The 131,808-nt window shown below is 46.5% G+C and overlaps 1 protein-coding gene, 1 long non-coding RNA gene and 1 pseudogene across 2 annotated transcripts; 1 reads left to right on the plus strand and 2 right to left on the minus strand.

Moving 5' to 3' along the window:
- Nucleotides 1–22,012: 22,012 nt before the first annotated feature.
- On the minus strand, nt 22,013–47,156 carry LOC137533696 (E3 ubiquitin/ISG15 ligase TRIM25-like). The gene is made up of 2 exons (XM_068255034.1): nt 47,123–47,156; nt 22,013–24,722 (listed from the first exon to the last, which is right to left on the minus strand). Exon 2 carries the CDS (start codon nt 24,712–24,714, stop codon nt 23,671–23,673), a length of 1,044 nt encoding a protein of 347 aa, XP_068111135.1. The 5' UTR covers nt 24,715–24,722; nt 47,123–47,156; the 3' UTR covers nt 22,013–23,670.
- Nucleotides 47,157–64,501: 17,345 nt separating this feature from the next.
- On the minus strand, nt 64,502–77,968 carry LOC137533697 (uncharacterized). The gene is made up of 3 exons (XR_011024187.1): nt 77,897–77,968; nt 67,404–67,454; nt 64,502–64,611 (listed from the first exon to the last, which is right to left on the minus strand). It is a non-coding gene; the product is annotated as an uncharacterized lncRNA (long non-coding RNA).
- Nucleotides 77,969–85,879: 7,911 nt separating this feature from the next.
- On the plus strand, nt 85,880–87,678 carry LOC137533698 (E3 ubiquitin-protein ligase TRIM39-like; annotated as a pseudogene).
- Nucleotides 87,679–131,808: the final 44,130 nt, after the last annotated feature.

Here is a 131,808-nt window from a genome sequence, read left to right on the forward strand (position 1 = left end):
AGTGGCCCCAGTATATGTAGCCAGGTGAATAGGTGCCCCCCTCCCCCCCCAGCTGGAGGGGAGCAGCACAGCAGAGAGGAGCATTGTGCGCAGCGTGGGGAAGGACGGACGTTTCCCCCCCCCCCCCTCCCTCACCTTGGGGCTCCTCTCCGTGGCTCTCCTCCCCTCCATAAAGAATGCGGCAGCGGTGGCTGGCTGCGGTGACTGGCAGCGGCATCAGTGGGCGGGACTTACCTCCTCCAGCGTTCCGGCAAGTGGACACTGTTCGTGCAGCTACTCTGGTCTAGTGAAGACCAGAGTAGCTGCACGAACAGCGTCAACCCGGAACACTGGAGGAGGTAAGTCCCGCCCACTGATGCCGCTGCCAGTCACCGCCGCCAGTCACCGCCGCCGCATTCTTTATGGAGGGGAGAGCCATGGAGAGGAGCCCCAAGGTGAGGGAGGAGGGGGGGGGAACGTCCGCCCTTCCCCACGCTGCGCACAATGCTCCTCTCTGCTGTGCTGCTCCCCTCCAGGGTGCTAGGGGGGACGGCGTCCACTGTCCAAAAAAAGTGGGTGAACGCCGCCCCCCCGCGTTCACGCAGGACTCGACCCCTGAGCACGGCCGTCACTACACAAACGGCTGTTTGCAGTCACTGCATACCTTTCACTGCATCTGTGACTGCACATTATACCTGGCAGTCAGTGCATAACTTGCACTTGAATGGATACACTTTTAAACAATTTAAAAATACAACCATGTAAACTTTCAAACAATTTAAAAATACAACCATCTATCATTTTCAAAAAATGTAAAAAAAAGGGCAAAAAACTTGCCCTCCGTAAAACATTCTTGGCAAATGCTTTCGACTTGGTTTGTCTTCCGCTGGCTCAAGGGTCCATCTGACCACAGATGCCTGGTCTGCAAAGCACGGTCAGGGCAGCTACAGCATGGGTCTCAGCAGGTTCCCACTTTGGGCCGGAATCCAACCTTCATTCCCCGCGGTGACAATGGCAGACTTGCCCTCCATAACGGATTCCCGTTAAAGGATTTAAAGTTAATTCATTTCAAATACACAGCAGGGCCTCGAAAGTCCGCCTCCTGTATTGTTATTTTTGGTCACTACCTCGGGGCGGGCGTGCATGCCTACCTGCTGCCCTCCTTGGATGTGTAGTGGTAGCCGTTTCTCAGGCTCCACACCGGATTCCATCCCTCATTCCCCGGCCATTACCCGGGGTCACAAATGGCAGACTTGCCCGCCTCCATATGATTCTCGTGAAAGGAATGTGATGTCATCTTTGCCCGCCATAACTGGTTCTCGTTAAAGGATTTAAAGTACATTCATTTCAAATACACAGCAGGGCCTCGAAAGTCCTCCTCCTGTATTGTTATTTTTGGTCACTACCTCTGGGCGGGCGTGCATGCCTGCCTGCCTCCCTCCTTGCCTGGATGTGTGGTGGTAGACGTTGATCAGGCTCCAACTCCGGAACGCAATACAAGAGGGAGCTCGTCCTCAGAAATAGCTGGGGGCAGTGTCCGGCGCCATGTATCGCCCGCTATGGCCAGACAGCCAACATGCCCTTCAACCTCAGCTGCTGATGCCACCGTAGTGCCATCAGCCCAGGGGGGCTCAGCGGTTTGGAAATTTTTTAACGTGTGTGTCTCAGATCGGAGCAAAGCCATCTGTTGTCTCTGCCAGCAAAAATTGAGCCGTGGAAAGGCCAACTGTCACGTAGGGACAATTGCTTTACGAAGGCACCTGGAGAGAAGGCACAAACAGCTATGGCAAGAACACCTGAGGAAAAGCAGCACCCCTCAAAAGACAAGCCGTGGAGAACAACCGCGGCAGCCGTCACAGGGGGCTTCTGCTGCTCCACGTTCCCATGGTATTGTTCGTGGCTGGGGGGAGGAAGAATGGATACACTTTTAAATAATTTAAAAATACAATTATCTAAACTTTCAAACAATTAAAAAATACAACCATCTATCATTTTCAAAAAATGTAAAAAGAGGGCAAAAAAACTTGCCCTCCATAAAACATTCTTGGCAAATGCTTTCGACTTGATTTGTTTTCCGCTGGCTCAAGGGTCCATCTGACCACAGATTCCTGGTCTGCAAAGCACGGTCAGGGCAACTACAGCATGGGTCTCAGCAGTCTCCCACTTCGGGCCGGAATCCAACCTTTATTCCCCGCGGTGACAATGGCAGACTTGCCCTCCATAACGGATTCCCGTTAAAGGATTTAAAGTTAATTCATTTCAATTAGGGCCGCAAAAGATCCTCCTGAGTCCTGTATTGTTATTTTTGGTCACTACCTCGGGGCGGGCGTGCATGCCTGCCTGCTGCCCTCCTTGGATGTGTAGTGGTAGCCGTTTCTCAGGCTCCACACCGGATTCCATCCCTCATTCCCCGGCCATTACCCGGGGTCACAAATGACAGACTTGCCCGCCTCCATATGATTCTCGTGAAAGGAATGTGGTGTCATCTTTGCCCGCCATAACTGGTTCTCATTAAAGGATTTAAAGTACATTCATTTCAAATACACAGCAGGGCCTCGAAAGTCCTCCTCCTGTATTGTTATTTTTGGTCACTACCCCGGGGCGGGCGGGCGTGCATGCCTGCCCGCTGCCCTCCTTGGATGTGTAGTGGTAGCCGTTGCTCAAGCTCCACACCGGATTCAAACCCCTCATTCCCCGGCCATTAGCCGGGGTCACAATGGCAGACTTGCCCGCCTCCACAGGATTCTCGGTACTGAACAAGTACACAGCATGTAGAATATGTAATTTAAAAACAAAATGTAAGCTTTTTAACAATGCCATGGAAAGTTGAGAAGGAAGTCACACATTACCTGACATCACTGTGTGAGTGAGGAAGAGCAATCACGCCATGTTGCGCAGTAGTCCAGCATGGCCGTCACTACACAAACAGCTGTTTGCTGTGCGTTACACAGTGAGTTTGGTGTGTCAGTGTGAAGCAGTACTCTAATTACACTCCCTGATTGATGTATACACATGCAAGATGTTTGAAAGCACGTTAGGCCTGCAATTTAGCATTCGATGTGATTTCTGCCATTAAAACGCTGCTTTGCGTCACATCCAGATTTTTCCCTGGGACTTTTGGCGTGTATCCCACTCCGCCATGCCCCCCTCCAGGTGTTAGACCCCTTGAAACATCTTTTCCATCACTTTTGTGGCCAGCATAATTTTTTCTATTTTTCAAAGTTCGCCTCCCCATTGAAGTCTATTGCGGTTCGCAAACTTTTCCGCGAACCGAACCTTCCGCGAAAGTTCGCGAACCCGGTTCGCGAACTGAAAATCGGAGGTTCGCGACATCTCTAATGATCAATAACCAAGTCTGGGGACATGGTTAGAACAAGGACAGTCGAGAGGAAATTATAGATGTGGTCACTGCCCTCTGTGTCCACAAATAAAACTGAGAAAATATCTGAAAGTGGGACCGATTGAGAACAGAACAAAAGACTTTATAACTTGTCGGTCAATCTATGTGGTCTATGGTGGCCATGCCATCGTTTTTATATAGGCCTGACAACAAGACAGATGAGAAAGTGTGTACAAGAACATGTAAAGTCAGTAGAGACTGGTAAAGGATGCAGTAGACTGATTGAGCAAATCAGAAGTGAACATGGGGGAGATACAACATGCCTTTGTTTTGCAGGTCTTGAACAGGCCCCTGTTCCCCAAAGAGGAGGTGATAAGGAGCAATTGTTATTGAGAAGAGAAAGTAGATGGATAATAAATAGTGATGCTAAGGGACGTTAAGGCTTAAAGGGACACTTAAGTAAAAAAAAAAAAATGAGTTTTACTCACCTGGGGCTTCCAATAGCCCGCTGCAGCTGTCCGGTGCTCTCGCCGTCTCCCTCCGATCTTCCTGGCCCTGCTGGCAGCAACTTCCTGTTTCGGTGACAGGAGCTGACAGGCTGGGGACGCGAGTGATTCTTCGTGTTCCTGGCCACAATAGCGCCATCTATGCTGCTATAGCATGTATCATATACCATATAGCAGCATAGAGCAGGGCTTTTCAACCTGTGGTACGCGTACCACCGGTGGTACTTTGCTGTTGGCCAGGTGGTACAAACCAGGTTTGTCTGCCACTTTATTTGACCACCTGCCACTTGTCCTGGTCCTGTCCTGCATCCACAAACTTTGGCTCCCCCTCCCTCTCTCCTAGCTGTGCTGCTCTGCGGCATACTTCAGACCTCAGATCAGTTGGGAAGAGACAGCCAGGCAAACGGTGCAGTGATGTACCCTGGGGGTACTTACCTTGGGGAGGGGGAGGCCTTTGGATCCTAAAGAGGCTCCCCCCTTCCTCCTCATTAGAGGGGATCAAGCACTGGGAGCCCAAGTTCTCCTTGTTGGTGTGTGTGCACGCACAGTAGCTGCTCTCCGTTCAGGCTCCAGCAGAAACAGCTAAGCCTGATTGCGTCCAATCTACTGCGCAGGCACACTGGTGGTACTTGAAAATGTTCAGGCGATAAAAGTGGTACAATTAGTGAAAAGGATGAAAAGCCCTGGCATAGAGGGTGCTAATGTGTCTGGGAACGTGAAGAATCACTCGCGTCCCCAGCCTGTCAGCTCCTGTCACCGAAACAGGAAGTGGCTGCCGGCGGAGCCAGGAGGATCGGAGGGAGACGGCGAGGGTATCGGACAGCTGCAGGGGGCTATTGGAAGCCCTAGGTGAGTAAAACTCGTTTTTTTTGTTTGACTTAAGTGTCCCTTTAAACGACCATATAGAAATGGCTTGGTTTTTTTTGGATCAGTGAATGTAGTAGGGAATGATTGGCTGTGTATTGGAGTAGTAACTGTCTTTTTGCCCAGAAAGGAACTTCAGCCTAAACAAACATACTGTCATTAAGTTACATTAGTTATGTTAATTAAAATAGATAGGTAATATAATCTCTTACCCACCCTGTTTTAAAAGAACAGGCAAATGTTTCATTTCATGAGGGCAGCCATATTTTTGGTTGAAAGGAGGTGACAGGGAGCATGAGACACAGTTCCAACTGTCCTGTGTCCTGATCACCCCTCCCAGTTGCTAGGCAACGTGAATAACAACATAGGAAATACCATCATGCTTTGCACAGCATCAGGGGAAAAAAAGCCGGGGCTGTTTACTTTGATGGGTGGAGCTTAGTTCAAAATGCAGCTAAAAATGATGCTTTGGTAAGAAAAACAAAGTTCTGATGCTGTGAAACTGTTAGGCAGGAGTCACACTTACCGGCTTTCGTACGAGTTTTCTGCACAGAAAAACTGACTTCAACTGAGAACTCATGTTAATCAATAAGCAAGGTCACACTTTAATGCAGATTTCGCATGCAGAAAAAAAACTGACATCTTGCGCAATTTGTCAGTTTTCTCTATAAATTACATTAGCAGCTGTAAGTCAGGGGTCACACTTGTCTTTCAGTTTTCTGCAAAGTGTAGAAACTGAAAGACAAGTGTGACCCCTGCCTTAAAGAAACACCAAGCCTTTCCAGTGCTGCTGAGTTGATTTTTAGTCCGGAGGTTCACTTTAATGCGTGTTTTTAATATAGACCTTCTGTATACATAGGTGTGGGGTAACGTGGTGAGAAATGGCATTATGCTAAATAGAAATTAGGATAAAGAAATATTTGACATAGTAAGAATTGTAAAATAAATATTGCTATTGCAAAGATCTGATCTGGGCCATCACACAGTGTATATTATTTAGAAACAGAGATAATAACAATAGGATTTCCCCAAGAGAATACATTAGGTACTATTTTTATCTTTGTGTTTATCATTTACTATAATTTTCATTCATGAAGTTTAAGATGGTAGGTAACGTATATACTTTTTAATATAGTTAGATTGCTTGTCCACAATAGTAAACTGCTCTGTGGATCCTCTTCTTGTATTTAGCACCATCTTGTGGTGGATTTGTATATTCCAAAGTACTTTGTAAATACTGAAACTAGTGTGGAGCGCACAACACTTCCTATTGAACGTCCGCGTTGCATGCGAGCCAATGCTAGGCCGTAGGAAGTGACGTGCAGCGACGTCATGTGTAGCGCTCGGAGCGGATGCCCGATAGTTTAAATGGCCCGGAGACGGGCGATTTTGCATGCACGGAGCCTCAGGCTACTTTCCCACCAGGACATTGCGTTTTGAGGGACGTTATGGTCGCATAACGTGCCCCTAACGCAACGCCTGGTGGTTTTGAATGTGGACGTCAGAGTGAGCCGCGTTGTGCAGCTCACTCTGGCGTCAGTGATGCCGTGATGCGTACTCTTGGACGTATGCGGCATCACATGGTCCCGCCGGCCAATCGCCGCACAGAGCGGCCGCTCCAGGAAGTAAACACTGCACATCACACCGTGCAGTGAATATTAATTAGCCATGTGCCCGGCCGCTCTCCGCTCCTCCCCAACATTACTGAGCATGTGCAAGCAGTCTAACGCGGCTTAGCCGCGTATGAAGTACTGCATGCAGTACGTTCTCTTGACGTGCAGCGTTACAATGTAACACAACGTGGGCACTGTGAACAGCCCATTGATTTTTCATTACTGTGAGTTGGGCTGCGTTACAGGCTGCTCTATAGTGCGCCTGTAACGTCCCACTATGAAAGCAGCCTCAGAGGAAGCTTTGTTAAGCGAAACGGTCGTCAGGCAGACCGCTGCTCCCACATTGCCCCATGGAGAAGACAACTATAGGGTATGTGAACACATTAATTGTGGAACTGTATGGATTGAGCTGTCATATTGACGGTTATTAAAATGAACTTTAGATTAAGCATAGAAATAGTGTCGGATGTTTGTTCTTCTACTTTGGAATATTACTTTGTGTTTTCTACATCCTGAGCATATTTAAGGCACGTACCCTATCCATACCCCAGAAGTGCCCATTCCTATTACTTGGTGGTGCAGTGCCGGTCACTTTCTTTCTTTTTGGATACAATTTTTTGCCATCATTGTTCTTTGCAGTATGTAGGCTGCACAACTTGCCCTCTTGGAGAGAGAATTTCTGAGCAGGGCTGCTCAAATCCGGATCCAGGAGACATCCGGATATCTCCCAGTTACCTGTGCGGGGTGGGCGTCAATCTTACCTGTCTGACGTCTTCTTCGGTCCGTCCCTCGGCGCCTCCCATGATGCGGTCCAAGCGGGGGTCACGTCATTACAAACACTTCCTCCTTCCGGGTTGAAGGAGGAAGTGTTTGTAATCACGTGACGTGCGGAGATGGAGAGCATCGTGGGAGGCGCCGAGGGACGGACGAAGAAGACGTCAGACAGGTAAGATTGACCCCCCGCCCACCTCGCACAAGTAACTGGGAGATATCCGGAATTCCGGATAGCAACTTTCCCAATGCTTGATGTCGTCACACTTGGGTAGATGCCCCACCCACCTCTACCCCATAGGACCATGTATAAATGCTTGCTGCCGGTCCCGCCCCCCCAGTCTTTTTTTTGTCCTCGATCACTTCACCCCAAGGACCTGGAGTTTGGAGTTTTGTTTGTTTTTTTTTTTTCTCTTTTTTGCTATCCCTACCTTAATTCCCACTAGTGCCTCTCCTAGTGATGCCCCGATAGCTATAAATTAGCTCCATGGGGATCCCTGTTTTTCTGCTGGGTCTTTTCAGGGAACTGTCAGCGCAGCGAGGTTATAGGTATAAATTACCTTAAGACTTCTCTGTGGCGCGCTGTATCATTGCTTTAAATCCTTTAAATAAGGATTGCTGCGCCCGAGGGTTGCTTCTCTCCTCTTCCTGCTTCCGGACAGGCTGCGTGGGCTACACTGTGCGTTCCACGACCAGCTGCCGCCCAGGATGACGTCACTTCCGCCGCGTCAGGTCACATGGACCAGGAAGTCCCACGCCGGCATTTAAGGAGACGCTGTGCGCTCCCTCTCGGGCTAGACCGGCGGCGAGACACTGTGCTGCCATGTACACCGGAGGAGAGAGCAGTGGAGAGGATCAGACGGGAGATCTGGAGGAAAACGGTAGGGGGCCAGGAGATGCATTTGCACTTGGATTTTTTTCGCTCTCTCGTTCTTTCTTACTGAACTGTATTATACTATACTATATTGTGCCTATAGCTTGTGTCTATCCTTTTTCTTCTGCAGTGGCTTCTACTGCTTCTTCCAACCCCAGAGCGCCAAAAACAGACCAGCAAAGGGCTGACAGGTAGGGGTGGCTTGAGGTAGGTTCAGCCCTTATTTTTTTCCCATGAGAGTGCATTGTAATCGGGTTTTGTCTGTGTTTCTCGTAGCGCAAGAAAACAGACGAAGAGATCTTCAAGATCCAGATCGAGATCCCGTTCCAGGAGGAGAAGTCCATCCCATTATCGTTCCAGGAGGCGTAGCCCTTCCCCGTACTACAGACGATACAGAAGCAAAAGCAGATCTAGATCTAGGAGAAGACATAGATCAGGATCACGGAGAAGATCGCCATCATCTCAGCGTTATACGAAGAATTGCTGGGCTTGTGGCAGGACCGCCATGCCCGGGAAGACTGTATGCAGAGCATGTTTTGAACAGATGTCAAGGGAACAGGAGCCTACACCTGTAGATGTCTCTACCTTAATAAAACAAGCTGTTGAGGATTCGATGAAACAGTTCATCGCCACTATGCCGACGTTACCTTCGACCTCAGGGAATCAACAACAACCACCTGATGAAGAGGATCCGGATCAAGACAACATAGGCTTTGATTTTGCACTCGTGGAACCCTTCGTGTGTGCCGTAAGACAGGCTATAGAGTGGGAAGATGAGCCAGATGAAATCGAGAAACCTAAGTCACATAAGCAATATTTTGCTCATCTAAAGAAAAAGATTACGCCTTTTCCGTTAATGGAAGAGATTGGCGATATAATCAGGGAAGAATGGAGAAAGGTGGAGAAGAGACCACCGCTACACAACAGGCTAGGGAAGTTATACCCAATGCATGATTGTGACGCTAAACAGTTGGACAACCCTCCTGCGGTGGACGCCTCAGTGATGAGGCTTGCAAGACCCACAACGTTGCCTCGTGACGATGCTGTTACCTTCAGCGATGTAATGGATAGAAGGATTGATTCAGAGCTTAAAAGGATTTACACTACCGCCGGGGGAGCAGCCAGACCCGCCATAGCTTTAACTGCGGTCTCACGTGCTTTAAAGGTCTGGACTCTTAATATAGAAGAGGCTATTAAAGCTGAAGCCGATAAGGAGGCGATAATCTCAGGGCTAGAGGATCTCAAACTGTCGGCAGACTATATTGGTGAAGCAGCGGTGGACGTGGTAAGATGTTCGGCAAGAACTATGTACTCGTCGGTAGTGGCCAAAAGATCTCTATGGCTAAAGGCTTGGACTGCGGACCCATCATCTCGCCAGGATTGGTGTAAGATCGCTTACGACGGAGAACACCTCTTCGGTGATGAGATGGACACAGCAATAAAGAGAGTGACAGGTGGTAAGTCTGGCCTAATACCACAGGACAGAAAAGCAAAACGTCCTTTAGCTCAACAGTCTGGAAGATACCAGCAGCAAAGACTCAAAGCTGCTAGATCATATAGACCCGGGAAGAGAAACTGGCAGAGCTCCCAGGGGACTCTACAACGTTTGACTAGGCAGAAAAATACTACCATCCCGCCCGGGCCACAGCAGAAGTCTTTTTGACAATCAGCAGACCCAGTTCTGCCCGGTTGGAGGAAGACTGAAACAATTCGGACAGGTCTGGGAGGAAAGGATAGCCAATCCTTGGGTATTAAGAACTGTACAGCAGGGTCATCGATGGAAATTCAAGTCGGGACCCCCACTATCCAAATTCGTCCCTACAAGGATTCCCACAGCGCAAGACAAAGTAACAGTTCTAACAGATTATATCAGCTCATTGTTAGAAAAGAGGGCAATAATACCAGTTCCGGTAAAGGAAAGAAGAAAGGGTCTTTACTCTCCTCTGTTCCTTGTACTGAAAAAAACCGGAGATTGGCGTCCGATTTTAGATTTAAGATTTCTAAACCGGCACATTCTTCTGAAGAGATACAAGATGGAGACACTTCAATCAATAGTTCGCTGTATAAGACAGTTGGATTGGATGCTCTCGGCCGACCTCGAAGACGCATATCTCCACATTCCAATTGCAATGACATTCCAAAAGTATCTCAGATTCGCGATCGGGGTAAACCATTACCAATTTACGTGTCTCCCATTCGGGATATGTACAGCTCCCAGAACGTTCTCGAAGATACTCCTCTCAGTGGTGGCTCTCCTTCGGCTACAAGGCCTTCGCCTGTTTCATTACCTGGACGATCTGCTTCTATTGTCTCAGGATATGAACACATTAACACTGCAAAGGGAAATCCTCTTAGACACACTAACCAGATTCGGGTGGAAAATCAACCTACAGAAGAGCTCGTTGGAACCAACACAGGAAATGATATACCTGGGAGCCCTGATCAACACACGAAACAATTCCCTATCGTTGCCAGTGGACAAAATAAATTCAGTAATATCAAGGACTCAGCGGATTCAGTCATTGAAGAACCTACCAGCGAGACAATGTATGAGCTATATAGGGGCTCTAACCTCTACTATTCCGATGGTCCGATGGGCCCATTGGCATATAAGACCTTTCCAGTGGGGTTTTTTGTCTCAGTGGAACAAGATAGATATCAATCAGGTTATACTCTTGACACCTCTAATGAAAAACAGCCTAGCCTGGTGGACGTCTGTGGAGAATCTTACCAGGAATCACCTACTCCAGGTTACATCAATGACCACAATTACCACGGACGCCAGTGCCAGGGGCTGGGGAGCCCACTGGGGACAGGAGACCGCTCAGGGACGGTGGCAGGCATATCTCAGTCACACACCGGCAAACGTACTGGAATTAAGAGCGGCTCACCATGCTCTACTGGCATTTCGGGGTTCAATTATGGGCAAGACAGTCCTGTTGAAGATGGACAATTCGACGGCAGTGGCTTATGTCAGAAGGCAGGGTGGAACCCGAAGCTTACAGCTACTACAGGAGTCTGCAAAAATATTCCAGTTCGCAGAAGAGAACATCTGGGATCTGAGAGCAATATATATTCGGGACAGGACAACATAACAGCGGATTACCTGAGCAGACATACTGTGTCCAACAACGAATGGTGCCTCTCCCAGGAGGTCTTTCAGTGGGTTTGCAAGCAATGGGGACAGCCGGACTTGGATCTGTTGGCGACCCCCCAGAATGCAAAATGCAACAGGTTCATAACCAGATACAAATGCAGCACGGCAGTAGCAGTGGATGCCATAACAGCACCATGGAACGCACGGTTAGCTTACGCATACCCACCCACACCACTAATTCTTCAATTCCTACTGAGGCTGCTAACAGAGAACATTACGGTAATAGCCATCATCCCGCACTGGCCAAATCGACCATGGTTTCCACTGTTAACAGAAATGAGTCTTCTTCCACCTCTTCCTCTGCCCTCCAGCCCCAGGTTACTATATCAGGGGGCGATATACCATCAACACCCGGAGAGCCTCAGTCTGATGGCATGGAACTTGAGGGGCAAAGGTTAAGAGAAAGCGGCTGCTCTGAGACGGTCATACAAACCATGCTGAGGTCCAGGAAACCTACTACCAACAGTACATATAGAAGAATATGGAATCGCTTTCTTAATCATGCTCGGGAGAGGAGTTTTGACCCAACAAAGCCAGAACCGTTTCAGGTGCTAGAGTTTCTCCAGAGTGGATTAGACGTAGGCCTAGGTTACCACACCTTAAAGGTTCATACCTCAGCTCTTTCATCACTTACGGGCACGGCATGGGCAACTAACCCGCTGGTCAAACAATTTATGAAGGCAGTCTTGAGGGTAAAACCTCCGAAAAAGCCAGTCTTTCCCAAGTGGGACTTACCACTGGTTCTTGATGTGTATTCTGCCCCGCCTTTTTATCCCACTGAGGGGTGTAATCTTTGGAGCTTAACGCTAAAAACTATATTCCTGGTGGCGATTGCGTCAGCTAGGCGGGTGTCAGAGTTACAAGCACTTGCTTGCAAGGAACCCTACTTGACTATATTTTCAGACCGTGTTCTTCTTAGACCTCTTCAGCAGTTCATCCCGAAGGTGTCGACGACGTTCCATCTTAATCAGGACTGGACGCTACCAGCTTTCAATATGGACGATTCCCAACAACCTCATCCTTTGGACGTGGTTCATGCAATAAAAATCTACTTACAAGCCACGTCAGAGTTCAGGAAAACTGAGAGACTGTGGGTAATCCCTAACGGTTACAGGAAAGGCGAGCCCACATCTATAAGAACTATAGCTTCATGGCTAGTAAAGGCGATACAACTGGCTTACAGAACTATAAATTTAGTTCCGCCTGAGCAGATTGTGGCACATTCGACTAGGAGCATATCCACGTCATGGGCCGCATTTAATAAAGTACCAGCTGACAAGATCTGCCAAGCGGCAAATTGGTCAACCATTCATACCTTTATGAAACATTATAGAGTTGATATGACTGCACAGTCTACTGCTTTATTTGGTAAAACTGTTTTGTTATCACATACTGAGGTTTAAGTAAACTTTGATTTGTTGGCACAGCAATTGGTCTCCCTCCCTTCTTTGTTCCTAGTTAAGTCCCAAGTGTGACGACATCAAGCATTGGGAAAACGGAAAATTGTTACTTACCTATCGGTAATTTTCCTTTCCCGATGCTTGGATGTCGTCACACGACCCTCCCTTCTGTGGGCTTCAGTGCTCGAGGCTACATAGACTGGGGGGGCGGGACCGGCAGCAAGCATTTATACATGGTCCTATGGGGTAGAGGTGGGTGGGGCATCTACCCAAGTGTGACGACATCCAAGCATCGGGAAAGGAAAATTACCGATAGGTAAGTAACAATTTTCCGTTATCTGGATGTCTCCCGGATCCGGATTTGAGCGGCCCTGTTTCTGAGCACTATAGGGGAGTGTCTAAGGAAAAATTTGGGGGTTTCAAATTATCTAATCATTTTGCAGTTTGTCACGGAGGGGATTTAACGTCTTTTAAGTTCCAGGGAATAGAGATGTTTAGACGACCTTATAGGGGGAACAACAATCAGAGGAACATTCTAAAACGCCAGACATATTGGATTTGGCAACTTGGGACTCGAGTGCCTGAAGGTCTAAACTCCAGGTGGGATGTTAGTCTCTTTTATGATCTTTAAATGCTCGCTGTGCTCCCCTGTTTGTCCTGTTTCTGCCCCTATTTTTAGTGTTAATTGTGTGTTACACCCAGGTGGTTATACTTTTTAAGCCTCTTCTCTTGGGGTGCCCAATTGCCCATCTGTTCTTAATTGAGCACTAATTGTATGTTGTTATGCAATTTCTAATATGTGTTTGATATGCCTTTAAGAAAAGCAACAATTCTTTTACCTGCATAACTTTGTGTGTTCCACCCATTAGGGGCGGAGCTATGCATGGATTAATTGTGGCTCCTGTGAGGACAATTTTAGCTGTGATTCAGGAGCGAGTGTGAGGCTCAGATAGTCGAGAGCTAACTTTTTTTGCTATGTCCAGCGTGCACATGTTTTGAATAAAGATTGGACTTTTTGCATACCGGGTAAGGCTTTGTTCAGATCATAAATCGCCAGCGCTATCACAAGCGTTTAAGTGATTTATTGAGAGATTTTTTTCTTCGCTTTTCCCTGCGCTTTGAAAACCACTTTTGCAGAACGAAGCACCCTCATGTATTTTACCATATAAATCAGTGGGAACATGACAGTAAACACCTACTTTGCTCTCTGTGTCATTCGTCTCTGCTAAATCTGCCTGTTATCAGCTCTGAAAAGAATCCCGACTGAGCATTCAGTCTAGCTTTGCCACGGAATGATTATAGCTGAGTCAGTCTTCTGTGATGTCTTTTCAAGCCCAAGCCTGCCCCCTTGTGGCTCTGCTTTCCTGCTATTTATTCTCAAAGCAGGAAATTAGAGCCAGGAGACTGATTGCTCAGTAGGAGATTTTATCAGGGCTGATAACAAGAAGACTGGGCAGTGAAAAAGGAAACAAAGAGCAGAGTAGGTATTTACTGTCATGTTCCCATTGATATATATGGTAAAATACATGAGGGTGCTTCATATCTGGTTCTCTTTAAAAAAGAAAAAAAATGAACCTTGGACGTATCCTTTAAGATAGGGTGTGGGAGCACCCTGCATTCCCCCTGTTGGTGTTTTATGGGGATTTGTTGTCCCGGGCAGTGGCAGAGCTCGGGGCCCCGGCCATGTGCACTAGTGTTTGTGTGTTTTTATTACTTTTTTGCGGCTTGCAGTATGTGCTTGTTGCAAGCCTGAATGGAGAAACTGGGATTGATCACAGTTTGGAGCAACACAGACACTGAGGCAGGGAAATACTGTGCAAAATTGTTTATTGACAAATCGTGCATACAACAATATCATGCAAATTTAATGCAACTGCGTGCATAACAAACTATGTACAAACCATGCAGTGACAAATATATACAATGTTGCAACACCACATGCTTACACACCACCATACAAGCAGAGCAAAGTGCAAACCCCCCAAACCCAATATATCTAAATGTAAACAGGATATATATACAGGATAAATATATACAACCAATCGCAGTACAAGGGAGCAGGCAGGAATCGAGGTCAGACAGGATATAGTTCCAGCAACAGTATAGCAGATACAGGAAAGCAGGATTACCCAGGAACCAGGATTGTCCAGATACCCAAGCCTGTGAGCACAAAGTTCTGGCACATGTTGCTCCTAGCAGGTCTCTGCTGCATGAATGAAAAGCAAAGTCCATCAGGGCCCATCAAAATCGCTTCCATTCACTTTCATTAAACTCACGGTAAAAATCGTTGAAAAATCTCAGCGATTGCGAAATTTTTTAATGAAAGTGAATGGGAGCGATTTTAAAAAACGCAAATCACTCGCAAAACGCTCAGAAAAGCGCTTCCAGCGTGAATGGGCCCTAAGAGCAACCTTTGCAGCGGCAGAGCTGTTTCTAGACAGCATAGAGCCACCTGATGGTGGAACAGTGAAAGTCCAGGACAAGTCCCCAGAGCCACCTGCTGGTGGAATAATGGAAGTTCAGTTCAAGTCAGTGCTGCCACCAGCAGGCAGAAAGTGTCATGACCAGATTCCTAACAGTGGTATTGGGTAAGTGGTTAGAGAGGGGTGCTATGTGAGTGGCTACCTGCACGTGGTGCCCCCTGCTAGTGACATAATCTGCCATTATGTCCGACCAAACCCTCTCATCTGAATGCTGCTGAAACTATTATCATTTTTGATTTATAAAGTGCAAACATATTCTGTGGTGCTGTACAAAGTAAGAATCAAACATGGGGTACATAATAATACAAACAATGGTGTACACCAATATACAAATAAACAATTGTGACAAAATACAAAATGATACAGAATACAGGATACAGAATTGGTAATGACAGTAATAAAGTAACATGATAAATAAAACGTACGATGAATTCCAAGACACAAAAGGGGGAGAGAGCCCTGCCCTTGCGAACTTACAATCTAAAGGGAATAGGGGGGGGGGGGGGGGGGGAGGGGTAGAATAGAACAAATATATAGAGGAAGTGTGTTTTAGGATAGCTAGTAGGAGTGCAATTTGGTCTTAGTACAACGGGAAGTGGCCTAAGGTAGCACATATGCTTGTCGGAACAAGTGATTTTTTTAGAGAGCGTTTAAAGGTAACAAAGGTTGGCGAGTGATGGATATGTTGGGGAGGGCATTCCAGAGGAGGGGTAAAGCGCGTGAAAAATCTTGTAAACGTGAATATGAGGAGGTGATTCTAGAGGAGGACAACAGAAGATCATGTGCCGATCTGAGATTGCGGTTGGGTTGGTATCAGGAAACTAGTGAGGAAGGATAGAGGGGAGAGAGATTGCGGAGAGCTTTGTAGGTTAGGGTTAGAAGTGTGAACTGCATCCTCTGGTTAACTGGCAGCCAGACGAGCTTGACAGAGAGGAGCAGCAGAGGAAGATCGAGAAGAGAGATGAATGAGACGAGCAGCAGAGTTCAGTCCCGACTGGAGCGGGGCCAGTCTGTTAGAATGTAGTCCACAAAGTAGTATGTTACAAACCTATGCAATTCCTCTTAGATTTGGTACTGCAGACACGGGTGTATACTGTACCATTACACTTGATTGGCTGACGGGGACCAAATTAGGGATGATCGGTGAGATGTAAATTGTTCCAAAATTATGCACATTTTATGCAAATGTATGCAGTTTGAAAATGGACCAATCAATTTAAACCCAGGTTTAAATTGATTGGTCCATTTTCAAGCTGCAATCATTTGCATAAGAATGTGCATACATTTGCATCAACTCAGAACAATTTGCATATCTGTGATCATCCTTAGACCAAATAAAATGGCGGATTGCTGGCTGGGAGTGAACATTTGTTTCTTGTGTGTGTTGCATTCAGCATATATAGAGGCAGTGTGGGTGAATCTCCTGGTGGTTGGTTGGTGTTTCATGGGGATTTGGGGGTCCAAGGCAGGGGCAGAGCTCGGGGGCCCATGCCATTTGCACCAGTCTTTGTGCCGGGATGCATGCCAGAAACATCAAGTACTCCTCCTCACGCCAATCAGTGTTTTTTTAAAGCGGTATAAAACTCTGACATAATATTCAATGAAAACAGGTTTTCCTACTTTTTATATGCCATACGGTTATCATATTTGCATTTGTGCATAAGTATTATTCATTTAGAAATTATACGTTCCCAAAAGTACATTTTTTTGCTCTGAGAGCTGACTTTGCATTTTATTCATAACTGTTTTATTCATTATGTAGAGAAGGCAGAAATGCTTTCAGTGTCTGTCTGTGTCCAGGAGCTTCTCCACAGTCAGAGAATGTGTCACATTCCTCACTTGATACATTTAAGTAAACACAAGATAACATTATCTCCACTTTGAATACTGTTCTAGTGAAAAAAAAAATGCTGGCTGTATAGAATATGCTGTAAATAATGTTTTAGAGCAAAGAAGAAATGCTGGGTTATATTCCGCTTTAATTGGTGCCTCTCTCCCCTGAATTAGAAAGAGTCCCCCCACCCCACAACAACTTCCAGAACAGCAGGAAAGAGTGTGGTCATGGGACACCCCTCCTCATTGGCAGCGAGACTCTACGTATGACTTTTTCTCCAGTCCACAGCAGTGGGGGATGCTGGCACTGCAGGAGAGGAGGGGAGACACACACAGCAGTGGGGGATGCTGGCACTGCAGGAAAGGAGGGGAGACACACACAGCAGTGGGGGATGCTGCAGGAGAGGAGAGGAGACACACACGGCAGTGGGGGATGCTGGCACTGCAGGAGAGGAGGGGAGACACACACACGGCAGTAAAGGATGCTGCAGGAGAGGAGGGAGACACACACGGCAGTGGGGAATGTTGGCACTGCTGGAGAGGAGGGGAGACACACACAGCAGTGGGAGATGCTGGCACTGCAGGAGAGGAGGGGAGACACACGGCAGTGGGGGATGCTGCAGGAGAGGAGGGGAGACACAAACAGCAGTGGGGGATGCTGCAGGAGAGGAGGGGAGACAAACTCTGCAGTGGGGGATGCTGGCACTGCAGGAGGGGAGGAGAGACACACACGGCAGTGGAGGATGCTGACACTGCAGGAGAAGAGGGGAGACACACACGGCAGTGGGGGATGCTGGCACTGCATGAGAGGAGGAGAGACACACACGACAGTGGGGGATGCTGGTACTGCTGGAGAGGAGGGGAGACACACACGGCAGCGGGGGATGCTGGCACTGCAGGAGAGGAGGGGAGAAACACAGCAGTGGGGGATGCTGGCACTGCAGGAGAGGAAGGGAGACACACGGCAGCGGGGGATGCTGGCACTGCAGGAGAGGATGGGAGACACACAGCACTGCAGGAGAGGAGGGGAGACACACTCAGCAGTGGGGGATGCTAGCACTGCAGGAGAGGAGGGGAGACACACACAGCAGCGGGGGGATGCAGGAGAGGAGGGGAGACACACACGGCAGTGGGGGATGCTGGCACTGCAGGAGAGGACGGGAGACACACACGGCAGTGGGGGATGCTGGCACTGCAGGAGAGGACGGGAGACACATACAGCAGTGGGGGATGCTGGCACTGCAGGAGAGGAGACACACACGGCAGCTGGGGATGCTGGCACTGCAGGAGAGGAGACACACGGCAGCTGGGGATGCTGGCACTGCAGGAGAGGAGGAGATACACACACAGCAGTGGGGGGGGCTGGCACTGCAGGAGAGGAGGGGAGACACACACAGCAGTGGGGGATGCTGGCACTGCAGGAGAGGAGGGGAGACACACACGGCAGCAGGGGATGCTGGCACTGCAGGAGAGGAGGGGAGACACACACGGCAGCGGGGGATGCTGGCACTGCAGGAGAGACACACACAGCAGTGGGGGATGCTGGCACTGCAGGAGAGGAGGAGAGAAACACACAGCAACGGGGGATGCTGACACTGCAGGAAAGGAGGGGAGACACACACGGCAGTGGGGGATGCTGGCACTGCAGGAGAAGAAGGGAGACACACACAGCAGTGGGGGATGCTGGCACTGCAGGAGAGGAGGAGAGACACACACAGCAACGGGGGATGCTGGCACTGCCGGATAGGAGGGGAGACACACACAGTAGTGGGGGATGCTGGCACTGCAGGAGCGGAGGAGAGACACGCATGGCAGTGGGGGATGCGGGCACTGCAGGAGCGGAGGGTAGACGCACAAGGCAGTGGAGGATGCTGCAGGAGAGGAGGGAGACACGCACGACAGCGGGGGATGCTGGCACTGCAGGAGAGGACGGGAGACACACACAGCAGTGGAGGATGCTGGCACTGCAGGAGCGGAGGGGAGACACGCATGGCAGTGGGGGATGCGGGCACTGCAAGAGCGGAGGGGAGACACACACGGCAGTGGGGGATGCTGGCACTGCAGGAGAGGAGGAGAGACACAAACAGTAGTGGGGGATGCTGGCACTGCAGGAGAGGAGGAGAGACACACAGAGCAGTGGGGGATGCTGGCACTGCAGGAGAGGAGGGGAGACACACTCAGCAGTGGGGGATGCTGGCACTGCAGGAGAGGAGGGGAGACACACACAGCAGTGGGAGATGCTGGCAAGGCAGGAGAGGAGGAGAGACACACACAGCAGTGGGGGATGCTGGCACTGCAGGAGCGGAGGGAAGACACACGGCAGTGGGGGATGCTGGCACTGCAGGAGAGGAGGAGAGACACACAGAGCAGTGGGGGATACTGGCACTGCAGGAGAGGAGGGGAGACACACACGGCAGTGGGAGATGCTGGCAAGGCAGGAGAGGAGGAGAGACACACACAGCAGTGGGGGATGCTGGCACTGTAGGAGCGGAGGGGAGACACGCACGACAGTGGGGGATGCTGGCACTGCAGGAGAGGAGGGGAGACACACACGGCAGTGGGGGATGCTGGCACTGCAGGAGAGGAGGGGAGACACACACGGCAGTGGGGGATGCTGGCACTGCAGGAGAGGACGGGAGACACACACGGCAGTGGAGGATGCTGGCACTGCAGGAGCGGAGGGGAGACACGCATGGCAGTGGGGGATGCGGGCACTGCAAGAGCGGAGGGGAGACACACACGGCAGTTGGGGATGCTGGCACTGCAGGAGAGGAGGAGAGACACAAACAGTAGTGGGGGATGCTGGCACTGCAGGAGAGGAGGAGAGACACACAGAGCAGTGGGGGATGCTGGCACTGCAGGAGAGGAGGGGAGACACACACGGCAGTGGGGGATGCTGGCACTGCAGGAGAGGAGGGGAGACACACACAGCATAGGGAGATGCTGGCAAGGCAGGAGAGGAGGAGAGACACACACAGCAGTGGGGGATGCTGGCACTGCAGGAGCGGAGGGGAGACACACGGCAGTGGGGGATGCTGGCACTGCAGGAGAGGAGGAGAGACACACAGAGCAGTGGGGGATGCTGGCACTGCAGGAGAGGAGGGGAGACACACACGGCAGTGGGAGATGCTGGCAAGGCAGGAGAGGAGGAGAGACACACACAGCAGTGGGGGATGCTGGCACTGCAGGAGCGGAGGGGAGACACACATGACAGTGGGGGATGCTGGCACTGCAGGAGAGGAGGGGAGACACACACGGCAGTGGGGGATGCTGGCACTGCAGGAGAGGAGGGGAGACACACACGGCAGTGGGGGATGCTGGCACTGCAGGAGAGGACGGGAGACACACACGGCAGTGGGGGATGCTGGCACTGCAGGAGAGGAGGGGAGACACACACAGCAGTGGGGGATGCTGGCACTGCAGGAGAGGAGGGGAGACACACACAGCAGTGGGGGATGCTGGCACTGCAGGAGAGGAGGGAAGACACACACAGCAGTGTGTGGAAAAAAAGGGCGCAGGGTATAGCCGAAATTGTAAGTTTTAATGCAAAACCATATTTTTCGTTTAAGAGGTTGTAAACGAAAATTTAGTGCTAAATAGGTTAAATAAACGGAAATGAAATGGCAAAATACCGTCTATAACAACAAACAAATTCTGAAAAGAAACGTCAAATAGCGTCTATAACAAAAACGATATTTACACTTGTATTAAGCATAGCAATGCAATGGTAGGTTTTACAGATATTTTACTGTAATTATACCTAACTGTAGGCTCACACAGATCTCTCCCTATCCCTAACCCTAACCCCTAGACCCCCTCTTTGTTTAAATATACATAATTTAATAAATTGAATATATTACATATATTGTGCTGTAACTATACTTAACCTTACTCTCACACAGAGCCCTCTCTGTACCTATCCCTAACCCCTAGACCCCTCTGGTGGTGCCTAGTCCTAAGACCCCCCTAGTGGTGCCTAACCCTAACCACCCCCCTGGTGGTGCCTAACCCTAACCACCCCCCTGGTGGTGCCTAACCCTAACCACCCCCCTGGTGGTGCCTAACCCTAACCATCCCCCTGGTGGTCTATATTGCACTGTAACTATACCTAACCCTCCCTGTACCTAACCCTAACCCCTAGACCCCCCTGGTGGTGCCTAACCCTAACCACCCCCCTGGTGGTGCTTAACCCTAACCACCCCCTGGTTGCGTATATTATACTGTAACTATACCTAACCCCCCCTGGTAATGCCTAAACCTAACCATCCCCACCGCACAAACACCCTAAACACATATAAACAATAATATATTTAATCCTTAAAATACTTCTCTACAAACAACATGAATAAAATAATTTATCTATTTGTAATAGAATAAATAGCCTTAAAATAGCCTTAAAATCACGTATACATTAATATTATAAATAGAGAAAAGTATATATAAATATAAACAATACAATAGATAGCCTTACAATCACGTACGCATTAGAAATCTTAAAATAACAGTAATATTAAAAGCGATATTTTAGTAACTATAATTAACGCATTATAAGTGTAAAAACAAAGTTAATACCAAAAGCGATGTATTTCTAATACAATAAGGTTGAAAACGGTACTTACGCATTATACATATGAAAACTAATTTTTAAATGATCAAAGAAGTGTAAACGAAAATTTAGTTGTTATACTTTTGTAAGCGAAATTTTAAAGAGAACCCGAGGTGTGTTTAAAGAATGTTATCTGCATACAGAGGCTGGATCTGCCTATACAGCCCAGCCTCTGTTGCTATCCCAAACCCCACTAAGGTCCCCCTGCACTCTGCAATCCCTCATAAATCACAGCCGTGCTGGGAGGCTGTGTTTACATCTGTAGTGTCAGTCTCAGCTGCTCCCCCGCCTCCTGCATAGCTCCGGTCCCTGCCCCCGTCCCTTCCCTCCAATCAGCAGGGAGGGAAGGGATGCAGGCGGGGACTGGAGTTCTGCAGGAGGCGGGGAGAGCAGCAGACTGACACTATAGAGATAAACACAGCCAGCTCTGACAAGCTGTTTGTCAGCAGCGTGGCTGTGATTTATGAGGGATTGCAGAGTGCAGGGGAACCTTAGGGGGGTTTGGGATAGCAACAGAGGCTGGGCTGTATAGGCAGATCCAGCCTCTGTATGCAGATAATATTCTTCAAACCCACCTTGGGTTCTCTTTAAAACTAAAAAATATGTAAAAACTGATATAAGCGAAATCTAAAAACCAAAAAATAAGCATAGCACAAACTCAAAACGAACTTGTAAACGATATGTTATAAACCTTATTTTGTAAACGAAAACTTTTGTTAACACGATCCCTGTAACCGCTATTTCTCGGGCGCCCTTTTTTCCTGTTGGGCGCCGAATAGCCGATATTTTGCATTGCAGTCTATGACGGTGCCCTTTTTGTCCACTATCTCTGTGCGCCCTTTTTTACTAGCACCCACACAGCATGAGCACACCAGTCACTCAGCAGCAGCCATCCAGCACATAAGTGACGCTGTTACTGACTGTAAGTTTGTGGTGCTTGTGCTTTCACTGTCAGTGTCTCCAGTGCAGTGTGTAGTGCACCCCAGGGGTTCCCCTGCCTCTAATTATTTTGCTGCAGCCCTGAAGTGTTCAATTATAAATTCAATGTCCGCACACATAAGTTGGGAGAAATATGAGTTTTCTGCCCTTTTTTCTTTTTCTTTCCCCTGTGGTCTGTAATTGTATTTTTTTTTTTTACCTTTAAAGGATACACAAGCCGAACCCCTTTGGACAAATGGAGGCTCCGGGCATGAATGTGCAGGAGTTCTCTTGCCCACTGCTCCCCCTTCTTCACATCCACCCCCCCTCCGTTCACTGGTATAACCCCATAAACGTGCTAAATTGGCCAGGTCGCACAGTACTGCGCAAGCGCTGGCTTGGTTGTGTGCATCCATGATGGTACTCCTGTGGCCAGGAGCACTCTGCGCATGCACAAGACAAGTAATTATGCAATCAAGGACGCTCACCACCGGGCCAGCGCTTGCACAATAGTACGTGACCTGAAACACTTACAGGGGTCTTTACAAGGCAACGGAGGTGATCGGGGGGGGGGGGGGGGGGGAGCGGGTGGGCATGAGCAGGGCAGTTTCTAGGCTAAATTGCACCCAGGGTGAAGCTGCAAAAATTGCTCCCCCTCCCCTCGCAACCCCTTACTCTTTAGGGACAGTCACACAGCCACAGGTCACAAGTAGATCTGCCTACTTACTAGTGACCAGCCGCTCATCCAGGAGGAAGCAGGGACCAGGAGAACACACAGTGGAAGAGAGCCCGGAAAGCCGACTCCTCCATGGGTGCCGCACACTGACAGCCTGCAGTACCGCTACAGGACATCAGGTGTCATCACGCGGTGGTGACAGCCTGCAGTACCGCTACAGGACACCAGGTGTCATCACGCGGTGGTGACAGCCTGCAGTACCGCTACAGGACAAAGGATGCTGGGGAATTGATGTCATAACTCCACCCCTCAGGTGTATGTGATCTAATCTAGGCAGACAGACAGACATCTGAAGTAAGAATTATAGCAAACGGACATGATAAGACAGGCTACAGCAGTTTTCCTGTTTCTTCTCTCTCCTACACACTGTGAAAAGAGAAGTAATTTGATCCAGGCAGGCAGACAGCAGGGGAGGGAGGGGCAGGGGAGTTACCCAGGCTGAAGAGGTGGGCACAATTCTTTAGCAAGGCCTCAGCTTCAGGATAAATAAGGAAATGCTACTTACAGATATACATGTGAGTCTGTTCTATACAATATGATGTACCAGATGTAAACTTTATATGTTCATCAGTGCTATATACGGTAAAGATCTAAAGAAAAAAATAATGCCCACGATTTAGCCCCACCCAAGCTTCTCCTTGCAAGTATGCTGCTGACACTGCCCAAAAATTTCGGAGTCCAGATTTTTTCATTAAAAATAAGAATTTGCGTTGGCAACCCTGATCCCTTCCGTCATGGAGCTGCTTATCATGTCTGTCCTCCGTGTCACACAAGTCACCTGTGTCTGGTTCCTGTAAGACAGTCAGTGGATCAGTCATGTTACACAGCTCCTCAATGTGACGCATCTTCCTGGACAGCTCCTCCTTCTTTATGCCCAGCCTTCTGAGGGCATCCTCATAGGATTTTACCTGCCTGGTGTTACTCGGGACTACCCACCGTCTCCTGAGGTATCTAATTGGGGCAGTGGCTCTCTCTGTTTCACTGTGTTCTTTTGCTTTTATTTTGAGTTCCTCTAGACTCTGGACTTTTTTCTCAGCCTTCTTTGTCTTTGTGTTTAGTTTCTGCAGATCATTTCTCAGCTTTTTCTTTTTCTTCTCAGAGGCCTTGTCCAGTGACATCATCTTATGTCCTTCATGTTCCCCAATTAAATAGCAAGACACACAGACACAGGCTGCATCCTTAGTGCAATAACACTCCAGGACCTTCTTATGGACGGAGCATTTCCTCTTCTCCAGGTCAGTGGTGGGAGGCAGTACAGTGTGTCCTCCTGACCTGTCATGTCTCCTCAGGTGATGATCACACAAGGAGGTCTCACACTGCAGACAGGATTTAGTGGCAGGAACAGAAAAGTCACAGTAATTACAGAAGACCCCGGTCTGCTCCTGATCTGTCTCTGTAGCATGGAAAGCCTCACAGATATTATGTAACGTTGTGTTCCTCACCAGCTCAGGCCTCTTCCTGTATATCTTCTGACATTCAGGACATTTATATTCCTTTAGATGCACCTGATAGTCCCAGGCTTGTGTGATGCAGCCCCGGCAGAAGTTGTGGCCACACGGCAAGGTCACAGGATCTCTATAGATCTCCATACAGATGGAGCAGCGGAGCTCAGCAGTCACATCAGCAGACGCCATTGTCACACCTGGAATTAGAAGAATAAAGGTGAATATCTCCTGGCCACAGGATAAGTATCATGCAACTCTGGTACACAGTTTTGTCTTTTTTATGGTTAACTTTCATACTGTATGAAAAGAGACATGTAGATTCCTGGTAGTCCCCAGTTTTTTTACCACTGATTTTTATTAGCTCAAAGAAAATGAACATGAACAAGGCACATTATCATGATTATGATACCAGTTCCAACAATGTATCTCAGATAGATCTTAAACAAAACCCCTAAAGAAGGTCATGTGAATGTTCAGTTTAGGATGCTGGAGTGGAGAGGAAAAAATTAGTCCATATGGAAGCTGGTCGATCTAGTCGAGGATTGAAACTTCCTAGATCTGTTGAGGAGAAGAGGGAAAAACAATACACATGTACCTGGAGAATACAACAGGGAAGGGTGGTTAACCTAGAAAATAAAGAGTCTACCAGATCTAGTCTAGTAACACTCGCTGATAACTAGTATGGTGGGTCAGGTTGGTTCCTAGTCTAGCGTTTATCACAGTAGAGCCAGAATAGGAAGGCCCTATAGTTAATAAAATTGACCAGAAATGGTGGGCTGCAGTCATTTGCCAGCAAAGTGGCGATCCCATGGAGCCCATATCTTGTTGAATTGAGAGTCGGTGTCTCGTAGAGTAGCTGTAAGTTTTTCCATCAGTTTAGTCCAGTTGATTTTTACTATGACTTCTGAGAGCTCAGGGGAAAGCTACTTTTTTTTCCAACTAGAGGCCAACGAGAGTCTAGCTGCAGTAAGAATGCGTATAATAAGGATTCTATAAAATTTACGAGTTTGAGGGAAAAGATTTACCCAACAGCATGAATATGGGGTCCAGGGGAATAGTTATCTCTAGAACTAGAACTAGGAAAATAAGATTCTGGATCTTGAACCAGAAGGGGGTTAAGATGGGGCATGACCGGAAAATGTGGTCGAGTGTCCCCTTAAGCTCAAAGCCTCACCAACAAAGCTCAGAGGTTCCAGGAAATATACGGGAGAGCAAAGCAAGGGTCAGGTACCATCTGAATAGTATTTTATAGATATTTTCCTTGATTTGTACACACATTGATGAATGTTCCTTGATTTGTACATACAATTGATGAATCTTTAGCAATCTGCCATATGGATTCCCAGTCCTCAATAGATATAGGTTGAGACAAGGCAGATTCCCATTTAGTCATGAGCTGGGATCGAGGAAAAATATTTTGTGGATAGCAGGGTATAATTCTGGGATATCAGACCTTTCTGGTGGCCTTTTTGAATACATAGATCCTCAAAGGCTGTAGTACGGCTTATCTCGGAGGGTCTAGATACCAAGGACCTCAAAAAATGAGTGATTTGGTTGAATTCATAAAAAAAGTTTAGGCAAAGAGGGAACTCTTTCACATAGTTGCTCATAAGTTATAAAGGCCATGGAGGACAGTTGTAACCTATCTTGGAGTCTAAAGAAACCTTTAGAATACCACCTAGTCAAAGTCACGATCTAAGCCTGGATTGAATTTGGGATTACCAATAGTGTTGGGCGAACAGTGTTCGCCACTGTTCGGGTTCTGGAGAACATCACCCTGTTCGGGTGCTGTTCGAGTTCGACCGAACACCTGATGGTGTTCGGCCTTTTAGTTCGGGTTCGCCCGAACTACTCAATGCCCGCCGAACAGGGGCCCTGTTCGGCCGAACAGGGCCCTGTTCGCCCGAATACGGCCCCCCTATGGGGTCGCAGGCATAAGGGGGGGAGCATGCCCTGATCGCGGGGGGAGTCGGAAATTCCCCCCACCCCCTCCGCTAGCGCTCCCCCCTCTGCCCGCTTCCCCATAAAAAAAGTTTGCGGAAAGTTAATAGTACCTGGTGGCTGGCTGGCTGGCAGTGGTGAGATGAGTGAGGAGGAGTCCGACTAGGAGACGCGTTGAGGCCGGGCAGCGGGCGGTTCAGCGGTAGTACCCTTGTGGTACTTCCGCCCTTTCTCTGACCTCACGTCCTCTACGTGATGACGCATACGAGGGTACGCGTCACGCGTACCCTTTTTTTATGGGGAAACGGGCAGAGCGGGGAGCGCTAGCGGAGGGGGTGGGGGGAATTTCCGACCCCCCCCGCGATCGGGGCATGCTCCCCCCTTATGCCTGCAACCCCATAGGGCCCCTAAAAGCGGCATATTCGGGGGTCCCATTGACTTCCATTGAGTTCGGGGTTCGGACCCGAACATGCCGAACATCTGGCCCATGTTCGGCAGAACGGACCCGAACCCGAACATCCAGGTGTTCGCCCAACACTAATTACCAAGGAATGGCTGCAGCCTGTGGGGGAGGGGGGGTGTCTTAAATTCGCCTCTCAGGCAGTGTTAGCCCAGATACGTAACGTAAACCTGGTAGAAGGGAGACCTAGAGAGGTTGGAGGTAAACGGAAGTTGTCAGACCATACGGATGAGGCTAGAGAAAATGGAAGCACATGTGTTGCTTCAATTAGGGCCCATTTGGTCCTAGCCCTAAAATCCGACCATTCAGTAATTTGGCAAAGATGGGCAGCTTTGTAGCACAAGGAGATGTTAGGGAGGCCCAGGCCCCCTGATCCCACAAAGCCATCATGACTGATTTCGAGACCCTAGGTTTATGATGATTCCAAATGAATTTATGAATCTCCCTTTGAAGCAAAGCTAGTTGTGAGGATGGGACTGCTACCGGGAGGGTTTCAAACAGAGTATGTGTGGTAGGACATTCATCTTAAAAGAGTAGAGACGTCCTCTCCAAGAGATAGAAAATTTTGTCCATTTTTGGAGATCCTGTATTACGACACGGATAATCTGTGGGTAGTTATGTTTAATAGAGAGTATTGTAGGACGTGGTGAGGTAAATGGCTAGATATTTTAGGGAATGGGTCCTCCAGTTAAAGCGGTAACAATTCTGGAGCGAGTCTAGTAAGGGTGAGGGGATGTTTACAGGGAGGCCTTCAGTCTTGTCTTGATTAAGTTTATACCCTAATAGTTCTTCATATTCTCGAAGAAGCTTATGGAGGGCTGGGAGGGAAGTTAGGGGTTCCATTAAAGTTAGGAGGACATTGTCGGTGAATAGAGACATTTATGTTCCCTCTGGCCCTGAATGACCCCCTCAATATCCAGGTTCTCTCGAATGGCACAAGCCAGGGGCTCTATGCTAATAGCAAATAGTAAAGGGGAAAGCGGACACCCCTGTCTTGTGCCATTCAGAATAGGGAAAAGGGATGGGGAGGCAGAGGGGAGTTTAAGCGCCGTAGTGGGATTGGAGTAAAATAATCTAATCAGATTGTAATAAGGGCCTGAGAATCCCTGGTGCTTTAGTACTGCAAAGAGGAAAGGCCATGAGAGCCTATCGAAGGCTTTCTCAGCATCCAAACTTAGAAGCAGAAGGCCTTTGAGAGGCTCCCATTAATTCAACTAAGTTCACAGCCTTTCTAGTATTATCTCCTGCCCAGTGGCGTCCCTACCATTGGGCGCAGGGGGGCGTGGTGCCCCTGGTGACTGACACTCAAGGGGGTGTTGCCACGACCCCCATGTAGGGGATTAGAGCAGCGCTAGAAGGAGGGGTAGGGGACAGCGGCAGGGAGGGGGGACAGTCTTATAATAACCAGCACCGGGTGTCAAATGCCCTAGGTACGCCACTGCTCCTGCCTGACTCCCTTGTATAAATCCGTCTTGGTCGTTATTGATGAGGCAAAGGACGATAGGATTAAGCCTTATAGGCTTCAATTCACCAGAGGTTACCGACCTATTTATCGCATGGTAGCTAATTTACCTCCTTTGATGTCTCCAAATAGCAATTCTCCAGAAGTATAAAGTGAAATACCGACAGGTAGAAATTCATGAGCAATTAGTGCGATAAATGTGCGATAAATAGGCCATAGTTATTCGTTATTTTTTCTCTAAATCACAATTCACCAGGTAAAAAAGGGTGTGTGGCCATTTGTTATTTTAGATCTATTTATCTCCTATCATACCTGGCGATATGTAGGTTTTTCTCACAGCTGCTGCAGCTCACTCTGCAGCTAGTTTACTATCAGCACACAGTAACAGCCTATACTGTACATATTTCAGGCACCAGAGAGCAGCCCATTTACAATATTAAGCATTTATAATATTAAGTGGATGGGCGAAACTGAGGAGGAATCTGGATACATTTTTCATCGGGAGGGAGCGCAAAAATGTATCCAAATATCTCCTCCGTTTCACCCATCCACTTAATATTGTAAATGCTTAATATTGCTTAATATGCAGAACAGAGGGGGGGATTTGTAATGGAAGGAGAGGGTAAAAAAATAGGGAGGGAAACCCTCTGCGGTCACGTGCTGGTAATAACCTCCTCCTCCTACCCACAATCCTTTACTTCCAGCATCCAGAGCGGCAAAGTATCGCATGTAAATCACTAACACCGCATAACTATCGACCGTTTATCGCTCGGTTTTCGCATCCATATCGCTCCATTATCGCATCATTATCGCCTGCTACCGAACACACCTCTAACTATCCTCGCACAGTGGTGAATTGCAAACAAAGTGTTAAAATACCGCATGAGATAAAATACCGACCTTTTATCTCTTACTAACTCTTCTCTGGTGAATTGAGGCTATAGTCCAAAAAATATGGTACTTTGTAAAACAAAATAATGGTTTACCTATTATTTTACAATTATTAAATATTGCCACCTAACAGTGGAAATTACTTAAAGAGAATCTGTACTCTAATATTCTTACACTAAAAAGCATACCATTCTATTCCTTATTTTCTCCTGGGCCCCTCTGTGCTGTTTCTGCCATGCTCTGCTGCAATCCTGGCTTGTAATTAACAATTTTAGGCAGTGTTTACAAACAAACTAACCGGCTTGTGATAGGCTCGCATAAACAGAGTGTGTGAGTCATACAGAGTGTGCAGGGGGCCTGCAGAGGGTGTGTATCGCTTCTATCCAATCACAAGCAGCCCTGCACATTCCACACATTCAAGCCTTAGCCCGACAGACACGACAGAGGAAAGGAGATAAGATTTATTACAGAGACAGTGCAATTAGGAAAGGCTGCAGTAAGCCAAAGCACATTAGAACAGGCATAGGAACTTATAGGATAGAAGAACTAAGGCTGAAAAATTTGTTACAGAGTCTCTTTAAGGATTTATTCGTTCATAAGAAAGACAAATACAGTAGCAATAAAAAGTATGTGAACCCTTTTGAATTCTATGGATTTCTGCACAAATTGGTAATAAAATGTGATCTGACCACTTTTGCTGTGTGTTTTGGGTCATCGTCATGCTGAAATGTCCACTGGTGCCCAAGGCCCAGTTTCTCTGCAGACTGCCTGATGATGTCGTTGAGAATCCCCATGTATTGCTCTTTTTTCATGGTTCTGTTTACTGTGATTAGGTTCCCTGGTCCATTGGCTGAAAAACACCCCCAAAGCATTAGGTTCCCACCACCATGTTTGACAGCGGGGATGGTGTTCTTTGGGTTGAAGGTTTATCATTTTTCATGCCAAATGAAGGAAACATCATTGTGACCAAACAATTCAATTTTTATTTCATCTGACCAAAACACAGAAGTCTTCTTCTTTGTCCAGATGAGCATTTGCAAAGGCCAAGCGAGCTTTTGTGTGCCTTATCTGGAGAAGTGGCGTCCTCCTTGGTCTGCATCCGTGGATCCCAGCAGTGCAGTGTCCGTTGGATTGTCTGCCTTGAGACATTGCCACCAGCAGAGCCCAGATTCACCAGGTCGGCCTTGTGACGCCGTCAATATGACATATCGAATGCGTCATGGAGTTACCAACGCTAGTTCTTCGCAAACCACCCAAACTGACAGTTTTTGGTTTAAATACACTTTTTTTTCCCTTCACCAAAGGGCTGGAGAAATCTTTTCATGGTCAGTTAATTAGCCTCCTGTTGAAAAGATTCTCTGCCAGCACAGGGGACCCCCTGAGGTGTTTATGACCTCATCCATCAGGTGAAGGGTAGATATCAGTTGACAGAAGCTCATAAATTGTAGCTTTCTCCAGCCTGATCGGCACCGACCCACCAGGAGTCCGACACCTAGCTGCCTTGTGGCCTGAGTTGAAAGGAGACATGAATGATCCTTATCACGCCATCTGGGCACCCAAAGATTCAACCAAACTGTAGAAACTGTATTTAATAAATAGGCACAATTTGGTAATATTTCTGGTGTTCCCAAGATCGCAGTTCCCTCAAATTCACGGAGTTTATTAGATTCCACATGACACTGGTCCTGAGAGATTTTCAGCCCTCTGGATCTTTCGGAACCAGTGCCAGTAAGGTGAAAGGGGGGGACGGTGCTATTAGTGATCCAGACTCCTCGTGTTTGGTATTAGCAGATTCACACACTTACGCTGATTGTGAATATTCATTCGGGTTCTTGATATTACCTACGGGCATGCTGAGAGCGGGCAAAATATGAATTGGCCCAAAACCTCTCCCTGCCTAAGGGGGCATTGCCTTATTCAAATTGCAAGGCTGGACTTGCATGTGTCATAACTCCTCCCACCTACAGTGAGGAACAAAACTGACATGATCCAAAAGTCCAGGGTCCTTTACCTTCAATCTGATGCCTAGTAACATCCTGGCAGCCCGCAGGGACACGGGCCAACCTCCATCTTTGAACTTTCTAACAAAGGCCTGTTGGCCGCATGGCAACCGCCATTTTGGGACTTTCGCCAAAGACTTGCGATTGCCGCATGGACTACCAATAACGGTATTTGAACTGTATATAATCAGACATCCTGTTCCTTTTCTTGCCTTCTCTCTGTCAATCAATCTGTTCTAAAATAAGCTGTGTGTATGTAGTTTAGAAATAAACTAACGATTTTATCGTTCAGTTGTGTGCCTTTTCTGGTCATCTGATTGCTGCTATAACGAATCTGCCCTCTGAAGAGTCAGTCATACTACCGCATTGTTTATGATTTGCTTATAAATTGTTGATTTGCTAGCTAGGTTGTAAATAACCGTTTCTTCCTTCTAGGATTAGCTAGTACCAGATTTCCTGTGCGAAATCGATAACTTTCGTTCCTCGATTGTAAATACAATTCGAGATTGCATCATATAGGGACCCAGCAACCTTTCTTTAACGTCACATTGCTCACAGTCTTTAAGCCGTCGGAAGTGACTATTCCCCGAACGGTGACTTGAGCGTGTTGAACGTGATTGGGCTGGCTACCGTATTATGATAGCGGGAGTCTCTTTCCTCCCTGAACTTGAGAGAGTGGTGGCAGTTTACTTTATTTACCCGATTTCCAGCGCGAAATCGATATTTTTAGTTTACCGATTGTATATACAATCAGAATTGTACATGTATGGGCACCTCCAACCAATCTTAACCGTTTACTACGCACACAGTGAATTTGCCTCCAGCAGTCTCTAGTGCATGAGACCTGCATGGCAACAGTGGCCTAGTAATACGGGATTGGTGGATGTTTGTCCCATTACATATTGTCGGCAGCTGCGCGACCAATCTTTATTGTCAGTCTGTTCACCGTACTTCCTGCGTATGCTAACGGGAGCAGATTAGACGGGATTGGCACGCTCTGTCGCCCTTTTCTTTCTTACCTCTGACGATCCAGCAACCGGTCTCGTTGTCCGTCTGCGCCCGTACTTCCTGCGTACGCTAACGGGAGCAGATCTCGACGGGATCGCGGGGCTGGATTGTCACATTGGTTGGCAGTGGTGGTGATAGCACACCCCAAAACCAGGCATAGCCAGCTTTTGGGAAATCAGAGCGCAAAGATCTGACAAACTCAGTCTTTGCAACCAGAATAATAAGACAGTGGTCGCTAAGTATCCTGTCTTGCAGAACCGAAGTTCTGGGCACAAAACGGTACACATTGATAGCGAATAGATTGGTCTACATTTCCTAACTTTTTCTTTGCTATACCCTATTCTTTCTTATACTCTTCTCTTCTGAATGTCTGATTCAGTTCAGTTTCACCAGAATTGGTTTGTTCCTGACTTGCAAGCCCTCTGCAAATCGCACGGCATTGCTGCTTGCAGCACAAACAAGGCTGAGCTGGTGGCATTACTCCAGAGATGGAATCCTTGTCGCCACCTTGCTTAATGCCTCTATTACCTGCAGTCCTGATACCCCCGGAGTGGTTGGCAAACCTGACCGGCGAGGATCTGCGCATATACCAGGAGTTCCGAGAAGAACAGCGCCAGCATGAAGCAAGGATGCTCCAGCGTGAAGCAGAGCACCAAGAGCGACTGCGCCAGTTTGATCTCCAGGCCAAGGAGCGACGACTCCAGCGGGAATTGGAGTTGGCAAACCTGACCGGCGAGGAACTGCGCCGATACCAGGAGCACCGAGAGTGTCTGCGCCAGCGGGATCTCCAGATCGAAGAGCTACGGCTCCAGCGTGAATTGGAGTTGGCCCAGCTAACCCAATCAAATCAGCACTCTTCACTATGTGTTTCGGTGGAGAGATGCGAACCTCTACCCGTGACCCCCACAGCAAAACTTCCTGCCATGGAAGAGGGCCCGGAACGAGACTTTCCTGTGCGCACCTCTGAGAGGGCGTACCATCAGGTTCCTGTTCTTGACAGCCAGAGAACTATGGTGCAGAACAGTCACAGAACACTGTTCCAAGACTTGGAAGGAGGTAAGCCTACTGCATTCGCTCCTCCTGGTCCGGCGAGCTTTGTGCCACTGAGACCTGCAGCTGCTGCTATTGCTGCATCCCAGTCTGACACACCTGCCATTCGCACGTGTAATCTTTGTGGCGCAACTGGCCACATAAAGTTCTTCTGTCCCAAGAGGAAGAGAACGACCGTCCCTAGCCCGAAGATGGCTAGCAACCCTGATCCGTCACCTGCATCACCCTCTGCACAGCCTATCAGCGTGTCAGAGATGCTCTACGGTTCCGGAAATCTTCACAGTGCTCCAGTGGACGACCAGATCATCTTTTGCTCCAGTGCTCCAGAAGCAGATGTTTCCTTGGTCTGTTCCGACCTTGCCACAGAGGAAGATATTCTCCCACAAAAGCTCCTCACCCTGACTGAAGTCAGGCCCAACCACCACAACCCTGTTATCCCAGGTCCCGAGAAGGCCGGATGGGGGGTGGGTTTTCCAGAGTGGGCTGTTGCTGAGTTTCCCTCTCCTCCTGTGCTTGGCACTGATCTAGGCACGCTTGTGTGCCCTTCGGAATTTTCTGCTGATATGCAGGAGTTCCCAGCAGGACTCCCTGACCACCAGGTACTGTACAAGCCTTTGGGAAAACAGGGAGATGTCAAACCCTTACCTGCTATTTCTACTGTACCTAACGCCGCTGGGCGGGAGGTACCCCCAGATTTACATGTACCAGCAACTGACTGTCTTTTATCTCTTTCTGCACCTGTTATTACTAATGAAATTGCATGTGTCAGTGATAATTGTGATAGAAACGCTGTACATTCTTTGGCCATTACATGCTCTATGGCCAGCCGCATGAACTCAGAGCTGACAGCAGGGATTCCCTCTGACAATTCTGACTTTCAGGCGGGTGACACGCATGCTAAAAATGACATGTCATGTTATGCAAACGCTTTTGATAATGTTGTGCATGTCTGTGAGAGTACGCTGGATGACGCTTTCAGTGTCACCGGTAGTCCGGACTCAGGACTATCTGGAGGAGTCTTGACTTCCCCTGATATCTCTGACCCCCAGACCAATGTCAATATTGACGTGATTTTGATTTACCCAAAAGGTGATGTTTATTGGGGTATACCTGTGCAGACAGACACACACAGTACTGTTGGTAACCTGAGCTCAGAGCCTGCAGGCATTCCTGTCAGCTCTGACCCCAGAGAGTTTGATTTTCAGCAGCTGACCTCAGATCACACTAGGCAGCTGGCTGAGACTTGTAGTCCCACATCCGTGAGGATACTACAGAGCGACTCCAACCTGCGTGCGCTTAGTGGCCAGACCGCTAAGCCGCCAGCAGTGGAAGCTCCACTACAGGTGTACAGGGAGAATGGTAACTACTCCAGTGAACCCATTCCCCATGTAACTGACACCCCAGGTGAAAGCACGGTCCATGTGGATCTGTTAGAAGCCCAGTCAGACAGAACGCAGTTAGTTCTGGGAGAGCACGGCCAATTAGAACAGGAAGACACAGGTCCCCTGCCAGGCTTGATAGCTCCCACACGAGAATTGGCGGATGATGTGAAAGTCACCCCCCACCTCTCGTACTCCCCGAAGGCCTCGCTGAAGCGCACCGCGCCCCCACAGCGAAATCTTCGCAGCAACCCTGGGCAGGATACAGCCGTTCACAGAAGGGACCCGGGGACTCACAAGCCCTTATGGCACATCCCCTACAGCGCCTCTCTGGAGGTGCAAGCAAAAGTGAAGATGAAGTATGAGGAGATGTTACAGATGGCTGTCCTCCGCAAATCCTCTAGCTCACAGACCACCATGTTCTGTGAGGCCTATAGCAGTGGTTCCCAACCTTTTCCGGCCCGGGGAACACTTTCTGACCATATTTTTCTCCGGGGAACGGCGGGGGGCGCGCGGGTGTTTGCGCGACCTAGTGGACAGTGCCGTGTGTAGCAGGCTATGGGGGAGGGGGCTGGGGTGCGGCTGCATAGCTAGCATAGTTGCCCCAGTATAGGGAGTTTAGTTGCCCCAGTATGGTTAGTATAGTTACCCCAGTATAGCTAGTATAGTCCCAGTATGGATAGGTAGTGCCCCAGTATAGGTAGGTAGTGCCCGGTATAGCTACTATAGTGCCCAGATAGCTAGTATAGTGCCCAGATAGCTAGTATGGTGCCCAGTATAGCTAGTATAGTGCCCAGCATAGCTAGCATAGTGCCCAGTATAGGTAGGTAGTGCCCCAGTATAGCTAGTATAGTTGCCCCCAGTGTAGCTAGTTTAGTTGCCCCCAGTGTAGCTAGTTTAATTGCCCCCAGTATAGCTAGTTTAATTGCCCCCAGTATAGCTAGTTTAGTTGCCCCAGTATAACTAGTTTAGTTGCCCCTAGTATAGCTAGTACAGTTGCCCCCAGTATAGATGCCCAGGTGGGGGGAAGCAGCGCTAGAAGGAGGGGCAGTGGAAGCAGCGGTGGGGAGGGGGGAAATATCCCCCCCCTCCCTCACCTGGGACCCCTCCTTCTGCCTCTCTCCCCCTCCATTTATCGGTGGCAAGTGCGGGGCGGCTCGGCGGCGGGGAGACATGCGCAGACTTACCACTTCTGCGTTCCAAGCGCCGGCAGCGTCATGTCGTCAGATCTCCGCCTTCAATGCCGCCCACTGTGCTTCCTGATTAGCGGAAGCACAGTGGGCGGCATTGAAGGCGGAGATCTGACGACATGACGCTGCCGGCGCTTGGAACGCGGAAGTGGTGAGTAATTCTCCGCGTGCCTCCCCGCCGCCGACCCCGCACTTGCCACCCATAAATGGAGGGGGAGAGAGGCAGAAGGAGGGGTCCCAGGTGAGGGAGGGGGGGGATATTTCCCCCCTCCCCACCGCTGCCTCCACTGCCCCTCCTTCTAGCGCTGCTTTCCCCCTCCTGCGTTCTACATACAGTAGGAACGCACGGCACACCAGGCAACATGCCGCGGCACACTAGTGTGCCGCGGCACAGCGGTTGGGAAACGCTGGCCTATAGGATGCCAGACGACATCCCAATAACCGTTGCGTATCCCATGACTCCCCTCGGTGATCTGTTGGATTGGCTGGCATCCGCCAACTACCTAACGATCATAGATCGGAGCTACGGATACTGGCAGATTCCAACCATGCCCAAGGCACGCCTGGAATCCACATTCACCCTGCCCTTGGACTTAAACGCCTCGATGCGGATGTCTTTTGGCATGATGGATGCCCAAGCCACCTTTCTCCAGGCGTGGAACGACCTGTGGAAAAGCAAGCACGGTTGTACAGTCACGTACCCGGATGACATCCCTGTGTTCCCCCCGACTTGGGAGCAACACTGCGATCACTCGTCCCTGGTACTAGGACAGCTGTCAGCTGACAATCTGACCGTTGAACCAGACGCATATCAGATTGTCATGACAGAGGTACAGGCCTCTCTGGGAACAGCGGGATACTACAGGACGTTTGCGAAGCCCTGTAGCCTCCTGGCTAAACCACTGACCAACACAAAAAGGGCAACCCCCAAGGTCATGTGGAACCCAGGCTGCCCCGCTGTACTGAGCCCAAGTAACAAGTTGGTATTGCTTCAGTCAAGGTCCTGCTAACCGCTCCTTCCCCAATCTTGTAAAGGGGGGGAGATGTGACGCCGTCGATATGACATATCGAGTGCGTCATGGAGTTACCAACGCTAGTTCTTCGCAAACCACCCAAACTGACAGTTTTTGGTTTAAATACACTTTTTTTTCCCTTCACCAAAGGGCTGGAGAAATCTTTTCATGGTCAGTTAATTAGCCTCCTGTTGAAAAGATTCTCTGCCAGCACAGGGGACCCCCTGAGGTGTTTATGACCTCATCCATCAGGTGAAGGGTAGATATCAGTTGACAGAAGCTCATAAATTGTAGCTTTCTCCAGCCTGATCGGCACCGACCCACCAGGAGTCCGACACCTAGCTGCCTTGTGGCCTGAGTTGAAAGGAGACAGGAATGATCCTTATCACGCCATCTGGGCACCCAAAGATTCAACCAAACTGTAGAAACTGTATTTAATAAATAGGCACAATTTGGTAATATTTCTGGTGTTCCCAAGATCGCAGTTCCCTCAAATTTACGGAGTTTATTAGATTCCACATGACACTGGTCCTGAGAGATTTTCAGCCCTCTGGATCTTTCGGAACCAGTGCCAGTAAGGTGAAAGGGGGGGACGGTGCTATTAGCGATCCAGACTCCTCGTGTTTGGTATTAGCAGATTCACACACTTACGCTGATTGTGAATATTCATTCGGGTTCTTGATATTACCTACGGGCATGCTGAGAGCGAGCAAAATATGAATTGGCCCAAAACCTCTCCCTGCCTAAGGGGGCATTGCCTTATTCAAATTGCAAGGCTGGACTTGTATGTGTCATAACTCCTCCCACCTACAGTGAGGAACAAAACTGACATGATCCAAAAGTCCAGGGTCCTTTACCTTCAATCTGATGCCTAGTAACATCCTGGCAGCCCGCAGGGACACGGGCCAACCTCCATCTTTGAACTTTCTAACAAAGGCCTGTTGGCCGCATGGCAACCGCCATTTTGGGACTTTCGCCAAAGACTTGCGATTGCCGCATGGACTACCAATAACGGTATTTGAACTGTATATAATCAGACATCCTGTTCCTTTTCTTGCCTTCTCTCTGTCAATTAATCTGTTCTAAAATAAGCTGTGTGTATGTAGTTTAGAAATAAACTAACGATTTTATCGTTCAGTTGTGTGCCTTTTCTGGTCATCTGATTGCTGCTATAACGAATCTGCCCTCTGAAGAGTCAGTCATACTACCGCATTGTTTATGATTTGCTTATAAATTGTTGATTTGCTAGCTAGGTTGTAAATAACCGTTTCTTCCTTCTAGGATTAGCTAGTACCAGATTTCCTGTGCGAAATCGATAACTTTCGTTCCTCGATTGTAAATACAATTCGAGATTGCATCATATAGGGACCCAGCAACCTTTCTTTAACGTCACATTGCTCACAGTCTTTAAGCCGTCGGAAGTGACTATTCCCCGAACGGTGACTTGAGCGTGTTGAACGTGATTGGGCTGGCTACCGTATTATGATAGCGGGAGTCTCTTTCCTCCCTGAACTTGAGAGAGTGGTGGCAGTTTACTTTATTTACCCGATTTCCAGCGCGAAATCGATATTTTTAGTTTACCGATTGTATATTCAAATAGAATTGTACATGTATGGGCACCTCCAACCAATCTTAACCGTTTACTACGCACACAGTGAATTTGCCTCCAGCAGTCTCTAGTGCATGAGACCTGCATGGCAACAGTGGCCTAGTAATACGGGATTGGTGGATGTTTGTCCCATTGCATATTGTCGGCAGCTGCGCGACCAATCTTTATTGTCAGTCTGTTCACCGTACTTCCTGCGTATGCTAACGGGAGCAGATTAGACGGGATTGGCACGCTCTGTCGCCCTTTTCTTTCTTACCTCTGACGATCCAGCAACCGGTCTCGTTGTCCGTCTGCGCCCGTACTTCCTGCGTACGCTAACGGGAGCAGATCTCGACGGGATCGCGGGGCTGGATTGTCACAGGCCTTGGTGGTGGTTCTTTGAATTTTTTTCACCTCTCACTATCCTCCGGCCAGCACAGGTGTCACGTTTGTCTTCCGACCACATCGTCTGAGATTATCCACAGTGCAGAACATCTTGTATTTTTTTTATAATACTTTGCATTGTAGCCACTGGAACTTGAAAACATTTAGAAATGGTCTTGTAGCTCTTTCCTGACTTGTGAGCAGCCACAATGCGCAGCCGCAGGTCCTCACTGAGCTACTTTGTCTTAGCCATGACTGTCCACAAACCAACTGCAGAGAGCTGCTGTTTTTCACCTGTTGAGGTGATTAAAACAGCTGTTCCCAACTAGTCAGGGTAATTAAGATGCTTTAGAACAGCTTGGACTATTTGGAATAATATAGAACTTTGGATTTTCCCACAGACTGTGACAGTTTGTGAAGGGTATGAATAATTTTGCACAGGACACTTTTTGCTTAAATGTAAATAAGAGCTGAGAAATGTTTTGTTCCCCACAATATTGCCTGCTGTACATTGTCTTATTATGTTTTGGGAGACACCTATGTCATTTCTCATCAAAAAAGTACTTGCTGGTTGAATAAAAGTACAGGTAACCCCGGGTTACAAACGCCCGACTTACGAACGATCCGCCGATACGAACGCCGTGGCCATAGCTCTGCCCCGTCGCAATGACATCACGCCCGCCGGGGACTACCTCTTCTGCGCCGTTTTAAATGCAGAGTTATTGCAGCGGAAGGTAAATAGGACATCTCACCTGATCCTCGGCGGTAGAAGGTGCCCTCGTGATGCCCGGAAGGTCCGCAGCCCGTCCTCTCGCTCCGTCCACTGTTCCCCGGCGGCTCCTCGCTTCACATGCGTCGCATAATGACGCATTAGCAGGCGCCACCACTAGGGGGCTCTTCCTGATTGCATCATTGTGCGACGCATGTGAAGCCAGAAGCCGCCGGGGTACAGTGGACGGAGCGAGAGGACGGGCTGCGCAGCTTCCGGGCACCACGATGGGACCTTCTACCGCCGAGGATCTGGTGAGATGGCCTCTCTTTACCTTCCGCTGCAATTACTCTGCATTTAAAATGGAGGCAAAGGTGGCTGTCCCGACTTAGGGACAGATTCAGGTTAAGAACGAGCGGACAGTCCCTATCTCGTTCGTTAACCGAGGACTACCTGTAACTTCATGTCAAAATTTCCCAGGGGTATGAATAATTATGGGCATCACTGTACAATTAAGTCTTGTTGACTTGCTTGTGTAACCCCTGGCGAGAATAATGCGACTCTGAACTTACATTTTGGTATCTCACTCATGTAATCATCCTTTTTGACATGTAAACTTTGTTTTGCACATGTTGGCCTATATTTCTTTTTTTTAAATTTAATGAAAATTCAATCAAAAAAATTTGAAAACAGAATTGTTGACTTGCATAAAGCTGTAAAGGGTTATAAAAGTATCTCCAAAAGCCTTGCTGTTCATCAGTAGGCATGGTCGGAAGAGCCCATTTCCGTTTCTGGGACAATTCCGCTTTCCGTCATACAGAAATTCCGTTACCGTTTCATTCCGACGGTATTCCGGGGCTCTTCCGCGGAACTCCGACATATACGGAATTCCGTCGGAAAAATTTTAAAATCTCCCTCTTCCTCCTCCTCCTCCATCCATCCATCCTCTTATATCATGCAGTAGGGAATTGCAGATTTTCAAAACAGCTTATATACCATAGCTGGGATTTGAACCCAGGACGCAGTGTGTAGTAGGTATCTGTCTTAAAGAGAATCTGTATTGTTAAAATCGCACAAAAGTAAACATACCAGTGCGTTAGGGGACATCTCCTATTACCCTCTGTCACAATTTCGCCGCTCCCCGCCGCATTAAAAGTGGTTAAAAACAGTTTTTAAAAGTTTGTTTATAAACAAACAAAATGGCCACCAAAACAGGAAGTAGGTTGATGTACTGTATGTCCACACATAGAAAATACATCCATACACAAGCAGGCTGTATACAGCATTCCTTTTGAATCTCAAGAGATCATTTGTGTGTTTCTTTCCCCCCTGAGGGGGGAGTGCATAGCAGAACCACAACACTGAAGAACTTGGCAGCCTTCCAGACACAGGCTGACAAGTCTGACAAGAGAGAGATAAGTTGATTTATTACAGAGACTGTGATAGTACAAAGTGCTGCAGTAAGCCAGAACACATTAGAATAGCTTTTGGAACTTGTAGGATTATAAAAAACAGGATGCAATTTTTGTTACGGAGTCTCTTTAACCTCTAGACCATGACCCACACTACATGCTAAAGCTGGCCTAGCATAAACTATACTACCATTATGATCAATTCGATAGAAAAAGTTGCATGATTAAGGATTTGTACTTTTTGAAAAGCCTGCTTATATACCATAGCTGGGATTTGAACCCAGGACGCAGTGTGTAGTAGGTGTCTGTCTTAACCTCTAGACCATGACCCACACTACATGCTAAAGTTGGCCTAGCATAAACCATACTACCATTATGATCAATTCGATAGAAAAAGTTGCATGATTAAGGATTTGTACTTTTTGAAAAGCATGCTTATATACCATAGCTGGGATTTGAACCCAGGACACAGTGTGTAGTAGGTATCTGTCTTAACCTCTAAACCATGACCCACACTACATGCTAAAGCTGGCCTAGCATAAACCATACTACCATTATGATCAATTCGATAGAAAAAGTAGCATGATTAAGGATTTGTACTTTTTGAAAAGCATGCTTATATACCATAGCTGGGATTTGAACCCAGGACGCAGTGTGTAGTAGGTATCTGTCTTACCCTCTAGACCATGAACCACACTGCGTGGTAGTAGGTATCTGTCTTACCCACTAGAACATCAACCACACTCAGGGCCAGGCTGAGGCAGAGGCTGGAGAGTCTGCAGCCTCAGGGCGCAGTGTAGGAGTGGGTGCACAATTCATTCAGCTGTCATTCCCAATTGTGTTTGAAGCAGAAAGAAATAAGAAAAGGTGATACATGGCAGCGACTGCAAGCCAGATAAGTAGCGATTAAGGTGTTGGGGGGGGGGGGGGGGGTTGGGGGCCCTGGGGCACCTCTTAGTGTAATAGCAACCAGTGTGTGATGGCTAGGGTGGGAGGGATGGGGGGGGCGCACTTTGCTGTCTCAGCCTTGGGTGCTGAAGGACCTTGTCCCACCTCTGACCACACTACATGCTAAAGCCTGGCCCTGAGTGTGGTTGATGGTCTAGTGGGTAAGACAGATACCTACTACCACGCAGTGTGGTTCATGGTCTAGAGGGTAAGACAGATACCTACTACACACTGCATTCTGGGTTCAAATCCCAGCTATGGTATATAAGCATGCTTTTCAAAAAGTACAAATCCTTAATCATGCAACTTTTTCTATCGAATTGATCATAATGGTAGTATGGTTTATGCTAGGCCAGCTTTAGCATGTAGTGTGGGTCATGGTCTAGAGGTTAAGACAGATACCTACTACACACTGTGTCCTGGGTTCAAATCCCAGCTATGGTATATAAGCATGCTTTTCAAAAAGTACAAATCCTTAATCATGCAACTTTTTCTATCGAATTGATCATAATGGTAGTATGGTTTATGCTAGGCCAGCTTTAGCATGTAGTGTGGGTCATGGTCTAGAGGTTAAGACAGATACCTACTACACACTGTGTCCTGGGTTCAAATCCCAGCTATGGTATATAAGCATGCTTTTCAAAAAGTACAAATCCTTAATCATGCTACTTTTTCTATCGAATTGATCATAATGGTAGTATGGTTTATGCTAGGCCAGCTTTAGCATGTAGTGTGGGTCATGGTCTAGAGGTTAAGACAGATACCTACTACACACTGTGTCCTGGGTTCAAATCCCAGCTATGGTATATAAGCATGCTTTTCAAAAAGTACAAATCCTTAATCATGCAACTTTTTCTATCGAATTGATCATAATGGTAGTATGGTTTATGCTAGGCCAGCTTTAGCATGTAGTGTGGGTCATGGTCTAGAGGTTAAGACAGATACCTACTACACACTGTGTCCTGGGTTCAAATCCCAGCTATGGTATATAAGCTGTTTTGAAAATCTGCAATTCCCTACTGCATGATGGAGGAGGAGGAGGATTTTGTGCTATTTTGTCGGAATTATAAAATTTCCGTGGAATTCCGTTTGAGAGGTATAGGAATCCCGTTTCGACTATCGGAATTAACCTAACTCCGGCCGGAATCACGGAATTTATAATTCCGCTGAATTTTCCGAGCATCCCTATTCATCAGTCCACGGTAAGACAAACTGTCTATAAGTGGAGAAGGTTCAGCACTGCTGCTACTCTCCCTAGGAGTGGCCGTCCTGTAAAGATGACTGCGAGAGCACAGCACAGAGTGCTCAATGAGGTGAAGAAGAATCCTAGAGTGTCACAAAAAGACTTACAAAAGTCTCTGACATATGCTAACATGCGAATCTACGAAATATACAACAATAAACAAGAATGAAGTTCATGGGAGGATTCTACAGAGGAAGCCACTGCTGTCCAAAAAAACCATTGCTGCACATTTAAAGTTTGGAAAAGAGCACCTGGATGTTCCACAGCTGTACTGGCAACATATTCTGTGGACAGATTAACCAAAGTTGAGTTGTTTGGAAGAAACACACAACACTATAGGCTTGATTCACAAAGCGGTGCTAACATTTAGCACTCTGGTGAAAAGCCCCTTATCACGCCTAAACTCAGTTTAGGCGTGATAAGTTTAGGCGTGATAAGTTTAGGCAAGATAACTATAGCACCAACTGGGTTAGCACCGCAGTGCACAGCTGATCAAAAATTTTGCTCTAGCAAAGTCTGGTGCACTTCGCATAGAGTTCAATGGCGCTGCTTTGCGTGCGGGACTTTGCGCGCGATCTAAACTTATCACGCCTAAACTTGTCACGCCTAAACTGGCTTTGCACCAGCGTGGTGCAATGGTTATCACGCCTAAAGTCTTTTAGGCGTGCTAACTTGGTTAGCACCGCTTTGTGAATAGAGCCCTATGTGTGGAGAAAAAAAAGGCACAGCACACCAACATCAAAACCTCATCCCAACTGTGAAGTATGGTGGTGGCATCATGGTTTGGGGCTGCTTTGCTGCATCAGGGCCTGGATGGATTGCTATCATAGAAGGAAAAATTCCCACGTTTATCAAGAAATTTTGCAAGAGAACTTAAGGCCATCTGTCCACCAGCTGAAGCTCAGCAGAAGATGGGTGTTGTAACAGGACAAAGACCCAAATCATATGAGTAAATCAACAATAGAATGGCTTAAACAGAAGAAAATACACCTTCTGGAGTGGTCCAGAGTCCTGACCTCAACCCGATTGAGATGCTTTGGCATGACCTCAAGAAATGTATTTACACCAGACATCCCAAGAATATTGCTGAACTGAAACAGATCTGTATAGAGGAATGGTCAATAATGACTCCTGACCGTTGTGCACGTCTGTTCTGCAACTACAGGAAACGTTTGGTTGAAGTTGTTGCTGCCAAAGGAGGTTTAACCAGTTATTTAATCCAAAGCTTCACATACCTTTTCCACCTGCACTCTGAATGTTTACATGGTGTGTTCAATAAAAACATGGAAACATTTAATCATTTACTAGGTAGAGTTACTCCCAGTCAAATATTAAGTAAATTGTATGGTGTGTGGGCCCTCCACATAATAAAGTAACACTGCGGCTGGGTGCACACTTAGCAGTGGGGGAAACGTCACGTTTTTATGTATATGCGTTTGTATTGTGTTTTCCATGCTTTTTATATGCGTTTTTTGTTCCCACGCATGCTTTTTTTGCATGCGTAATGCGTTTGCGGTTCGCATATACAAAACGTGTGCATTTTGCATGTGTTTTTCTATTGCGTTTTATGCAAATCCCCATGAAGTCAACAGGAAGCGGAAAAACATCAGAAAACAGTTTATTTTTCAAAAACGCATGAAAACCGGTTTACATTGCGTCACCATTGACGTTCATTATGTGCGTTTTTGAAAAATATGCAACAAAACCAGCGTTTTTGAAAAATGCATATTTTAAAACACATATGCATTTTTTTTATGCAGCCCATTGACTAACATTATACGCATAAATGCTGCGTTTTACGCAACGCTCACGTTTCTGCCTAGTGTGTTCCCAGCCACAGAGTTCCAATAATTTTCAAAGTCCTCCTTCACACAGAATGACTTAATGCCTAGTACAAACCATACAATTTTCTGTAAGATTTCACTATACAATTTTCTGTTATGCTGGGATTACACGTAATGTTTTTCGCATTCGATTCTGCGCGCGATTTTCTGCTCAATTCTCTCATCTTCCACTCGTTTTTCTTAATTTTTTTCCATTCACTTCTATGAGAAATCAATTGGAACAGAATCGAGCGGAAAATCGGACATGTCGGAATTTTATCATCGAAGGCATCTATCGGAACGATTCTTCGCAAAAAAACGTAACGTGTATTCCCAGCATTAGATTTCTATTATTTTCTGTATGGACTGGTCATTATCTCTGGTGCATTGTCTTCTGGTTATCTCCTGCTGAGTAGAACTGGGCAGATAGATGGTTAGAATGTTGGAAATTATCTATCTGGCAGGTAAATCTAACAGAAAATTGTATGGTGTATACCTAGCATTAGATCCAATCCACTATTAACATGTGAAGTGATCCCTCACCACTGTCACCAGATCACAAGGCTGACCAATCACAGACCAGCAATCAATGCTTAAAGCATCCACCGATCTCAGAGAAGTAGACCAAAAGCACCTCAAAAGCTAGACATCATGCCAAGATCCAAAGAAATTCAGGAACAAATGAGAACAAAAGTACTGTAATTGAGATCTATCAGTCTGGTAAGGGTTATAAAGCCATTTCTAAAGCTTTGGGACTCCAGCGAACCACAGTGAGAGCCATTATCCACAAATGGCAAAAACATGGAACAGTGATGAACCTTCCCAGGAGTGGCCGGCCGACCAAAATTACCCCAAGAGCGCAGAGAAAACTCATCCGAGAGGCCACAAAAGACCCCAGGACAACATCTACAGAACTGCAGGCCTCACTTGCCTCAATTAAGGTCAGTGTTCACGACTCCACCATAAGAAAGAGACTGGGCAAAAACGGCCTGCATGGCAGATATCCAAGGCGCAAACCACTTTTAAGCAAAAAGAACATTAAGGCTCGTCTCAATTTTGCTAAAAAACATTTCAATGATTGCCAAGACTTTTGGGAAAATACCTTGTGGACCGACGAGACAAAAGTTGAACTTTTTGGAAGGTGCGTGTCCCGTTACATCTGGCGTAGAAGTAACACAGCATTTCAGCAAAAGAACATCATACCAACAGTAAAATATGGTGGTGGTAGTGTAATGGTCTGGGGTTGTTTTGCTGCTTCAGGACCTGGAAGGCTTGCTGTGATAGATGGAACCATGAATTCTACTGTCTACCAATAAATCCTGAAGGAGAATGTCCGGCCATCTGTTTATCAACTCAAGCTGAAGCGATCTTGGGTGCTGCAGCAGGACAATGACCCAAAACACACCAGCAAATCCACCTCTGAATGGCTGAAGAAAAACAAAATGAAGACTTTGGAGTGGCCTAGTCAAAGTCCTGACCTGAATCCTATTGAGATGTTGTGGCATGACCTTAAAAAGGTGGTTTATGATAGAAAACCCTCAAATAAAGCTGAATTACAACAATTCTGCAAAGATGAGTGGGCCAAGATTCCTCCAGAGCGCTGTAAAAGACTTGTTGCAAGTTATCGCAAACACTTGATTGCAGTTATTGCTGCTAAGGGTGGCCCAACCAGTTATTAGGTTCAGGGGGCAATTTCTTTTTCACACAGGGCCATGTAGGTTTTGAGTTATTTTTCTCACTAAATAATAAAAACCATCATTTAAAACTGCATTTTGTGTTCAATTATGTTATCTTTGACTAATAGTTAACGGTTTTTGATGAGCAGAAACATTTAAGTGTGACAAACATGCAAAAGAATAAGAAATCAGGAAGGGGGCAAATAGTTTTTCCCATCACTGTATATTAGCATACATCAGTCTCTTTACTTGTATCCAGCTGTAACAGATCCACCCACCGTCACATGCAAGTGTAAAAAGTCCCCTAAAACTTACTTACCTTTTATTGTTTTCCCATTGTTTCAGCAATACATCACCTTCTTGCCCTATAACTAAATCTTACTTGATTTTGCATCTAACTTCCATATTAGAATAACTTACTGCGTAGGCTGAGAAGTTTCCCTTCCTTCTTATCTCACTGCTACTTAGACTACAATTCCCATAACCTTCTAGTGCTCAAACTACAAATATGGAAGTCCAACTGTGTCAGTACGAGCTATAAATATGTCTATTGCGCAGGTCCTTAGCTTGGACCTCCCTCTGCTGGTGACTGCTAACATTGCGTACATCCTAAATTTTGCAAACTGAATACTGTGACATTATTAACCCTATCTGTGCTTTTTCGCAGCAAGAGGACCTTATCTAGGACTTAACTATCGATTTCAGCCATCGATCAATCGATTCTATGGAATCAATGGAAATCAATTCTATCAAATCTATCAATTGATCTGCAGTCGATTTTGATCGATTTGATCTATCTGACAGGATGGAAGATCTAGGTTGCTCAGCTGCTGGCAGCAGATCGATGGCCCATAGCGTTTATTTCGATTATTTCCAACAGGTCCGATCTGAAATTTAATCGATTTTTAAAATTGTTTTTTCAATCAATTTTTATTGAACTGAACAAAAATCAATAAAAAAAAAAAATTAAAAAAAAAGAAAGAAAAAAAAATTATCAGAAAATTGAAAAATGTTGGAAATAATCGATCTGGCAGGTAAATCTGCCACAAAATTGTGTGTACCTAGCATTACACATATATAATACCAGTTGCACAGTTTAACATAAATAAGCATAAAATTATTAAAATAAATGCTCCTGATATAGTGCCATTAGAATACATTTATTCATAGCCATAACCAAAACTGATCTATTAATTTGGCTACGCCACGTAAGATCTCATAGTAGTCATAAAATGCATGACAACTTGTATTATGTACTTTCAATCATTGGTGGGCTTCTCTTATCAAACCACATATCTCTACAACATACATTATTAATCGTTAGACAAGAAGCAATGTAAATCCATCTCTACATTCAATCCGCCGGGGGTGAGCGTTTTCAACTCAAAAATCCATTTAGCCTCCAGTTTGGAAATTTCTCTGATCTTACACCTCCGCCATTTCGTGGTTAACTTTTGTACTCCGCAGAAGTGCAGTAATTCTGCATTCAAAGCATGCTCTAATGCTAAATGTTTGGAAACACTATGGTTCATATAACCTCTACCTAGTGATGAGTGTGATGACCTAATTACGAGAAATGTTGCGTAATTTGCAAAATTACAATTATGGCCGTAATCAAAAATTCAATTTTGCGTTTATGTGGAATTTCGTAATTACGATCGTTTTTCAAAATTACTATCGTTTTCGTAATAGAAACAAATCAGAATTTGGTATTTAAGGTGGTAATTCGTCCGTCCTCGAAATTGTGTTCCACTCCAGAGCCTCCTCATACATTTAAAGCGATAGCACATGCAGGGGCCTTTGCATTATCAGATATTGCAAGGTCCAAAACCAAGTGTTCCAGCATGCATGCCTGCTAAGTGCACCTTGACAAAGAGTCTTAAAAATAGATACAGGTAGAGTCTCCTGATACGTTTAAAGTTACAGCACATGCAGGGGCCTTTGCATTATCTTTAATTTCAATCAGTAATTGCAATCAATTAGTGACTTTCCTGAGTTTAGTAATTACTTAAATTTGCATAATTATTACTAAAAAACAAAATTATGTCAATTTTTCGTAGTTAAAATAACTTTCTATAGAAAACACGAAATTACGAAATTTCACATTAAACACAAATTTGCGCCAAAACGCCACATTACTTGATGGAAATGTCACTTACGGAATTTCGAATTCCTGTTTGTATGGCAATTAGGAATTTGCGACGTGGTGGCAAAATTTGCACCTGAAATTATGCAAATTTCAGCTCAACACTACCTCTTCCTATGTTGTAAATATGCTCATTAATGCGCTATTTTAACCAGTTCACCCCCAAGGGGTTTTTACCCTAACGGCCCGGAGCAGTTTTCACATGTCAGTGCTCCTCCCTTTTATTCCCTAATAACTTCATTACTACTTATCACAACAAAATGATCTATACCTCGTTTTTTTCGCCGCCAATTAAGCTTTCTGTGGGTAGTACATTTTGCTAAGAATTTTTTTATTCTAAATGTGTTTTAATGGGAAAAATAAGAAAATAATGGAAAAAAATCCTTATTTCTCAGTTTTCGGCCATTATAGTTTTAAAATTAAACGTTTTCCTGTGGATAAAACCCACATTTTATTTGCCCAGTTGTCCCGAATATTAAACCATTTAAATTATGTTCCTATCACAATGTATGTCAACAATATATTATTTGGAAATATAGGTGTTATTTTTAAGGTTTTTTTTTGTTTTTTTTTTGTCCGGTCCATAATTACAAGCCCCTATGTAGTAAAGTAAAAGAATTTTCCCTCATAAAATATAGATTAAAAAAGCTGAGTCCCTAAGGCAACTATTTATGTAATTTTTTAAACTGGTTTTTTTTACAAGTTTTTTTTTTTTTTGGAAGGCGGGGACTTTGGAAGTGTAAGTTATTAAGTTTAATTTGATTCATATTTAATAAGTGTATATGTATTTGCCTGTATGTGTAATTTTACTTTTTGCCCACTAGATGGCGCTAGTAAACAATCTCCCATTTTATAGGAAGTGTTCACTTTTTGTTTTTTGTTTTTTTTTTACATTTTACTGTACCGTGACTGTTTCCGGTTTTATGAATAGACGTGGCCGCTGATTGCGGTCATATCCATTCATTCCAAGCATTGCGATTGCGTATAGGACCTCTTCCGCAATCATGAAACACGGAGTCCCGATGGGTAACTGCGGCGCTCACACATGCGGAGCAGCGGCGGGAGCAAGCAACTTATTAAAACGTCCTGTTGCCATTAACAGGCTCAAACAGGACGTTTTAATAAGTCAGATTGCCATTAACTGGTTAAAAGAATACTATCGATTAAAGCATTTTTTTTTTAAATGTTGTATGTTAGGGCACACATTACCACAAGTACTAGGAGCAATTTCCTTCCTTACACAGCTCTGCCTCTCTGCTGTAAAATCCTCCCTCAGTTTTAGATACAAAAGTGATGGCTCTTAAAGGGCTAGATCATGTTTCTGCACAGGGGGTGTTGCTATCAACTCCTTGCTGAAATAATCTTATGCTGGTAATACACGGATCGTTTTTTGCAGCAGATAGATGGTTCGATAGTGATTAGATGAGTGGAGAATCGAACGGGAAAAACAAACCGTGTATTCCCGGCATTATTCAGATGGTGTAAGGCAGTGGTCCTCAAACTAAGGCCCGCGGGCCGAATGCGGCCCCCTGAGGCTTTTTTACCGGCCTCCCCACACAAAATGTATTACTTATAGATGCGGTCAGCTTCATCTTTAAATATTTGGTGGTCCAAATATAGAATAGCAGTGCTGGCACCACCCATCCACATGGAAGCCAGAAAGCAGTAATTCAATGGTTTCCAATCAAATTCCACATCTGGTGACACTGCTGTCCAATTGGACTGCAGTGCAGATTGTCACCTGGGTATGCTTCACTGTCTGGCCCGCAAAGACATCATTTTATGTATAGTCCGGCCCCCCAGCAGTCTGAAGTATGTTGACCCAGACCTTGACCCAAAACGTTTGGGGACTCCTGGTGTAAGGGGTTAAAGATTCCAGCAATGTGTGTTCCTGGTCTTCTGTTCTCTGACAAAGCATTACAGCTTTCTGTAATGCTCAAAACAGCTGATTTTACAATCGCCTTCCCAAGGCACAACTCACTAAACCTGTTACCGTACTGGAAATCAGAGTTCCCGACTAGTGAGGTAAATTACTGACTTGTGCGAAATATCAATTCACGAAGATTTCTGCATTTCATTTACCAGCCAAAAGTGTTTGGGGTTTTTTTTCTCCAGCTCACAGCAGCCGATAACTGACTCTCCCCATGCTGTCTCTGTGCGGTAACTAGACAGACAGCCTTTGGGGAGAGCCAGACAGCCAATAGGGAGTGCCACACAGCCTGCTTCTCACTGTGAATCGATGCAAGGGGGTATCAGGTGGGTCTTTCAGTGTATCAAAGCAGAGGAAGCTGACAGTTCTGCAAGCTTTCCTGCATCCCTTTAGATGTGTAAATCTGTATTCTAGCACACAGAAGAGCTCCCCCTGGTGGCTACAGCACATCTAAAGGGATGACAAGATGCACAGGACAGAAAACCTCTCGGTGATACTGTACATGCAGCTCCCTGCCTGAATGCTGCCCTGCTACATGCTGGAAAGTCACACTTACCAAGCAGGGATTAGTGAATTGAGGCATGTTTGTTTGGTAAATTACCGAATTTCTGCCTCATGTGGGAAAACTTTCGTAAATTTGGAAAAAATAAAAGTGTAAAATACAGCAATAGGAATTTTACCATTCAAAATGATTTTACGGAACTGCCCATTGTGAACAGAGCCCAATGCCTTTGTAAACAGCATCTCCCTCTCATAGCAGCCAATGAAATAGATGCAGCCTGGAAACAACAAGCCAGTCAGTCTGTCAGGAATAGTGTATACACATCTCCTAGCTGGTTATATTACAGCAATATTACAGCTCATCTAGTTATCTGTTACCTCCTCAGATCAGCCTCCTCTTCATGTCTCCTGCATGCTGTGACGCAGTGAAGTACAGTATATTTGATACAGTATATTTGTGAGCCCGAGTCCTCCTGAAGACAGGCGGCTCCATACTGCGCACGTGCAGGTGTGTGAGAGAGGGTACTCGTGCATGCACAGGCATGTCTTCAGGAGCATTCAGGCTTCCGAAGACTTTCCAAAGTCACCTTCGCCAGTGGAGGTGGAGCAAGCAGTATTTGACCAAATTAGTCAAATACTGCTCCCGGGGAAAGTGCTGCACCAAGGGCACTGGGAGAGGAGCAGGGAGGCTCTATAGCAGTGGTTCCCAAGCTTTTCCGGCCCGGGGAACACTGTCTGACCAAATTTTTCTCCGGGGAACGGCGCGGGGGGGGGGGGGATGCGGCCCCCGGTTGTTTGCGCGACCTAGTGGACAGTGCCGTGCGCAGCAGGCTATGGGGGGGGGGGGGGGCGGCTGCATAGCTAGCATAGTTGCCCCAGTGTAGGGAGTTTACTTGCCTCAGTGTAGCTAGTATAGTGCCCCAGTATAGTGCCCCAGTATAGCCAGTATAGTGCCCCAGTATAGCCAGAATAGTGCCCCAGTATAACCAGTATAGTGCCCCAGTATAGCCAGTATAGTGCCCCAGTATAGCCCCCCAGTATAGCTAGTATAGTGCCCCAGTATAGCCAGAATAGTGCCCCAGTATAGTGCCCCAGTATAGCTAGTATAGTGCCCCAGAATAGTGCCCCAGTATAGCCAGTATAGTGCCCCAGTATAGTGCCCCAGTATAGCCAGTATAGTGCCCCAGTATAGCCCCCCAGTATAGCTAGTATAGTGCCCCAGTATAGCCAGTATAGTGCCCCAGTATAGTGCCCCAGTATAGCTAGTATAGTGCCCCAGTATAGCCAGAATAGTGCCCCAGTATAGCTAGTATAGTGCCCCAGTATAGCCAGAATAGTGCCCCAGTATAGCCAGTATAGTGCCCCAGGATAGCCAGTATAGTACCCCGGTATAGTGCCCTCCCGCCCATCCCCGCGGCTGCCGCTGTTATTACCTTAACAGCTGCCGCTCTCCCCTCTCCGGTGCGTGTATATTCTAGCAGCGTATCTCCGGCTGCTCTGTCTGTGTGATGCGGAAGGAAGAAGGGCAGCGGCTTCCTGTAACGGCGATATGTATCGCCGTTACTATGGGAACCGAGCCCTCCCTCCTTCCGCATCACACAGACAGAGCAGCCGGAGATACGCTGCTAGAATATACACGAGCCGGAGAGGGGAGAGCAGCCACTGCTAAGCTAATAACAGCGGCGGCCGTGGGGACGGGCGGGAGGGGGAGAAGAGGACGGCACACCAGGCAACGTTCCGCGGCACACTAGTGTGCCGCGGAACACTGGTTGAAAAACACTGCTCTATAGGACCCAGAGCCTTCTCTCTCCTTAGGTAAGTATCTGGCTTTTTTTTTTTAAGGACCAGTTCCCATTTACTTTAAGGATTTTTGCACCTTTTATATATGGATGTACCAGCATCTGCTGCAGACAGTTGAGCTTGTTTCTCTAATGCAGTTTTTACAGCCGTTAGGGCCTCCTGACAAGGGCGTAACAATAGGGTCTGCAGCCCCTGCAGCCGCTGGGGGGCTTGCCCACTAGGGCTGGCTTAAGTTTCGCTACTGCCGCTGGTGTTTCCACTGCTCGGCTCCTGGCCCCCTCCTCCAGTAAGTTAGTTTAGCTCCCATTTGGCTTCACGCATTGTATTACTGCGCGGTGAGCCGCAATGAAGAGGCAGTGAGTGATCGGGGCCTGTACCAGGAAGTGTGACATCACTTCCTGGCGGCCACCGTTGCTATGCAACACTCGCTGCTTCTTCACCGAGGCTCACTGCGCAGCAATACAATGGAGTGAAGCCAAATGGGAGCTAAACTAACTTACCGAAGGCAGAGCCGGGACAAGGTTCCCCAGCAGTAGAGGCAGAGCTTCCAAAATGCGCCCCCCACCCCCAGCAGGTCATTTGGGTGCCACTATAGGTGGCCATATCAAAATTCTAAAATTATTGGCCACAGCCAGTAATTTGGGTGCTGGGGCAGCACAATAGCTCTATGTGTGTACCCATAGCAGTAGAAGTAGCTATGATGTTAGTGGCTGGCTAGCAGTGTTTGCTAATTGCTGTGTTAGGTGTAGGTTGGGAGTAGGTTAGTATTAGGGACTTGGGGATTTTTCCAGCCCCCTGTAGGCCAATCTGCTGTGCTCCTGTGAAGTCCATGATATAGCTGGGTTGTCAGAGACTGCGCATGCGCTGTTCCTGACTCCTCCATCATGGTCCCGTAGCTGGGAGCAGTCTGCGCAAGTGCAATTACAGTGTTAACGAATTGCGCATGTGCAGAATGCTTCTAGCTATGGGAGCACAATCGTGGGGTGCAAGCGGCTGGGACTGCTCAGTTGTCAGCGACTCAGGTGAGTCAAAGAATTTACGGGGCTGACAGCGGCACCTCTGGGGGGTACGGGAGCATGGGGAAGGAGCTTAGGGCTCTTTCACATCAGAGCTTGCGTTGGAGAACGCTCAAAGCATACGTTTTGTTGTATGCGTTTTAATGCGTTTTGATATGCGTTGCACTGCAGTGAGTGTGCGTTTTTAATCCGTTTTCAATGCATTACAGCACATAGAAAAACGCAGGTAATTTTTTTTTCTTTTCGTTTTCAACTTTCTACTTTGTTCCTCTGTTGCATTCTGGGACTGATTGCCTGCGTTAACGGATTAAAAACGCGCATAGTGTGCGTTTTACATTGACTAACATTGTAACGCATAAAGCTAGCGTCGGCCGAAAAACTGCGCCTGGGTGCAGTGTAACGCAACGCACAAAAAGGCTGCGTTACATGTGAAAGCTAAAATGAAAGTCTATGGACTTTCATTGCACATTGGGTAACACAAACTTTACCCTTTGCGTTGAAACGCAGAAAATCTGCCCTAATGTGAAAGAGCCCTAATGGAGTAAAGTTGTCTGGAAGAAGCTCCAGGTAAGTATAAATCATTATGCCTTTTTTTTCTTTTATCTCAGGCATGCTTTAAATGTATGACTGCCACCCCCCTCAAAACACACAAATCACACCAAGACTAGATGTGCTCTTAGTACTGCAGTGTCCACAATCTATCTCAACCCCCACTTCACATAGGATGTATGTGAGAGGAGTTAAGAGCACTGCAGTACTGAGAACACATCTAGTAGTCACACTGACAGCTATTTGATGTGATGTGTGTGACTCTGATGAATGTCTACCCCTTTCAAATCCCCTTCCCCCTTCCATACCTGTTTTGTTTCAGGCTGCAGGTATGGCTGGTTCCAGGCACCCATATAAAAACAACTAGGTCCCGGTACCGTCCTCCATGTGCATAATGACAGTTCACTGCTGCCTGAGTGCTGAGATCACAAAGGATCCCTCCCTCCCCCATCCAGCCACTGCTCGCATACAACATGTGTTCACACTTCACAGGCACCGCTGCAGGAAGCCACTTTCGTTGGAGCTGAAGTCGGCTTCCTGCTGTTGCCTAGCAACACAAAGCCACAGCCGTGCCTCATCTCTTTGATGACAGCGCGGCTGTTTAATGCAGAGGACAGGTTGGTGCTCTGAAATAGGACTCGAGCGATTGCAAAAGCAGCCGGAAAGAGCGCTTAGGGACGCTGCAGAGGACGGGAAGATCACACAGCAATGTTGCAGGCGGGGAGAGTGCAGAGGATTGCGCCCTCTGGTGGCTGTGCTCAGAGGCTGTAGCCTGTCCTGCCTCTGCCCTGACCGGAGGAGGAGGCCTGGATCGGAGCAGCAGTTTGGAGCGGGGGCAAGCAGGCACTACTGGCTAACCTGTACTGTGGCCCCCTATCAGGGATGGGCTCAAATTCGAATTCAGGTGAATCCGGATAGTTCCTATCCAGATATCTCCCAGTTACCTGTGCGGGGTGGGGGTCAAGCTTACCTGTCTGATGTCTTCTACGGTCCATCCCTGGTGCTTCCCACAATGCATTCCACGCGCATCACGTGACTACAAACACTTCCTCCTTCAACCCGTAAGGAGGAAGTGTTTGTAGTCACGTGACCGCCGCGTGGACTGCATCGTGGGAGGCGCCAGGGACGGACAAAGAAGACGTCAGACAGGTAAGCTTGACACCCCACCCCGCCCACCCCGCACAGGTATCTGGGTGAAATCCGGATAGCAACTATCCAGATTCACCCGAATTTGAATTTGAGCCCATCCCTGCCTCCTATACACTGGCTAACCTGCACTGTGGCCCCTATACACTAGCTAACCTGCACTGTGGCCCCTATGCACTGGCTAACCTGCCCTGTGGCCCCTATGCACTGGCTAACCTGCACTGTGGCCCCTACATTGCCTAACCTGCACTGTAGCCCCTACACTGCCTAACCTGCACTATGGCCCCTCCTGCCCCCCAAAACGCATCCCCCGTCCTGCCCCGCCCCCCACTGCTACTATACCTGGGGGGGGGGAGGTGGAGCCCCAACCAAATTTTCGCAGGGGGGCCACGTGATTTCTAGTTACCCCCTGCCTCCTAGTGCGGAGTAATTGTGTATAAGTCTGAAACATCATCTGTCACTAACGTCTGGTCTCTAATAGGGAGATCTTTTACAGTCTTGCATTTTAATTGAAAGGAATAGAATACAGAATAATCAGAACACACATTTTGATTTAGCTTTTTTTTTTTTTACATCTTTTAATTCCAAATATAGAAAGTTTGAGAATATAATTTAAAAAACATTAGAGCATATTGCAAGCTCATCCAGTGTTGAGGGACGTTATATCGGATTGACCTTGATTTATTTATAGATGATCTGACTTCAGATGCTGCTGACTTGACTATTGTTGAAGATCAGATCACATTTTATGAGCAATTTGTGCAGAAATTAATATAATTCCAAAGGGTTCACATACTTTGTATTGCTACTGTATATAGAAAATGGTTTTAACTTATTAAGTTATAGTATGCAATCATATCCTATATGATTAAATGTTTAAGAAGAATGACAGTGCTTCCTATAATTATTCATACCCCTGGCAAATTTTGTCTTAAAGAGACTCAAGAGCCGAAATATTAACCACTTCAGCCTTCAGTCGGTTTCACTTTATGCATCCGAGCAATTTTCACCTCCCATTCATTCGCCTATAACTTTATCACTAATTTTCACAATGAACTGATCTATATCTTGTTTTTTCCGCCACCAATTAGGCTTTCTATGGGTGGTACATTTTGCTAAGAGCCACTTTACTGTAAATGCATTTTAACAGGAAGAATAAGAAAAAAACAGAAACAATTCATTACATTATTTCTCAGTTTTCAGCCATTAAAGTTTTAAAATAATACACGCCTCCATAATTAAAACTCACATATTTTATTTGCCTAATAGCCCCGGGTATTACACCATTTAAATTATGTCCCTATCACAATGTATAGCGACAATATTTTATTTGGAAATAAAAGTGCATTTTTTCCGTTTTGCATCCATCACTATTTACAAGCTTATAATAATAAAAAAAAAAATAGAAATATTTCATCTTTACATGAATATTTAAAAAGTTAAGACCCTTAGGGAAATAGTTACTTTTTTATTGTAATTTTTTTTTTTTATTAAACATTTGTATTTTTGGGAGGATGGGATGTAAATAGTAATATTTTTATGTAAATATGTGGGTTTTTTTATGTAGATGTAGTTTTACTATTTGGCCACAAGATGGCAGCCATGAGTTTGTTTACATTACGTCACTTTAAGCGTAATATGAGTTACCAGGACTCATAGCAGAAGATCCAGGTGGCGGAGGACAGCGAGGGACTGATTAACCTGAAGGGGGCTGGAAGAAGCCCCAGGTATGTATAACACTTTTCTTTTCATCCTTCTCAGGTACCCTTTCATTCGTAGTCACCAAACCAAATTTTAACAACATATCAAATGATTTGATTTCATGATTGCATAAACCAGCATCAACGCAGAATTATTTCCATCTCATTGACCATCTCTATTAGTGACATAGCTACACATCAGGCTTTATACTTACAGCATAGACGTTATTTAGTATATATGAGATTCCTGTGTACACATCATATATACAGTCACAATCAGATGTGTATCTGAGTTTAAAAATACGGGGACTGCTTTATTGAAGCAGCACAAGTAACTAATTTTTGATTGGTTTATTTCATGTTTGTGGACTAAGCACAGCTATTACTGTATGTATAAATTATTTATGATGACTATTATCTGAGAAATAGAACATTTTATCATATTTTCTGTTTTAATTACAGTTTAAATTCATTAGGAGTCGGAGTCGGTGCATTTTTTCCCGACTCCAGGTACCCAAAAATTGCTCCAACTCTACAGCCCTGTTTACGTGTGCACCTGTGTAGTATGGAGAGAGCGCACTGCATTTGCCTAGGCTGGCCCCGACTGACAGGAGTTATGGGACCCGGTTTAGAAGACCGAGAAGGCTGAGGACGGCGGTGTGGGAGTGATCCATGTGGATGGGGCTGGAGGAAACCTTCAGTATGTAGAAATCTTGTTTAATATTTCGGCTCTGAGTCTCTTTGAAGTTACTTTTATTCAACCAGCAAGTACTTTTTTTTGACTGGGAATGACATAGGTGTCTCCCAAAAGATAATAAGACAATGTACAAGAGGCATTATTGTGGGAAAAGAACATATCTTGGCTTTTATTTACATTTGAGCAAAAAGTGTCCAGTCCAAAATTATTCATACCCTTCACAAACTGTCACAGTGTGTGGGAAAATCCAAAGTTCTATACCATTCCAAATAGTCCGATGTTCTAAAGTATCCTAGTTACCCTGATTAATTGGGAACAGCTGTTTTAATCAAGTCAACAGATGAAGAATAGCAGCTCTCTGCGGTTGGTTTGTGGACAGTCATGGCTAAGACAAAGGAGCTCAGTGAGGACTTGTGGCTGTGCATTGTAGCTGCTCACAAGTCAAGAAAGGGTTACAATGCCATTTCTAAATGTTTCCAGTGGCTACAGTGCAAAGTATTATTAAAAAATACAAGATGTTCTGCACTGTGGAAAATCTCAGGGGACGTGTTCGGAAGCCAAAAGTGACACCTGTGCTGGCCAGGAGGATTGAGAGAGAGGTGATAAGGAATCCAAGGATCAACACCAAGGCCATCCTGGTGAATCTGGGCTCTGCTGGTGGCAATGTCTCAAGGCAGACAATCCAACGGACACTGCACTGCTGGGTTCCACGGATGCAGACCAAGGAGGACGCCACTTCTCCAGATAAGGCACACGAAAGCTCGCTTGGCCTTTGCAAATGCTCATCTGCACGAAGACAACTTCTGGTCTTCTGTGTTATGGTCAGATGAAACAAAAATTTAATTGTTTGATCACAATGATTTTTCCTTCATTTGGCGTAAAAAAGAAGCCTTCAAATCAAAGAACACGATCCCCACTGTCAAACATGGTGGCGGGAACCGAATGCTTTGGGGGTGGTTTTCAGCCAATGGACCAGGGAACCCAATCACAGTAAACGGTACCATGAAAAAGGAGCAATACATGAGGATTCTCAATGACAACATCAGGCAGTCTGCAGAGAATACTTGGCCTTGGGCACCTGTGGACATTTCAACATGACAATGACCCAAAACACACAGCAAAAGTGGTGAAGAAATGGTTAGCAGACAACAACATTAACATTTTGGAGTGGGCCAGCCAGAGTCCTGACTTGAATCCAGTTGAAAATCTGTGGAGGGAGGTAAAGATCAGGGTGATGGCAAGAAGACCCTCCAACCTGAAAGATTTGGGGCTCATTGTTAAAGATGAATGAGTAGTAATACCTGTGCAAAAAGCTGGCCTGCAATTATAGGAAGCGTGTGATTGCTGTAATAGCCAATAAAGGCTTCTCTATTGATTATTGAGAAGGGTATGAATAATTTTGGACTGGACACTTTTTGATCAAATGTAAATAAAAGCTAAGAAATGTTTTATTTTCCACAATAATGCATCTTGTACATCGTCTTATCTTTTGGGAGACACCTATGTCATTTTCCATCAAAAAATGTACTTGCTTGTTTGAATAAAAGTAACTTTAAGTCAAAATTTGCCAGGGGTATGAATAATTATGGGCAGCACTGTATATAGAATAAATGTGTTTTGGATGCTTTTCCCAGCTATTTGCCACACATACAACTGTTCCCCAAACGACTGATACAACATTTTAGTTGGCGCTTCCCATCCAGTCCTAGCTGATTACCTAGCGTGCAGAAATCTCAAGACTCGTACACAAGTTCCAACAATCTGCCCAATTATCTTCTAAACTTGTCTGTTGGAAGATAAGTTAGGCGTGTGTACAGCTGTAAAACAACCAGATGACCAACTGATAACAGGTCGTTTGCCAGATCCAACCAGCAGATCAAACAACTCAACTAACAGGCAGGTTGGAACGTGTGTACAGTCATTTGAACAACTGTGTTGTTTTTGAATGTGGACATGTTGTGCAGTTTGTCATTTAGCTTGCGCGCATGGTATTTAATTGAGTTGGTTGTTTCGTTGGTTGGCCTGTGTGTACGTACTTGTCGTGTAAACAACTTGTGTGGTTGGTCATGTTGTGCATTATGTTGGACGTGTGTATAGGCCTTAAGGAACGGGAGGTATTAAATCAATCAGAAAGGAGCATGATCAGCTCCATGAAAATGGGGACAGTAAGGAGAGTCGTGGACGTCCTTACATCTCCCGAAACGGCTAAGCAATAGCTGTTCTGCCTCCTGATTGGTCCCTTGTCACTGCAATACTTTGTACTCCCCTCCACCATCTTGGATCCCTCGTTGTTTCGGCAGTGGGCAGAGTTCGACATCAACCCCCGGGAGGGACGATCGGCTGGAGGTGTCCACCAATGCTGTTCATTCCAAACCTCTTACACCTTCTTCTGTAACGTCTTCGGTAGGAAATGGCTGCGTATGAAATGGATCAGTTTGTTTTCTGATAGGAGGAGAGCCGCCAGCGTCACAGCCAGACAGACGAAGCCAACGAGGACATGGGCGAGGCGATAGGACCAGCCGGAGTCACAGCACAGGAACTTCTGTTACAGGAGTGAAAGGTACAGCAATAAACACATAGGAGTACAAATATATAGACAGCAATAATGTCATATATTCTGTTTCCAGGACCAGTGCGCTCAGCCAAAGAAGCAGTGGCACTAGCATAATAAGTAGTATCTTTTTAATTTTTTTATTTTAGTGAACAAAGATAGGGACAGCAAGAGCCAAATATAGTGTAGTATGTACTGGTAATATGGGATGAAGTTGGTAGAGTAAATACAAATATACTCACAACGCAGGGTTACCACAAAGGCAACCACTGTGCAGGCAGGTGGGGAGATTAGACCTGTCCCCACTCAGGAGTAAGAAGTCGCTCTCCATAGATCAGGAAAAAAGGGGATGACACCCCTCCACCAGGGGTGTACCAGGGTTACAGAGGAGCCAGAAGAATAGAAATGTCTAAAAAGTTTAACATTTGTGGAGGCAGTGGTGGACTTGCCTCCTCCACACAGACACAAGGTATGCCAATAAAGTTTAGCAGGTGCCTGTTATAATAAACCACCCTTTTTTTTTTTTTAGGAAAGGGCAAAGCTCTACTTAAAACATATGCTTATCTAGCCAAAGAGGTCTACTTTCCTTGATTTCTGTCTGGTCTAATGTAATGTGGAGAGTGGGCTATTTATTTGAATCGTGTACTACTTTGGTCCTTTAAGACGACATTCTTATTGTAACGCATGTGACGTCTAAAGTTATTTGTGCATTCCTTCTTGTGGTTTCCCTGCCTCCTCACCTGCGTGTGTGGGAGGACAGGCTGTTACTGTTATGCTCATGTTCTTTTTTTTTTATTTTTGTTCATCTGAAAATTTCAATAAACAGAATTTTCAAAAAAAAAAAGTTTAGCAGGAGCCATGGCCAGACACACTCTCCTGGGGTCGGGTTTCTGATGTGTAGCCCCGCCCCCTACCACAAGAGCTCATCAGCGCTTCTCTATTAGGAGCTAGAGGAGTGCCTATGACCTCTTGTACTAGGAGGCGGGGCTACGTCCACGGAAGAAGGCCGAAAATGAACCACTGAAGACCAGGTAAGTATTTTTAATTTTAATTACCCAGGAAACCAGAGAAAAAAAATGCAAATCAGAAGCGCGGTGCAATTTGCTGGCAGTAGATTCCACAGCACTTCCAATCGCATAAAAATAATGAAAAAAATTCAGCCATCAGGCAGCCGACGGAGCGACAGGCGGGAGCGCGCGAGGCGAGCAGGTGAAATCTAAACGCTGTCAGAGGCTGGCGTGCACAAACAGGACGCAGGTGTCACCTCACCCGGCACTGAAGGGGTTACAGAGGAATTGCAGAAGCAAGCGGACTGGTTACCTCGGAGTATGTGGTCACTGCCGCACTGAGACACAGCGCCCCGATGACCGCAGGGGATGGCCGCGGGGGGGGGGTCCCTAAATACGCAGAGGTGCCAAGCGTATTTTGGACTCCGTGCTGTGTATTACTCCAGTTGTTTATTGCCTGAGGAAGCGGGAATTTGCCCGTGAAACGCGTTGCAACTTGTCTTTGGAGTATATAAATAAATTATTTATTACTTGAATCGACAGTACCTGTGTCTGTTTTGGGTTGGCTGTTCCACCACCGCATCCCGAACGTTTTAAACGTTTTAGTGACTTTTATCCTACTGGCGCCTCTGTACAGCTCTACACATCAAGAATCCACCCTTGGTGGAAGGGTGGTACACCCTCTTCTTTTCCTCTATACACAGAGAGCGACATCTTAATCCTGAGTGGGGACAGGCTTGGTCTCCCCACCTGCCTTTTCAGTGGTTGCCTTGGAGGTAACCCTGGTTTGTAAGTACAATACTTACGTTTCATCATTATCATTCGCACTCCTCCAATACAAGCTACACTATATTGGGCTCTCGGTTTTCTACCTTTTATACTAATTAATTACTATTCCCCCTCCAGGTCCACGTGGATGGTAGGGAATGGTGTAATTCGGCTTCCAGCTATTTCTGGTGGACGAATTACAGTTTTTTAAAAGTAACTTCAGCTCAATCTTCTGATGGCACCGACGTTACTCACTGAGCGCCGCTATAGATGTGATTCCTATTATAGTCTATGGTGGCGCCGGCTGCGCCCAAATCTCCTGCGCTGTTATTACAGTGCTTGTACATAGAACCCGGAGCGCCACACCAACGGCATGTATGGGGCTAATAGAAGATCAGCAGAGGACTTCCGAGGCCAAAATCTGCCCCCAAAATGTAAAAAAAGTTAACTACCTGCATGACTTTCTATGGCACGGAGGACGCCGTCCGCGCCCTCCGTGCCGTTCCGCCGGGTCCCCGCCTCTCAATATGACCCCGAATGGCTCCCGACCCCACGGCCAGGGTCGGGCTCTGCTGCCTGTATAAAGATGGCCGCCGGCCCTGGCCGCGGCTGCGCACTCCGCGTGGCTGCTACTGCGGCTGCGCAGCACTAGGGCCAACCCCCCGATACACGCAACAGGAAACCAGCTTCAGCAGCGACTTCAGGACTTCCGACGCTAAAGAGATCTCCTCCTAAAACACAAGTGTGCCAGTTATAACAACAAAACCAGCATGATACCAAACAGCAAGAACAGTACACACTAAAAGCATGTTTCACAAACGTAATACTTTTTTATATTTATTTCCTTTTAACTACTTCCTGACCGCGTAAGGTCGTTGGGGCGTGGTTTGCGGGCTCCGCCTTCAGCCTCCCAGGAGCGATCGCCGCTAGGAGACTGTTAGATGGCGAAACCGCCGTCTATTTACTAGGTACAGCACTGCGATCTAAGGCAGCACTGTACTGGGGACAGCCGTGTCACACGGCTGTCCCCTCCAGAGGCAGGGAAGTGATTGGCTGTCATAGGCTTCATAGGCTGAAGCCTATGACAATCGATCACGCTGATTGGCTGGCGGAGGGAGGGGGAACCACAAAAATAAAAATACACATTTTTATTTAAAAAATAAACAAATATTTGAAAAAAAAATACACTGGGGGAGCGATCAGACCCCACCAACAGAGAGCTCTGTTGGTGGAGAAAAGGAGGGGGATCACTTGTGTGCTGAGTTGGACGGCCCTGCAGAGAGGCCTTGAAGCTGCAGTGGCCTAATTTGAGAAAAATGGCCTGGTCTTTAGGGGGGTTTAACACTGCGGTCCTCAATTGGTTAAGCAATACCAGTTGTCTAGTCACAACCCTGAACAAGCATGCAGCTAATCCAGTCACACTTCAGTCAGGCACACTACCAATCTGCATGCTTGTTCAGGGGCTATGGCTTAAAGTACTAGAAGCAGAGGATCAGCTGGACAGCCAGGCAATCTGTATTGTTTAAAGTAAACTGGAGACAAAAAATAAAAAGAATTATACTTACCCGGGACACAGAGGGAGCCCACAGACTGCAGGGGGATGGAGGAAGCTCCAGGTAAGTATAAATCCTTCTGTCTCGGGTACTGTGGTATGGGGGCGGAGCTTAAGAGTTTTAAATCTCCAAAACTCACTGACAGGCGCATGACCACCAAATATTAGAGTATTGGTGAGCAGCTTCAGAAATAGTACTGAACACAGAGTTCCTGTGCTGAGGAGTGAACAATGGTCACTTGCACAAATATCACAGCTGCCCACAGGACAAGTTGGGGAGAACATTCTGGAGGGACTTGGGGGATGCAGGGAATTTGATGAAAAGCATGTCACCACCAGCCAATAATCGTGTTTGATAAGCCCACCAGATATGGCCCCGCCCCCCGGAGGAGGAAACGCCGGCGCTCTGACTCACCTTCCTTTGGTTTCTGACAGTTTTCCCTCTCTCCAAAACCTTTGAGAAATAGACATAGAAACTCTCCTCTATGGGCAGGAAGATGAAGCGCGCCACAAGTGAGCCCAAATTATTCACAATATCGTACACACCTGGCAAACGAGAGGACAGAAGAGGGGAGGGGTCAGCTCAGATCACAGCAGGTTAAACAAGAGACGCACAGACAGCGTTTCTAGAGACGTAAATAATTCTGGTTTACATGAAAATGTTATGCAGCTTGGAATTCCTCCTCTGAAGTATGATTAGTTACATGCCTTTACTTTGTCCCTATGAAGCTCCATTCCTCAGATATTTCCACTTCCTGATTGTAGATAGTCAGCAAGTTAGCAGGCAGGAAGTGAGAGTTTTCAAGGAACAGGACTCAAAGTAACTGTATCTGTAGGTTCTCCCCTGACGCCTACTCCTCAGATATTCTGACATGCTGTCTGAACTTACTGTCGGTCACCAGGCCCAGTATTGAACGTCATCCCAGTCAGTAGCTGATACCACCTTTCCCATGAGCAATTTTTACCTTTTCTCAAATGGATCGTCTGTACACATTGGCCTCAATTCACTAAGATCATGCTGGAGATTATAAGGCAAGAGAAAACTTACCTCCACACAGTGAGAGAGTTATCTTATCTCTTCATTCCTTATGTTACCTCCTCTGTAGTTAATTTACCTCCTCTGTAGTTAATTTACCGCCTCTGTAGTTAATTTACCTCCTCTGTAGTTATTTTCACACGCAGTTAATTAACAGCCTGGCTTTAACTTTAGAATTCTGGAGTTATGTTATGGATTGGAGAGTTAACTTAAAGACAGAAGAGTTCACTTTAGGTTTGCCTGAGGTAAAATGTTTCCTGAATACGACATACCTCATCACCATGGTGACCACTCTAGAAGATTTATTAAAGACAGGAGATAAGCTTAGTGAATAGAGGCCAATGTCTTCTTTTATTTTTTTCCCTACTACTATCTCTTGTTAAAGTTCCTTTTAAAGGTTTTAGTATAGCTTGCTCTGGACTAGGATAACTACATACCTCAGAAGTCCTATTCCTCAGATATCACCCAGTTTATAAGCATTGGGACTTTACAGTGATGATGCACAGAAAACAGAAAAAAAAATGCTTCAGAGGAGAGCATACAAATGGCTAGTTAGGCTGGGTGCACACATAGCAGAAACGCTAGCATTGCGGAAAACACTGCGTTTTTGCCTTTAATGGAAGTCTATGGGCCGCAGGAAAAAAAATGCATAAGCGTTTTCTATGCATTTTCAAAGCTGTGTTTTCAAAAACGCTGGTTTTGTGGCATATTATGCAGGAACACTGCCAAAACGCACATAATAAAAGTCAATGGGAACGCAATGGTTTGCATTTTTTATGCGTTTTTTCTGAAAAAAAAAAAATGTTTGCTGTATTTTCACTTCCTGTTGTTGTCTTCCAAGTGATTTGTATAAATGGAAATATAAAAAGGCATGGAAAATGCATACAAAACGCATCGCAAACACACCAAAAACGCAGTAAAACGCTAAATAAAAGCGCACACAACATCAGCATAAAACATGACATAAAACTCAGCCTTTCACAATATGTCATATGTGAACCCGGACTTAAAGGGATACTGTAGGGGGTCGGGGGGAAATGAGCTGAACTTACCCGGGGCTTCTAATGGTCCCCCGCAGACATCCTGTGTTGGCGCTGCCACTCACCGATGCTCCGGCCCCGCCTCCAGTTCACTTCTGGAATTTCTGACTTTAAAGTCAGAAAACCACTGCTCCTGCATTGCCGTCAGGGCCGGCCCGCTCATGAGGCGGGGTGAAACTTTTGCCTCAGGCGGCAAATTTCCAGGGGCGGCACCGCCCGTCCGTGGGTGCGGGGAGCAGGCCGCCGAGCTGGAGGGGTAGCTGGCAGGACGGGGGTATTGGGCCTAGCGGCGGAGATGGGGGTCGAACCCCCCCTCCCTCGCCTGGGTCCCCCGTCCTCCGCTCCCCTCCAGCCTTAAATAGAAGCAGCCGCTACTCGTAAGAGGCACGGGCGGGGAGGACTCACCTCTTCCTCGTTCCAGCGTGCGCTCCACTGACGTCACTTCCTGCAACGCGGCCCCCCAGAGCGGGGGGGGGGGGGTGGTGGCAGTTTTTTCAAAATTTGCCTCAGGCGGCAACAAGTCTAGGGCCGGCCCTGGTTGCCGTGTCCTCGATCCTGCTGATGTCATCAAGAGCGCACAGCGCAGGCCCAGTATGGTCTGTGTCTGCGCAGTACACTCCTGGTGACATCAGCGGGAGCGAGGACACGGCAACGCAGGCGCAGTAGTTTTCTGACTTTAAAGTCAGAAATTCCAGAAGTGAACCGGAGGCGGGGCCGGAGCATTGGGGAGTGGCTGCGCCAACACAGGATGTGTGCGGGGGACCATTAGAAGCCCCGGGTAAGTTCAGCTCATTTTCCCCCGACCCCCCTACAGTATCCCTTTAAAAGAAACCTGAATGAGAATTATATGGAAGCTGCCATATATTTTCCTGTTAAACAATACCAGTTGCCTGGCAGCCCTGCTGGCTGCAGTAGCGTCTGAATAACACCAGAAACAAGCATGCAGCTAATCTTGTCAGTTCTGAAAATGTCAGAAACATCTGATCTGCTACATGCTTGTTCAGGGGTTATAGCTAAAAGTATTAGAGGCAGAGGATCAGCAAGATAGCCAGGCAACTGGTATTGCTTAAAAGGAAATAGATATGGCAGCCTACATAGCTCTCTCTCCTCAAGTTCCCTTTAAGAAGGGACATTTCCCAGTTCGGCTTCATTTTCAAGCTAATAAACAGATCAGCTAAAAATACATTGAGAAAACTGATAAAAGGAATCAGGTTTAACACACAGATGCAATCAATACTTCAGCGACAATAGTGTTCTCTTACCCTGATCTCCAAAAGACAGGACACTCAGAAACGTCATCACATAGCGCTCCCCTGTGTGGATAAAGAGGGCAGATAGTAAGGAGGGACCCCGAGGGCTGAAATTACCAGCATCCTGCAGGCGAAACTATTCACAACAGGAAGCAACGATTTTTGGCATGGGGTTCAGCTTAACTTTTTGACTGGTAAAAGTTTTAATTCATAGACTTATGCAGGGTTCACACTTGGCCAAGTACGCATTTTAACGCATCAGGAAATGTAAACTGAGGAACACACAACTTAAAGTGGTACTGAAATAACGTAAAAAATTAAGTTTCACTTACCTGGGGCTTCTGCTAGCCCCCTGCAGCCGCCCTGGGCCCTCGCCGGTCCTGAGCAATCCTCTGTTCCCCCGCCACGGCTCACTTTCACTTTGCGCAGTGGAAGCCAACTTCTAAGTCGATGTCCACTAACCCCTGGCCATGCGTATCCTCGTACGTGTTCACGTAGCCAGGAGCGTCCTGCGCAGGAGCAATACGGGAAAATCTCTACTGTGTGAACGAGGATGCTCGCAGTCAGGGTCGCGCAGGTGCACTGTGCACCCACTACGTGAAGCGGGGAACGAAGAATCGCTCAGGACTGCGAAGGCACAGGTTGGCTGCAGGGGGCTAGCAGAAGCCCCAGGTAAGGGAAACTCTTCATTTTTTAGGTTATTTCAGTTCCGCTTCAAAGCAAACCTGAAAAAAAAACTTATGAGATAATGAATTGTATCTGTAGTACGGATAATGAATAAAACATTAGTAGCAAATAAAAGCATCTTATATTTTTATATTCAGTTATTTAGCTTTTTTTTTTTATAACATTGCATCATTCTGTCAATGTTGCAGTTTTACAACCACACTCTGTCTTTTAAGTTATAAAACAAAGCAGAATAATGACCCTTTGACTCTCCTGCAGTAAAACCTGATCTCAAGCTGTCTCTCACTGCTTCTTGGCCGTTCAAGTGCTTCAGAAAACAGGACTGTATTCCACCCAATGGGACCAATAGCCCAGAGAAGCTCTTTTGCATAGATAACTAAAGTTTCTTAACTCTTTAAGTTCTGGAAAACAATATGAGACTTTTCTTTGCTACTAATGTTCTATTTCTTAGCTGTACTACACATACAAGTTACTATCTCATACGTTTATTTTCGCTTCAGGTTTGCTGTAAGTCAATAGGTGGTTCATGGCGATCCACTTTTCGTATTGCGCTTCCCTGTGTGTCTCTCTCTCTCCTGCGTGCGTCGCAATGCATGCTGGGAGATGTAGTCTGTGAATGCGAGAACATCCCCCCGTATGCATTGCAGCAAATGCGCAAGAGAGACGCTGCTGGGGACTATAGAATGCGGATACAGAGCTTGTTGGTCCTACAGGTCGGGGAGCAGAGGAGCAGCATCCTGTAGGTAAGTAATGAGGCTCACCCCAATCCCTGTCTCCCCCCCCCTCCCCCAACTGTACGCACCATTACAAACCTTCCTTAAGGGGAGCTTCATTTAAAAAAAATATACGTACATCTCTGGTGCTCAGTTCCATGTAAGGAATCGTGGTGTGCTTACGGAAGTTTTAGAAGTCGTGGGAGAATGAGGCATGGGAGGGGAGGAGCGCTCCATGGTGTAAAACAGCTTTATGCAATAAAAATGCACAATAAATGCACTTACTGTGTGATAAAACACAGTGAGCCTGTAGTATTTGGGAGATAGCCCTCTCGATGTGACCTCAGAGGTTTCGCCTGATAAACTCCCGTGGCCTGCAGCAGTCTAAGTCCAGGGGAAAAGGACTCAGGCAGCTGGCCCGTCAGGTGTCCATGTACTGGTGGAGTCACAACGCGTTTCAGTGTTCAACTAGAGCGACCAGACATCCCGGATTGCCCGGGACGCGTCCCGAATTCGGGGTTCGCTGTCCCAGGCTGCATGAGGTCCCGGGAAACGTCCCGCTTTCAGCAGCGGGACGTCCCGGCCTCGGGAATCTGGCCACTCTATCCCTCATGAACTGGCAGCGGCGTCTATAGACGCCGTGCCAGTTCATTGCCCGCAGCCCCGCTCCAGCCTCCTTCTTCCGGTGTCTGTTCCGACATCGGCAGGCGAGCAGGGCTACGGCAAGATGGCTGCCGAAGCCCTGTACTGGAGACTATTTGTGTCTCCAGTACAGGGCTTCGGGCGCCATCTTGCCGTAGCCCTGTCAGCGCGGGAGATGAGCAGGAGGAAGGTGGTCCGGGAGCAGCAAGCCAGAGGCCGGAGACTTCTGCCAGGTGAGTAAATGCTTTCTTTTCCAGGTGACATTTGCTCCCATTACGTTTCTTTTCTGGTGAAATGTTTGCCCGCATTGCGTTTCTTTTCTGGTGAAATGTTTGCCCGCATTGCATTTCTTTTCTGGTGAAATGTTTGCCCGCATTGCGTTTACTTTCTAGTGAAATGTTTGCCCGCATTGCGTTTCTTTTCTGGTGAAATGTTTGCCTGCATTGCGCCGCAGTCCCCCCCGGTCTTCATCGCTGCGCGCTCCTCAGTCCTCCCCACTTTTCGCCCCCCCCCCCCTGTCCCAGGTTGGACCCACAAAAATCTGGTCACTCTAGTTCAACCCTTCATCAGGTGACGCCACCAGTAGTGTTGGGCGAACATCTAGATGTTCGGGTTCGGGCCGAACAGGCCGAACATGGCCGCGATGTTCGGGTGTTCGACCCGAACTCCGAACATAATGGAAGTCAATGGGGACCCGAACTTTTGTGGTTTGTAAAGCCTCCTTACATGCCACATACCCCAAATTTACAGGGTATGTGCACCTTGGGAGTGGGTACAAGAGGAAAAAAAAATTAGCAAAAAGAGCTTATAGTTTTTGAGAAAATCGATTTTAAAGTTTCAAAGGGAAAACTGTCTTTTAAATGCGGGAAATGTCTGTTTTCTTTGCACAGGTAACATGTTTTTTGTCGGCATGCAGTCATAAATGTAATACATATAAGAGGTTCCAGGAAAAGGGACCGGTAACGCTAACCCAGCAGCAGCACACGTGATGGAACAGGAGGAGGGTGGCGCAGGAGGAGAAGAAGGCCACGCTTTGTGAGACACAACAACCCCGGCCTTGCATGAGGGCAAGAAGCGTGCGGATAGCAGGCTTTGTACCGCCATGCAGTCATAAATGTAATAAAGATAAGTGGTTCAATAAACAGGGACCACGCGGCAACGCTAACCCAGCAGCAGCAGACGTGATGGAACAGGAGGAGGCGCAGGAGGAGAAGGCCACACTTTGTGAGACACAACAACCCAGGCCTTGCATGAGGGCAAGAAGCGTGCGGATAGCATGCTTTGTACCGCCATGCAGTCATAAATGTAATAAAGATAAGTGGTTCAATAAACAGGGACCACGCGGCAACGCTAACCCAGCAGCAGCACACGTGATGGAACAGGAGGAGGGTGGCGCAGGAGGAGAAGAAGGCCACGCTTTGTGAGACACAACAACCCCGGCCTTGCATGAGGGCAAGAAGCGTGCGGATAGCAGGCTTTGTACCGCCATGCAGTCATAAATGTAATAAAGATAAGTGGTTCAATAAACAGGGACCACGCGGCAACGCTAACCCAGCAGCAGCAGACGTGATGGAACAGGAGGAGGCGCAGGAGGAGAAGGCCACGCGTTGTGAGACACAACAACCCAGGCCTTGCATGAGGGCAAGAAGCGTGCGGATAGCATGCTTTGTACCGCCATGCAGTCATAAATGTAATAAAGATAAGTGGTTCAATAAACAGGGACCACGCGGCAACGCTAACCCAGCAGCAGCACACGTGATGGAACAGGAGGAGGGTGGCGCAGGAGGAGAAGAAGGCCACGCTTTGTGAGACACAACAACCCCGGCCTTGCATGAGGGCAAGAAGCGTGCGGATAGCAGGCTTTGTACCGCCATGCAGTCATAAATGTAATAAAGATAAGTGGTTCAATAAACAGGGACCACGCGGCAACGCTAACCCAGCAGCAGCAGACGTGATGGAACAGGAGGAGGCGCAGGAGGAGAAGGCCACGCTTTGTGAGACACAACAACCCAGGCCTTGCATGAGGGCAAGAAGCGTGCGGATAGCATGCTTTGTACCGCCATGCAGTCATAAATGTAATAAAGATAAGTGGTTCAATAAACAGGGACCACGCGGCAACGCTAACCCAGCAGCAGCAGACGTGATGGAACAGGAGCAGGCGCAGGAGGAGAAGGCCACGCTTTGTGAGACACAACAACCCAGGCCTTGCATGAGGGCAAGAAGCGTGCGGATAGCATGCTTTGTACCGCCATGCAGTCATAAATGTAATAAAGATAAGTGGTTCAATAAACAGGGACCACGCGGCAACGCTAACCCAGCAGCAGCAGACGTGATGGAACAGGAGCAGGCGCAGGAGGAGAAGGCCACGCTTTGTGAGACACAACAACCCAGGCCTTGCATGTGGACAAAAAGCGTGCGGATATAGCAGCAATGCTTTTTGCCGCCATGCAGTCATAAATGTAATACAGATGAGAGGTTCAATAAACAGGGCCCGGAAACGCAACACCATCCCAGATGTTCATTGGTCATGTTACTTGGTTGGGGTCCTGGAGTGTTGCGTAGTCATTTCCAATCCAGGATTGATTCATTTTAATTTGAGTCAGACGGTCTGCATTTTCTGTAGAGAGGCGGATACGCCGATCTGTGACGATGCCTCCGGCAGCACTGAAACAGCGTTCCGACATAACGCTGGCTGCCGGGCAAGCCAGCACCTCTATTGCGTACATTGCCAGTTCGTGCCAGGTGTCTAGCTTCGATACCCAATAGTTGAAGGGTGCAGATGGATGGTTCGACACAGCTACGCCATCTGACATGTAGTCCTTGACCATCTTCTCCAGGCGATCGGTGTTGGAGGTGGATCTGCACGCTTGCTGTTCAGTGGGCTGCGGCTGCATGGGTGTCAGAAAATTTTCCCACTCCAAGGACACTGCCGATACCATTCCCTTTTGGGTACTAGCTGCGGCTTGCGTTGTTTGCTGCCCTCCTGGTCGTCCTGGGTTTGCGGAAGTCAGTCTGTCTGCGTACAACTGGCTAGAGGAGGGGGAGGATGTCAATCTCCTCTCTAAAGTCTCCACAAGGGCCTGCTGGTATTCTTCCATTTTGACCTGTCTGACTCTTTCTTCAAGCAGTTTTGGAACATTGTGTTTGTACCGTGGATCCAGAAGGGTATAAACCCAGTAATTGGTGTTGTCCAGAATGCGCACAATGCGTGGGTCACGTTCAATGCAGTCTAGCATGAATTGAGCCATGTGTGCCAGAGTCCTACCAGAATCCTCATCATCCTCTTGTGAGCGTTGTGATAGTTGTTGTGATGCATCATAGTCGTCACCTTCCTCCTGGTCTGCTTCTGCTGACCATTCGCGTTGAATTGTGGAAGTCCAACGTGCACCGCTCTGGCCCTCGTCAGTGGTGGCATGAAATTCCTGCTCCAACTCCAGCTGTTCCTCCTCCTCTTCTTCGTCATAGCTGCTGGGGCCAGCGTTCCCTGAGGCGGATGGCCTGATGTTGGTACCATCACGCTGATCGTTTTCTCCTTCAGATTCCCCCAGTTGCATCATGACAGCTGTTTCCTTGATTTTTAACATCGACCTCTTCAGTAAACACAGCAGTGGTATGGTAATGCTGACTGAAGAGTTGTCACTGCTCACAAGCAACGTGGATTGCTCAAAATTTTGGAGGACTTGGCAGAGGTCCAACATGTTGGCCCAATCGGATCCACAGAAGCTTGGCAGCTGGCCGGATGCGCCTCGGTACTGCGCCGTCATGTACTGGACCACTGCACTCTTCTGCTCGCAAAAGCGGGCTAGCATGTGCAGCGTAGAATTCCAGCGCGTAGGGACATCACACAGCAAGCGATGGTGGGGGAGATTGAAGCGCTCCTGCATCTTGGCGAGTGCCCCCGAAGCAGTACTGGAATTTCTACAATGTTTGGACACTCGACGCACCTTCAACAGCAGATCGGGCACGCCTGGGTATGTCCTCAGGAACCGCTGAACTACTAGGTTCATCACGTGCGCCAGGCAAGGGATGTGTGTCAGCGTAGCCAACCTTAAAGCGCGAATGAGATTACTCCCATTATCACACACAACCATGCCCGGTTTCAGGTCCAGCGGTGCCAGCCACAAATCCGTCTGTTCCTTTATTCCCCTCCAAATTTCCTCCCCTGTGTGCTGCTTATCCCCAAGGCAGATTAGCTTCAGCAACGCTTGCTGACGCATGCCAACAGCTGTGCTGCACTGCTTCCACGATCCTACTGCTGCTGGGTTAGCGTTTCCGGATGAGGTACAGCTTTGAGATGCGTTGGAGGAGAAGGAGTCAGAGAGGTAGGTGCTGCTGTTGTTATCCAGTGGGAGGGACGGCGGTGCAGCTGTTTGTGGCGTGGGCAACACCCGTGCCGTAGCAGGTGAGGAATCGCTGCCAGGCTCCACAAGGTTCACCCAGTGCGCGGTAAGGGAGATGTATCGACCCTGGCCGAACGCACTCGTCCAGGTGTCAGTGGTGAGGTGAACCTTGCAGGCAACGGCATTCTTCAAGCTTCGGGTTATTTTGCTGACCACGTGCTCATGCAACTCAGGCACTGCAGAGCGTGCAAAGTGGTAGCGGCTGGGAACCACGTAACGTGGGATGGCCACTGACATCATGCCCTTGAAGCTGTTTGTCTCCACCAATCGATATGGCAGCATTTCGCAGGCCAGAAGCTTGGCTATGCTGGCTGTTACTGCCACGGCCCGGGGGTCATTTGCTGGCAATTTCCTCTTGCGCTCAAACATCTCCGACACAGACAACTGAACCGTAGCGCTGCACACGGAAGGGCTGTTGGTTGTTGTGTTTGATGAACACTGGGAGACCTCAAGAGCACTACTCCGGAAAGTGACAGTGTCAGCGTCGTCTGATGTTTGTGAATGTTGTGAACCACGCAATGGCTGGGCTACTGCTGCTGCTGAGGCGGGTCTGGTGAACCCAAGGGAGGCAGTGTTGTTTCTGGTACCCTGTCCTGACGCGTTTGCCCAAAGAGTGGGATGTTTGGATAGCATGTGACGGCTCATGCTGGTGGTGGAGAGGTTGTTAATATTTTTCCCCCTGCTCAGGCGGGTCTTGCACACCTTGCAAATCGCCATGGTAACATCCTCAGTGCAGTCTTCAAAGAAAGCCCAGACTTTGGAGCACCTGCCTCCTTGCTGGCGATTTCTGTTTGCTCCTCTTTTGCCTCTCACTTGAACTTCCACGCTTGTGGTGCCTGAAATTGCGCGCCGCCTACCTTGTGGCACAAGGCGAACTCGTGCAGCAGTGTGTTCTTCAACAGACTCATCTGTGCTGCTGCTACGACGGCGATGTTCTCGTTCACAAACAAAATCTGGGTCTCTGTCCACATTGTCCATACCCTCCTCTTCCATCTCCTCAAACTCGTCATATGTCATTGTGGGCCACCGCCGTGGAGTAGAGCTCCCCACAACAACCTCTGCGCAGCACACTCCAACGTCGTCTTCCAGATCTTGTCGGCCGACCTCCTGCAATTGCAACCCCTCCTGCCCAAATTGCTCTGGGATTTGGGTTTCCGAGTCCTCTTCGGACTCGCCTTGTATTTCAGTGCGCGGTGCATTTCCCACAGTTAACGGTTGTGAATCCAGGCACAACATTTCTGGCTGTTCCTCCATTGACCTTTGAAAGGTGGAAGTTTGTTGGGCTGGGAATAGCTCCTGCGAATACCCCATTGTGTCCTGAGGTAATTCATCGGACTGGTTATCTGGCAGTTGTGTGCGTGGTGTCGCTGCCGGTTGTGTCAGCTTTGTGCCCACTGGCTCCTTGTAACTGGCTGAGGACTCGGACCTCGTGCGTGATGTGCTGGTGCTGCTTAACCCACTGCTGGACGCTTGAGAGGTCATCCAAGTAATTATCTGGTCCTGTTCTTTTGGATTTGTGAGGGTTGTTGTCCTGGACAACATGGGCGGTATTGAGTGGGTTTTCTTGGGTGCTCCCCTGTGGCCTGTACGTGAACCGTCAGGGGAAACACCTCTTCCCTTGCCCCTCCCTCTTTCACCGGATTTCTTCCTCATTTCACTTATCCTTACAGTACACGCTGACTGGCAGCAGTACAGTGGCAGTACAGAAATGCTATACAGTACCACTATTCCCAGCAGCGACACAGAGCACAATGCTATACAGTGACGGGTGAGCGGTGTACCACTATTCCCAGCAGACACAGAACAGTACACAGAATGCTATATAGTGTGGCTGAACGAGCGGTGTACCACTATTCCCAGCAGACACAGAACAGTACACAGAATGCTATATAGTGTGGCTGAACGAGCGGTGTACTACTGTTCCCAGCAGACACAGAACAGTACACAGAATGCTATATAGTGTGGCTGAACGAGCGGTGTACTACTGTTCCCAGCAGACACAGAACAGTACACAGAATGCTATATAGTGTGGCTGAACGAGCGGTGTACCACTATTCCCAGCAGACACAGAACAGTACACAGAATGCTATATAGTGTGGCTGAACGAGCGGTGTACTACTGTTCCCAGCAGACACAGAACAGTACACAGAATGCTATATAGTGTGGCTGAACGAGCGGTGTACCACTATTCCCAGCAGACACAGAACAGTACACAGAATGCTATATAGTGTGGCTGAACGAGCGGTGTACTACTGTTCCCAGCAGACACAGAACAGTACACAGAATGCTATATAGTGTGGCTGAACGAGCGGTGTACCACTATTCCCAGCAGACACAGAACAGTACACAGAATGCTATATAGTGTGGCTGAACGAGCGGTGTACTACTGTTCCCAGCAGACACAGAACAGTACACAGAATGCTATATAGTGTGGCTGAACGAGCGGTGTACCACTGTTCCCAGCAGACACAGAACAGTACACAGAATGCTATATAGTGTGGCTGAACGAGCGGTGTATTACTGTTCCCAGCAGACACAGAACAGTACACAGAATGCTATATAGTGTGGCTGAACGAGCGGTGTACTACTGTTCCCAGCAGACACAGAACAGTACACAGAATGCTATATAGTGTGGCTGAACGAGCGGTGTACTACTGTTCCCAGCAGACACAGAACAGTACACAGAATGCTATATAGTGTGGCTGAACGAGCGGTGTACTACTGTTCCCAGCAGACACAGAACAGTACACAGAATGCTATATAGTGTGGCTGAACGAGCGGTGTACTACTGTTCCCAGCAGACACAGAACAGTACACAGAATGCTATATAGTGTGGCTGAACGAGCGGTGTACTACTGTTCCCAGCAGACACAGAACAGTACACAGAATGCTATATAGTGTGGCTGAACGAGCGGTGTACCACTATTCCCAGCAGACACAGAACAGTACACAGAATGCTATATAGTGTGGCTGAACGAGCGGTGTACTACTGTTCCCAGCAGACACAGAACAGTACACAGAATGCTATATAGTGTGGCTGAACGAGCGGTGTACCACTGTTCCCAGCAGACACAGAACAGTACACAGAATGCTATATAGTGTGGCTGAACGAGCGGTGTATTACTGTTCCCAGCAGACACAGAACAGTACACAGAATGCTATATAGTGTGGCTGAACGAGCGGTGTACTACTGTTCCCAGCAGACACAGAACAGTACACAGAATGCTATATAGTGTGGCTGAACGAGCGGTGTACTACTGTTCCCAGCAGACACAGAACAGTACACAGAATGCTATATAGTGTGGCTGAACGAGCGGTGTACTACTGTTCCCAGCAGACACAGAACAGTACACAGAATGCTATATAGTGTGGCTGAACGAGCGGTGTACTACTGTTCCCAGCAGACACAGAACAGTACACAGAATGCTATATAGTGTGGCTGAACGAGCGGTGTACTACTGTTCCCAGCAGACACAGAACAGTACACAGAATGCTATATAGTGTGGCTGAACGAGCGGTGTACTACTGTTCCCAGCAGCGACACACAATGACTGGGGGGGACCCTGGCTAGCGTGGCTGGAGCGCGAACTACCCTGCCTGCCTACCCAAAGCTAAACCCACAGACAAATGGCGGAGATATGACGTGGTTCGGGTATTTATTTACCCGAACCACGTGACAGTTCGGCCAATCAGAGCGCGTTCGGGTCCGAACCACGTGACCCGTTCGGCCAATCACAGCGCTAGCCGAACGTTCGGGGAACGTTCGGCCATGCGCTCTTAGTTCGGCCATATGGCCGAACGGTTTGGCCGAGCACCGTCAGGTGTTCGGCCGAACTCGAACATCACCCGAACAGGGTGATGTTCTGCAGAACCCGAACAGTGGCGAACACTGTTCGCCCAACACTAGCCACCAGCACACACATGGAGAATATACAGAGTGGACCTTTCATCTGTTGCCATGGAAAAGCGGGTAAACTGCGGGAAAGGAAGCGGAGTTAATGCACCTGGAAGGGAGAATGGGGGCAATGCGATCAATGAATGAAGTCCTGTTTATGTAACTCACCTTCCGTCAGGATCTGCTTCAGAAACGACTGTTTTAAGAAACTCCAGGCTAGCCAGGCCTGTTTCCAGTCTATGAAGTCCTGTAGAGAAAATACAACACCCCAAATGAAAACAATCATCATTATTTAATCAGGTTCCCGTCCTCCCCTGCCAGTGTAGAATTTTAAAACACCCTGATGAAGCAGTCGATTGGCTGTGAAACGCATAGGTGGGTGGGGCTTGCACCAGCTGTGTTTAACGTTACTGTGTCACATGCCTCGCTGGCCTGGCCGTGGCGTGGAGGGTCCGGTGTACAGTGGAAGTCCTGCAGGCGATCTATGCCAACACCAGGCAATATGCTATCATCAAGTGGGGACCACTGCACCTATGCCGTCCGGCAGCTGAGTGATCACATCCAGCCTGAGTTAAGGAACAAATCCCGATAGTCTACAGGGAAGAAATGACAGGGCTCCTCTGTTGCACGCCTCTGTTGGTAGTCATTTCAGATGCGGCCTGGTATAGCAGTGCTGCCAATGCTCCCCTGTTGTCTAGAAAAAAAATGTGTTAACCATTTTATGGCCAGCTACTCTCAGGTTCACACTATATTTGTTTGATAATTAGAGGTTATGAAGTATACCTCATTGAGGTTGATGGGTCTAGTATGGAACACTCAGTCTTCATGCAAACAGTTTTGGAAGCGAACATGCTCCATTATGTTAATTTGGTGCATCTGTTTTGAATGCAAGTTGTGCATCCCGCTTATAATTGGCCCCTGTGCCTCTATGCTGGTAGACATTCACATACAGCCTGTCTTGGAAAGCGCTGCCACCTCTCCATGCTGTACAAATCCTGATAGTCTGTTGTGAGTCGGACGGAGGAGGATTATGTTTATATTCCTTATGCACATGATGTACATTGACCGTGAGGTACTGTTACCCTGGATGTGATTCTAAAATCCTGTAGTCCTGTAAAAACAGGAGTTTGCAGACTCAGGGCCGGTTTAAGAAGCTTGGGGGCCCTGAGGCAAAGGTACATTGGGGCCCCCCCTACACAACACCCACCCAGAAATGTCAGCCCCCTTTGCCCCCGAACTAGCTACTGTACTACAGCCCTCGTCTGTCCTCGCTCCCCCCTAGAGGAGCCTGCAGCATCTCACTTACTGTGCGGTGCGATGGTGGCAGAGACGAGGACCGTTAGGTGGAAGATCAGCAGGCAGGGGCGGGAGGCAGGGATTCATACTTTACCTGGTTCCGTCGGTATACAGTTACCATAGTTCCCTTCCTGTCTGCTGGACCGCAGCGGCGCTCTCCTCGACATGACGTCACATGCCTGCGACACGTTGGGAAGAGCGCCGCTTTCCTTTTTTTGCAAGATTTGCTAACAAGTGTGGGAACTCTGGCTTGATTACTGTGATAATGGCAGCCTTTTACATTTTTCCCATTGACAGGAATGGGTGAAATCTGATTTGCTGTTTGTAGCTCCGCCCATGTGTGCAGGGGGGATGCAAGACCCCCAGAACATATCATCCCAGGTAGTAAGGGATCTGTATACCAAGTTTCATTCAAATTGGTCAAGCAGTTTTCGAGTGACCGCGGCACATACATAGTACATACATACACACATCCGATTTTATATACCGTATATAGATTTATATAGCGCTGACATCTTCTGCAGCACTTTACAGAGTACATAGTCATGTCACTGACTGTCCTCAGAGGAGCTCACAATCTAATCCTACCATAGTCATAGTCTAATGTCCTACCATATTATTATTATGTATATATATAGCACTGACATCTTCTGCAGCACTTTACAGAGTACATAGTCATGTCACTGACTGTCCTCAGAGAAGCTCACAGTCTAATCCTACCATAGTCATAGTCTAGTGTCCTACCATATTGTTATTATGTATTTATATAGCGCTGACATCTTCTGCAGCACTGGGGAGTACACAAATCACACCAGGAGCTATGAACAAGGAAGCAAGATTGCTCAGAGCGACCGCAGCTCTGAGCTTCCGAAAACCGCCACAATAAAGAAGACACAATGGTTGCTCAGTGCAACCGCAGCACTGAGCATCTAATGTACACCACACTGAGTAACAAGGATAGACAACAGTCAGACAGACGGAATGCTTGCCAATCTAATGGCTGCCCCAGTGATAGCAAACATCCACACTGACATGGACAAGACAAACAAGTAGGAGCGTAACTAATAGCGACCGCAGCCTATAGTTACGTTCACAGAAACAGGACAAGCAATAATCCTACCCGTCACCAACGTGGTGAAGGCAGTCTCCAAACTGTCAGGATAGGAGAAGACTTCATTGTACCCCCACGGGCGCAGTGTACGTCTAGGCAGGCAAAGCAAGGTAATGCAATACAATATTAAAACTTTACACAGGGAACCCAGCAGCCAGCTAAGGCAAAGCTGAACCCTATGATGGGCGAGGTGTGAGGAGAAGCAGGCACTTCTATGGACATCAGCCAATGGGAACAGATATACAAATTCCCACATAGCTGAATGTTAATCACGCAATCCTGTGTTAAGGTGCCCATACATGTACAATTTTTTTGATTAATTTTGTTTGATTATTCCGTTCGGTCAAATATAAAGATTTTTCCAACATGTCGGATTTTTCTAAAAAAAAAAAAAAAAAGTATAATCATTCATTTTTCTTGATCAAAAAAAAGATTCTTTTCAACTTTTATTCGATTCGATCCTTTTGGTCAAATAAACGTGAAAATCTAACATTTTTATTGTACCACATATGGGCACCATTAGGCTGATTGAAGGCATTCACTGCCTGTGAATGGAAAGGACTATTATGCAAACAACATGAATGTAAGAAATCCACAGCTGTCTGACTGCAGTTCAACTGCAGCCAGCCCTAGGTGGATTCATGACAACATCCTGAGCTGCTCTGGACTGCAGAGTGATTGCAAATGGCAATGAGACTCATTGCGAATGCGATCAAAACCAAGCAACCAAATGCAAGCAGAGAAATCAAAACTGCTCGGTTTCAGCTCCGCTGCAACCGACAGGACATGCTACAGGAAGGATCCTTATAAGCACTTTACAGAGTACATAGTCATGTCACTGACTGCCCTCAGAGGAGCTCACAATCTAATCCTACCATAGTCATAGTGTAATGTCCTACCATATTATTATTATGTATTTATATACCACTGACATCTTCTGCAGCACATTACAGAGTACATAGTCATGTCACTGACTGTCCTCAGAGGGGCTCACACTCTAATCCTACCATAGCCATAGTCTAATGTCCTACCATATTATTATTATGTATTTATATATCACTGACATCTTCTGCAGCACCTTACAGAGTACATAGTCATGTCACTGACTGTCCTCAGAGGAGCTCACAATCTAATCCCTACCATAGTCCTAGTCTAATGCCCTGCCATATTATTATGTATTTATATAGCACTGACATCTCCTGCAGCACATTACAGAGTACATAGTCATGTCACTGACTGTCCTCAGAGGAGCTCACACTCTAATCCTACCATAGTCACAGTCTAATGTCCTACCATATTATTATTATGTATTTATATAGCACTGACATCTTCTGCAGCACTGTACAGAGTACATAGTCATGTCACTGACTGTCCTCAGAGGAGCTCACACTCTAATCCTACCATAGTCATAGTGTAATGTCCTACCATATTATTATTATGTATTTATATAGCACTGACATCTTCTGCAGCACATTACAGAGTACATAGTCATGTCACTGACTGTCCTCAGAGGAGCTCACACTCTAATCCTACCATAGTCACAGTCTAATGTCCTACCATATTATTATTATGTATTTATATAGCACTGACATCTTCTGCAGCACTGTACAGAGTACATAGTCATGTCACTGACTGTCCTCAGAGGAGCTCACACTCTAATCCTACCATAGTCATAGTCTAATGTCCTACCATAATATTATTATGTATTTATATAGCACTGACATCTCCTGCAGCACTGTACAGAGTACATAGTCTTGTCACTGACTGTCCTCAGAGGAGCTCACACTCTAATCCTACCATAGTCATAGTCTAATGTCCTACCATATTATTATTATGTATTTATATAGCACTGGCATCTTCTGCAGCACTTTATAGAGTACATAGTCATGTCACTGACTGTCCTCAGAGGAGCTCACAATCTAATCCTACCATAGTCATAGTCTAATGTCCTACCATAATATTATTATGTATTTATATAGCACTGACATCTTCTGCAGCACTTTATAGAGTACATAGTCATGTCACTGACTGTCCTCAGAGGAGCTCACACTCTAATCCTACCATAGTCATAGTCTAATGTCCTACCATATTATTATTAAGTACAATGCTGCCCATAATTATTTATACCCCTGGCAAATTTTGACTTAAAGTTACTTTTATTTAAACCAGCAAGCAATTTTTTGATGGGAAATAACATAGGTGTCTCCCAAAAGATAATACGACGATGTAGAAGAGGCATTATTGTGGGAAAAAATAATTTCACAGCTTTTATTTACATTTGAGCAAAAAGTGTCCAGTCCATTATCCATACCCTTCTCAATAATCAATAGAGAAGCCTTTATTGGCTATTACAGCAATCAAACGCTTCCTACAATTGCAGACCAGCTTTTTGCATGTCTCCTCTGGTATTTTTGCCCATTCATCTTTAGCAATGAGCTCCAAATCTTTCAGGTTGGAGGGTCTTCTTGCCATCACCCTGATCTTTAGCTCCCTCCACAGATTCTCAATTGGATTCAAGTCAGGACTCTGTCTGGGCCACTCCAAAACATTAATGTTGTTGTCTGCTAACCATTTCTTTACCACTTTTGCGGTGTTTTGGGTCATTGCCATGCTGAAATGTCCACTGGTGCCCAAGGCCATGTTTCTCTGCAGACTGCCTGATGTCATTGAGAGTCCTCATGTATTGCTCTTTTTTCATGGTGCCGTTTACTGTGATTGGGTTCCCTGGTCCATTGGCTGAAAAACACCCCCAAAGCATAAAGTTCCCACCACCATTCTTGACAGTGGGGATGGTGTTCTTTGGGTTGAAGGCTTCTCCTTTTTTACTCCAAATGAAGGAAACCTCATTCATTTCATCTGACCATAACACACAAGACCAGAAGTCGTCTTGAGCATTTGCAAAGGCCAAGCAAGCTGTTGTGCCCCTTATCTGGAGAAGTGGCATCCTCCTTGGTCTGCATCCGTGAAAGCCAGCAGTGTGCAGTGTCCGTTGGATTGTCTGCCTTGAGACATTGCCACCAGCAGAGCCCAGATTCACCAGGATGGCCTTGCTGGTGATCCTTGGATTCTTTTTCACCTCTCTCTCAATCCTCCTGGCCAGCACAGGTGTCACTTTTGGCTACCCAATACATCCTCTGAGATTTTCCACAGTGCGGAACAATTAATAATTCTTTGCACTGTAGCCACTGGAACTTGAAAACGTTTAGAAATGGCCTTGTAGCCCTTTCCTGACTTGTGAGCAGCCACAATGCGCAGCCGCAGGTCCTCACTGAGCTCCTTTGTCTTAGCCATAACTGTCCACAAACCATCCGCAGAGAGCTGCTGTTTTTGAGTTAATTAGAACAGCTGTTCCCAATTAATCAGGGTAACTAGGATACTTTAGAACAGCTTGGGCTATTTGGAATGGTATAGAACTTTGGATTTTCCCACAGACTGTGACAGTTTGTGAAGGGTATGAATAATTTTGGACTGGACACTTTTTGCCCAAATGTAAATAAAAGCTGAGATATGTTCTTTTTTTCCACAATAATGCCTATTGTACACTGTCTTATTATCTTTTGGGAGACACCTATGTCATTTCCTATCAAAAAATGACTTGCTGGTTGACAAAGTAACTTTAAGTTGAAATTTGCCAGGGGTATGAATAATTATGGGCAGCACTGTATTTATATGGCACTGACATCTAATTTACTACCTATATTATATATCAATGTCTACAACATATGTATTGCCCAAGGCAGGATTTCCCTTCTCTTCCTGATAAACAGTGTACATACATACATACATACATATACAATAGATAGATAGATAGATAGATAGATAGATAGATAGGAGGCTATTTTAGATACAGTGGGATGCCAACGTTTGGGCAACGTTGTTAATTGTCATGGTTGTCCTGTATAAATCGTTGGTTGTTACAATAAAAAAATGTCAGTTAAATATATCATATAGGAGACACACACAGTGATATATTTGAGAAGTGAAATGAAGTTTACTGCATTTACAGAAAGTGCACAATAATTGTTTACATAACATTAGGCAGGTGCATACATGTGGGCACTGTTGTCATTTTATTGATTCCAAAACCTTTAGAACTAATTATTGTAACTCAAATTGGCTTGGTAAGCTCAGTGACCCCTGACCTACATACACAGGGGAATCCAATTATGAGAAAGTGTATTTAAGGGGGTCAGTTGTAAGTTTCCCTCCTCTTTTAATTTTCTCTGAAGAGTAGCAACATGGGGGTCTCAAAACAACTCTCAAATGACCTGAAGACAAATATTGTTTATCATCATGGTTTAGGGGAAAGATACAGAAAGCTGTCTCAGAGATTTCAGCTGTCTGTTTGCACAGTTAGGAACATATTTAGGAAATGGAACACCACAGGCTCAGTTCAAGTTAAGGCTCGAAGTGGAAGACCAAGAACAGTCTCGGATAGATAGAAGCTACGAATGGCGAGAACAGTCAGAGTCAACCCAGAGACTTACAACATCATTCATCTTGCTGCAGATGGAGTCACTGTGCATTGTTCAACTATTCGGTGCACTTTACACAAGGAAATGCTGTATGCAAGAGTGATGCAGAGGAAGCCCACAGCACAAACAAACCACATGAGGTATGCAAAAGCACATTTGGACAAGCCAGCTTCATTTTGGAATAAGGTGCTGTGGACTGATGAGTTATTTGGGCATAACAAGGGGCATTATACATGGAGGAAAAACAACACAGCATTCCAAGAAAAACACCTGCTATCTACAGTAAAATATGGTGGTGGTTCCATCATGCTGTGGGGCTGTGTGGCCAGTGTAGGGACTGGGAATCTTGTCAAAGTTGAGGGACGCATGGATTCCGCTCAGTATCAGCAGATTCTGGAGACCAATGTCCAGGAATCAGTGACAAAGCTGAAGCTGCGCTGGGGATGGGCAGGGACGGATCTAGGGGGGGGGGCAAGCGGGTATCTTGCCCCAGGCGCAGTTTGTTGAATTCTTAAAAAGGTGCCAAAATGAATGGCAGCTTAGGCGCCAAAACCTGACCTTTAGGCGCCAAAATCTGACCTTGCCCCAGGTGCAACTTGGTCTTGATCCATCCCTGGGGATGGGTCTTTCAACAAGACAACGACCCTAAACACTACTCAAAATCCACTAAGGCATTCATGCAGAGGAACAAGTACAATGTTCTGGAATGTCCCCAGACCTGAATATAACTGGAAATCTGTGGTGTGAGTTAAAGAGAGCTGTCCATGCTCGGAAGCCATCAAACCTGAATGAACTAGAGATGTTTTGTAAAGAGGAATGGTCCAAAATACCTTCAACCAGAATCCAGACTCTCATTGGAACCTACAGGAAGCGTTTAGAGGCTGTAATTTCTGCAAAAGGAGGATCTACTAAATATTGTTTTCATTTCTTTTTTGTGGTGCCCAAATGTATGCACCTGCCTAATTTTGTTTAAACAATTATTGTGCGCTTTCTGTAAATCCAATAAACGTCATTTCACTTCTCAAATATCACTGTGTGTGTCTCCTATATGATATATTTATCTGACATTTTTTTATGGTAACAACCAACGATTTATACAGGAAAATCAGGACAATTAACAAGGTTGCCCAAACTTTGGCATCCCACTGTAGGTATTGATTTGCAGTTTTCATCTCAACCCTCCCCCATGCAAATAATAAGTAACATATTAATTATTCTGGATTCCGAGAATCAGAGACTTTCACTTTCGTTTCTCTCCTGCTGCCAGCGATGGCGTCTGCTGATCAGAGCGAGGAGCTGAAGTGTTCCCTCTGTCTGGACATTTATACAGGTCCTGTAAGCCTGAGATGTGGTCACAACTTCTGCCGGGTCTGTATTGATCGTGTGCTGGACTCACAGGAGGGGTCTGGAAGTTTTTCCTGTCCTGAATGTAGAGAGAAGTACAAGGAGCGGCCTGGATTGCACAGGAACATTGCTCTGAGGAACATAGAGCGTTTCCTGTCTACTCAGCCAGATCAGGAGGAGGCCGGAGTCCATTGTACTTACTGTGTGGACTCTCCTGTAGCTGCTGTTATGTCCTCTCTGCACTGTGACGCTTCTCTGTGTGATAAACACCTGAGAATCCACAGCAAGGCACAAGAACACGTCTTATGTGCCCCCACCACCTCCCCGGAGACCAGGAAATGCTCCGTCCATAAGAAGATCCTGGAGTATTACTGCACTGAGGATGCCTCATGTGTCTGTGTAACCTGTACTCTGGATGAAGAACATTGGGGACACCAGGTGGAGACACTACAGGAGGCCTCTGAGAAGAAGAAGAAGAAGCTGAGAAATGATCTGCAGACACTGATGGCAGAGACTGAGGAGGCTGAGAAAAGAGTCCAGAGTCTGGAGGAAAGCAGGAGAAATGCACAAAAAAAAGCAGATGGTGAGACAGAGAGAGTCACTGCCCTGTTTGGAGACCTCAGGAGACGGCTGGAGAAGAGAGTCCTGAGTGACATCACAAGGCAGGCAGAGCAAATGTCACAACGCTATGATGATGTCATCAGGCAGGTGGAGATAAAGAAGGAGGAGCTGTCCAGGAAGATGCATCACATTGAGGAGCTGTGTAACATGACTGATCCACTGACTGTCTTACAGGAATCAGACACAGGTGACTTGTGTGACACGGAGGACAGACATGATAAGCAGCTCCATGGTGGAGGGGATCTGGATGTGGCCGGCATCTCACACACATTACTTATAGGACTATCTGATATCATGTCTGAGGTAACTGGGGGGATCTATATATATATATATATATACAGGCTGCAGACATATTACTGGATGTGAACACAGCTCATAATAAGCTACATATATCAGATGACAGGAAAACGGCATCCTGGGCACTATGGCAGAACCGCCCAACAACACCAGAGAGATTTCAGAATTATCCTCAGGTGTTGAGCAGCCGGAGTTTCTCCTCAGGGCGACATTACTGGGAAGTGGATGTTGGGGGCGCACATAACTGGACAGTTGGGATGTGTTACCCCAGTATAGCCAGGAGAGGAGATCAGTCACTGATTGGAGATAATAACAAGTCCTGGTGTTTGCGCAGTTGGGATAATCAGTACACAATGATACATAACTGGAAAGGAATCCACTTACCTGACAAGATCCCCAGTGATAGAGTCAGGATATATCTGGATTATGAGGCCGGGCAGATCTCCTTTTACGCCCTCTGTGACCCCATCAGACACCTCCAGACATTCACTGCCACCTTCACTGAACCCCTCCATGCTGCGTTAAATTTATGGGGAGGTTGTATAAAGATATCTGGGGGGCGTCAGAGGGTGTGAGAGCTCCGCCCACCAGTGACATCACAGGGAGAGGATTGCGATTGGCTCATTGTCCTGCCAGTCATTACTAGCTGTCTGTGATTTCCAGGGACAATTTCTGGTTTCTGTCCTGAATAATTATATCCTGAAATCCTCATTTATTGTCACATTATATAATAATTGTATTTCTTTATCTGTAACTGATAATCTGTATTCTCTGTATTACTTCCAGCAATGTGCTGCCTGTGATAAACATGTCACATGAAACTAATTATGTCTCTTTACAGTATATTAGTGTTTCATATTACAACATAAATAAATGTTATAAAGCAAATAAACAAGAAGCATTACTCATGAATACAAATATTTGCAGACTGTGTCCAGCAGGGGGAGCTTCAGATGCATCTTTAGGTTTCCACTTCCTTGTTTATCAGGTATGGCACTGTAATGAGATAACTGCACTGCAGACTGACTAACACAGGAGGGACACAAACCTCTACTCAGGGGTGTCCAAACTTTTTAGGCCAATGGCCATATCATCATTCTTGAGAGTGCTGGGGGGCTGAACTAGTGAAATTAAACATTTTTTGCTGACTGCCGTTAGGTACACTATGCCTGTGACATTTTGCCAAATAAAAAAATTCCATGGAAATAACTCCTATACAGTGAGCAGTTGGCACAGTGGCAGCTGCTAATCAGTGGTTGTTACTGCTGCTGGCACAGTGGCAGCTGCTAATCAGTGGCTGTTACTGCTGCAGGCACAGTGGCGGCTGCTAATCAGTGGCTGTCACTGCTGCTGGCACAGTGGTGGCTGCTGATCAGTGGCTGTTACTGCTGCTGGCACAGTGGCAGCTGCTAATCAGTGGCTGTTACTACTGCTGGCATAGTGGTAGCTGCTAATCAGTGGCTGTTACTGCTGCTGGTACAGTGGTGGCTGCTAATCAGTGGCTGTTACTGCTGCAGGCATAGTGGTGGCTGCTAATCAGTGGCTGTTACTGCTACTGGCACAGTGGCTGCTGCTAATCAGTGGCTGTTACTGCTGCTGGCACAGTGGCAGCTGCTAATCAGTGGCTGTTACTGCTGCTGGCACAGTGGTGGCTGCTGATCAGTGGCTGTTACTGCTGCTGGCACAGTGGCAGCTGCTAATCAGTGGCTGTTACTACTGCTGGCATAGTGGTAGCTGCTAATCAGTGGCTGTTACTGCTGCTGGTACAGTGGTGGCTGCTAATCAGTGGCTGTTACTGCTGCTGGCACAGTGGCTGCTGCTAATCAGTGGCTGTTACTGCTGCTGGCACAGTGGCAGCTGCTAATCAGTGGCTGTTACTGCTGCTGGCATAGTGGGTGCTGCTAATCAGTGGCTGTTACTGCTGCTGGCACAGTGGCGGCTGCTAATCAGTGGCTGTTACTGCTGCTGGCACAGTGGCGGCTGCTAATCAGTGACTGTTACTGCTGCTGGCACAGTGGCTGCTGCTAATCAGTGGCTGTTACTGCTGCTGGCACAGTGGTAGCAGCTAATCAGTGGCTGTTACTGCTGCTGGCACAGTGGCTGCTGCTAATCAGTGGCTGTTACTGCTGCTGGCACGTTGGTGGCTGCAAATCAGTGGCTGTTATTGCTGCTGGCACAGTGGTGGCTGCTAATCAGTGGCTGTTACTGCTGCTGGCTCAGTGGCGGCTGCTAATCAGTGGCTGTTACTGCTGCTGGCATAGTGGTGGCTGCTAATCAGTGGCTGTTACTGCTGCTGGCACAGTGGCGGCTGCTAATCAGTGGCTGTTCCTGCTGCTGGCACAGTGGCTGCTGCTAATCAGTGGCTGTTACTGCTGCTGGCATAGTGGTGGGTGCTAATCAGTGGCTGTTACTGCTGCTGGCACAGTGGCGGCTGCTAATCAGTGGCTGTTACTGCTGCTGGCACAGTGGTGGGTGCTAATCAGTGGCTGTTACTGCTGCTGGCATAGTGGCTAATCAGTGGCTGTTACTGCTGCTGGCACAGTGGTGGGTGCTAATCAGTGGCTGTTACTGCTGCTGGCACAGTGGCGGCTGCTAATCAGTGGCTGTTACTGCTGCTGGCACAGTTGCGGCTGCTAATCAGTGGCTGTTACTGCTGCTGGCACAGTGGTGGCTGCTAATCAGTGGCTGTTACTGCTGCTGGCACAGTGGCAGCTGCTCATCAGTGGCTGTTACTGCTGCTGGCACAGTGGTGGGTGCTAATCAGTGGCTGTTACTGCTGCTGGCACAGAATGGCTTTGTGGGTCACATCTACCCCTCGGGCAGGACTTTGGACATGCCTGCTCTATATGGATACAAGCTCATGTGTAGAAATGCAAATGCAAATTATGTAAGCATTCACTACTCTGTCCTAATATGACCCAGACCATGGCTGCTGTGAGCACCAGCACATAGCTGGAGGATACTGCTTTGTAGCCATGTTATCCATTCTCCAGACTTTGCTATATCCTGATGTGACCCAGACCATGGCTGCAGTGACCAGGGGCATAACTAGAAATCACTGGGCCCTCCTGCAAAACTCTGGATTGGACCCCCCCCCTTCTGCACATGTAAACTAAGAACCAATGTTATTCAATAAAAACAGACAGCAGGAAAGCACTGCATGCACTGCCCTGCACTACATTAGCTTCTGTGATAAAACGTGCATGTTCTCACCCATACAGACACACATGGGACTTGATTCACTAAACTGTGATAACTCAGATATCACACCTTATCACAGCTAACACGCCTTATCAGAGTAGCATAGCGAGCGCTACGAATTTATGCCTGCTAATTGGCAATGGCACTCGTCCTGCCCTGAGCTCCTGCGGGTTCGTAGCGCCCGCTATGCTGCTGCTCTGATAAGGCGTGTTAACTTTGATAAGGTGTGATAACTTTGATAAGGTGTGCTATTTGAGTTATCACAGTTTAGTGAATCCAGGCCATGGTGTGCAGAAAACAAATATATAAAACCGACAGATGAGTGTGCTTCCAGCCTCAGCTTATTACACTCACTCTGTCCAAGACTGATGGAGTAGAACTGGCTCTGCAGACTTCTCCAGCCTCACTACAGTACACAACACTTGGGGTGGAGAGGCTGGGGGCGGGGCTCTGCAGACTCCTCCAGCATCACTACAGTACACAGCACTTGGGGAAGGGTGGAGAGGCTGGGGGCGGGGCTCTGCAGACTCCTCCAGCATCACTACAGTATACAGCACTTGGGAGGGGTGGAGAGGCTGGGGGCGGGGCTCTGCAGACTTCTTCAGCATCACTACAGTACACAGCACTTGGGGAGGAGCAGAGGCTGGGGGCGGGGCGTGTGTGTGCGTGCGTGCGTGCGTGCGTGCGTGCGTGTGTGTGTGTGTGTGTGTGTGTCGCAATCACGCGAAAACGGCTTGACCGATTTGAACGAAACTTGGTACATAGATCCCTTACTACCTGGGATGATATGTTCTGGGGGTCTCGCGGCCCCCCTGCACACCTGGGCGAAGCTACAAACAGCAAATCAGATTCCACCCATTCAAGTCAATGGAAAAAATGTAAAAGGCTGCCATTCTCACAGTAGTCAACCCAGAGTCCCCACACATGGCACAGTTGGTCACTTGGTGACCGAGGTTACAAATCCAGGAAAAGTGGGCGGAGCATAAAACAGCCAATCAAATTTCAGCCGTTCATTTTAAATGGGAAAATGTAAACTGCAGCCATTCTTAGACTGTTAATCGCACGGTTCTCAAACTTGCCACACTTGGTCACTGGGTGAATGTGATTAAAATTCAAGAAAATGGGTGGAGCCTACAACAGCCAATCAAAATGCACCTATTGATTTTCAAGGGGAATATTTGAACTGCTGCTATTCTTACACTTTTAATGGCAGAGGCTTCAAACTTGCTACAGTCGGTCATTGGGTGACTGGGGTCCAAATTCACTAAAGGGATGGGGCCACATACAGCCAATCAGATTTCCTTGCTGGATAAACTGCTTCCATTCACACATTTTTGATGCCAGGAACCTGACAGCTCACAAACTTGGTCATTGAGTGACTGTGTGTCAAGGTTTCAAAAAGTGGGCGGAGCCAAAACAACTTTTACTGGGAAAATATAAACTGCAGCCATTCTTACACCGTTAATGGCAGGGTTCTCAAACTTTGCGCAGTTGGTCACTGGGTGACAGATTAAAATTTTGGAAGGTGGGTGGAGCCTACAACAGCCAATAAAAATTCACCTTTTGATTTTCAAAGGGAATATTTCATCTGCTACTATTCTCTTATACTGGTAAAAGCAGATGCCTAAAACCTGGTACAGTTGGTCACTGGGTGACTAGGGTCCAAATTCAGGAAGGGGGCGGAGCCACAAACAGCCAGATTTGTTTATTTTTCAATGGGAATATACAAAGTATTGATACCAAGGACCCCAAAGCTGATAAAATTGATAATTGAGTGACTGTATGTCAACAACTTTTGTACATTGCAGGGTTCCCAAACTTTACACAATTGGCCACTGGGTGACTGGGATTAATATTCAGAAATGTGGGTGGAGCCTACAACAGCCAATCAAAATGTACCTATTGATTTTCAAGGGGAATATTCACATTGCTACCATTCTTACACTGTTAGTGGCAGAGGCCTCAAACCTGATACAGTCAGTCATTGGGTGACTGGGGTCCAAATTCACTAAAGGGGTGGAGCCACAAACAGCCAATCAGATTTGTTAGATTGATTTCAGCCATTCTGTTATTGGCAGGGTTCTCAAACGTGACACAGTTGGCCACTGGGTGACTGGGACTAATATTCAGAAAAGTGGGTGGAGCCTACAGCAGCCAATCAAAATTCACCTTTTGATTTTCAAGGGGAATATTTACATTGCTGCTATTCATGCTCTCTTAATGGCAGAGGCCTAACATCTGCTACAGTCAGTCACTGGGAGACTGGGGTTTAAATTCTGAAGGGGGCGGGCCAAAAACAGCCAATCAGATTTGTTTAATTTCAATGGTAAAATGCAACTTATTGATGCCAAAGACCCCAAAGCTCATAAACTTGGTCATTAAGTGACTGTATGTCAAGATTAGAAATAGTGGGCGGAGCCAAAAACGACTAACTTTTTACATGGCGAAATGTAAACTGCAGCTTTTCTTACACTGTTAATGGCAGGGTTCTCAAACTTCACACAGTTGGTCACTCGGTGACTAGGATTAATATTCGGAAAAGTAGGTGGAGCCTACAAGAGCCAATCAAAATTCACCTATTGATTTTCAAGGGGAATATTGAAACTGCAGCCATTCTCACATGGTTAATAGCAGAGGCCTCAAACCTGCTACAGTTGGTTGTTAAGTGTTTGGGGTTCAAATTCAGTAAAGGGGCGGAGCCAAAAACAGCCAGATTTCTTTGCTGGATAAGCTGCTTCCATTAGCACAATTTTGATGCCAGGAACCCAAAAGCTCACAAACTTGGTCATTGAGTAGTGACTGTGTGTCAAAGTTATAAAAAGTGGGTGGAGTTAAAACAGATTTTTCTGGTAAGTTGTAAACTGCAGCCCTTGTTCACTGTTAATGGCAGGGTTCTCAAACTTAGCATAGCTGGTTACTGGGTGACTGGGACTAATATTCATAAAAGTGGGTGGAGCCTAAAAATGCCAATCAAAAATCACATGTCATTTTTCAAGGAGAATATAAAAATTGCTGCCATTCTTGCACTGTTAATGGCACAAGCCTCAAACCTGGTACAGTTGATCATTGGGTCACTGAGATTCAAATTCAGAAAAGGGGACAGAGCCACAAACAGTGAATCAGATTTGTTTCATTTCATGGGAAAATACAAATTATTGATGCCAAGGACCCCAAAACTCTCAAACTTGGGCATTGAGTAGTGACTTTGTGTCCAGGTTACAAAAAGTGGGCGGAGCCAAAAACAAATTATAGTATAGTAGAAGGAGGCACTCCACAGGCAAGAACTTGCGTTCAGTTTTATTGCACGTCGATGCACACTACATGTTTCGGGCTCCGCCCTTCATCAGGTGTAACCTCCCACCACCTCCACCTTCAATTTATACTCCTGACCCCACCCTCTCAGGGTGGGTCAGTCACCACGTGAACATACTGATATTTAATATGAACATCACATCCTTGATAATAATCTGTTACTTCACAGATAATATAAAGCTATCACCTACATCAGGTATAACCAGAACAAATTCACAATATACAATAATGATTAAAAATTAAACATAAAATTAAAAGAACAGTCCCTAACCCAGGGCACTACCCTTCAAGGTCTACCCTGGACTAACAGATGAAGAGCTGCGCTCGAAGCATGGCAGCTCCAAAAACAAATTACACTGGGAAAGTGTAAACTGCAGCCATTCTTACACTGTTTATGGCAGGGTTCCCAATCTTTGCCCAGATGGTCACTGAGTGACTGAGATTAATATTCAGGGAAGTGGGTGGAGCCTATAATAGCCAATCAAAATTTACCTGTTGATTTTCAAGTGGAATAATTGCTGCCATTTTTACACGGTTAATAGCAGATGCCTCAAACCTGCTACAGTTGGTCATTGGGTGACTGGGGTTCAAATGCTGGAGAGGGGTGGAGCCACAAACAGCCTATCTGATTTGTTTAATTTCTATGGGAATATACAAATTATTGATGCCAAGGACCCCAAAGCTCACAAACTTGGTCATTGAGTGTTTGTGTGTTAGGGTTAGAAAGTGGGCGGAGCCAACACCAGTCAAATACATACCCGGGCAACGCCGGGTTATCAGTGGGTGGAGACAAATACAAATTTCACTGGGAAAATGTAAACTGCAGCCATTCTGTTAATGGCAGGGTTTTTAAACTTTGCACAGTTGGTCACTGGGTGACTGGGATTAATATTCAGAAAAGTGGGTGAATCAAACTTCACCTGTTGCTTTTCAAGGGGAATATTTAATTGCTACCATTCTTGAACTGTTAATGGCACAGGCCTCAAACCTGGTACAGTTGGTTATTGGGAGACTGGGGTTCTAATTCAGAAAAGGGGGTGGAGCCACACACAGCCAATCAGATTTGTTTCATTTCAAAGCAAATTATTGATACCAAAGACCGCAAAGCTCACAAACTTGGTCAGTGAGTAATTGTGTGTTAGGGTTAGAAAAAGTAGGCAGAGCCAACTCCAGCAAAATACATACCCGGGCAACGCCGGGCAATCAGCTGGTAATAAAATACTTTTTTCATGGTTGTGTTTTTATTTCATTTAACCCTTTGTGGAAATGGGTAAGGGGTACTTTGTACCCCTATACTAATTTCTCCTGGGAGGGGGGTGGGCATCTGGGGTCCCCTTCTTAAAGGGGACTCCCAGTTGCCACCATGAACCCCCCCCCCCAAGGAGTCATCGCCCCCACCTCCGGTGCCCCCAGGAGAAGAGCCCCTTGTCCATGGATAGGACAAGGGCTCGGGGGGAGAAGGGAAGGCTTGGCCACCCCTCTCCCCCAGAGCCCCCCCATACCATGGACAATGCGGGCTGGTATAGCTCAGGGTGCGAAGCCCCAGTCGTCCAGGGCTCCGCATTCTGGCTATCCCAGCCTTCATTGGGGACAAGGGGTTATAGAGGCTCGGGAGGGGGGACCCCACGCCATTTTTTTTCAGATTTCCCACACTCAGAACATTCCCCAAAAATATATAATTTTTTTTTTAAATATTGTTTCCCGCTATCTTTTTTAACATATCCTGCAAATTTGGTGTTGCTAGGATGTAAGGGGCCTTTGCTATTAACTGCTGGGAAATATTTCCCACGATCTGTCATCATTGACCGGCATTTAAATGTATCGTTTTTTTTCTTTGAACCTTTGAAATCGATTTTCTCAAAAAGTATAAGGTCTTTTTGAAAGAAAAAAAATTCCCCTTGCTCCCACTTTTCTTCTTAACATAAACTGCAAATTTGGTGATTCTGGCATTTAAGGGGGATTTGCAATTAACCCTCAAATTCAGCGGGTTTTGAATCACGAATTCGCGGTCACGGCCGAATTTTCACCTGACCCGGATCCGAATTAATCCACCTGAATCGAATTCGAGTCCATTCAAACCGGGCGAATCCGAATTTGACCCGGAAACGAATTCGAATGTACTCGAATTGAATTTGGGTACATTCGACCATCACTGTTGATAAATGTAAAGTCATGCACTTTGGACGTACCAATGGTAAAGCATTATATAAAATGGCATACAGCTGGGAACATCAGACTTAGGAATACTGGCTGATAACAAGTTAGGTAATCATATGCAATGCCAAGCAGCAGCAGCTAAAGCAAATAACATTCTGGGATGCATAAAAAGGGAAATAATATCACGAGATGCTAGTATACTACTCCCTCTGTATAAATTACTTGTTAGGCCACATCTGGAGTATGGGATATTGCAGGGGGAGGGGACATGATGCAGGGGAGGGGCACACACTACTCCCCCTGTATAAATTACTTGTTAGGCCACATCTGGAGTATGGGATATTGCAGGGGGAGGGGACATGATGCAGGGGAGGGGCACACACTACTCCCTCTGTATAAATTACTTGTTAGGCCACATCTGGAGTATGGGATAATGTGGGGGGAGGGACATGATGCAGGGGGAGGGGCACACACTACTCCCTCTGTATAAATCACTTGTTAGGCCGCATCTGGAGTATGGGATATTGCAGGGGGAGGGGACATGATGCAGGGGAGGGGCACACACTACTCCCCCTGTATAAATCACTTGTTAGGCCACATCTGGAGTATGGGATATTGCAGGGGGAGGGGACATGATGCAGGGGAGGGGCACACACTACTCCCCCTGTATAAATCACTTGTTAGGCCGCATCTGGAGTATGGGATATTGCAGGGGGAGGGGACATGATGCAGGGGAGGGGCACACACTACTCCCCCTGTATAAATCACTTGTTAGGCCGCATCAGGGGTGTGGGATACAGTTTTGGCACCGCACTACAGGAAGGATATTGACCTTCTAGAACGGGTACAAAGACGGACAACTAAAATAATCAGAGGGATGGAAGATCTTACTTACCAAGAAAGGTTGGACATACTGGGTTTATTTAGCTTGGAAAAAAAGGCGACTGAGAGGTGACCTGATGTATAAATACATCAAGAGGGCAATACAAAAAGCTTAGCAGAGGAGCTCTTTGTGCGTACGAGAGATAACGGCGCCGGAGACTTGGGCGCAGGACACACACGGTATATGGCTGATCCTGCTCCTGCACAAGTCCCGGCCATGCTAATTACTATTCCCCCTCCAGGCCGCCATGGATGGTGGGGAATGAAATAATTCGGCTTCTATTTCTGCTTCTATTTCTGCTATTGCTGGAAGCCGAATTATTGTTTTAAAAGCAACTTCAGCTTCGTCTTCTGACATCGCCGAAGTTACTCCCTGTGCCTGCTATAGCCGTATTTCCTATTCCAGTCTACGGTGGCGCCGGCTGCGCCCAAGTCTCCTGCGCTGGATTCAGCGTGTTCGCTCTTTGTCCCTAGGGTTGTACGACAGAGAAGGGAACGTGATTTACGGGTGGAGGAAAAAAGTTTGTCATCTATTTAGAAAGGGATCCTTCACAGTGAGAGTGGTTAAAATCTGGAATCTCTTTACCTTCTTTATATTGAACAATCATTTTTGCTCACTTGGGTCATACCCCGCCCACTTTCTATCGCACAAGTTTGTGTTCTTACCTCAGGGAGTAGTTATGGCAAACTCTATATCTGCATTTAAAGAGGGCTTGGATGCTTTCCTTGCATTGTAGGGCATCCACGCCAACGTCCTACAGTACTAAAAGCGGAAATCTCAAGTTGCGCCCCCCCCCCCCAAGTAAAAAAATTATGCCTGTTACACGTCCCGGTATATTTAGAAAAAGTGCACTTGTATTAAGGTGACTGTCCAGTTTAGATAGTCAGATGTACCCCCCCCCCCCCCCCCCGTATTAGGTAGGTTCCTACCACCCTAATAAAGGTAGCCAGATGATTCCCCAGTAGTAGTTAGCTCCCCTCCCCAGTATAATAGCAGACATGCCCCCCAGTATAAGGTAGTCCCCCCAGATGTGCCTCAGGTAACCCCCCTTCCCAGTGATAGTCAGATGAGCCTAGCAGCCCCTCCCCCAGTAAAAGCCAGATGTACTTCTGGTAGCCTTCTCCCACCCAGTTATGGCCAGATGTGCAGGTGGTAGCTCTCCACCCACCTATATCCAGATGTGCCTTAAGTAGCCCCTCCTCCCCAGTTATAGCCAGATGTGCCTCTCTGGTAGCCCCTCCTCCCCAGTTATAGCCAGATGTGCCCCTGGGAGCCCCCCACCCAGTTATTGACAGAGGTGCCTGTGATAACCCCCCTCCTTACAGCTGGATGGCCCTCATATAGAGCACCCCCCTTTTCCCCCAGTAATAGATGTGCCTCCATTTAATACCCCCCCCCCACTCATAGTCTGATGAGCCTAAAGTGCCCCCCCCCCCCATAAGAGTCAGTCTCACTAAGATGTGCCTTCGGTACCCCCGTCTTCCCCGCACAAAGTTTAGAGCACAGCGGCCAGTGGCATGCCGAATCGCGCATATCTCCACTCGTTTATCAGTCTCCTAGCAGCGATCGCCGCTGGGATACAGATGGCGAAACCACCGTCTATTTACATTGCACAGTGCTGCGATCTACAGCAGCGCTGTACAGTGGACAGCTGTGTCACTCGGCTGTCCCATCTGGAGGCTCAGGAGCCTCCAAAAAAAAAATAAAAGCCTAAATTTTAAAAATAACAAAATGAATAATAATAAAAAAGCCCCAGAAGCGATCAGAGCCCACCAACAGAAATCTCTGCTGGTGGGCAGAAAAGGGGACAAGATTCATTTGTGTGCACAGTTGTATGGCTCTGCAACAAGCTATTAAAGCTGCAGAGCACCATTTTGTGAAAAATAGCCTGGTCACTAGGGGGGTGTAAGCCTGTGGTCCTCAAGTGGTTAAACATCCGTGTAGTGCGGCCAACATACTGGAGGGCACACGGGAACTCCAGCGTGTAAACAGCAAATTTAGTCTCACAGGTCATTAACTTCTTAATGTAGAACTGCTCCCCACTAGTCCTACTCTCAAAGTGATCCCTTTTACGGGGGACATTCTTACAGGTTCTGCACCCCACACATCGTCCACACTTGTAGAACCCTTCCAGAGGAACCACTCTCCCAGGTTCTGCACCCCACACATCGTCCACACTTGTAGAACCCTTCCAGAGGAACCACTCTCCCAGGTTCTGCACCCCACACATCGTCCACACTTGTAGAACCCTTCCAGAGGAAAAACTCTCCCAGATTCTGCACCCCACACATCGTCCATACTTGTAGAACCCTTCCAGAGGAAAAACTCTACCAGGTTCTGCACCCCACACATCGTCCATACTTGTAGAACCCTTCCAGAGGAAAAACTCTCCCAGGTTCTGCACCTCACACATCGTCCATACTTGTAGAACCCTTCCAGAGGAAAAACTCTCCCAGGTTCTGCACCCCACACATCGTCCATACTTGTAGAACCCTTCCAGAGGAAAAACTCTCCCAGGTTCTGCACCTCACACATCGTCCACACTCGTAGAACCCTTCAAGAGGAACATCTCTCCCAGGTTCTGCACCTCACACATCGTCCATACTTGTAGAACCCTTCCAGAGGAAAAACTCTCCCAGGTTCTGCACCCCACACATCGTCCATACTCGTAGAACCCTTCCAGAGGAACATCTCTCCCAGGTTCTGCACCCCACACATCGTCCACACTCGTAGAACCCTTCCAGAGGAACAACTCTCCCAGGTTCTGCACCCCACACATCGTCCACACTCGTAGAACCCTTCCAGAGGAACATCTCTCCCAGGTTCTGCACCCCACACATCGTCCACACTCGTAGAACCCTTCAAGAGGAACATCTCTCCCAGGTTCTGCACCCCACACATCGTCCACACTCGTAGAACCCTTCCAGAGGAACATCTCTCCCAGGTTCTGCACCCCACACATCGTCCACACTCGTAGAAGCCTTCCAGAGGAACCACTCTCCCAGGTTCTGCACCCCACACATCGTCCACACTCGTAGAACCCTTCCAGAGGAACCACTCTCCCAGGTTCTGCACCCCACACATCGTCCACACTTGTAGAACCCTTCCAGAGGAACATCTCTCCCAGGTTCTGCACCCCACACATCGTCCACACTCGTAGAACCCTTCCAGAGGAACATCTCTCCCAGGTTCTGCACCCCACACATCATCCACACTCATAGAACCCTTCCAGAGGAACATCTCTCCCAGGTTCTGCACCCCACACATCGTCCACACTCGTAGAACCCTTCCAGAGGAACCACTCTCCCAGGTTCTGCACCCCACACATCGTCCACACTCGTAGAACCCTTCTAGAGGAACATCTCTCCCAGGTTCTGCACCCCACACATCGTCCCCACTCATAGAACCCTTCCAGAGGAACAACTCTCCCAGGTTCTGCACCCCACACATCGTCCACACTCGTAGAACCCTTCCAGAGGAACCACTCTCCCAGGTTCTGCACCCCACACATCGTCCACACTTGTAGAACCCTTCCAGAGGAACATCTTTCCCAGGTTCTACACCCCACACATCGTCCACACTGCTGCAGAAGGTGTCAGTGCTATATAAATACATAATAATAATATGGTAGAACATTAGAGTATGACTATGGTAGGGATTAGATTGTTAGCTCCTCTGAGGACAGTCAGTGACATGACTCTGTAAAGTGCTGCAGGAGATGTCATTGCTATATAAATACATAATAATAATATGGTAGGATAAGTGGGATTTCTTGCCTTATAAATGGGGTTGGGACCATCAGTTGCGTTGTGGAGAAGTCAGGTGGATACACAGCTAATAGTCCTACTGAATAGACTGTTAGAATTTGTATTATGGCAAAAAAAAAAGCAGCTAAGTAAAGAAAAACGAGTGGCCATCATTACTTTAAGAAATGAAGGTCAGTCAGTCCGGAAAATTGAGAAAAAACTTTGAAAGTGTCCCCAAGTGCAGTCTCAAAAACCATCAAACGCTACAAAGAAAAGGGCTCACATGTGGACTGCCCCAGGAAAGGAAGACCAAGAGTCACCTCTGCTGCAGAGGATAAGTTCATCCCAGTCACCAGCCTCAGAAATCGCAGGTTAATAGCAGCACAGATTAGAGACCAGGTCAATGCCACACAGAGTTCTAGCAGTAGACACATCTCTAGAACAACTGTTAAGAGGAGACTGTGTGAATCAGGCCTTCATGGTAGAATATCTGCTAGGAAACCACTGCTAAGGACAGGCAACAAGCAGAAGAGACTTGTTTGGGCTAAAGAACACAAGGAATGGACATTAGACCAGTGGAAATCCGTGCTTTGGTCTGATGAGTCCAAATTTGAGATCTTTGGTTCCAACCACTGTGTCTTTGTGCGACGCAGAAAAGGTGAACGGATGGACTCTACATGCCTGGTTTTCACCGTGAAGCATGAAGGAGGTGTGATGGTGTGGGGGTGCTTTGCTGGTGACACAGTTGGGGATTTATTCAAAATTGAAGGCAAACTTAACCAGCATGGCTACCACAGCATCTTGCTGCAGCATGCTGTTCCATCCGGTTTGCATTTAGTTGGACCATCATTTATTTTTCAACAGGACAATGACCCCAAACACACCTCCAGGCTGTGTAAGGGCTATTTGACCAGGAAGGAGAGTGATGGGGTGCTGCGCCAGATGACCTGGCCTCCACAGTCACCAAACCTGAACCCAATCGAGATGGTTTGGGGTGAGCTGGACCGCAGAGTGAAGGCAAAAGGGCCAACAAGTGCTAAGCATCTCTGGGAACTCCTTCAAGACTGTTGGTAGACCATTGCAGGTGACTACCTCTTGAAGCTCATCAAGAAAATGCCAAAAGTGTGCAAAGCAGTAATCAAAGCAAAAAGTGGCTACTTTGAAGAACCTAGAATATGACATATTTTCAGTTGTTGCAGACTTTTTGGTTATGTACTATACTTCCACATGTGTTAATTCATAGTTTAGATGCCTTCAGCGTGAATCTACAATGTTCATAGTCATGAAAATAAAGAAAACTCTTTGAATGAGAAGGTGTGTGTACATACTAGCTGATTGCCCGGCGTTGCCTGGGTTTGTATTTGGCTGGTGTTGGCTCCGCCCACTTTTTCTAACACTAATACACAATTACTCAATGACCAAGTTTTTGAGCTTTGTGGTCTTTGGCATCAATAATTTGCATTGAAATGAAAAAATCTGGTTGTCTGTTTGTGGCTCCACCCCCTTTTCTGAATTTGAACCCCAGTCACCCAATGGCCAACGGTAGTAGGTTTGAGGCATCTGCTATTAACAGTGTAAAAATGGCAGCAATTTAAATATTCCCCTTGAAAATGAAGAGGTGAATTTTGATTGGCTATTATAGGCTCCACCCACTTCCATGGATATTAATCTGGGCAAAGTTTGAGAACCTTGCCATAAACAGTGTAAGAATGGCTGCAGTTTACATTTTCCCAGTGAAATTTGTTTTTTGGCTCCGCCCACTTTTTGTAACCTGGACACACAGTTAATACTCAATGACCAATTTTGTGAGCTTTGGAGTCTTTGGCGTCAATAATTAGTATTTTCCCATGAAATGAAACAAATCTGATTCACTGTTTGTGGCTCTGTCCCCTTTTCTGAATTTGAACCCCAGTGACCCAATGACCGACTGTACCAGGTTCGAGGCTTGTGCCATTAACAGTGCAAGAATGGCAGCAATTTTAATATTCCCCTTGAAAATCAACAGGTGAATTTTGAGTGGCTTTTTTAGGCTCCACCCACTTTTCTGATAATGAATCCCAGTCACCCAGTGACCAACTGTGTCAAGTTTGAAAACCCTGCCATTAACAGTATAAGAATAGCTGCAGTTTATATTTTCCAGTCTAAAAAGTTAGTTGTTTTTGGCTCCGCCCACTATTTCTAACCTTGACATACAGTCACTCATTGACCAAGTTTATGAGCTGTGTGGTCTTTGGCATCAATAAGTTGCATTTTGATTGGCTGTTGTAGGCTCCACCCACATTTCTGAATATTAATCCCAGTCACCCAGTGGCCAGTTGTGTCAAGTTTGGGAACCATGCCATGTAAAAAATTAAGTTGTTGGCGCCGCCCACTCAGTTATCAAGTTTATCAGCTTTGGGGTCTTTGGTATCAATACTTTGTATATTCTCATTGAAAAATAAACAAATCTGATTGGCTGTTTGTGGCTCTGCCCCCTTTCTGAATTTGAACCCTAGTCACCCAGTTACCAACTGTATCAGGTTTGAGGCATCTGCTATTAACTGTATAAGAATGGTAGCAGCTTAACCACTTCACCACTGAGGGGTTTTAACCCTTGAGCACCAGAGCAATTTTCACCTTTCAGCGCTCCTTCCATTCATTCATCTATAACTTTATCATTACTTATCACAATGAAATGGACTATATCTTGTTTTTTTTCGCCACCAATTACAGGGAGTGCAGAATTATTAGGCAAGTTGTATTTTTGAGGAATAATTTTATTATTGAACAACAACCATTTTCTCAGTAAACCCAAAAAACTCATTAATATCAAAGCTGAATATTTTTGAAAGTAGTTTTTAGTTTGTTTTTAGTTTTAGCTATTTTAGGGGGATATCTGTGTGTGCAGGCGATTATTACTGTGCATAATTATTAGGCAACTTAACAAAAAACAAATATATACCCATTTCAATTATTTATTTTTACCAGTGAAACCAAAATAACATCTCAACATTCACAAATATACATTTCTGACATTCAAAAACAAAACAAAAACAAATCAGTGACCAATATAGCCACCTTTCTTTGCAAGGACACTCAAAAGCCTGCCATCCATGGATTCTGTCAGTGTTTTGATCTGTTCACCATCAACATTGTGTGCAGCAGCAACCACAGCCTCCCAGACACTGTTCAGAGAGGTGTACTGTTTTCCCTCCTTGTAAATCTCACATTTTATGATGGACCACGGGTTCTCAATGGGGTTCAGATCAGGTGAACAAGGAGGCCATGTCATTAGTTTTTCTTCTTTTATACCCTTTCTTGCCAGCCATGCTGTGGAGTACTTGGATGCGTGTGATGGAGCATTGTCCTGCATGAAAATCATGTTTTTCTTGAAGGATGCAGACTTCTTCCTGTACCACTGCTTGAAGAAGGTGTCTTCCAGAAACTGGCAGTAGGACTGGGAGTTGAGCTGGACTCCATCCTCAACCCAAAAAGGCCGCACAAGCTCATCTTTGATGATACCAGCCCAAACCAGTACTCCACCTTGCTGGCGTCTGAGTCGGACTGGAGCTCTCTGCCCTTTACCAATCCAGCCACGGGCCCATCCATCTGGCCCATCAAGACTCATTTCATCAGACCATAAAACCTTAGAAAAATCAGTCTTGAGATATTTCTTGGCCCAGTCTTGATGTTTCAGCTTGTGTGTCTTGTTCAGTGGTGGTCGTCTTTCAGCCTTTCTTACCTTGGCCATGTCTCTGAGTATTGCACACCTTGTGCTTCTGGGCACTCCAGTGATGTTGCAGCTCTGAAATATGGCCAAACTGGTGGCAAGTGGCATCTTGGCAGCTGCACGCTTGACTTTTCTCAGTTCATGGGCAGTTATTTTGCACCTTGGTTTTTCCACACGCTTCTTGCGACCCTGTTGGCTATTTTGAATGAAACGCTTGATTGTTCGATGATCTCACTTCAGAAGCTTTGCAATTTTAAGAGTGCTGCATCCCTCTGCAAGATATCTCACTATTTTTGACTTTTCTGAGCCTGTCAAGTCCATCTTTTGACCCATTTTGCCAAAGGAAAGGAAGCTGCCTAATAATTATGCACACCTGATATAGGGTGTTGATGTCATTAGACCGCACCCCTTCTCATTACAGAGATGCACATCACCTAATATGCTATAGAAAAAAAGAGATGTGTGCTCAGACCAGTCAACTCCTGACTAAATACTGGCTGCCTCAAGTCATCTGACTAATTAAAATGGCAAAGCGTATGCAAATTGCATTCGCCCACCAGAATATGCAGGATCTACCTGTCCACCTAACTTCCTGCAGGAGTTGGCCCACGCAAAATTTTGCATCTCAACACAGGGGTACCTCGTGTAGGCCTCCTTGTACCCCCAAGAAATGAAGGGCAGTGCAGACACCCCCACAAGGCATCCACTGCCCAGGAGCGCTGCAACTGCCCCCCATGGGAGGGGGGAGCGAGAGAGCATGGGCAGCGCACTGCATGCTTAATTGGTAGTAGGCTTTCGAGCCTATACAGCTTGGAGTAAGACAACATGTATAAAGAGGATGATGTGGTCAAAATACTCATTTGCCTAATAATTCTGCACTCCCTGTAGGCTTTCTTTAGGTTGGACATTATGCCAAGAATTATTTTATTCTAAATATGTTTTAATGGGAAAATAGGAAAAAATGTGGGAAAAAAATCATTATTTTTCAGTTTTCGGCCATTATAGTTTTCAAATAATGCATGCTACTGTAATTAAAACCCATGAAATGTATTTGCCCATTTGTCCCGGTTATGAAACTGTTTAAATTATGTCCCTATCACAATGTTTGGCGCCAATATTTTATTTGGAAATAAAGGTGCATTTTTTTCAGTTTTGTGTCGATCCCTAATTACAAGCCCATAGTTTATAAAGTAACAGTGTTATACCCTCCTGACATAAATATTTAAAAAGTTCAGTCCCTAAGGTAACTATTTATGTATTTTTTTAATTGTAATTTTTTTTTTTAATGACAAAAAAAAAAAATTGGGGAGTGTGGGAGGTAATGAGTTAATTTTTTGTGTAAAACTAATATATTTGTATGTGAAAAATGCTTTAGGGTGTAGTTTTACTATTTGGCCACAAGATGGCCACAGTAACTTTTTGCTTATGCGACCTGCAAGCGTCCGGAAGGCTATGTACGATGAGGCTGGGAAATTTTTTTTTTTCACAATGATCGCTGCTTCTCATAGAAGCAGCTGATCATTGTGGGGCTTAGATCAACGAACAGGAATGGTTTTTCCCTGTTCATTGATCTCCGGGCGAGCGGGCGGCGGCGTGCATGCGAGCTGGAGTGTGCGCACGAGCGAGCAGGAGCGCAGGCAGCAGCGGGAGCGCGGGAAGTACGGATTTCTCCGTCCCTGGTGGTGAAAGGATGGAAAAAGGGACGGAGAAATCCATACGGCTGGGGGTAAAGTGGATAAATATTCCCTTTGAAAATCAAAAGGTGAAGTTTTATTGGCTGTTGTAGGCTCCACCCACCTTCCAAAATCTTAATCTCATTCACCCAGTGACCAACTGTGCAAATTTTGAGACCCCTGCCATTAACGGTGTTAGAATGGCTGCAGTTTATATTTTCCCAGTAAAATTTGTTTTTGGCTCCGCCCACTTTTTGTAAACTGAACACAGTCACTCAATGACCAAGTTTGTGAGCTTCAAAAATGTGTGAATGGAAGCAGTTTATCCACCAAGGAAATCTGATTGGCTGTTTGTGGCCCCGCCCCTTTAGTGAGTTTGGACCCCAGTCACCCAATGACCGACTGTAGCAAGTTTGAAGCCTCTGCCATTAACAGTGTAAGAATGGCAGCAGTTTAAATATTCCCCTTGAAAATCAATAGGTGAATTGTGATTGGCTATTGTAGGCTTCACCCACTTTCCTGAATCTTAATCACATTCACCCAGTGACCAAATGTGCCAAGTTTGAGAACCCTGCGATTAACAGTGTAAGAATGGCTGCAGTTTACATTTTCCCATTTAAAATGAATGGCTGAAATTTGATTGGCTGTTTTATGCTCCGCCCACATTTTCCTGGATTTTTAACCTCGGTCACCAAGTGACCACCTGTGCCAAGTGTGGGGACTCTGGCTTGATTACTGTGAGAATGGCAGCCTTTTAAATTTTTTCCATTGACATGAATGGGTGAAATCTGATTGGCTGTTTGTAGCTCCGCCCAGGTGTGCAGGGGGGACGCGAGACCCCCAGAACATATCATCCCAGGTAGTAAGGGATCTATATACCAAGTTTCATTCAAATCGGTCAAGCCGTTTGAGTGATCGCGGCACATACACACATACATACATACATGGCCGGATTTCCGCACAGGCCACCTAGGCCGGTTCCTAGGGCGGAAACCTGCCGACAGTAGAGCTGGGGCGGCTGTCGCACACAAGCAACAGATCAGCTGTTTAGCTGTCTGCTGCCGCGCTGTCCTCCAGTTTATCCTGCGTGGTAGAGCACAGAGAAAGGAGCGCCCTGCCTCTTCTCTCTCACTCTGAGAGGCAGGGCTGAGCCAGCAGACCAGGGAGGTTTGAGCGGAAGAAGGAAGAGGCAGACGAGTAAGCTCAGCAGCGTGTGAAGGAGGTATTGCTGAGTCTGCTGACAGCGTCAGGGACAGGGAGTGAGACATGTGCTTGCACGGTGCACTGCAGTGCAGATTACTTGTAGCTTCAGAGGGGGAGAGATGTCTGTGCAGATTACAGGCATTTTCCTCATTTGCAGAACGCTGCCTATTGCTAAACTGCTGTGGAGAGAGTGACCAGCTGTCTAACGTCTATCAGTCCTATGTTCATGCAGACAGCCCTGTCACTGCTACTATCTTGTTTAGTTAACCACCCTGGCGTTCTATTAAGATCGCCAGGGCGGCTGTGGGAGGGTTTTTTTTAAATTAAAAAAAAACTATTTCATGCAGCCAACTGAAAGTTGGCTGCATGAAAGCCCACTAGAGGGCGCTCCGGAGGCGTTCTTCCGATCGCCTCCGGCGCCCAGAATAAACAAGGAAGGCCGCAATGAGCGGCCTTCCTTGTTTTGCTTAGATCGTCGCCATAGCGACGAGCGGAGTGACGTCATGGACGTCAGCCGACGTCCTGACGTCAGCCGCCTCCGATCCAGCCCTTAGCGCTGGCCGGAACTTTTTGTTCCGGCTACGCTGGGCTCAGGCGGCTGGGGGGACCCTCTTTCGCCGCTGCTCGCGGCGGATCGCCGCAGAGTGGCGGCGATCAGGCAGCACACGCGGCTGCCAAAGTGCCGGCTGCGTGTGCTGCTCTTTATTTGAAGAAACTCGGCCCAGCAGGGCCTGAGCGGCAGCCTCCGGCGGTGATGGACGAGCTGAGCTCGTCCATACCGCCCGGCTGGTTTTAATCAGCAGCTTTCCTCTTCTCCCCCCTCCCTTCCAGAGCAATTAACCTTTAATTCTCTAACTAGTTTCTTTGTTACTTGTTTTGGTCTTCAGGGCACAGATGAGAGAGAACACTATCCTCTATAGCACTATACAGAGTACATAGTCATGTCACTCAGACTGTCCTCAGAGGAGCTCACACTCTAATCCTACCATAGTCATAGTCGAATGTCCTACCATATTATTATTATTATTATGTATTTATATAGCACTGACATCTTCTGCAGCACTTTACAGAGTATATAGTCATGTCACTGACTGTCCTCAGAGGAGATCACACTCTAATCCTACCATAGTCATAGTCGAATGTCCTACCATATTATTATTATGTATTTATATAGCACTGACATCTTCTGCAGCACTTTACAGAGTATATAGTCATGTCACTGACTGTCCTCAGAGGAGCTCACACTCTAATCCTACCATAGTCATAGTCGAATGTCCTACCATATTATTATTATTATTATTATTATTATGTATTTATATAGCACTGACATCTTCTGCAGCACATTACAGAGTACATAGTCATGTCACTGACTGTCCTCAGAGGAGCTCACACTTTAATCCTACCATAGTCATAGTCTAATGTCCTACCATATTATTATGTATTTATATAGCACTGACATCTTCTGCAGCACTTTACAGAGTACATAGTCATGTCACTGACTGTCCTCAGAGGAGCTCACAATCTAATCCTACCATAGTCATAGTGTAATGTCCTACCATATTATTATTATGTATTTATATAGCACTGACATCTTCTGCAGCACATTACAGAGTACATAGTCATGTCACTGACTGTCCTCAGAGGAGCTCACAATCTAATCCTACCATAGTCATAGTCTAATGTCCCACCATATTATTATTATGTATTTATATAGCACTGACATCTTCTGCAGCACATTACAGAGTACATAGTCATGTCACTGACTGTCCTCAGAGGAGCTCACACTCTAATCCTACCATATTCATAGTCTAATGTCCTACCATATTATATTTATATAGCACTGACATCTGCAGCACATTACAGAGTACATAGTCATGTCAATGACTGTTTTCACAGGAGCTCACTATCTAATCCTACCATAGTCTAGTGTCCTCCCATGTTATTAGTATGTGTTTATATAGTGTTGACATGTTCTTCAGCACATTACAGAGTACATAGTTGTGTCGCTGACCATCCTCAGTCAGTTTAATCACTATAATCTTTTAATCAGTAACCCTAACCTAATACTTAATGTTATCCATTTTCCCATAACCCTATTCTCAAATTACTAGCCTTACCCTAAATTGCCAAAAGGCCTAGCTATTAATTTCCCCTAAACAGCTTTTTTTTTTTTTTTTTTTCATAAATTCCATACCCTAATATCCTGATCCTGCAGAATTTCTAACTTCTGTCCTTTCCTATGTCCGATAACCCTATCCGTGGCCATAAACGATACAATTCTCCAGACAATATTGATCAAAAATGATCATTCGAAACCACTAATGGAAAAGGAATTTGATCAGATTCATGGAAAAATTAATGGAACAACTGTGTCAATCTTGTTAAATTGAATAGCAGTTTTCTTTCCATTTGTGGTCCTGAATGATTGTTTTGAATTGGACTATCAATCATCGAGAGAATTGTATTAATTGCTACCTTAACCCCGCTGTTGTCATGGGGCGGCTGGAGGTAGTGGGCCTTGGGCAGTAAAAAGTACAAATCCGGCCCTGCATACATACATCCGATTTTATATATATATTGATCTATATACAGTGGGTTGCAAAAGTATTCGGCCCCCTTGAAGTTTTCCACATTTGGTCACATTACTGCCACAAACATGCATCAATTTTATTGAAATTCCACGTGAAAGACCAATACAAAGTGGTGTACATGTGAGAAGTGGATCGAAAATCATACATCATTCCAAACATTTTTTACAAATCAATAACTGCAAAGTGGTGTGTGCGTAATTATTCGGCCCCCTGAGTCAATACTTTGTAGAACCACCTTTTGCTGCAATTACAGCTGCCAGTCTTTTAGGGTATGTCTGTAACGATCGGTGAAGCACAGAGAGGATCTGATTACCGGTGATCTGCAGTATCACTGGGAATACAGATATATACCAGATTATAAGTGATCTGCAGTATCACCGATAATCCGATATACCAGCTAACCTCTGTTCACCTGAGTAGAGTGTAGTGATTGGTGTAACAGTAACACTTAGAGGACTAGGCCTCTGTGCAGTAAGGAGTACTGCACGGATTCCTTCCACAGACCCGGACTCTCCAAGACGGGAGCAGTCGGGCTGACAGCAGGAAGGATAGTCTGAAAGTAACCCTCAGGAGGAAGGGTCACTAACAGAGCGAGGAACCGCCTCTAACAGCAAGGTCGGTTCTCGAGGTCGGACAAGCCAGGTCGTACACACACGGACAGATAAAGTACAAGATCAGGAGGCAAAGGCGGAGTCTAGGTACAGGCAGGGTTCGGCAACGGGGTATCAGATATATCGGGGTACAAAATCAGAAGGCAGAAGCAGAGTCTAGAAACGAGCCGGGGTTCGGCAACAGAGTATCAGAGATATCGAGGTACAAGATCAGAGTTCAGAGGGATAGTCAGGCAGGCAATAGGTCATAACAGATAATCACAATCAAACTAGTACTTTAGCTATCAACAGAATCTAGCTAAGTGTAGGATTACAGCTCCAGCTGGTCCCGGCACACTTGCGGATCTGACTACGGATCTGGGTGCTCCCACATATGTGATCGCAACGCCAGACACCCGAGAAATGACCAGCCAGCAGTATATATACACCTTTCACTCCCCAGCACCTCCCACAGTGCTGGACCAATGGGGAGTGAAGCCAGAGTCAGCTGACCAGCCTGGTCAGCTGACTACTTCTGGCTGCCATAAAGGCCCTGCCTGAGTGCGCGCGCGCGCGTCACTCTAAATCTCGAGGGACCACATGTCCCAGCCACAGCAGCCCCGCTCCGAGTCTCCGCCGCCGGAGTATGCGCTCGCGCTCCGACACCTTCTGCACGGAGACAGCCGCCTCATGTTGAGAGGAGGCGGCTGCCTCTCCGTGGCCACTGTGCGCGGAAAGAGCCGCCTGCCGCTGAGTCATGGCGGCGGCTCTTCCGCATTTTCTCACAATGTCTCTACCAGCTTTGCACATCTAGAGACTGAAATCCTTGCCCATTCTTCTTTGCAAAACAGCTCCAGCTCAGTCAGATTAGATGGACAGCATTTGTGAACAGCAGTTTTCAGATCAGATTCACAGATTCTCGATTGGATTTAGATCTGGACTTTGTCTGGGCCATTCTAACACATAGATATGTTTTGTTTTAAACCATTCCATTGTTGCCCTGGCTTTATTTTTAGGGTCATTGTCCTGCTGGAAGGTGAACCTCCGCCCCAGTCTCAAGTCTTTTGCAGTCTCCAAGAGGTTTTCTTCCAAGTCTGCCCTGTATTTGGCTCCATCCATCTTCCCATCAACTCTGACCAGCTTCCATGTCCCTGCTGAAGAGATGCACCCCCCGAGCATGATGCTGCCACCACCATATTTGACAGTGGGGATGGTGTGTTCAGAGTGATGTGCAGTGTTAGTTTTCCGCCACACATAGCGTTTTGCATTTTGGCCAAAACGTTCCATATTGGTCTCATCTGACCAGAGCACCTTCTTCCACATGGTTGCTGTGTCCCCCACATGGCTTGTGGCAAACTGCAAACGGGACTTCTTATGCTTTTCTGTTAAAAATGCCTTTCTTCTTGCCACTCTTCCATAAAGGCCAACTTTGTACAGTGCATGACTAATAGTTGTCCCATGGACAGAGTCTCCCACCTGAGCTGTAGATCTCTGCAGCTCGTCCAGAGTCACCATGGGCCTCTTTGACTGCATTTCTGATCAGCGCTCTCCTTGTTCGGCCTGTGAGTTTAGGTGGATGGCCTTGTCTTGGTAGGTTTTCAGTTGTGCCATACTGTGACAATCCAGCCCCGCGATCCCGTCGAGATCTGCTCCCGTTAGCGTACGCAGGAAGTACGGGCGCAGACGGACAACGAGACCGGTTGCTGGATCGTCAGAGGTAAGAAGAAAAGGGCGACAGAGCGTGCCAATCCCGTCTAATCTGCTCCCGTTAGCATACGCAGGAAGTACGGTGAACAGACTGACAATAAAGATTGGTCGCGCAGCTGCCGACAATAAGTAATGGAACAAACATCCACCAATCCCGTATTACTAGGCCACTGTTGCCATGCAGGTCTCATGCACTAGAGACTGCTGGAGGCAAATTCACTGTGTGCGTAGTAAACGGTTAAGATTGGTTGGAGGTGCCCATACATGTACAATTCTGATTGTATATACAATCTGTAAACTAAAAATATCGATTTCGCGCTGGAAATCGGATAAATACACTGCCACCACTGTCCGGTTGTATGGAGCGGACAGTCTCCAACGCTATCATAATACGGTAGCCAGCCCAATCACGTTCAACACGCTCAAGTCACCGTTCGGGGAATAATCACTTCCGACGGCTTAAATACTGTGAGCAATGTGACGTTAAAGAAAGGTTACTGGGTCCCTATATGATGCAATCTCGAATTGTATTTACAATCGAGAAACAAAAGTTATCGATTTCGCACAAGAAATCTGGTACTAGCTAATCCTAGAAGGAAGAAACGGTTATTTACAACCTAGCTAGCAAATCAACAATTTATAAGCAAATCATAAAACAATGCGGTAGTATGACTGACTCTTCAGAGGGCAGATTCGTTATAGCAGCAATCAGATGACCAGAACAGGCACAAGACTGAACGATAAAATCGTTAGTTTATTTCTAAACTACATACACACAGCTTATTTTAGAACAGATTGATTGACAGAGAGAAGAGAGGAAAAGAGAACAGAATGTCTGATTATATACAGTTCAAATACCGTTATTGGTAGTCCATGCGGCAATCGCAAGTCTTTGGCGAAAGTCCCAAAATGGCGGTTGCCATGCGGCCAACAGGCCTTTGTTAGGAAGTTCCAAGAGGGAGGGTTTGCCCGCGTCCTTGCGGGCTGCCAGGATGTTACTAGGCATCAGATTGAAGGTAAAGGACCCTGGACTTTTGGATCATGTCAGTTTTGTTCCTCATTGTAGGTGGGAGGAGTTATGACACATACAAGTCCAGCCTTGCAATTTGAATAAGGCAATGCCCCCTTAGGCAGGGAGAGGTTTTGGGCCAATTCATATTTTGCCCGCACTCAGCATGCCCGTAGGTAATATCAAGAACCCAAATGAATATTCACAATCAGCGTAAGTGTGTGAATCTGCTAATACCAAACACGAGGAGTCTGGATCGCTAATAGCACCATCCCCCCCTTTCACCTTACTGGCACTGGTTCCGAAAGATCCAGAGGGCTGAAAATCTCTCAGGACCAGTGTCATGTGGAATCTAATAAACTCCGTGAATTTGAGGGAACTGCGATCTTGGGAACACCAGAAATATTACCAAACTGTGCCTATTTATTAAATACAGTTTCTACAGTTTTGTTGAATCTTTGGGTGCCCAGATGGCGTGATAAGGATCATTCCTGTCTCCTTTCAACTCAGGCCACAAGGCAGCTAGGTGTCGGACTCCTGGTGTGTCGGTGCCGATCAGGCTGGAGAAAGCTACAATTTATGAGCTTCTGTCAACTGATATCTACCCTTCACCTGATGGATGAGGTCATAAACACCTCAGGGGGTCCCCTGTGCTGGCAGAGAATCTTTTCAACAGGAGGCTAATTACCTGACCCTGAAAAGATCTCTCCAGCCCTTTGGCGAAGGGAAAAAAAAGTGTATTTAAACCAAAAACTGTCAGTTTGGTTGGTTTGCGAAGAACTAGCGTTGGTAACTCCATGACGCATTCGATATGTCATACCGACGGCGTCACATCTCCTCCCCTTCCAAGATTGGGGAAGGATAGGTTAGCAGGACCTTGACTGAAGCAATACCAACTTGCTACCTGGGCTCATTACAGCGGGAAAGCCCGGGTTCCACATGACCTTGGGGGTTGCCCTTTTTATGTTGGTCAGTGGTTTAGCCAGGCGGCTACAGGGCTTCGCAAACGTCCTGTAGTATCCCGCTGTTCCCAGAGAGGCCTGTACCTCTGTCATGACAATCTGATCTGCGTCTGGTTCAACGGTCAGATTGTCAGCTGACAGCTGTCCTAGTACCAGGGATGAGTGATCGCAGTGTTGCTCCCAAGTCGGGGGGAACACAGGGATGTCATCCGGGTACGTGACTGTACAACCGTGCTTGCTCTTCCACAGGTCGTTCCACGCCTGGAGAAAGGTGGCTTGGGCATCCATCATGCCAAAACACATCCGCATCGAGGCGTTTAAGTCCAAGGGCAGGGTGAATGTGGATTCCAGGCGTGCCTTGGGCACGGTTGGAATCTGCCAGTATCCGTAGCTCCGATCTATGATCGTTAGGTAGTTGGCGGATGCCAGCCAATCCAACAGATCACCGAGGGGAGTCATGGGATACGCAACGGTTGTTGGGATGTCGTCCGGCATCCTATAGGCCTCACAGAACATGGTGGTCTGTGAGCTAGAGGATTTGCGGAGGACAGACATCTGTAACATCTCCTCATACTTCATCTTCACTTTTGCTTGCACCTCCGGAGAGGCGCTGTAGGGGATCTGCCATAAGGGCTTGTGAGTCCCCGGGTCCCTTCTGTGAACTGCTGTATCCTGCCCAGGGTTGCTGTGAAGATTTCGCTGTGGGGGCGCAGTGCGCTTCAGCGAGGCCTTCGGGGAGTACGAGAGGTGGGGGGTGACTTTCACATCATCCGCCAATTCTCGTGTGGGAGCTATCAAGCCTGGCAGGGGACCTGTGTCTTCCTGTTCTAATTGGCCGTGCTCTCCCAGAACTAACTGCGTTCTATCTGACTGGGCTTCTAACAGATCCACATGGACCGTGCTTTCACCTGGGGTATCAGTTACATGGGGAATGGGTTCACTGGAGTAGTTACCATTCTCCCTGTACACCTGTAGTGGAGCTTCCGCTGCTGGCGGCTTAGCGGTCTGGCCACTAAGCGCACGCAGGTTGGAGTCGCTCTGTAGGATCCTCACGGATGTGGGACTACAAGTCTCAGCCAACTGCCTAGTGTGATCTGAGGTCAGCTGCTGAAAATCAAACTCTCTGGGGTCAGAGCTGACAGGAATGCCTGCAGGCTCTGAGCTCAGGTTACCAACAGTACTGTGTGTGTCTGTCTGCACAGGTATACCACAATAAACATCACCTTTTGGGTAAATCAAAATCACGTCAATATCGACATTGGTCTGGGGGTCAGAGATATCAGGGGAAGTCAAGACTCCTCCAGATAGTCCTGAGTCCGGACTACCGGTGACACTGAAGGCGTCACCCAGCGTACTCTCACAACCATGCACAACATTATCAAAAGCATTTGCATAACCTGATATGTCATTTTTAGCATGAGTGTCACCCGCCTGAAAGTCAGAATTGTCAGAGGGAATCCCTGCTGTCAGCTCTGAGTTCATGCGGCTGGCCATAGAGCCTGTAATGGCCAAAGAATGTACAGCGTTGCTATCACAATTATCACTGACACATGCAATTTCATTAGTAATAACAGGTGCAGAAAGAGATAAAAGACAGTCAGTTGCTTGTACATATAAATCTGAGGGTACCTCCCGCCCAGTGGCGTTAGGTACAGTAGCAATAGCAGGTAAGGGGTTGACATCTCCCTGTTTTCCCAAAGGTTTGTACAGTACCTGGTGGTCAGGGAGTCCTGCTGGGAACTCCTGCATATCAGCAGAAAATTCCGAAGGGCACACAAGCGTGCCTAGACCAGTGCCAAGCACAGGAGGAGAGGGAAACTCAGCAACAGCCCACTCTGGAAAACCCACCCCCCATCCGGCCTTCTCGGGACCTGGGATAACAGGGTTGTGGTGGTTGGGCCTGACTTCAGTCAGGGTGAGGAGCTTTTGTGGGAGAATATCTTCCTCTGTGGCAAGGTCGGAACAGACCAAGGAAACATCTGCTTCTGGAGCACTGGAGCAAAAGATGATCTGGTCGTCCACTGGAGCAGTGTGAAGATTTCCGGAACCGTAGAGCATCTCTGACACGCTGACAGGCTGTGCAGAGGGTGATGCAGGTGACGGATCAGGGTTGCTAGCCATCTTCGGGCTAGGGACGGTCGTTCTCTTCCTCTTGGGACAGAAGAACTTTATGTGGCCGGTCGAGCCACAAAGATTACACATGCGAATGGCAGGTGTGTCAGACTGGGGTGCAGCAATAGCAGCAGCTGCAGGTCTCAGTGGCACAAAGCTCGCCGGACCAGGAGGAGCGAATGCAGTAGGCTTGCCTCCTTCCAAGTCTTGGGACAGTGTTCTGTGACTGTCCAGCACCAGGGTTCTCTGGCTGTCAGGTACAGGAACCTGATGGTACGCCCTCTCAGAGGTGCGCACAGGAAAGTCTCGTTCCGTGCCCTCTTCCATGGCAGGAAGTTTAGCTGTGGGGGTCACGGGTAGAGGTTCGCATCTCTCCACCGAAACACATAGTGAAGAGTGCTGATTTGATTGGGTTAGCTGGGCCAACTCCAATTCACGCTGGAGCCGTAGCTCTTTGATCTGGAGATCCCACTGGCGCCGGCGCGCTTGGTGCTCTGCTTCACGCTGGAGCATCCGTTCTCGGAACTCCTGGTACATGCGCAGATCCTCGCCGGTCAGGTTTGCCAACCACTCCGGGGGTATCAGGACTGCGGTGTATGGAGGCATTAAGCAAGGTGGCGACAAGGATTCCATCTCTGGGGTTATGCCACCAGCTCAGCCTTGCTTGTGCTGCAAGCAGCAATGCCGTGCGATTCGCAGAGGGCTTGCAAGTCAGGAACTGACCAATTCTGGTGAAACTGAACTGAATCAGACATTCAGAAGAGAAGAGTACAAGAAAGAGTAGGATATAGCAAAGAAAAAGTTAGGAAATGTAGACCAATCTATTCGCTATCAATGTGTACCGTTTTGTGCCCAGAACTTCGGTTCTGCAAGACAGGATACTTAATGACCACTGTCTTATTGTTCTGGTTGCAAAGACTGAGTTTGTCAGATCTTTGCGCTCTGATTTCCCAAAAGCTGGCTATGCCTGGTTTTGGGGTGTGCTATCACCACCACTGCCCACCAATGTGACAATCCAGCCCCGCGATCCCGTCGAGATCTGCTCCCGTTAGCGTACGCAGGAAGTACGGGCGCAGACGGACAACGAGACCGGTTGCTGGATCGTCAGAGGTAAGAAGAAAAGGGCGACAGAGCGTGCCAATCCCGTCTAATCTGCTCCCGTTAGCATACGCAGGAAGTACGGTGAACAGACTGACAATAAAGATTGGTCGCGCAGCTGCCGACAATAAGTAATGGAACAAACATCCACCAATCCCGTATTACTAGGCCACTGTTGCCATGCAGGTCTCATGCGCTAGAGACTGCTGGAGGCAAATTCACTGTGTGCGTAGTAAACGGTTAAGATTGGTTGGAGGTGCCCATACATGTACAATTCTGATTGTATATACAATCTGTAAACTAAAAATATCGATTTCGCGCTGGAAATCAGATAAATACACTGCCACCACTGTCCGGTTGTATGGAGCGGACAGTCTCCAACGCTATCATAATACGGTAGCCAGCCCAATCACGTTCAACACGCTCAAGTCACCGTTCGGGGAATAATCACTTCCGACGGCTTAAATACTGTGAGCAATGTGACGTTAAAGAAAGGTTACTGGGTCCCTATATGATGCAATCTCGAATTGTATTTACAATCGAGAAACGAAAGTTATCGATTTCGCACAAGAAATCTGGTACTAGCTAATCCTAGAAGGAAGAAACGGTTATTTACAACCTAGCTAGCAAATCAACAATTTATAAGCAAATCATAAAACAATGCGGTAGTATGACTGACTCTTCAGAGGGCAGATTCGTTATAGCAGCAATCAGATGACCAGAACAGGCACAAGACTGAACGATAAAATCGTTAGTTTATTTCTAAACTACATACACACAGCTTATTTTAGAACAGATTGATTGACAGAGAGAAGAGAGGAAAAGAGAACAGAATGTCTGATTATATACAGTTCAAATACCGTTATTGGTAGTCCATGCGGCAATTGCAAGTCTTTGGCGAAAGTCCCAAAATGGCGGTTGCCATGCGGCCAACAGGTCTTTGTTAGGAAGTTCCAAGAGGGAGGGTTTGCCCGCGTCCTTGCGGGCTGCCAGGATGTTACTAGGCATCAGATTGAAGGTAAAGGACCCTGGACTTTTGGATCATGTCAGTTTTGTTCCTCATTGTAGGTGGGAGGAGTTATGACACATACAAGTCCAGCCTTGCAATTTGAATAAGGCAATGCCCCCTTAGGCAGGGAGAGGTTTTGGGCCAATTCATATTTTGCCCGCTCTCAGCATGCCCGTAGGTAATATCAAGAACCCAAATGAATATTCACAATCAGCGTAAGTGTGTGAATCTGCTAATACCAAACACGAGGAGTCTGGATCGCTAATAGCACCATCCCCCCCTTTCACCTTACTGGCACTGGTTCCGAAAGATCCAGAGGGCTGAAAATCTCTTAGGACCAGTGTCATGTGGAATCTAATAAACTCCGTGAATTTGAGGGAACTGCGATCTTGGGAACACCAGAAATATTACCAAACTGTGCCTATTTATTAAATACAGTTTCTACAGTTTTGTTGAATCTTTGGGTGCCCAGATGGCGTGATAAGGATCATTCCTGTCTCCTTTCAACTCAGGCCACAAGGCAGCTAGGTGTCGGACTCCTGGTGTGTCGGTGCCGATCAGGCTGGAGAAAGCTACAATTTATGAACTTCTGTCAACTGATATCTACCCTTCACCTGATGGATGAGGTCATAAACACCTCAGGGGGTCCCCTGTGCTGGCAGAGAATCTTTTCAACAGGAGGCTAATTACCTGACCCTGAAAAGATTTCTCCAGCCCTTTGGCGAAGGGAAAAAAAAGTGTGTTTAAACCAAAAACTGTCAGTTTGGTTGGTTTGCGAAGAACTAGCGTTGGTAACTCCATGACGCATTCGATATGTCATACCGACGGCGTCACACATACTCCTTCCATTTCTGAATGATCGCTTGAACAGTGCTCTGTGGGATGTTCAAGGCTTTGGAAATCTGTTTGTAGCCTAAGCCTGCTTTAAATTTCTCAATAACTTTATCCCTGACCTGTCTGGTGTGTTCTTTGGACTTCACGGTGTTGTTGCTCCCAAGATTCTCTTAGGCAACCTCTGAGGCCCTCACAGAGCAGCTGTATTTGTACTGACATTAGATTACACACAGGTGCACTCTATTTAGTCATTAGCACTCATCAGGCAATTTCTATAGGCAACTGACTGCACTCAGATCAAAGGGGGCCGAATAATTATGCACACACCACTTTGCAGTTATTGATTTGTAAAAAATGTTTGGAATCATGTATGATTTTCGTTCCACTTCTCATGTGTACACCACTTTGTGTTGGTCTTTCATGTGGAATTCCAATAAAATTGATTCATGTTTGTGGCAGTAATATGACAAAATGTGGAAAACTTCAAGGGGGCCGAATACTTTTGCAACCCACTGTATCTATCTATCTATCTATCTATCTATCTATCTATCTATCTATCTATCTATCTATCTATATATATATATATATATATATATATATTGTAACAAGTCTGAGATCAAGAGCAAGGTTTGACCACAGTTTACAGTATACAGACACTGGAAACAGAGAATGAGGTGCAAAATGATGTTTTATTGATAAATGCTCGTAAACCAAATTAAAGGCAATATCGTGCAAACTCATGCACAACATGCAATACATACAATAACTCAGGGAAGCAGTAGTAATAATAAATCAAGATAAATGCGATGTCATGCAATCCCATGCACAGCATGCAATACATACAATAACTCAGAGATGCAATAGTATTAATAACCCAACATAAATGCGATGTCATGCAATATACATGATAACTCAGAAGTAGTGATAAATGTACAAATGTACACCTGACTATCTATCTAACTGCAGAATTACAGAATATATATGTACAGTATATATATATATATATATATATATATATATATATATATATATATATATATATATATATATATATATATATATATATATTATAAAAGTCAGCAACAGGTAATCAGAGAACACGGAATCAGGGATTAAGCAGAAGACAAGATCAAGACAGAATACAGGTTCATAAACAGGAAGCCATCCACAGAATATAGAGCAGGGAATCAGGAACCAGAATGTCCAGGAGCTCAGACCTAGGAGATCAATGTTCTGGCAACCAGCAGGCAGAAGAGGCAGTCCTTAAATACTCCAGGAAGGAGACAAACTGCCTGCTGTGCATCAGGGCTGCTCACAGTCCACAGAGCCCTCTGCTGGTGGAGAGCAGAAGTCCATGACTGCTGTAAGTCCATAAATCCCCCTGCTGGTGGCAAAGTGCAAAAGTCCTGGCAGTCGGCTTCCGGTTCCGGCGCCTGGCGTGATGGCAGCATAAGCTGTGAGCTCCGATCTCTCCACCTAAACTAAGTCCCCCAAAAGCCTAACTGCATCTCCCGAGGGACCCTGAGAGGATGACAGCTCCCTCTGACACGGCCACTATCGACCGGTACCTACTGCGCACCCCGCGGGACAGCAAACAACAGCGCCCGACAAAGGACGCAAGAGCCCGCACTGTCACCAAGATGGCGGAGATCGCAGAGGAGGCCACGCCGGAAAACATCCCGCTGGAGACCTCGCCAAGCCCAGACGGCGAAGATGCCTTGAGACCCCAGGTAAATTACAAAATCCTGGCCAGAGAGATGGTAGACATGCTAAAGCCTGAACTCTCCGCCATGATTTCGGAAACGATAGGGCAGCAGATGGCTGAGTTGAAGAAGGAGCTGGCGAGAACTGAGGCTCGTGTAGCGACAGTCGAGCAGCGGGCTAGTGGCATAGAGAAACGTGTCAGTGCGATAGAAGATAAGGTGGAGGAAGCCCAGAACTTGGCCCAAACAGCATGCAATAAACAAGTCATAGTATTTGACAAGTTGGACGATCTCGAGAATCGCTCGAGACGAAACAATTTACGAATTATTGGACTCCCAGAGGCTATAAAACCAGCAGAACTATCAGCAATTTGTTCAACAGAACTGCCAAAAGCACTAGGGCTAAATGTTACATTTAAAGTCGAGCGTGCCCACAGGGTTGGACCGGTGCGCCCAGAACGCAAGCTGCCTAGACCAGTAATCGCAAGATACTTAGATTTTTGAGAAAAAACTGAACTTATGAGAGCCTATAGAGATAAGAAAAAACTGGAATATCAGGGCCACAAACTTTTAATGTTCGCGGACTATTCTGCAGAGGTGAATAAAGCTAGGAAAGCCTTCAACCCAGCTTGTCAATCGTTGGTTAAAAAGCGTGTTCGCTTTTCGCTGAACTATCCGGCTACACTTCTCATCTATGACACTGCTGGTAAGGCAACGTCATTCCTGTCACCTCAAGAGGCAGAAAAATATATTACCAACTTGCTACCTGAATCCACTTCGCCTCAAAGGCAAGAGCAAGACCTTGACAACACTTCAACTGACATGCCTCGGCTGGAATCTCCTAATAGGCAGTCTAGTCAGTCATCCTCCGCCTGGGACGATTGATGATAACATAGGACATCACAGGGAGATGCTATAAGTTTTATATCATTTTTGAATTAATATTTCCCCTGCAAAAGGTGGAAATCCAGAAAGGGACATCTGGAACGACTTTGCATTTTTTTCTTTTTCTTTTTATTAGTATTTACTCTGAAAAACTTTTTAGTTTAAAATGCTATCTGCATCCGTTTAGTAGAGGTGGCGAATTGCTGCTCACATGCTGCAGGATTACTCTACATCAGGGGTCTCAAACTCGCGGCCCGCGGGCCATTTGCGGCCCGCGATACAATATTTTGTGGCCCCAGGGCCCCAGAGCTTGTAGGGGCCCCCAGTGGCTACAAGAGGAAAAAAAAATTTTTCAAATCGGCCTTATAGTTTTTGAGAAAATCGATTTTAAAGTTGCAAAGGAAAAAAAATACACATTTAAAAACCCGCCGACTTTAATGGTTAATAGCAAATCCACCTTAAATGCTAGAAACCCTAAATTTGCAGGATATGTTAAGGAGATCATTAGGAATAAGAGGAAAAAACAATTTTTCAAAAAGACCTTATAGTTTTTGAGAAAATCGATTTTAAAGTTTCGAAGGAAAATAGTATACTTTTAAATGCGGTAAATGTCACTTTTAGTAGCAAGCCTAACGGTAGTGTAATTTTACATGTATCAAAAGAAAGAGCAATACATTTCCTGACAGAGTTTCCAGGGGGTCCATACGCAGCCGCAGCGCTTTGGCCAGGGATCGCTATACAGCCGTAATATGGCTGTATGAAGACTCCTGGCATTTTTTCCTATTTTCCCAATTTTTTTTTTTATGTTTAGAGTGGGCGGGCAGAGGCGGCGATCCGCCGCGATTGACGTCAGGAGGGGCAGAGCTGAAGCTGAAAGCTCTGCCCCTTCCAGGAAATGCCGGCGGATTGCCCCCGGGGTAATTTGGGGGCTCTGCAGCCCTCGTTTTGCGGCGGGGACACGTGAACTCCCTTATGCGGCCCAGCCTCATCCTGACTTTGCCTCCTGCGGCCCCCGGGTAAATTGAGTTTGAGACCCCTGCTCTACATCCTGCTTGCTACACTGCAATATGGGATAGGCATAATAATCTTGTATGCATGTTGTCTTTTGCTAGATCTGATAAGCCTATATGCACGCCAGGAAAAAAGGGAGTCTAATACCTTATGTTATGTGATATACGTGCTCCACTGGTATATTCTAAATGTTTGCCGGCTGCATATTGGAACCCGTGATTTTCAGCGGGACCCTCTGTGCAGGTGGCTGGTTAAGGCTAGCCATACGGGCTGGTTTTGTTTGGGTTTTTGGGTTAAGGTCGCTCCTGGGGAACCTCCAATGGAAGTTGGATTTTTAAATGTGCGCTCTCTCCCCCCTGGCCCCTCACATATATATATTATTATCATCGTGATGGTGTGGAGGGTGCTGCTGGGACACTCTCTGTCACCTACTAAGATACGTCATATAACTCTGATTTGGTGTCGCCTTTTGTTATCTCCTTGGGTGACTTGAAACTAGTTACTTGGAATGTTAGAGGCCTACGCACTCCCCAAAAAAGGACACAGGTACTTAGGCATTTACAAAAAATGAAAGTCGACGTCGCCATACTGCAGGAAACCCACCTTCGAGCCAATGAAATATCACTCATGTCCAAACTATGGGTGGGCCACGCCATCGGCTCTCCTTCATGTGGTAGAAAAGCGGGGGTCATTATACTGGTCCACAAAAACTTTAAGGGACAGGTCATAGACCAAGAAGTAGACATGCTTGAAGGGCGATGGTTAAGGGTGAATTTGAATCAGGGTGGCCAAACACTGACCATTTGGGGGATATATGCACCAAACTCAGAAAATATTACATTCTTTCAAACTTTAAAAACAGCAATTAAATCTGCTCCTGTTACTTCACAGATAATAGTCGCAGGGGATTATAACGCAGTACCCTCCCCCCCCCTGAAGATAGGCAACTTAAAACTTCACATGCACCACAATATAGTTCACAAGACAAAAATCTAGAACTCTTTCTTCTGGAAACAGGATTGTCTGACATATGGCGACACCTACACCCCTTTGAACGAGACTTCACACATTATTCTAGAGTACACGCATCTCACTCGAGAATAGATTTAATCTTAGCATCTCCTAACCTAATCACTAAAGTACATTCGGCAGATATTAAAGCAATAGTCATATCAGACCATGCTCCGGTGTGGGCCACCTTTAATTTTAATTATGTGAAACGGTCTTGGGAGGGTTGGAGATTCCCAAGATACCTATATGAAGACGAGCAATTTGCAACTCTGTTAACCAATTGGTGGTGGGAATACAAAGACACTAACTGTCAGCACAGAGGGGACCCAGTCTTATACTGGGAAACTGCGAAAGCGGTCTTAAGGGGAAGAATAATAGCCTATACTAAATCTTACAAAAAGAAAGCATTAGACAACTATAATACAAAATGCAGTGAGGCCAGACAAGCCTATAGCAAATATAGAGATGACCCTTCAACATGTCATAGAGAAAGGTGGCTGAATGCAAAACATGAGAGCGATCTGTGGTTTGAACGATACGACAAGACATTCAGATCCTATAGAGCAGCAAGATATTTTAAACTGGCTAATAAATCAGGAAAGCTCCTAGCTAATCTCACTAGACCAAAATGGTCAAACACACAGACCCCAACCTTAAAAGATCAACAGGGTAAACTGCACTCATTTTTTAGACTCCTTAAGAAAGAGATATCGCCATGTCTGGCCTCGCTCTACAATGCAATTATTAAGACCCAAAGGCTAATGCCAACCGCAAACTTGGCTTATATTAAACTTATCCCGAAACCGGGCAAAGATATAACTGACCCATCCTCATACCGACCAATTTCACTCCTTAATCAGGATATTAAATTTCTGTCCAAAATCATGGCAGACAGACTGGCGATACTTCTTCCAAATCTACTACTTGATAACCAAAAGGGTTTTGTCCAGGGCAGGTGTGCGGTTGCAAACGTAAGAAAAGTTTTATCTGTACTGGAGCATTGCAGGTTGTCGGGGAAGATGGCGGAATCGGAGGCCTTCCTGGCACTAGATGCTGAGAAGGCCTTCGATAGCATCGAGTGGCCTTGGCTTCATAAAGTTCTGAAGGCTTTCGGCTTTGAAGGGCAATTTTCCTCATACATAAAAGCAGTTTATATGTCTCCAGAAGCTAAGATATCTCTGGCAGGGGGAGTGGGCCCGGGCTTTTCACTAGCTAGGGGAACGAGGCAGGGGTGCCCCTTGTCACCACTTCTATTTAACCTGGCTTTAGAGCCCCTGTCTCGTTCCCTTCAGTGTTCTTCTTTATTTGAGGGAATTTCGGTAGGATCACAACAGGTAAAAACCACCTTGTTCGCGGACGATATTTTGCTTTTTATGGCCAACCCAGAGAGGGACTTAGCAAACATAATGACGCATATCAAAAGGTTTGGAGCCTTTTCTGGCTTGGTCATAAATTATCATAAGAGTGAGATCATGTTTTTGTCAGGCCAAGCCAGAGCCTCTAAAGCAAGGTGGATATCTGATTTGGGTTTCAAACAAGCTCTCAACCATGTGAAATACCTAGGGATCTGTATTCCTAGAGACATTGGGCAGCTATACAGGCTAAATTTTACCCCCATATTGGAAAAAAATCAAGGCGGAACTGCGGAGGTGGGAATCATTACCCCTTTCTTTGACTGGGAGAATCTACCTTATTAAAATGATCAGCTTCGCTCGACTCTTATATCCACTCCAAACTATCCCATTACTTCTACGTCACAAAGACGTCCAAACGCTGGAGTCTGCATTTACAAAGTTTCTATGGCTACATGGAAGGCCTAGAATTTCCCTGGCCAAATTAAAAAAATCTAAGGAGATGCTGGGCTTTAACTTCCCTGACGTGAGGGGGTACAATTTAGCCTCATTAATTCGCCATGCTCGTGATTGGTTGGGGGGCACATCTTTTTATTCTAACTACTCCCTGGAAACGGAAATGGTGGCTCCTTGGTCGCTAGGAGGCGTTATACACACTAAATTATCTCATTTACCCACCCTCATAAAACAAAATGCAGTATTGCGAGACACTATTATAGCATGGAGAGACACTAGAAAATTATTTGGTCTACCTGGTCCCTTGTCTCCAAGAGCACCTCTTTTAGGGAACCCTGGTTTCCTACCAGGCGCCTTGCATCCAGTTTATCAGACATGGGCAACACGGGGGGTGAAATATCTATCCCACTTGCTTCGACCAGATGGGTCCCTTAAAACCCACCCTGAAGCTGTTTTGCAATACCCCTTTTTAAAGCCGCACGCCTTTTATTATAATCAGATACAAAGCTTCTGTTCCACAGTTTTGGGGAGGCATGGCAAATTCTTGTGAGTACAAGCCTTTGATAACTTGATGACAAGCCTGAGCACCAAACAATCACTATCTTGGATATTTTGCCTTATCAGAGATAGACAGCTGTCTAGGAAAAAAGGCCTGACCTCACATTTTGTGAAATGGGCTGCACTGGGGGAAAAATCACTGGAGGACACCCAAGAGTCTATTATAGATTCTTGGGGAAAAACTAGGAGTAATATAATAAGTGCAGATTGGCGGGAGATGCAGCTTAAAATAATACATAGGGCATATCTCCCCATAAAAGGCCCCTATAAACACCCGGATCCTACGAGGGACTTAATACAATGCCCTAAATGTCCTTCGCTGGATCCAAACTTAGACCATATGTTATGGACATGTCCTGCTATCCAATTAGTGTGGAAGGATTCCCTTGAACTAATCCACTCAACAGGAGGCTGTAAAAGAGAGCGTAACATGTTCTACTGTCTCTTCCATAGCTCAGATTATTTGGAAGGTGACCAAGTAAAATCTATCACATGCTTGGAACACTTGGTTCTCCTGGCGACCAAGAAGTTGATCCTCCGTCATTGGCTCTCTTCGAAAACTCCAACTAGAGCCATGCTTAAAGAGAGACTTGGATTCTTGATAAACATGGAGAGTATAAATATAGAACGAGAAAAAAAGCACTCTGTAAAAAAATTCTTTGAAACATGGAGAAGCTATATCCAAAAGGAGTGCTCTAGAGAGCAAATCGTGGCTATCATGACACCTCTACAGAACACCACTTGGTACCTAACACAGAAGATAGGAGGCTATCTGGGGAGGCTAGAAATATGACCAATATTCTCATGGTATATCAACATACGTGACGTGGGAGCTGAGGGGAGAGAGGGGAACAGGGGTTCATACTAGGGAGCGACCCAACTATGTAAATAGTTCATGTTATGTTTCTAGGTTGGTTTTCTATATATCAATAGTAAGCTTGGAAAATCGTATCTGGTGAATGTTACTTTTCTACCCTGAACTATAATCTTTTGCAGGAGGTCGAAATGCACCTTAATGGGTCGACCTCCTGATCTTTATTTACAAAAACTTCCTATCCTAAAGGGACGAAGCCTGACAAAAATTATGCTTACATACAATACACCAGATAATAATACAGGTGGCTGCACCTGCTTAGCAATATTTGTCATTACTCCATTATGTAAAAATTAAAATATTGGGATATGATATGTTTTCTTTGTTACATCTGACTTTAAACCTGCAAGATATGATGTCATATGCAAATGCGATATGTATACTATGTGACTTATTCCCAATAAAAATCTTATCTTAAAAAAGTCCAGGCAGTCAAACACACCACCACCAGCAGGCCAGAAAAGAACAGGATCAGGTTCCTCACATATATATATCTACAGCCCCGTTTCTTGCCCCGTGCGGAGCGTGCCGCCGCCCGGGGCGCTGTTGGGAGGGGGGCGCTATAATGGAGGGGGGAGCCGGAGCCGCAGGGAGGGCAGCCCTCCCTCTCCCTCCCTCTTCTCTCCCGGGCGCCCTCCGTGCTCCCCCCTCAGATGCAGAGTCCGTGAGCAGCAGGGAAGCGCTGTTTACAACTCACCGGCTGCCTGTAGCCGGAAGCAGCGTGTATCAGTATGTATACAGAGAGAGGAGACCAGCGGCGAGAGAGCAGCGCTTGGAGCCAGGCAGCCGGTGAGTTGTAAACAGCGCTTCCCTGCTGCTCACGGACTCTGCATCTGAGGGGGGGAGCACGGAGGGCGCCCGGGAGAGGAGAGGGAGGGAGAGGTCGGGCTGCCCTCCCTGCGGCTCCCCCCTCCATTATTGGGGGCATCTACCTATCTAACCTATTCTGGGGGCACCTACCTAATCTAACCTACGCTGGGGGGCAGCTGCTAATCTAACCTACGCTGGGGGGCACCTACCTATCTAACCTACACTGGGGGGCACCTACCTAATCTAACCTACACTGGGGGGCAGCTACCTAATCTAACCTACACTGGGGGGCAGCTACCTATCTAACCTATACTGGGGGCAGCTACCTAATCTAACCTACGCTGGGGGGCAGCTACCTATCTAACCTATACTGGGGGCAGCTACCTAATCTAACCTACGCTGGGAAGCAGTTACCTATCTAACCTACACTGGGGGGCACCTACCTAATCTAACCTACGCTGGGGGGCAGCTACCTATCTAACCTACACTGGGGGGCAGCTACCTATCTAACCTACACTGGGGGGCAGCTACCTAATATAACCAACACTGGGGGGGCAGCTACCTATCTAACCTACACTGGGGGGCAGCTACCTAATCTAACCTATACTGGGGGGCAGCTACCTATCTAACCTATACTGGGGGGCACCTACCTAACCTATACTGGGGGGCACCTACCTAACCTATACTGGGGGGGCAGCTACCTTATCTAACCTATACTGGGGGGCAGCTACCTAATCTAACCTATTCTGGGGGGCACCTGTCTAATCTAGCCTATACTAGGGGGCACCTACCTAATCTAACCTATACTGAGAGGCACCTACCTATCTAACCTAGGGGGGGGGCGCAATTTTTACACCCTCGCCCTGGGTGCATTTTAGCCTAGAAACTGCACTGTATATATATATATATATTATCTATATATATACACACACACATAGAGAGAGATAGAGACATACATACATATAAATATATATATATATATATAGGTAAACTTAAAAATTATATATATATTTTAATCCCAGACTGTGAGTGTAGCTTGGCCACGAGACACGGATACAGCAGGACAGTGGTTAGGCAATAGAGATGGGAAGTCCGGATCTTTTCAATGATTCGGATGATTCGAATCGGATCATTGAAAAGATCCGGACCTTTAATACCTTCCAATCTCGAATCATTTTACTAGGGAAGCATTCGGGGATGAAATGACTAGCAGGACAGGACTTTCCCTGCAGTGGAACGAGAAGGGGAGGGGGGTGGACAGACAGAGAAGGGGGGATGGTGGACAGAGAAGGGAGGAGGTGGACGAAGAGGGATGAGCAGAAAGCAGAAATGTTTTTTTGCACACATTACCCACATGTTGCAATCATATGCTATCATATGCTTTAAAAATATTTCACCTATATTGTTATGATATAGCAGCTAGTTATGATGTTGGGATAATACAGGAACATATTCTATCATTTTCCTATCTGCTGTGTATTATGTCCAAGGTGTAGATATTTCAGGCTAGTTTCATGGACTGTTAATGTGAGTGTGTGTGGGTCAATAGACCTACATTTGCATTGAATTCCTCTGGAAGCAGGGAGCTTGGACATTAGCATACAGTTCCTCTGGACAGCCAGGAACAGGTAATGAGGTTCCCTTTTGTCTGCCACCCTGCAAATGTGGTGCATTGCTTTGATCTTTTGTATTAATGTAGACAGCTGCCTGTTGGCCAAAACACTATCCGACTAAGTGAGTCTGCCAAGTTCAAAGTGGACAGGAATGTTTGAAATTTACATGATAGCCTACTGGAAATGAGTGAAGGGTTGAAGTCCTTTTGATACAATTTTTACCTGTGGAAATTGGATGTTATGGAAGTGTTGAAATCTCTGAAAGATCCAAAACAAACACAGAATTGCTTTGAAGTCTGCAAAGTGTGACAGGAAAAGCCTTGAAATTCGCATGTCCCATCTAGCCCAGATGTGACAAGGGGCTCGGCAGACCGTGATGTCACAATCTGGGAAATTGCGTTAGATTGTGAGACTTGTACCCTCGGGCCCCCAATTGGGCCTATAAGAACCTGCACAGGTCCTTCACAACTTGTAGCTCTCTGGAGATAGCAAAGACGCTAGGGCTGCCCGACTACTGGTTTAAAGCAGCGTTCTCACGCCAATGACGTTCAAACAACGCTGGTAACGTTTATTTTTCCCTGTTTATTTTGGTAAGCAAATAGCCTTGTGTGTATCTTTGTAACTTTTATTCTTGCAACTTTTATTTTGTAACTTTTTTACTTTGTTTTGTACATCTTTTGTATATATTACTAGCTGATTGCCCGGCGTTGCACGGGTAGGTATTTGGCTGGTGTTGGCTCCGCCCACTTTTTTTTTTACCCTAACACACAATTACTCAATGACCAAGTTTGTGAGCTTTGTGGTCTTTGGCATCAATAATTTGCATTGAAATGAAAAACATCTGATTGGCTGTTTGTGGCTCCACCCGCATTTCTGAATTTGAACCCCAGTCACCCAATGACCAACTGTACCAGATATGAGGCCTGTGCCATTAACAGTGCAAGAATGGCAGCAATTAAATATTCCCCTTGAGAAGCAATAGGTGAAGTTTGATTCACTTTTGTAGGCTCCACCCACTTTTCTGAATATTAATCCCATTCACCCAGTAACCAACTGTGCAAAGTTTGAAATCTCTACCATTAACAGTGTAAGAATGGCTGCAGTTTAAATTTTACCAGTGAAATTTGTATTTGTCTCTGCCCACTGATGACCCAGCATTGTATGTATTTTACTGATTTGGGCCCCGCCCACTTTTTCTAACACTAAGGGCCCTTTTACACTTAATCAGTTGCTCTCAGTTAAAACGGAAAGAAAACTGATTTTCAAAGTAATGCCCATGTTTTCCTATGGCACCTTTTACACTTAACGCGTTTTAACTGAAATCTTCTTCCCAATGCACTGCTATGCGTACTAACGCGTACCAACGCGTACTAACGCATACTAACGCACACTAACGCATACCAACTGATTAAGTGTAAAAGGGGCCTAACGCACAAACACTCAATGACCAAGTTTGTGAGCTTTGGGGTCTTTGGCATCAATAATTTGTATATTTCGATAGAAATTAAACAAATCAGATTGGCTGTTTGTGGCAGTGCCCCTCTCCAGCATTTGAACCCCAGTCACCCAATGACCAACTGTAGAAGGTTTGAGGCATCTGCTATTACCAGTGTAAAAATGGCAGCAATTTAAATATTCCCCTTGAAAATCAACAGGTGAATTTTGATTGGCTATTATAGGCTCCACCCACTTCCCTGAATATTAATCTCATTCACCAGTGACCATCTGGGCAAAGTTTGAGATCCCTGCCATTAACAGTGTAAGAATGGATGCAGTTTATTTTTTCCCCGTGAAATTTGTTTTTGGCTCCGCTTGCTTTTTGTAACCTGGACACAAAGTCACTCAATGGCCATGTTTGCGAGCTTTGGGTCTTTAGCATCAATTTGTATTTTTCCAGCGAAATGAAACAAATCTGATTGGCTGTTTGTGGCTCTGTCCCCTTTTCTGAATTTGAACCTCAGTAACCCAATGACCAACAGTGCAAGAATGGCAGCAATTGTAATATTCCCCTTGAAAATCAGCAGGTGAATTTTGATTGGCTTTTTTAGGCTCCACCCACTTTTCTGAATAATAATCCGAGTCACCCAGTAATCAGCTGTGCTAAGTTTGACAACCCTGCCGTTAACAGTGAAGAAGGGCTGCAGTTTACATTTTCCCAGAGAAATCTGTCTTTGACTCCACCCACTTTTTGTAACCTTGATTCACAGTCACTCAATGAGCAAGTTTGTGAGCTTTCGGGTTCCTGGCATTAAAATTGTGCTAATTGAAGCAGTTTATCCAGCAAAGAAATGTGACTGTTTGTGGCTCCACCCCTTTAGTGAATTTGAACGACCGACTGTAGCAGGTTTGAGGCCTCTGCCATTAACAGTGTAAGAATGGCAACAGTTTCAATATTCCCCTTGAAAATCAATAAATTAATTTTGATTGGCTCTTGTAGGCTCCACCTACTTTTCTGAATAATAATCCCAGTCACCCAGTGACCAACTGTGTGAAGTTTGAGAACCCTGCCATTAACAGTGTAAGAATGGCTGCAATTTATATTTTCCCATGTAAAAAGTTAGTTGTGTAGTGTCTAACCTTCACATGCAGTCACTCAATGACCAAGTTTATGAAATGTGGGGTCCTTGGCATCAATAAGTTGCATTTTCCCATTGCAATTAAACAAATCTGTTTTTGGCCCGCCCCCTTTTCAGCATTTAAACCCCAGCCTCCCAGTGACTGACTGTACCAGATTTGAACCCTCTGCCATTAACAGTGTAAGAATGGCAGCAGTTTAAATATTCCCCTTGAAAATCAATACGTGAATTTTGATTGGCTGTTGTAGGCTCCACCCACTTTCCTGAATCTTAATCTCATTCACCCAGTGA

This window comes from Hyperolius riggenbachi, chromosome 9 (genome assembly GCF_040937935.1).
Source record: "Hyperolius riggenbachi isolate aHypRig1 chromosome 9, aHypRig1.pri, whole genome shotgun sequence".
NCBI lineage: Eukaryota > Metazoa > Chordata > Amphibia > Anura > Hyperoliidae > Hyperolius > Hyperolius riggenbachi.

Bases quoted from the DNA above. Each gene is read 5' to 3' on its own strand.
- LOC137533696 (XM_068255034.1), bottom strand. From the start codon at position 24,714: ATGGCGTCTGCTGATGTGACTGCTGAGCTCCGCTGCTCCATCTGTATG.